This window comes from Dendrobates tinctorius, unplaced genomic scaffold (assembly GCF_039654945.1).
Source record: "Dendrobates tinctorius isolate UK_male_01 unplaced genomic scaffold, ASM3965494v1 ptg000078l, whole genome shotgun sequence".
Lineage (NCBI taxonomy): Eukaryota > Metazoa > Chordata > Amphibia > Anura > Dendrobatidae > Dendrobates > Dendrobates tinctorius.
In genome coordinates, this window is record NW_027361746.1 from 7,230,971 (window position 1) to 7,375,149 (window position 144,179).

Consider the following 144,179-nt stretch of genomic DNA (forward strand, 5'->3'; position numbering starts at 1 on the left):
CATTGGAGTTCAGGAGTCAGGTGCTCAGGTCCTGCTCCAGATTCCATTGGCTCAGCTCAGAGATCTGGAAGCCTTTGGAAGGTACCGTTTGCTATAAAAAGCGCGCATGGCTGTTCCGCCATGCGCTAGTATAGTCATACTTGCTTCTGTGTGTATGTGGATGGATGAATGGACTGGTGAATGACTCATTTGAAACCTCCTTCCTTGGATATTACGGCTGTGTGAGGGAAAGAGTTATAGCCAGTAAACAGCGCCAGCGCTCCATTGCTCCACTATTGCACCTGCTAGCGTCTAACATCGCGCTTGCGTTACCGCGGTGTTGGAGAGAGCAATTAGTTCCAGCTGCGTGTAAAATTCTTTTATTCCTTCAATAAAAATACATAAATCTTCATAATGTGTGCCCCAACATGGACAACGGTAACGCGTTTCGATCTAAAAGATCTTTGTCAAAGCCAAGTCTCACGCCGCGCTGCTGTAGCAGCTATTGTTTGCGTCTGCAGTTGCAACGCAAACGAGAGTACGAGAGTACGGTAGGTCCTGGCGGAGTGAGTGCCATTTTTTAACTACTCCGGTGACCATATACCGCTCGTGCACTGCTGAGTTCCTGTGTTCTGAACAGGCTCAGCACTGTTATATTTTCTTTATTGGCTCTGTGCGTTTAACAGAGATTCCTTTGTGCACCTGGGTGCTATCTAAACCCTGTGCACATTACCACCAGATTGCTCTGCGTCACTTAGCTGCGGTTTTTCCATCTACCGCACGGTGGACCCCGAATGGCGAAGGCACTTCATTTATATTTTTTATTTAGTGCCTTCCTCCACTCCTAACATTATACTAGCACCAGGGTCTGGCTAGTGATGGCAGAACAGCAGCAACTTCTGCAGTGTGTGCGGCAGCTCGAGGGTCGCTTGGCTATTCTTGAGAGGGCTCTTGCAGCTTCACAAGCCACTGATGCTGCTGTACAGGCACTCACAGACGCGGTAGGACATATGTCCATGTCCACCCTTGCGCCGACAGTTACCCGCCTCCCATTGCCTGATAAATATTCTGGTGATGGCGCCTCCTGCAGGGGTTTCATCAGCCAGTGCTCAATCCACCTGGAGCTGCTGGCTGCGCAATTCCCTACAGAACGGGCCAAGGTGGCCTTTATTATTTCCCTACTGTCGGGCAAGGCGCTGGAATGGGCTATGCCTTTATAGGAGCGTGGTGACCCTGATATTCGGACCACTGCCCACTTGCTAACAGCCATCAAGCAAGTTTTTCTCGGTCCACGGGTCAGACACGACACCTCTCTACAGTTGCTTGCCTTGTCTCAGGGATCCCTCTCGGTTAGCCAGTATGCCGTCCGTTTTCGGACACTGGCGTCCGAGCTGGAGTGGTCCGACAAGGCACTGATTCCGTTTTTTTGGAGAGGTTTAGCGGAGCACATCAAGGATGCTCTCTCTGCTAGAGAGATCCCTACTTCTCTGGAGGAGTTAATATCTATCTCCTCCCGTATTGACCTCCGTTTTTCGGAGCGCGGTATGGAGCGTGCTCACTCCAAACAGAGAGGTACTCCGGCTCAGAACTTTTTTGAGCCTCTGGAGCTGCCCGAGCCAGAGGTTCTACCTCCAGAGCCCATGGAGGTGTCTCGCACTGTTTTTGAGACACGCCCGGCTCAAGAGTCCATATGTGGTTGTCACCATCTACACGCTGCTTCTCAGGAAGACAGCGCCCCGCAATGGTCAGATTGCGGCCTAAGATTCTCGCGTGGGCACACGCGTCCAATGCGGATGGCCATCGTGGCTATATGCAGACCACGAAGTCTCTGGCCGGATCGTATTGCTGGCCGCACAGGGCTCGGGACGTTAAAAGGTTTATTCGGGCATGCACCTCATGTGCTCGGGAATGTCACGCGGGGCTTAGGTCAACTAAGGCTGAAATACCCGGGGCCCCTGTGGTGTCCCTTTAACAAGGGGAAACCCTGTCTTACCCTCAACCCAGGGTTTTTGTGATGGTGCAAATGCCTGAGCCTCCAACCTTTCCTTATCTCCTGCTCAGCCCTAAGCTTAACCCTCCACCCTCCACCCAGTGAGGAGACAAACCACCAAAGCCCCACACAATAATGACAGACAGGGATTACTTAAACTGCACCGCGCCGCACACACACAGGACTATACAGTAATGTGAACAGGGCACAACAAAACACAAATATGGGAAGGTGAAAAGGTAACAACGGATCATACGACACCAGATACGAATCTCTCTCTCTCTCTCTCTCCAATACCTCCACTCCAGACCGGAACCACTTGGTATGAAACACAAGCTATAATCGGCGACGCCCATAGGCCAGCACGACTATTTAAAGACCGTGGGCGTGACCAAACATCCAACCTGATCTCCAGCTAGATTAACCCCCGATAGCCTGAGAAAATCAAGCCGGCGCCACTGAGGCTATAGTGGACGGAGGTGGAACTACCTCTGCCTGCCGGACGCTGTGGTGTGAATAGCGTCCGACATGACAAGTGGACGGAGGTGAACTAACCTCTGCCTGCCGGACACTGTGGTGTGAATAGCATCCGACATGACAGGGATAGTCTTCCCAGATGGAGTGTGGCGTCGGCCGCTGATACATGGCGCCGCTCTCCTGAAACTCCCGCTCCATCATCTCCCGGGTGTCCCTTTTGAGACCTGGTGACCTTGCTCTCGCTGGTACCTTCCGTGTGTCCCGATTTTCTTTGTCGCCTACCAGGACATCAGGCTCGCCTTCGGACGAGTCTGAGGCCTATGCCACTGTCGGGCACAGGCTGGTGGCTCGGAAGATTCAGGGAGGGGGACCCTAGGAGGGGGGGTAATGTTAGGAGTCAGATTTCGGCCATTACTAGGCAGGAACCTAGACCCTCACATGCTTCAGTCTCCTGCTCTTTGTCTAAAGCAAAGGAGATTGCAGAGGAGATTGCTTCACAGCAACTCTCTCCGGAGGCTAAGTCCTTCATCCCTTCCTCTGAGCATGCTCATGGGATGATCGCCCATTGGAGTTCAGGAGTCAGGTGCTCAGGTCCTGCTCCAGATTCCATTGGCTCAGCTCAGAGATCTGGAAGCCTTTGGAAGGTACCGTTTGCTATAAAAAGCGCGCATGGCTGTTCCGCCATGCGCTAGTATAGTCATACTTGCTTCTGTGTGTATGTGGATGGATGCATAGACTGGTGAATGACTCATTTGAAACCCCCTTCCTTGGATATTACGGCTGAGTGAGGGAAAGAGTTATAGCCAGTAAACAGCGCCAGCGCTCCATTGCTCCACTATTGCACCTGCTAGCATCTAACATCGTGCTTGCGTTACTGCGGTGTTACCTTGCGGCAAGTCTCACGCTGTGCTGCTGTAGCAGCTATTGTTTGCATCTGCAGTTGCAGCGCAGTTTTCCACGAGAGTACGGTAGGTCCTGGCAGAGTGAGTGCCATTTTTTAACTACTCCGGTGACCATATACCGCTCGTGCGCTGCTGAGTTCCTGTGTTCTGAACAGGCTCAGCACTGTTATATTTTCTTTATTGGCTCTGTGCGTTTAACAGAGATTCCTTTGTGCACCTGGGAGCTATCTAAACCTTGTCTGGCTCAAGACGTAGACTGCCCAGCCATGACTCAGTTTGTCGCAGCAAGTAGTCGGCCAGTACCTCCGCGGTGTGTCTGTTGTCGCCCAAAGACATCATCTTTAAAACATAAACCAAAAAACAGCCTGCGGCCGCTTACCACTTGCTGTTTGATAGTGGGACACCTTGTGTGCAACACTTCCAGCTTCGGATGGAGTGCTCGTGCGACTGCGCTCTGTGGATGAGGTTTCACTTTTGGAGGAGGAGGAGGGTCGAACGCCTACAGCCAACTATTTCCTATACCGTGGGCTAGGCAGCACTGTTCCACCACCGCTGTCCCCTGTGGAGCCTGCATCCACCACATTAACCCAGTGCGCAGTGATGGACACATAACGGCCCTGGCCATGCCTACTGGACCATGCATCTGTTGTGAAGTGCAGCTTTCCACTCACTGATTGTTTGAGTGCATGGACAATGCGGTCTTTCACATGCAGGTGGAGGGCAGGGATGACTTTTTGAGAAGAAAAGTGCCGACTGGGTAGGTCATAGCGTGGGACAGCATAGGCCATGAGCTCTCGGAAAGCTTCGCTTTCAACCAAATGTAAGGGCATCATCTCTAATGAGATCAGTTTGGCAATGTAGGCGTTCAAAGCCAATGTATGCGGATGAGAGGATGAGTACTTTCTTGTCCTACTCAGAGTGTCTGCTAGGGGTGAGCTGGACTTGAGAGCTGCATATGGGGGAACTAGCGGTGGACCGGACGGACTGAGAGGGGGTTGGAGATGGTGATGGTGTTGGTGGTGATGGCCTAGATTCAGTGTTTCGTTGCAAAACCATTGTGATTCCCTGACTGTTTTTGCCTTGTGACGACACCTCAACATTTATTGCTGGTGGTGTGCTTACCGGTGGCGGTGGTCTTACAGTGGGGGAAGCGATGGAGCGTTGCTGGCTACCTTCAGTCGGAGCAGGTGCACCTGTGGTACCTGAGGTTTTGTAGTTCGTCCTCGCTTGCAAGTGTATGGTGGATAAATGTCTAAACATGCAACTGGTATTCAAATTTCTGAGGTTTTTCCCTCGGCTAAAGGTCCTTCCGCACTTCTTACAGCTAACCTTTACCTCATCAGTAGGATTTTGGACAAAGAAGTGCCACACTGCACTCTTCCTACTATGGTATAAATTTTCAGGGCTTGCACGCTGTGCAAATTTGACTGTGTGGCCAAGCTGTCCTGCACCTCTTTTGGTTCTTGTTCCACATTTTTGGACAGCTACGGGCCTGCCAGATAACTGCTGCTGCTATGTCGATGCCTGCTGCGGATCCTTCTCCTCATCTGAGCTATTGCCAGCGGCACTCTCTTCCCCCAATGGTTGCCAGTCCGGGTCAACAACTGGGTCATCCATCACTTCCTCTTCAATTTCATCTGCATCTTCCTTTGTGTCACCGTGTAAGGTGGTATAGTATGTGGGAAGGGGCACCTGAGTTTCATCAGGGTCAGATTCTGGCTCAGTAGACTGTGAGGGCAATGTGGTGCTGTGGGTCAGTGTACCAGCAGAATCATCTAGCAGTGGCTGTGCATCAGTGCACTATACGGTGTGTATGTATGGAAATTTTTAAAACTATTTTTTTACGGAGTCACACATGCTGTCTCTGTATAGATTTGACCGTCATCAAACAGCAGATATACGATACTGTTTGACAAGCGCACAGCTCTATACGATGTATGTATGGAAAATTTTAAATCTCTGTCTATTTTTTTACGGAGTCACACACAGATAGCATGTATTTGTCCGTGATACCAGCCGGTACACAGTAGTGAGTGAGGAGCTTACAGCATACGGTGTATGCATTTTTAAATCTCATCTATTTTTTACGGAGTCGCACACACACGCTGTCTCTGTATAGATTTGACCATAATCAGATAGCAGATATACAATACTGTTTGACAAGCGGACAGCTCTATACGGTGTTTGTATGGAAAATTTTAAATCTCCGTCTATTTTTTTACGGAGTCACACAGACACACGCTTTCTCTGTATAGATTTGATCGTAATCAAACAGCAGATATACGATACTGTTTGACAAGCGGACAGCTCTATACGGGGTATGTATGGAAAATTTTAAATCTCCGTCTATTTTTTTACAGAGTCACACATGCTGTCTCTGTATAGATTTGACCGTGATCAAACAGCAGATATGCGATACTGTTTGACAAGCGGACAGCTCTATATGGTGTATGGAAAAAATTGAAATGTCCGTATGTGTATTTACGGAGTCTCACACACACACGCATGTATATGTCCGTGATACCAGCCGGTACACGGTAATGTGTGAGGAGCGTACAACTCTATACGGTGTGTGAAAAAATGAACGCTCTGTAACTGTGCAGAAAATCAGAATAAAAGTTTTTTGCTTTTAAAAAAAGCAGTCTGCACTGCACAGCAGTGTGCACACAGCAATGCAGCTATCAGGTAGCCTTATAAGGCAGCCTAATAACCACCAGCGCTGCTGCACACACAAAAATCCTCCCCTGTCACTGCACACTAACTGTACAGTTGAAATCACTATCAGAAGAAGCACAGTTTTTTTTCTTTGTTTCCCAGCGAATCAGCAGCAGCAACCTCTCCCTATGCTAAGATCGGCAGAAGTAAAATGGCGGTCAGGGCTTTTATAGCCACTGTGACACCACACAAAGCAAGCCAATCACACGAATGCCCTTCTTTAAGATGGTGGTGGCCGCTGCCGATGTCATCGCGTTGCCCACAGTGTGCGTCCTTGATGATTGGCTGAGAAAAGGCGCTGGAAGCATCATGGGAAACGCGACTTTGGTGCGCGGGTCGACGACCTCATGGCCGACTTCACGCTATGGTCGGGTTTCGATCAGCGAAAGTCGGCGACTTATCAATTTGACCGACCCGTTTCGCTCAACTTGACTGGAGGCAAATTTGCAATCAGTCCAGTCCATGTACTTGGACATTCCAACATGACAACGATCCAAAACAAGGCCAAGTCGACCTGTCATAGGCTACAGCAGAACAAAATGAAGTTTCTGGACTGGCCATCTCAGTCTTCTGAACTCAATATCATTGAGCCACTCTGGGGAAATTTCAAGCATGCAGTTTATGCTAGACAGCTCAAGAATTTACAGGAACTGGAGGCTTTTTGCCAAGAAGAGTGGCCAGCTTTATCATCTGAGAAAATAAAGAACCTTATTCACAACTACCACAAGACTTCAAGCTGTCATTGATGTTAGAGGGGGCAATACACAGTATTAAGAAATGGGGTATGTGAACTTTTGCTCAGGGTCATTTGGATGTTTTGGGTTATCATTATGATTTAAAAAGAGAAACACAGTAGTTTGTCAATAAATGGCTTCACCCAACCACTAACCATGAGTGGAGAAAAAGTTTTGGTGTTATCATTCATATTCTCAGAAAAAAGGCCAAGAAAGCAAAAAGTCTGCCAGGGTATGTAAACTTTTGAGCACAACTGAATCTCTGTATATGGAGGCATCTGTCATTTTTATAGTTAATAAATGTCCTTCAAACCAGTATTCACAGGTGGAGTGCAGGAATGGTTATGAGACCAACTCGCATTGTTTGATAATGTAATTTATTTGCATTTGCATAGTTTTTCCTCCTCTGTTTTGCATGTCAACAAACTAGCTGGCCTGGGCAATGTGTAATCAGCATATCAGCAAACATCATTGTTCAATTACTCTGTAATAGTCATCCAGGCTAGCAGTGGAATATGTTACATCAAATGTCAACTTACAAGTCAATATTACAGGCTTAAACAAACAATAGTCTGTGTTTTTGTGACCAACAAGATAGAAACACAAAAATTCAAAAGTCAACAAAAAATAACAGTCAATTCCTCCTGGCTTGCTGAAAATAGATGTCTGGTTAATTAAGATAAAATACTGTGTCGTCATACATAGTCGTATGAAGGCTTGCGTATTGCAGGATGAGTTCTAGTTTTGAATGCCACTATTGATTTCACCATATGAAACACAGGAATTTTTGGGTGATTTTGTTTTTACAGCATTAACTGTGTAGTGAAAATGATCTGGAAACATGACTGGTCAGGTCAGTCCAATTAGGGTGATACCAAACATGCATCATTTTTTTTTTCATCCTGAAAAAAATTTCAGTCTTTAAGATACAAATAATAATGAACCTAGTGAGGGACAGCACTTCTAGAGTCAGTGGAGCTCCAATCAGCTCATTGACCCGATGTGTGGCGATGTGTCAAAACTGTTGATGTCATGGCAGCGTCATGAGGTTACTGTCATGGTATGCCTAGGTTACTTTAGGCTAAAACCCCGGGACCCCTGCGGTGTCCCTCAGACTAGGGAAAACCCTGTCTGCCCCTCAACCCAGGGTTTACACTGAAGGTGTGCCTGCCTGGGCCTCCACCCTGTCCCTGTCTCCTGTCCAGCCCTAAGCTGAACCCACCACCCTCCACCCAGTGAGGAGACCAAACACCAGACCCCACAAATAAGTATGGATTGATAAAGGAAAAGCACCACACCGTTAATACACAAGGGAATACAATAATGTGCAAGGGCAACCAAATATATATATATATATATATATATATAACAGATAGGAGAAAGAACAACTGAGAGATATACTGCACCAAATATCAGATGCTCCAAAACCACCACTGCTGACCGGTATTGCTAGCACTAGGCAAAAGCTATAGTCGGCGACGCCCATAGTCAGGACGGACTATTTAAAGACCAAGGGCGTGGCCCAGCCCTCAGCCAGCATGACAACCTGGTTAACCCTATCCCGACTGGAACAGAATACCCAACAAAGTCCCTGAGCATACTGTGGTGGAACAGGGTATTACCGCTGTCTGCCGGACACCCTGGTGTGAACAATGTCCGACATGACAGTACCCCGCCTTCTACGAGGGACCTCCGGAACCTCACCATGTCGAGGACCTGGCTTGTCCGGATGGCGACGATGGAACATAGTAACCAGTCGATCAGCATGAATGTCTGAGGCCTGCACCCATGTCCTCTCCTCAGGACCATAGCCACGCCAGTGGACCAGGTACTGTAGAGTGCGACGCACAACCCTAGAGTCCACCACTTTGGACACCTCAAATTCCAACGCGCCATCCACCAAGACGGGAGGTGGTGGCTCGGGAGAACCATTCGCCAAACCCACGACCTTTTTTAGCAATGCTTTGTGAAACACATTATGAATCTTATACACAGCCGGCAACTCCAAACGAAATGCCACGGGGTTGATCACTGCGGAGATCCTAAATGGGCCAATGAACCTGGGACCCAACTTAAGTGACGGTATTTTGAGCTTGATGTTCCTTGTAGATAACCACACCCAATCACCCACACACAGGTCCGGACCTGGCACACGTCTGCAGTCAGCCACCCGTTTGTACCTGGAACCCACCTTCAACAAGCGCTGCTTGACTCTCCTCCAAACAGACGACAATTGAGCTCCCAACTGGTCCTCCTCAGGGACGCCAACCGAGCACCCCTGACGCAAGGTACAAAATTGAGGATGTTGACCATACACACAAAAAAAAAGGAGATTCCCCAGACGATTCCTAGCAATGGTTGTTTATTGCGAATTCTGCCAGAGGAAGAAACGCTGACCACTCTTCCTGATTGTCGGAAACAAAGCAGCGCAAGTATTGCTCCAGGTTTTGGTTCATCCGCTCAGTCTGCCCATTCGACTGAGGGTGGAAAGCCGATGAATGAGATAATTTGATCCCAAGGCGAGAACAAAAAGCTCTCCAAAACTTTGCCACAAACTGCGTACCTCGATCAGACACAATGTCAGACGGGAAACCATGAAGTCTGACCACCTCGCGAATAAATATCTGAGCAAGAGTCTTAGCATTGGGCAAAGATGGTAAAGCAACGAAATGTGACATTTTGGAGAACCTATCAACAATTACCAAAATGACCGAGTTCCCCGCCGAGGCAGGCAAGTCTGTAATAAAATCCATGGAAATCTCAGTCCATGGCTTACTGGGCACCCCAAGAGGCTGCAACCTACCAGCGGGAAGGGAACGAGGAGTCTTGGCCCGTGCGCACGTGGTACAGGCAGACACATATGAGGCCACATCCTGCCAGATTTTAGGCCACCAAAAACGACGCGATACCAGTTCCAGAGTGCTCTTAACCCCTGGATGACCTGCCAGTACCGTGTTGTGATGTTCGCCTAACACTCTAGAGCGTAGATGTAGTGGCACAAAAGATTTATTAGCAGGCAACCCCGGCGGTACCTCCTCCTGAGCCTCCGCAATCTCTGCCTCAATTTCTGTCTTGATGGCAGATACCACCACACCCTTTTGGAGAATAGGCACCGGCTCTTCACATAACTCTCCACCAGGAAAACACCTGGATAAAGCGTCTGCCTTAATATTCTTCGAACCAGGTCGATAGGTAACAATGAAGTTGAACCGGGTGAAGAATAATGCCCAGCGAGCCTGTCTGGAGGACAGGCGCTTAGCAGATTCTAAATAAAGCAAATTCTTATGGTCGGTTATCACAGTAATCTGATGAACAGCCCCCTCCAAGAAGTTCGCCACTCCTCAAATGCCAATTTGATGGCCAACAATTCCCTGTTGCCAATATCATAATTACGCTCCGCAGGCGACAGCTTCTTGGAGAAGTAGGCACACGGATGCAACTTGGCCCAAGATGGGCCCTGAGACAGTACAGCCCCCACTCCAACCTCCGACGCATCCACCTCCACGACAAACGGTAAGGAGACATCGGGCTGCACCAGAATGGGCGCTGAGGCAAAACTATTTTTGAGGAATTCAAACGCCTGTACCGCAGGCTCAGACCAGTCAGAAAAGTCGGTACCCTTTTTAGTCATGTCAGTAAGTGGTTTGGCAATCATAGAGAAATTCTTAATAAATTTCCTATAGTAATTGGAGAAGCCAAGAAATCGCTGATGCGCCTTAAGATTATCAGGCCGATCCCAATGTAGTACCGCCTGCACCTTTGCGGTGTCCATCTTAAACCCTGAGGCGGAGATTATATAACCCAAGAACGGTAGCTCCTGTACGACAAACACACATTTTTCAAGCTTGACATAGAGCCTGTTCTCTCTGAGCAACTGCAGGACCTGTCTAACATGCTCTATATATGTATCATGGTCGCGAGAGAAAATGAGGATGTCATCTAGATAAATTATAACAAATCTCCCCAACAAATGAGAGAAGACATCATTTATGAAATGTTGAAAGACCGCCGGTGCCATAGTCAACCCAAACGGCATTACCAAACTCTCAAAGTGACCCTCAGGGGTATTGAATGCCGTCTTCCACTCATCCCCCTGACGGACTCTTATAAGATTGTACGCCCCTCTGAGGTCCAGTTTGGAGAACCACTTGGCACCAACCACTTGAACAAGTCGGGTATAAGTGGCATAGGGTAAGGATCACGAACCGTAATCTGGTTGAGTTCTCTGAAAACCAGACACGGGCGTAAACCGCCATCCTTCTTTTTAACAAAGAAGAAGCCAGCAGCCAGAGGAGAAGAGGAAGGTCTAATATGACCCTTGCTCAGACTATCCGCAATGTACTTCTTGAGAGCTAGCCTCTCGGGACCTGAGATATTAAACATTCTAGCTTTAGGTAACTTGGCCCCTGGTTTCAACCTAATAGCACAGTCATAGGGGCGATGCGGTGGTAGTTCTGAACAACCCTTCTCAGAAAATACATCCGCATAGTCCAGCAACGGCTCCGGGATACTGGGAGTCAAAGCGGAAATACATGTAGCCAGGCACCTCTCCTGACACTCCCTGCTCCACTGAATTATGTCCTGGGTCTTCCAATCAATAACAGGATTATGCATTGACAACCATGGAAAGCCCAGAACCATCTGAGCCGGTAAGTTACTAAGCACCTTACAAGTTACCCGCTGTGAGTGTAATACTCCAATGTGGAGTTGTATATCCAACACACACTCTGTGATCTCCCCTTGAGACAACGGGGAAGCATTGATGGTAACCACCCGGATGGGGTTCGGCAATTTCTCCACCGGAAATCCCGCTGTATGCGCGAACTTCTCATCAATGAGATTGGCAGCTGAGCCACTATCAACAAACACTGTAATAGAGAGCATTTGCCCCCCAAGTGCTACCCTAGCAGGGAGCATACACTGGGAAACCATGACGGAGGATACACAAAGGCTCAGACTAGACTCCTCCAAACCCTCTGAGCCTATCAGTTTTCCGCCGGCACGCCCTTCTTAGGTACCAGGGGGCAAGCGTTAATAAAATGTCCTCCTTTGCCACAAAAAAAACAAACCCCCTGCCTTCTGTGCCAAGGACGTTTAGGCTTGTTTCTCGGTGACTGTGCTATACCAGCGATCTGCATGGGTTCCACGGATTCACCCGAGGCAACCTCACCTACAACTCCCCCACCTCCCGGAGGCAACGAAACCAGCGCCCCCTGACGGAGACGGCGGTCTATGCATACTACAAGTGCCATCGCAGCCTCCAGAGAGGCGGAAGTCTCGTACATTAGGAGAGTCTGTTTAACCCTTCCAGAAACCCCATGCAAAAATTGACTTCTAAGCGCAGGGTCATTCCACTGCGTGTCCACCGCCCAGCGCCGGAATTCCGTGCAGTAATCCTCAGCTGGTCGCTCACCCTGTAGTAGTGAGCGTATCTTAGACTCTGCTAAGTTTAATCTATCCGGATCGTCATAGATCAAACCCAGAGCAGAGAAAAAAAAATCTACAGACTCAAATGCCGGTGAGTCAAACGGGAGTGAAAAGGCCCAAGCCTGTGGATCACCACTCAGCAAAGAAATCACCAAGCCCACGCGTTGAGCCTCATTACCTGAGGAATGTGGTCGCATACGGAAATACAATTTGCATGATTCACAAAAAACCGTGAACTTACCACGATCACCAGCAAATCGTTCAGGAAGGGGAAACTTGGGTTCAGCTGCCCTGGCTGCAGCCTCAGCAGGTACTGCAGGAGCTGACAGGCCTTGTTGCTGGACCGCCCCCCTAAGTTCAGTGACCTGTATGGATAGAGCCTCCAGCTGCTTGGTTAGGGAAAGTATAGGATCCATAGTAAGTAACCCCTATATTCCCTATCTATACTTTTTTTTTTTCTCACTTTAGTATTTGGGCCGACTATAATGTCATGGTATGCCTAGGTTACTTTAGGCTAAAACCCCGGGACCCCTGCGGTGTCCCTCAGACTAGGGAAAACCCTGTCTGCCCCTCAACCCAGGGTTTACACTGAAGGTGTGCCTGCCTGGGCCTCCACCCTGTCCCTGTCTCCTGTCCAGCCCTAAGCTGAACCCACCACCCTCCACCCAGTGAGGAGACCAAACACCAGACCCCACAAATAAGTATGGATTGATAAAGGAAAAGCACCACACCGTTAATACACAAGGGAATACAATAATGTGCAAGGGCAACCAAATATATATATATAACAGATAGGAGAAAGAACAACTGAGAGATATACTGCACCAAATATCAGACGCTCCAAAACCACCACTGCTGACCGGTATTGCTAGCACTAGGCAAAAGCTATAGTCGGCGACGCCCATAGTCAGGACGGACTATTTAAAGACCAAGGGCGTGGCCCAGCCCTCAGCCAGCATGACAACCTGGTTAACCCTATCCCGACTGGAACAGAATACCCAACAAAGTCCCTGAGCATACTGTAGTGGAATAGGGTATTACCGCTGTCTGCCGGACACCCTGGTGTGAACAGTGTCCGACATGACAATACTGTAGTGGAACAGGGTATTACCGCTGTCTGCCGGACACCCTGGTGTGAACAGTGTCCGACATGACAGTTACCTCATCACGCTACCTACATCAATGCAGAGAAACGTGGAGGAGGACAAGCCAGAGCCTGGAGCAGGTAAGCACTCACAGAGCCAAAGAGACAGAGGGGGAAAGTTGGAGGTATGGAGAACATGGGGCCATGCTGTATGGAGAACATGGGTATACTGAATGGAGAATATCAGGAGTGGCTTGGTATGTAGAACATGAGAAGTATGGGGGCTCAGTATGCAGAACATGGGGGGAGAGTGACTTGGTATGGAAAGCATTTGAGTACTGTATGGAGAACATGAAGCGTAGCTGTGTACGGAGAACATGGGACAGGGTGCTTGGTATGGAGAATAGAGTAGCATTGGGGAGGGGCTTGGCAGGTAGAACATTGGGGAGGTGGTCTCAGTATGGAGAACATGAGGGGTACTCTGTATGGAGAACACGGGGGTCTCTCTACAGAGAACATGTGGATGAGGGGGACTTGGTATGGAGAACATGAGGGGTGGCTCTGTATGGAGAACATAGGATGGCTCTGTATGGTGAACATGGGGGGCTCTGTATGGAGAGCAATGGGGGGAATTGGTGTGGAGAGCATGGGGGTGGACTCCATATGGGGAACATGGGGTAGGACGCGGTATGAAGAACATGGGAAGGTTACTGTAGGTTACCACTGGAAAGGCACCAACATCTGAGGTAAGTATAACTGTTATTATTTTTCGGGAGCAAACATTGTGATTGAGAATTGGCTGTCTGAGTAGTATATAACCCATTTAAGTAAAGCCTTCTTCACATGAATTGATTCTCTCTCTTTGAAGTTCTTGATAATTCAATAAATTGTTGATTTAAAAGCAGCAATGTAAAGCCCTTTTGATGCAAAGCAATGATGACTGCAGGTGTTTGCATGAAGGTAACCATGGATAATAGAAGACCATCATTTCAAATAGCAGCCCCCTTTTAAAGGGAATCTGTCACCTATTTTTTCGAGTATCAGCTGCCGGCACCGCCATCAGGGGCTTATCTACAGCATTCCATAATAAGCCCCCGATGTAACCTGAAAGATAAGAAAAATGAGTTATATTATACTCACTCAGGGGCGGTCCGGGTCCGGTTTTGGTTTGATGGGTGTCGCGGTCCGGGCCGGCGCCTCCCATCTTCTAATGATTTCCTCTTCTTTGCTTCCCGTCGCGGCTCCAGAAGCAGGCGCTCTCTGCTCTGCCCAGAGAAGGGTCAGAGCGGTCCACTGCCTGCGCACTGCAGTACTCTCAACAGGGCAGAGCAATGTGCCTGCGCAGGAGCCGGGACAGGAAGCAAAGAAGAGGACGTCATCGTTAGAAGATGGGAGGCATTGGACCGGACCGCGACACCCATCGGACCAAAACTGGACCCGGACCGCCCCGGGTGAGTATAATATAACTAGTTTTTCTTCTCTTTCAGGTTACATCGGGGGCTTATCTACAGCATTACAGAATGCTGTAGATAAGCCCCTGATGGCGGTGCCGGCAGCTGATACTCGAAAAAATAGGTGACAGATTCCCTTTAAAGCAACCACAATTTAATCAACATGACAGAGTGATATCAGCTGATGTCCTCATTAATACTTTATCCTGAAATATGAAGATCAGTAAAATAATGTAGAAGCTCTAGCTCTGAAATTCTGTGGAAACAAGATTTTGAAAATAAAATTTCCTGGAAAGGAATGTCTTTGTACTTTGTTGCAATTCATCTCACCACTTTTCATAACAATCTAGAGTTAATGGAAATTGACACAAAAAATCTAAAAAAGCTGAAGCAGCATCCTTAGTAAAAAACAAAATTTATGTCACTCTGAAAACTTTTGGCTATGATGGTACCAACGTAAAATTTTAGTAAAAAAGATGTGCTAAAAAAATTGTTTTCGCACTTAAAGGGCTCGATCACACTATCGTACAGCATCCAATGATTCTCTCATGCGAGAGAATTGGATGATACATATGATACATGCTCAAACTGCTGCAAATGTCAGCCTAGAGTCATTGGATCACAGTTGCAGAGAAGGTGAAGAACATAATTTCTAGATCTTCTCCATTCTGACATCTGAGTGCAGTCCAATGTTTTGTACGCACACATAGTCTTATATGAGTATACTCGGTCCGATATACGCTGTCAAATGCAGCATGCAGTGACTTTTTCATGCTGACATGGCATGAGTAAAAAAAACGCTATACAGCACTGCTCAATGGTGTAACACTGGAGTAAGTTCTATCCTATGAAACATTGGATAGCATTTGTCTCAGTTGTACGCTGGCTACTCGCCATTCTAAGCGAGCCCTATATGTGTGAAACTTGGGGAATTCTCTTTTGTATTTTTTAAAAAAAAACATGTATTCCTCCTTTCATAAAAAGGATTGCATAAAAAATACAAAAACATGTGACAATCAAGCACACCATCTCCGACTGACAGTGATATTTTTTATTTTTATAATAAATATTGTGCTGGCTTAGTGTTGCTTAGTAGTGCATTAAAGGGGTTGTGCAGTATAAAATAACAAGTTTGCAGTCATTCTATGTGACTGCAGACTTGTCAATCCCCGCATTGCATCACTGTGTGCGAGGATTCACTGGTGTAAGAGCCGGGAACAGCCATCATGTGACCTCAAGTATGTAATATGCTTACTCACAGGAGCAACGGTTAGCCAAATAACACCTATAGATAATGTATAAATTTCCCCATTCAAAATTTCCAATTCAAAATGTAATGGGAGAATCCATGTCTCTATATGAATATACCCAGCTTAATGATTTTAAGAGACAAAAAAATCATAACATGTCCAAAAAAATTTGAGATTGTAAAGATTGGCACCAAATATAAAATGAGGCAAAAAATATATAGAGCAATTGGGTATAGATGCAAAACTATTTAAGTCCTTGTGTCTTAACCCCTTCACCACCAAGGGTGGTTTGCACGTTAACTACCAGGCCAATTTTTACAATTCTGACCACTGTCCCTTTATGAGGTCATAACTCTGAAACGCTTCCGTGGATTCCGGTGATTCTGACACTGTTTTCTCGTGACATATTGTACTTCATGTTAGTGGTAAAATTTCATTCATATAACTTGCGTTTATTTATGAGAAAAATGGAAATTTGGCGAAAATTTTGAAAATTCTGCAATTTTCCAACTTTGAATTTTTATGCCCTTAAATCACAGAGATATGGCACACAAAAAAGTTAATAAGTAACATTTGCCACATGTTTACTTTACATCAGCACAATTTTGGAACCAAAATTTTTATTTGTTAGTAAGATATAAGGGTTAAAAGTTGACCAGCGATCTCTGATTTTTGCAACACCATTTTATTTTTACGGACCACATCACATTTGAAGCCACTTTGAGGGGTCTATATGATGGAAAATACCCAAAAGTGACACCATTCTAAAAACTGCACCCCTTAAGGTGCTTAAAACCACATTCAAGGAGTTTATTAACCCTTCAGGTGCGTCACAGGAATTTTTTGAATATTTTAAAAAAATTAACATTTAACTTTTTTTCACAAAAAAAATTACTTCAGGTTCAATTTTTTTTATTTTACCAAGTGTAACAGGAGAAATTGGACTGCAAAAATTATTGTGCAATTTGTCCTGAGCACGCTGATACCTGATATGTGGGGGGAACCACTGTTTCGGCGCATGGCAGAGCTCAGAAGGGAAGGAGCGCCGTTTGACTTTTTCAATGCAAAATTGGCTGGAATTCTGATCGGACGCCTTGTCACGTTAGGAGAGCCCCTGATGTACCTAAACAGTGGAAACCCCCCACAAGTGACCCCATTTTTGAAACTAGACCCCCTAAGGAACTTATCTAGATATGTGGTGAGAACTTTGAACCCACAAGGGCTTCACAGAAGTTTATAATGTACAGCGGTACAATTAAAAAATCATATTTTTTCCAAAAAATGATCTTTTCACCCCCAATTTTTATTTTCCCAAGGGTAACAGGACCCTAAAAGTTATTGTGCAATTTGTCCTGAGTACGCTGATACCCCATATGTGGGTGTAAATGACTATTTGGGCACATGGCAGAGCTCGGAAGGCAAGCAGCGCCATTTGACTTTTTTGGCTGGAATTGAGATCGGACACCATGTCGCGTTTGGAAAGCCCCTGATGTACCAAAACAGTGGAAACCCCCCACAAATGACCCCATTTTGGAAACTAGACCCCCCAAGGAACTTATCTAGATGTGTGGTGAGAACTTTGAACCCCCAAGTGCTTCACAGAAGTTTATAACGCCCAGGCGTGAAAATAACAAAAAATTTTTTTTCCACAAAAATGATATTTTTGCCCCAAAATTTTTAATTTCCTAAGGGCAACAGGAGAAATAGGACCCCAAAAGTTGTTTTGCAAATTGTCCTGAGTAGGCTGATACCCCATATGACGGGGTAAAACACTGTTTGGGTGCATGGCAGAGCTTGGAAGGGAAGGAGCACCATTTGACTTTTTCAACGCAGAATTGGCTGGAATTGAGATCAGATGCCATGTTGCGTTTGGAGAGCACCTGATGTGCGCAAATAGTGGAAACCCCCAATTCTAACCCTAACTCTAACCCCAGCCCTAACCCTAATGGGAAAATGGAAATAAATACATTTTTTAAATTTTATTATTTTTCCCTAACTAAGGGGGTGATAACGGGGGGTTTGATTTACTATTTATGGCGGTTTTATGTTTGACAGCTGTCGCACGCTAAAAGACGCTTTTTATTGTAAAAATAGTTTTTGCATCACCACATATTGAGAGCTATAATTTTTCCATATTTTGACCCACCGAGTCATGTGAGGTCTTATTTTTTGCGGGACGAGTTGACGCTTTTATTGGTATCATGTTCGGGCATGTGACATTTTTTGATCGCTTTTTATTTCGTTTTTTGGGACGCAGAATTTACAAAAACCAGCGTTTCATGAATTTCTTTTGGGTGGTGGGTTTACGCCATTCTGGGTGCGGTAAAATTTATAAGGCGGTTTTATTCTTCGGGTCAGTACGGTTACAGCGATACCTCATTTAGGTCGTTTTTTTATGTTTTGGCGCTTTTATGCAATGAAAACAATTTTATATAAAAAATAATTATTTTTGCATCACTTTATTCTGCGAGCTATAACTTTTTTATTTTTTCGCTGATGATGCTGTATGGTGGCTCGTTTTTTGCGGGACAAGATGACGTTTTCAGCGGTACCATGGATATTTATATGCATCTTTTTGATCGCGCGTTATTGCACTTTTTGTTCGGCGGTATGATAATAAATCATTATTTTTTGCTTCGTTTTTTATTTTTATTTTTTAAGGGTTTCGCTTAAGGGGTTAACTATTGGGCAGTTTTATAGGGCGGGTCGTTACGGACGCGGCGATACCAAATATGTGTACTTTTATTGTTTTTTTTTTTTTATTTCCAAAAAATTAATTTATTGGGGAATATTTTTCTTTTTTTTAAATTTATTTGGCGATTTTTTTAAAATTATTTTTACACTTTTTTTTTAATTTTTTTTTACTTTATTACAATGTCCCAGGGGGGACATCACTGTCCTGTGACAGATCGCTGATCTGTCACATCACAGATCACTGTGACAGATCAGCGATCTGTCACAGGCACTGCACAGGCTTCCTCATGCCTGCGCTTTGCAGGCACTGAGGAAGCCAGCTTCCTGCAGGCCCCTGGAGGTCCCCGTCGCCATATTGGATCCGGGGACCTGCAGGAAAGGAGTCCCCCGCAGCAGCGCTGCACATTGCGCTGCCGTGGGGGGCTCAGGGAATCAAGGAGGGAGCCCCCTCCCTGCCGATGCTTCCCTTTAACCCCCGGTACACCGCGATCGTGTTTGATCGCGGTGTGCAAGGGGGTAACGTGTCGGGGGCGGTCCGTGACCGCCCCTGACACATTGTGCCGGGTGTCAGCTATCATAATTAGCTGACACTCGGCCGCGATCAGCGGCGCTCACCACGTGGGCGCCGCTGATCGCGATGACGTAATATTCCGTCCATGGTAATTAGGTCCATGGTCACATGGACGGAATATTACGTCAATTGTAGGTAAGGGGTTAATACAGGCACCTAACGCCATAATGCATGAATAAAGGCACAAAAATAACACATTTAAAGTATAGAATATACATGCTCAGGTCAGATAAGACCTTCCTAATAGCCCCATAATGTGATGGTTTGTAGGATACATTACCAATCAAAGAGCTGTAACCTAAATAGGCATGCTCACAGAAGGACATGAACTGCAATCATTAAGGAGCAAGGCAAATAACTGGCTCCTGTAAGCCCGACGTGTATCGTCACTGCTGTGACTTCATCTCTGCAGTAACGATATATACATATATATATATATATATATATATATATATATGTCTTTATATTTCATAGAGAGATAGAAGAATAGCCGGTAATTCAATTGTCGACTTCTGTAAAATCATTACAGGAGCCGACAGAATAGGAGAGATGGATTACATACAGTAAGTCCATATAGAATAGGTTGATATATACATGTCAGTGACAAATACAATTAGTATAGTGTGTGTGCAAAATTCTGCATTTAGTAAAACGAAAAAAGTGGTTTGGTACCGTGTTAGCCAGTAGAAAAGATATATAAAGTGCTCTCAGTGAGAGAAACAAAATAGGAATCTTGTGGGTATGATAACTTTTAATGGCTAACAAATAATAGTAAATGATGTTACAAAGCAAGCTTTCGGGACTGCTTATGTCCCTTCATCATACCTTTTAATGGCTAACAAATTGTTAGGCGTCGGGTTCCTGCAGCGGTTCAACAGGAATCCAGAGCCTCACATTCTGCGGTCTAGCATTGTCTATCAACCGCAGAGGAGATTGCGCAGCAATCCCGGCTTCCCAGACGCTCTGCCCCGACCTGCTCTGTGGGATTGGCTATTGTTGCCACCTTTGGGTCAGCAATGGCAATGCAGGCTGCTCAGCAGCAAATCGCCCCAGAGGCTAAGTTCCTCTGTAGCTCTACTGAGCATGCTCATGAGACGATCTCCCATTGGAGATTGGGGGTCATGTGCTCAGGTCCTTCTCCTGTTCTGATTGGTCCATCTCAGAGATCTGGAAGGTCCCGGAAGCGCATGGCTATAAAAGACCCGCATGGCCGCTTGGCCATGCGCTAGTATAGTCTCTAGTTGCTACTGTGTGAATGATGATGGATGCATGAACCTGCGAATGACTCATTAAGATCCCCTCCCTCTGATATTACGAGCGTGTACAGGGACTTAGCTATAGAGTCAGCGCCAGCCAGTGGCAAGCTACAAGCCACTACAGCATCCTAGACAGTGCTAGCTTCCGACAGTGTGCCTGCTTCCGGGCATTGTCGACCAGCGGCAGTGTCTGTTGCCGCGCTGCAGTCTGCAGCTCCCCTTGGCGTCCGCAGTTGCGACAGCGCCCACATGGTAGGTATAAACGGACGCTGACCCTCTGCCTAGGGCCCAGCTCCTGTGACCATATACCGTGCGTGCACTTCTCTGAGACCTGTGACGCTAACAGGCTCAGTCTTTTTGTGTTTTGCGCTTAATGCATCTCTGTGAGTAAACAGAGATCGCTCAGTGCACCTGGGTGACGTTCAACCCGCGTGTGTTATACTGCCATATTGTACGTCCGCCATTAGCTAGCAGCAGTGTTAACACCTTCTGCACGGTGGACCCCGGGCGGCGAACGCCCTTTATGTTATTTTATATTTAGCGTGTTCCGCCGTCCCTAACACAAATAATAGTAAATGATGTTACAAAGCAAGCTTTCGGGACTGCTTACGTCCCTTCATCAGGCTGATATAACAAAATATTTGAAAAAACCTTATTTATATACAGTTTAAAGCACATGCTGGTGTGATACATGGACATTTCAATAAACAAATACTTCGGATAATGATGTTTCTTAAGGCCCTTTTACATTTAGCGATGCACCAGCGATCCAACCAGCGATCCGACCCGGTCAGGATCGCTGGTGCATCGCTAAATGATCGCCAGTGAACTTTCATACAGAAAGATCTCACAGCGATGCAGCAGCGACGCAGCTCACGATACTTACCATTCACACACAGCGATCCTGCGTCCTCCCGCCTGCGTCCACGCGTCGCTGGACGTCACAGCAGGAAGTCTCAGCAGGAAGCGCCCGACGAGAAATGGAGCCGGACATTCTCGCGCGATCAGCGATGGACAGCGGGGGAGCCGGTCGCTGGTAAGTATCACACATAGCGATATCGCTAGCAATATCGCTATAACGTCACAAAACCGGTGACGTTTTAGCGATATTGCTAGCGATATTGCTTAGTGTAAAACCCCCTTTAGATTGGGAGAACTTTCACACCACCTATCTAATCTTACCTAATTAAGGATTCTCTCTTCAAGCTCAGTATTTGTTTATTGAAATGTCCATGTATCACACCAGCATGTGCTTTAAACCCTATATAAATAAGGTTTCTTCAAATATTTTGTGCTTGCTTTATAACAACATTCACTATTATTTGTTAGCCATTAAAAGGTATCATACCCACAAGATTCCTATTTTGTTTCTCTCACTGAGAATACTTTATATATGCAAAATTCTGGACATATATTTAATGAGTAAATTATTATTTTATGGAAAAAAATGGTGTGGGGTTCCCCTATAATTAATAGCCAGCAATGACTATGCAGATACCTGAGGGCTGATGTTAATAGCCAAGAAACAGGCCATGGATCCTGCCCCCCCCCCCTCCCGGCTAAAAACATCAGCTAATAACAATAAACTTGGCACTCAATTTGTGAAAAAAGAAGGTTCCATTTATTATTGCATCCAGACAAAATTGCTGTCATTAAACGCTTTCGGTCCGCCACTGGACCTTCATCACAGTAGTCTTTAAATCGGTACTAGAACATACGTAAAGTAAAAGAAACATGAGATCAAATTATATGTCATATAATGCTTGCATTCAAAAAGATTTAAACAAAACATGATTATTTTATGTCAAGAGAGTAGGCAACTAGAGTGTGACAATGGCTATGGAAACCATATCCTATAATGTGTGAAATACAAGAGTTCACAAGAAATATCTATTTGTATATTGTAGCGTTGAGGAAAAATTTAGCAGTGTTGAAAAGCGTGAAAAAAGTGAAAAACAGGTCTCCATAACTGTAATAATGGAAATATGTGCTTCCATAGTGATACTGTTTAGGAAAGGAGGTCCTTGGGCACCTGGTTCAAAGAATGGACATACACTAGAAATACTTCTAGGGCAGCTAAGGGATAGACGCCTGAGAAATGAAAATTATAAGCACTAATGACATTGCCCAGTGAAACAAGATGCGATCAAATAGAGATACTTTCGTGCTAATGTGTTAGGTGAAACAAAATCTATGCTCTTTACTCTAAAAATATGTCAGGAGCCACAAGGTTACCTATGTTTACATGTGTGTATATATATATATATATATATATATATATATATCTTTAGGAAGGCTTATTATTTTAAAGGAAGGCATAATATCTTTTAAGAAAATGGATATTGGTGTCCCCATATTTTACCCACATTTTACCTGGATGCTGTGGAAAGGTATATATGAAGATAGCGTGTCTGTTGCCTGCGCTATGGTTGTGCGCTGGATATATAATATAAGACAGAATATCCACTGTTAGTGACTATGTACATGGGTAAGGCTAGAGCCTCCTCCCCTTGCTTTACCTGTATGTAGTGGTCCGTGTGCCTGCGGCGTGTGTTTACCACCACTGTGGATGGACGCTGTGTCAGGATAGCGCTACCAGGTTTAAGTCCCGGCAGGGTACGCGTCATGAGTTGAAACTGCGTCATCGCGGTCATGTGATTATGTGTATCCCGGGCGCGCATGCACAGTGGATATCTATGTTTGTTTACATGAAACACAAGGAAGAACGGCACGTCCTAGGTGTAATGGGGCATAGAAGATATGTATGGACAATATAGAGTCACTGCACACGCTGGTTATGCTTATTGTGAAATAAATTTATTGCTTGACGGTGAAGAAGCGACATCTGACGTTTCGGCCACATCGGCCTTTATCACAAAAGTCACCAGTAATCCTGATTCCTGATGAGGTGGTGGACTGGTAAGTATGCCAGAGAGTTATTGGTGGCGCAGTGGGGGAAGTAGGCACAGCCGTGCCACAGCGGAATATGGGCTGAATTAACCGCTCTGTGTGCCTCTACTATCCTATGTTTGCTATAATATAAACATAAGTGTATAAACAATTCATATCATTCAATTATTTTTGGGAAGGTAGTTATTATGCACAGGAGATATTAGATTAGTATATGTAATTACTTGGAGAAATGTTATGGAGTAGCAGTCAAATAAGTGTAAGGTATATACTCTACCATATACACACAGGGGTGCCCAGTGGATGATAGAAGAGAGGAATCAGCGATCCTATTGGAGGAGAGAAATATTATTTACAATACAATAGTATCAGAACATCGAGAATGAGATAGACATCCAAAATTAATGAATTGTTGTTCTACAGTCTCATTTGTCCACATGATCACATTTACAAGAAACTGGATGTATCGTAGTTTCTATTGAGCCCCTTCGGCTCAAAAGTCTGCAAAGTGAATATACAGTACACTTCTCTCCTTTTGAGGATCTTTATCTTGTTTTGACCTCTCCTGCTTGGGTCAATCTGCTCCAAAACTTGAAACCTAAGGGCCCCGTCACACACAGCGAGATCGCTGATTTTGTGACGCCACAGCGATCTCGCCAGCGACATCGCTGTGTGTGATATCTATCAGCGACTGGCCCCCCTGCCAGGTATCGCTGATCGCGCTTGAACGTCCTGGGCCATTTTTGATCATTGGTCTCCCGCTGGCCAGCGTGCATCGCTGCGTGTGACAGCGAGAGACCAGCGATCAGTGATGCTGGGAGCTGATTTCCAATGTAAACAGCGGGTATCTAAGAGCCGCGCGGCTCTTAGATACCCACTGTTTACCTTAGATACCAGCTTGCTCGCTGGTCCTGATCTCTGGTGGGTCTGTCGATGTGACAGCTCACCAGCAATCAGCTAACTATGTCCCAGCGATCCCATCCATGTCGGATTGTTGGTGGGATCGCTGGGACATTGATGCGTGTAATGGGGCCTTAATTTGTGCTATGTTGTGGCTTTTCTCATGGAAATGGTAAGGGAGGGGAAGGTGAACTTTCTTACATCTAATATTGGATTTGTGTTGGGATAGTCTATCCCTTACCGCTTGTGTTGTTTCCCCCACGTAGGGTAAGCCACATGGACATTTGATTAGATAAACCACATATGTGGATTCATATGTAAAGAATCCCTTTACAGGAATCCCTTGTCCTGTTTGGGGGTGGAAAGTTTTATGGCCTTTTTGAACATTGTTACACTGCAAACAGCTAAGACAGGGGAAGATGCCTTGTCTCTGTGTTTGCAAAAAGTTTGTTTCGGTACTAGTATTTTTGAGCCCACGTCCGCTCTAACTAGTTTGTCCCTCAAGTTTGTGGGTCGGCGATAACAGGGGAGGAATGGCTGTTGAAATTCTGGAATGTCCGGGTAACTTTTAGATAGGATGTTCCAATGTCTATTAATAGTGGCTTGTACTCGCTTAGAATATGGATGAAAGGTATTGACAAACGGTGTCCGTTTATTACTATTCCTAACCCTTGAAATCGTTATATAATATATTATAATGCTTATAATTTGAAGGGATAACTCCTATCAATAAATTTCTTCTCCATATCTCCCAATCTCTGTTTTCTCATATTCTCATCTGAGACTATTTTCTCAACCCTCTGAAACTGGGACCTGGGATGGAATTTTTAACTGCGGGGGGATGAAAACGATTGTCGTGCAAAAGACAGTTTCTGTCCCTTGGTTTAGTAAATAGATCAATAGAAAGCTCACCTTCCCTGTTTTTACAAACCATTGTGTCCAAGAAACTTATATTCTCTGTATTGTACTGTAATGAGAATTTTAATTCGGGCCAAATACTGTTAATATAATCATTGAACTGTAGAAGTGTTTTAATGGGGCCATTCCAAACACAAAATATATCATTGATAAATCTGCGCCAGATTACAGAATGCTGTTGGAACAGATGATGGGTATATACAAATTCTTCCTCAAAAGCTGCCATATAGGCAATTGCATAAGGGGGCGCTACATTAGAGCTCATCGCGGTGCCCTGTTGTTGCATGTAAAAGGTATCCTGAAACATAAAGTAATTTTCCTTAAGGACCAATCCCAATAGATTTGAGCAAAAATGTTTAATCTTCATATCAATGCCCGCTCCAATCAGTAGTCTATCTGTAGCTCTTATCCCTTTCGAAAGTGTGATGGATATATATAAGCTGTTTACATCCCACGTGGAAAGCAGTGAGGAAGGGGAAGGGGGCCCAATGATTTTATTAGTCCTATAAATTCATTTGTATCTAGTAGAAACGATTTGATGATAAAATCTTTTCCAACACCATGGCAAGTGGTGACAAGATAGAGTTTGTTGAGGATAGTACTGGGTGCCCCAGTGGTTTATGGAGCCTCTTATGTATTTTGGGTAAAACATAAAATATTGGTGTAATGGGATCCGATTTCACAAGGAATTCCCTAAGTTTTTTTTATCGAGGGTACCTTCTTTTGAGTGGTAATCCAGAATCGGTTTGATCTTATTGGCTATCAAATTTATGTGATTGTGTGGAATAGTCCTGTAACCCTCTCTGTCATTTAAGGCCCCGTCTCACTAAGCAATCTCGGTAGCGAGATCGCTGCTGAGTCACAACTTTTGTGACGTAACAGCGATCTCACCAGCGAGATCGCTGTGTGTGACAGCGATCAGCGAGCAGCCCCCCTGCCGGTATCGCTGATCGCTGGAAGAAACCTCTGGACATTTCTTTGGTCGCTGGTCTCCCGCTGGCCAGCACGCATCGCTGTGTGTGACAGGCGGGAGACCAGCGATCAGGTGTAAAAAAATAATAAAAAAAATAAAAAATATAGTTATTCTCACCTTCCGACGTCCCGTTCAGCCATCCCGCCTCTCTCCACGCTCCGGTCCCAGTGATCCTTTGCATGAATGACCGCGAGACTTTGTTATCCCGCGAGACCGTGACATCTCGCGGTCATTCATGCAAAGGATCACTGGGACTGGAGCGTGGAGAGAGGCAGGATGGCTGAACGGGACATCGGAAGGTGAGAATAACTATATTTTTTATTTTGATTCTATTTGGCCAGCGATGCCGGGCGCTCGGCATCGCTGTGCTGATCGCTGGTGAAACTGTCTGTGTGACAGCTCACCAGCGATCACATAGCGACTTACTAGCGATCCTGACACCTTGATATCGGTGTCGGGATCGCTGGTAAGTCGCTTAGTGAGACGGGGCCTTAAGTTGTCTGTAAACTTCTTCTAAGTAGTCTGACTTGTCCATTATCACTATCTCCCCTCCCTTATTGGCCGGTTTTATGATTAGGGATTTGTCTGAAGAGAATTTATCCAGAGCTAACCACTCTGGTGTTGTTAGGTTGGTTTGGTAATGGAGGTTCCCCTGATTGACCTCCCAGTTAAAAATGTTGACATCCCTTTCCACCAGAGAGACAAAAGTTTCTACTGGTGGATTACCTTTTGGGGGCATGTATGAACTATGTGTTCGAAGATCTAAAAATGGCAGTTTGGAGAAGGCACCCTTCAAATATCAGGGACCTGGAGCAGTTTGCCAAAGAAGAATGGTCTAAAATTCCAGCAGAGCATTGTAAGAAACTCATTGATGGTTACCGGAAGCGGTTGGTCGCAGTTATTTTGGCTAAAGGTTGTGCAACCAAGTATTAGACTGAGGGTGCCAATACTTTTGTCTGGCCCATTCTTGGAGTTTTGTGTGAAATGATCAATGTTTTGCTTTTTGCTTCATTCTCTTTTGTGTTTTTTCACTTAAGACAAATTAAATGAAGATAATAATACCAAAGAATTTGTGTTTGCAATCATTTTCAGGAAGAAACTGAGTATTATGTGACAGAATTGCAGGGGTGTCAATATTTTCGGCCACAACTGTATATCCATTGATGGACTGCAGCACAAGGGCTGATTAAGGTCATAGTTTTAGTGACACAGGACAGAGCTGCTGACAGGTTCCCTAGGCTGCCATGTATATTCCCAACATCTTCTGAACCCCCCATTCTCAGACCCTGTCCTCCTCAGGCACACACTGATTGTATATAGATGTTTCCCTTTGGCTCTGTATACATATATAAATTGTATAAACACCACTGTGCAGACTTGTAGTTAGAGATGTGGCGACATATGCAACAGACTGCACAGCGTGTAACTAGTATAGAGGTGGATGATGAGGCGTCACCCCGGCGGCAGTGATGAGGACACTCAGGACGGTGTGCGCCATGATTCAGCACTGCCGGGGACTGATGTAACTTCTGCAGCGCGGAGGAAGCGGCTCAGTGCTGCTCCCCGGTACACCGCTCCCCCGACATGCGGCTGTCAGCCCTGCGCCCCCTCCTCGTGCCCGTCTTCTGCGGGATCCTGTCTGTGGCGTCCCCGGGCATCACCTCATACACAGCGGGTGAGTGTCCGCCGCACCGGCCGCAGCGCCGTGTCCTTGGTCAGAGGTCAGAGCCGAGGGCGCGGGGTGAGGCAGTGTGGGGACCGGGGAGAAGACCGAGGAGCAGGCCGGGAATACACTGCATGGACCGGAGGAGGAGGAAGAAGGCTTATAGCTATGGAGAATACACCTCTGTCTTCTGTATCTTTATCCATTATCTATCTATCTATTATCTATCTATTTATTATCTATTATCTATCTGTTATATATCTATTAATCTATTTATTATCTATATCTATGCAATTATCTATCTATCATCCTTCTATTAATCTATTATCTATCTTTCTATCTATTATCTATTTATCTATCTATCTATCTATTATCTATCATCTATCTATCTATCATCCTTCTATTAATCTATTATCTATCTTTCTATCTATCTATCTATCTATCTATCTATCTATGTAGGAATATGAAAAGTACTGTCCACTAACATTCTTTCAGAATCGGATCCCATGGCCGGTGGATGCCGCATTCATGGAGCTTGTTTCTTTAGCATCTCCGCTTTGTGACTGGTTTGGGTTCAGAGCTGGAAGGACGGACACCTCTGTAGGGGATCAGGTCTGTGTGTAGGAGATGTTAGAGGTCAGATACTGGTTTCTTTCTACAGGCAGCCCACCCGCCATCACAGTGTAAATCTTACTGCTCAGTATCACACTGGGGTCCGTGGCCGAGCACAGGTCCACCCTGCCTCTATATACATTATGTGCATTTCATGTCCTTTTCCTTTTAAGTTGTGTTGGAACCTTAAGGGCATGTCACAGAGATATCGCTAGCAATATCGCTATAACTTGTGACATTATAGCGATATTACTAGCGACATCGCTGTGTGTGATACTTACCTACGACCGCTCCCCCGCTGGTTATCGCTGATCGCACAAGAACAGACTGGACTGTTTCTCGTCGTCAGCTTCCTGCGGCGCTTCCTGTGGAGAGACGAGCGACGCGTGGAGCCGGGCGGGAGGACGCAGGATCGCCGGGTGTGACAGGTAAGTAGCGACCCCCAGCGATGTCGCTGGTGAGATCTGCCTGTGTGACAGCTCACTAGCGACCACTTAGCGATGTACCAGCGATCCTGACCGCGTCATATCGCTGGTCGGGATCGCTGGTACATCGCTAAGTGTGACAGTACCTTTTGGCTGTGTGCACACATAAGTGTTTTTTTTGCGTTTTTTAAACGTTTTTACCGGCAAAATCGCTTACAGGAAGCATTCCATTCATTTTAATGAATTCTGCACTATTTGTGCGGATTAATTTTGTGGAGAAATACGTATTTCTAGCTATTTTCTATGAGACTGGGGACGCGCAGAAAAAAACGCTAAAATACGCACTTTTTTTGCGCAAAAACGCACGGAAAAAACGCGCATTTTATGGGAAGGAGTCCAGTTTTCTGTCAGGAATTTTCTGCATACGTGTGCACATACCCTTAATGTTATTACTACAAACACAAGGGGTCCTGTTCCTGTATTATTAGGGGTTTATTATCAGAAACAAGCTGTGCCCGTTGGAAAATCTTCCAGTTTTATGTTGATTTGGTCTAAAAATTCAACTAATGTGATCATTCTTTTCCCTGAAATTATCTTTAGGGGTAGCTTTCGGAGGCCCCTATACAAATTTAATGACCAAAAGCAGGTTTTGAAATTTGTAGGTTTGGCAGATTTTATTCAAATATTATTATTATATATTTTAGAGCACCATTGATTCCATAGTGCTGTACATGAGAATCCATGGGAGCCTTGATCCCTTCGCTCTCAAATTACATATATACAGTGGCTAACAAAGTGGCATTTTTTGTGTTTTGCTACCTAACAAATTGGAATTTTGCTTGTGTTTTTTTGAGAATTTATATCGGTTCATGTAAAGAACATATGCCTACAACTGTGAACATTAGGTTTTCGTTTTATTGTGAAGAAAACAACAAATAGGACAAAGTAACTGAAAACTTCACAGTGCATAACTATTCACCCCCCTAAAGTCAGTACTTTCTAGAGCCTTCTTTTGCAGCATTTACAGCTGCAAGTCGCTTTGGATAAGTCTCTATAAGTTTTCCACATTTTGCAATTGGGATTTTTGCCCATTCCTAAAGGCAAACCTGCTCCAACTCCATCAAGTTAGAAAGTTTCCTCTGGTGAACAGCAATCTTCAAGTCTGGCCACAAATTCTCAAATGGATTCAGATCTGGGCTTTGACTTGGCCACTCCAGAACATTTACACGTTTCCCCTGAAATCATTCGAGTGCTGCTTTAGCAATATGCTTTGGGGCATTGTCTTGTTGGAAGGTGAATCTCTGTCCCAGTCTCAAATCACTGACAGACTGAAACAGGTTTTGCTCTAGAATATCCCTGCATTTCGCACCATCCATCTACTTCTCGAATCGGACCATTTTCCCTGTCTCTGCTGCAGAAAAACATCTCCACATCATGATGCTGCCACCACCATGTTTCACTGTGGGAATGGTGTTCTCGCTGTGATGAGCTGTGCTGGTTTGATGCCAGGCATAGCGTTTACATTAAAGACCAAAAAGTTAAATTTTGGTCTCATCTCATCTCATAAATTTGCAGAGTCTCCCACATGTCTTTTGGCAAATTCAAAACGAGCCTTACAAAGTAAAGGCCGACTTTTCCATAAAGGCCACCTTTATGGAATGTAGGGATATTGTGGTCATATAAACAGATACTCCAGTCTCTGCTTGGACACTCTGCAATTCCTTCAGGGTTACCTTTGGTCTCTCTGCTGCCTCTCTGATCTATCTGATCTTGTTGCCCTCCTTGCCTGCTCTCAGCATTTTGGTGAGCGTCGCTCTTTTGGCAGGTGTGTTATGGTACCATGTTCTTTCATTGGATAATAATGAATTTGATGGTGCTCTGGGGTATCATCCAAGATTGGGGTATTTTTTATTACCCATCCCTGACTCGTTCTTCTCAACGACCTTGTTACTGACTTCTTTGGAGATCTCCTGGGTCTCCATGGTGTAATTTGGTTAGTGGTACCTCTTGTTAATGGTATTCCCTCTGTGGTCTTTCAGAAAAGGTAAAGTGTATCTACTGACAGACCATGTGACATTTAGATTGCACGCAGGAAGACGTCCTGTCACTAAGCATGTGACTTATGAAATGTAATTGCTTGCACCAGACATTTTTAGGGGCTTCATAGTAAAAGGGGTGAATACATATGCACATGCCAATTTTTAGTTATTTGATCCCATAAATGTAATTTATTCCTATATTTTTCTCACGTCACTTCACCAATTTAGACTATTTAATGTTGATAAATCACATACAAATCGCATTACAAAAATATTTAAACACAGCTTGTAATGTTGTATTTTTTGATTTCTTTATTAAAATTATGTAACCCATATAGTAGATGCTGTAAAGAAAAAAAAATCAAAATGCCAAGATTGCTGTTTTTGGTTACCACACCCAAAAATTAAGAAAAAAATATCAAAAGTCTGTATATACCCTTCAATAGCACCATTTAAAACTACAGCTTTGCATGAAATAAGCCTCCATACAGGTCATTAGCAGAGATGGGTGGACACCTGGATCTTCGGGTCCATCGGGTTCGGCTGAACAGTTACAAAAACTTCGGGTTCGGGTACCAGAACAGTACCCGAACCTGGACCCCATTCACTTGAATGAGGGGCCCGAACATCCAGTGTCTGCTACGCTTTGATGTCCATGACAGCGCGGCAAACACCGCTTCTGATCAGCGTGGTAGACATCCCCGCCAGTCAGAGAGCCGCAGTTCCCACGCTGTCAAAAGACAGCGCGAGTGCTCAGCTGTGATCAGAGGTATAAAGTTTACCTCCAGTCACTGATGTCAGCTGATGGGACTACCGATCCCATCATCCGACAACTGCTGCCGCAAATTACAGTCAGAGCAGGAGCATCGGTTGGGAGTATTCATTAGCTGCTCCTTCGCTGTAAATAGATAATTTAAAAAAAAAATGGCGTGGGTTCCCCTGTATTTTTGCTAGCCAGCCAGGCAAAACTCACAGCTGGGGGCTGCAACCCTCAGCTGTCAGCTTCAGCAAGGCTAGTTATCAAGAATAGGAGGGGTCCCCACACTGTTTTTATAATTATTTAAATAAATAATAAAAAGAAAACGGCATGGGGTCCCCCCATTTTTGACAACCAGCCTTGCTAAAGCAGACAGCTGGGGGCTGGTATTCCCAGGCTGGTAAGGGGCCATGGATATTGCCCCGCCAGCCTAAAAATAGCAGCCCGCAGCTGTCCAGAAAAGGCACATCTATTAGATGCACCAATTCTGGCTCTTTGCTCGGCTCTCTGCACTTGCAGTGGTGGCAAGTGAGGTTCATATTTGTGGCGCTCACGCTGTCTTTTGACATGACAAAAAACATTTCATGCACTTGACAGCGCAACAAACACCTGGTGTTCGGGCAGCCAAACCCGAACAGTAATACGGACTTCCTGGTGACGTCCATGTTTGGTGTTCGTGCCCGAAGAGTAGGTGTTCAGTACGGACGACGAACTTTACTGTTCGGGTTCACCCATCTCTAGTCATTAGTCAAAAACAGTTTAAAGAAAGGTAAAGATGTCAGCAAATAGTTGCACATACCATTTATTATTTTACTAAGTTCAACATTATTTTAAAAACTAAAAAAACACTATAGAAGATTTGTGTGATGAACCGCACCTCACAGCCCCACCTGAGGTCACTATTATGTCAGAGGGATCATGCAGTACAGTCTTACCACTTTCACCAGTGAGACGTTTTGCACCCCCTGGTGACCCGTAAGGTCAACTTGACACTGTTTTACACAGACGACTCTCGTTGACACGAGCACATGGAGGCATGAGGAGTGAGAGAGGGTGGCCCACGCAGCTGCTGGCGTGGCACAATGCTCGCTCACACCTTTGACAGACTGAAAGGTACCTTTCACTAGCACTAGTGAAACAGGGCACTGCCAGTCCGGTAGGTCTGCCACCAGTTCCTTGTTAGATTTAAACCTAGTCTGTTAACGGGAATATATTGGGCCACAAACCAGCCAAGGTAGCATGTGAAGTTAAAACGGAAAACACAGACGTGTGGATTCATGGATCAGGATAAAAGAGCAGCTCAAAGATAAATGAGGTATTTAATCGCCTTAAGGGCACACTAGATAATACACTACATACACAATTGACACATATATATACTATGGTCAGGTGTGCAAATACAGGTGGCAGAACAAAAGGTATAAGCAGATGAAACGAAAGTTACCTTGATGTTATAACTAAAATATAGAATTATAAAAAGAGCTTTGACTTTATAAAGGGTCCGTTGCCTGAACACAACTAACCAGTTTTTTTTTCTTATTTTTTCCCATTGCCACCTAAATTTTGTGTGGGGTCCTCTCTCTCTTCTGTACAGTAGAGTGTAAGCTCTTATGGTCCTCTTTCTCGCTCTCTGTCGTGTAGAGTGTAAGCTCTCATGGTCATTTAGTTCCTCTCTCTCTCCTGTAGAGGTTAAGCTCTTATGGTCAGCGGGGTCCTCTCTCTCCTGTAGAGTGTAAGCTTTAACCCCTTCATGACCCAGCCTATTTTGACCTTAATGACCTGGCCATTTTTTGCAATTCTGACCAGTGTCCCTTTATGAGGTAATAACTCAGGAACGCTTCAACGTATCCTAGCGATTCCGAGATTGTTTTTTCGTGACATATTGGGCTTCATGATAGTGGTAAATTTAGGTCGATAATTTTTGCGTTTATTTGTGAAAAAAATGAAAGTTGGCGAAAATTTTGAAAATTTTGCAATTTTCAAATTTTGAATTTTTATTCTGTTAAACCAGAGAGTTATGTGACACAAAATAGTTAATAAATAACATTTCCCACATGTCTACTTTACATCAGCACAATTTTGGAAACAACATTTTTTTTCGTTAGGAAGTTATAAGGGTTAAAAGTTGACCAGCAATTTCTCATTTTTACAACAAAATTTACAAAACCATTTTTTTTAGGGACCACCTCACATTTGAAGTCACTTTGAGGGGTCTAAATGGCAGAAAATACCCAAAAGTGTCACCATTCTAAAAACTGCACCCCTCAAGCTACTCAAAACTACATTCAAGAAGATTATTAACCCTTCAGGTGCTTCACAGGAACTAAAGCAACATGGAATGAAAAAATGGACATTTTAATTTTTCCAACCAAAATTTTATTTTAGCATCAGTTTTTTCATTTTCACATGGGTAACAGGATAAAATGTATCCTAAAATTTGTTGGGCAATTTCTCCTGAGTACACTGATACCTCATATGTGGTCATAAACCACTGTTTGGGCGCACGGCAGGGCTCAGAAGGCAAGGAGCGCCATTTTACTTTTTGAATGTAAAATATGCTTGAATGTTTAGCGGTTGCCATGTCTTGTTTTAAGAGTACCTGTGTGCCTAAACATTGGAGCTCCCCCACAAGTGAGCCCATTTTGGAAACTAGACCCTCCAAGGAACTTATCTAGATGCATAGTATGCACTTTGAACCCCCAGGTGCTTCACAAATTGATCTGTAAAAAAAAAAAAAGTACTTTTTTTTTTTCACAAAAATTTTATTTGGCCTCAGTTTTTTCATTTTCACATGGGCAACAGGATAAAATGGATCCTAAAATTTGTTGGGCAATTTCTCCTGAGTACATCAATATCTCATATGTGGTCATAAACCACTGTTTGGGCGCACCGCAAGGCCCAGAAGGGAAGGAGCGCCTTGTGACTTTTTGATTGGAAAATTAGCTCCAATCGTTAGCGGACACCATGTCGCATTTGGAGAGCCCCTGTGTGCCTAAACATTGGAGCTCCCCCACAAGTGACCCCATTTTGGAAACTAGACCCCCCGAAGGAACTTATCTAGATGTGTGGTGAGCACTTTGAACCCCCAAGTGCTTCACAGAAGTTTATAACGCAGAGCAGTGAAAATAAAAAAATAATTTTTTTTCCTCAAAAATGATTTTTTAGCCCGCTATTTTTTATTTTCGCAAGGGTAACAGGATAAATTGGACCCCAAAAGTTGTTGTCCAGTTTGTCCTGAGTACACTGGTACCCCATATGTGGGGGAAAACCACTGTTTGAGCGCACGGCATGGCTCAGAAGGGAAGGAGCGTCATTTGACTTTTTGAATGGAAAATTAGCTCCAATCGTTAGCGGACACCATGTTGTGTTTGCAGAGCCCCTGTGTGCGTAAACTTTGGAGCTCCCCCACAAATGACCCCATTTTGGAAACTAGACCCCCTAAGGAACTTATCTAGATGCATAGTGAGCACTTTGAACCCCCAGGTGCTACGCAGAAGTTTATAACGCAGAGCCGTTAAAATAAAAATATTTTTTTTCCCCAAAAAAATAAATTTTTAGCCTGCTATTTTTTATTTTCACAAAGGTAACAGGATAAATTGGACCCCAAAAGTTGTTGTCCAGCTTGTCCTGAGTACGCTGGTACCACATAAGTGGGGGGGACCACTGTTTGGGCACACGTTGGGGCTCAGAAGGGAAGTAGTGACGTTTTGAAATGCTGACTTGATGGAATGGTCTGTGGGCGTCATGTTATGTTTGCAGAGCCCCTGATGTACCTAAACAGTGGAAACCCCCCACAAATGACCCCATTTTGGAAACTAGATCACTCAAGAAACTAATATAGATGTGTGGTGAGCACTTTGAACCCCCAAGTGCTTCACAGAAGTTTATAACGCAGAGCCGTGAAAATAAAAAAATATTTTTTTTTCCTCAAAAAATTATTTTTAGTCCACTATTTTTTATTTTCACAAGGGTAACAGGATAAATTGGACCCCAAAAGTTGTTGTCCAGTGTGTCATGAGTACGCTGGTACCCCATAAGTGGGGGGGACCACTGTTTGGGCACACGTTGGGGCTCGGAAGGGAAGTAGTGACGCTTTGAAATGAAGACTTGATGGAATGGTCTGTGGGCGTCATGCTACATTTGCAGAGCCCCTGATGTACCTAAACAGTGGAAACCCCCCACAAGTGACCCCATTTTGGAAACTATATCACCTAAGGAACTAATCTAGATGTGAGGTCAGCACTTTGAACCCCCAAGTGCTTCACAGAAGTTTATAACGCAGAGCTGTGAAAATAAAAAAATATTTTTTTTTCCTCAAAAAGTGATTTTTAGCCCACTATTTTTTATTTTCACAAGGGTAACAGGATAAATTGGACCCCAAAAGTTGTTGTCCAGTTTGTCCTGAGTACGTTGGTTCCCCATATATGGGGGGGGGACCACTGTTTGGGCACACGTTGGGGCTCGGAAGGGAAGTAGTGACGCTTTGAAATGCCGACTTGATGGAATGGTCTGTGGGCGTCATGTTACGTTTGCAGAGCCCCTGATGTACCTAAACAGTGGAAACCCCCCACAAGTGACCCCATTTTGGAAACTAGACCCCCCAAGGAACTTATCTAGATGTGTGGTGAGCACGTTGAACCCCCAAGTGCTTCACAGAAGTTTATAACGCAGAGCTGTGAAAATAAAAAAATATTTTTTTTTCCTCAAAAAGTGATTTTTAGCCCACTATTTTTTATTTTCACACGGGTAACAGGATAAATTGGACCCCCAAAGTTGTTGTGCAATTTTTCCTGAGTACCCTGATACCCCATAAGTGGGGGTACACCACTGTTTGGGCACACGTCGGGGCTCGAAATGGAGGGAGCACCGTTTGACTTTTTGAACGCAAAATTGGCTGGAATAAATGGTGGCTCCATGTCGCGTTTGGAGAGCCCCTGATGTGCCTAAACAGTGGAAACCCCTCAATTCTATCTCCAACCCTAACCCCAACACACCCCTAACCCTAATCATAACCCTAACCACAACCCTAATCCCAACACACCCCTAACGAAATCCCAACTCTAACCCTAACCACAAGCCTAACCGTAATCCCAACCCCAACCCAACCCTAACCCCAATTCCAACCCTAAACCTAAGTTCAACCCTAACCCTAAGTTCAACCCTAACCCTAAGTTCAACCCTAACCCTTAGTCCAACCCTAACCCTTAGTCCAACCCTAACCCTTAGTCCAACCCTAACCCCTAGTCCAACCCTAACCCTTAGTCCAACCCTAACCCTTAGTCCAACCCTAACCCTTAGTCCAACCCTAACCCTAACCCTGGCCCTAACCCTAACCCTAGCCCTGGACCTAACCCTAATGGAAAAAAAAAAAAATATATATTTTATTATTTGTCCCTACCTATGGGGGTGATAAGGGGGGCGGTGATTTACTTTTTATTTATTTTGATCACTATGAAAGTTTATCATAGTGATCAAAATAAATGAATGAATCTGCAGCGTTGCAGATTCGATTCGGCGCACTGCGCATGCGCCCGCCATCTTGCAAGATGGCGGCGCCCATGACGCTGGACGGCAGGACACCGGGACGGATAGCGGGAGGTCGGAGGCACAAAGGAGGGTGAGAGTGGGTGATCGTAGGGGCGATCGGAGGGCTGGGGGGGGCGGAGGGAAGGCGGAGGGGCAGATCATGACGGCGGCTGCCGATCGGTGCCGTCAGACGGTGGCGGCAGCCGATCGGTGCCGTCAGTCGGTGTGGGGGGGGTCGGGTCTCGGTGTCCAGCCATGTCCGATGCTATTTCAGCATCGCCATGGCTGGATTGTAATATTTCACCAATTTTCATTGGTGAAATATTACAATCGCTCTGATTGGCAGTTTCACTTTTAACAGCCAATCAGAGCGATCGTAGGCACGTGGGGGCTAAGCCACACCCCCAGGTGTTAACTCTGAAGGGTCCTTTGTGTGCGGGTCGGGTGACCTTTCAGTGACCCCGGTCACCCGACCCGCAGGGGGGCTATTTATAGCATGACGCCTACGTAGGCGTCATAGGTCGTTTGGGCACTGCTTTTCATGACGCCTACGTAGGCGTCATGGGTCGTGAAGGGGTTAATGGTCATTTTCATCCTCTCTCTCCTGTAGAGTGTAAGGTGTTATGGTCAGCGGCGTCTTCTCTCTCCTGTAGAGTGTAAGCTCTTATGGTCAGCGGGATCCTCTCACTCCCCTTTATAGTGTAAGCTCTTATCGTCAGTGGGGTCATCTCGCTCTCCTGTAGAGTGTAAGCTCTTATAGTCAGTGGGGTCTGCTCTCACTCCTGCAGAGTGTAATGGCCCATAACTTTGGAATTGTATGGTGGTTTTTAAAAAAAAAAAAAATATATATATATATATATATATATATACACTCACTGGCCACTTTATTAGGTACACCTGTCCAACTGTGTGTTAAGACTTAATTTCTAATCAGCCAATCACATGGCGGCAACTCAGTGCATTTAGGCATGTAGACATGGTCAAGACAATCTCCTGCAGTTCAAACCGAGCATCAGTATGGGGAAGAAAGGTGATTTGAGTGCCTTTGAACGTGGCATGATTGTTGGTGCCAGAAGGGCTGGTCTGAGAATTTCAGAAACTGCTGATCTACTGGGATTTTCACGCACAACCATCTCTAGGGTTTACAGAGAATGGTCCGAAAAAGAAAAAAAATCCAGTGAGCAGCAGTTCTGTGGCCGGAAATGCCATGTTGATGCCAGAGGTCAGAGGAGAATGGGCAGACTGGTTCGAGCTGATAGAAAGGCAACAGTGACTCAAATTGCCACCCGTTACAACCAAGGTAGGCAGAAGAGCATCTCTGAACGCACAGTGCGTCGAACTTTGAGGCAGATGGGCTACAGCAGCAGAAGACCACACTGGGTACCACTCCTCTCAGCTAAGAACAGGAAACTGAGGCTACAATTTGCACAAGCTCATCGAAATTGGACAGTAGAAGATTGGCAAAACGTTGCCTGGTCTGATGAGTCTCGATTTCTGCTGCGACATTCGGATGGTAGGGTCAGAATTTGGCGTAAACAACATGAAAGCATGGATCCATCCTGCCTTGTATCAACGGTTCAGGCTGGTGGTGGTGGTGTCATGGTGTGGGGAATTTTTTCTGGGCGCTCTTTGGGCCCCTTGGTACCAATTGAGCATCGTTGCAACGCCACAGCCTACCTGAGTATTGTTGCTGACCATGTCCATCCCTTTATGACCACAATGTACCCAACATCTGATGGCTACTTTCAGCAGGATAATGCGCCATGTCATAAAGCTCGAATCATCTCAGATTGGTTTCTTGAACATGACAATGAGTTTACTGTACTCAAATGGCCTCCTCAGTCACCAGATCTCAATCCAATAGAGCATCTTTGGGATGTGGTGGAACGGGAGATTCGCATCAGGGATGTGCAGCCGACAAATCTGCGCCAACTGTGTGATGCCATCATGTCAATATGGTCCAAAATCTCTGAGGAATGCTTCCAGCACCTTGTTGAATCTCTGCCACGAAGAATTGAGGCAGTTCTGAAGGCAAAAGGGGGTCCAACCCCTTACTAGCATGGTGTACCTAATAAAGTGGCCAGTGAGTGTATATCTCAAAATTGAATACATAGAGGAGCAGCAGGAATAAAATAAAAGCAAAAACTGGCCACATTTGACCTGGTGACACCTCCTAAGGTAGAAAAAAGAAGGTAAAAAATTCATCTAGTAATCGGCTTACCACTTGTCAATTGTCACCTTGACTGTTAGGCTATGTGCACACGTATGCAGAAAATTTCTGCATAAAAACAGGACTCCTTCCCAGAAAACGGGCGTTTTTGCCGCGATTTTTTCCGTGCATCCCCAGACACATAGAAAATAGCCAGAAATGCGGAATTTTCCGTGAAATTAATGAGCATGCTGCGTTTTTTACCGCAAAGCGTTTTTTACGCGGAGGAAAAAAGCATCAATATGCACAAAAAGTGCAAAATGCATTAAAATGAATGGGAAGCTTCTTTTAATTGTTTTTTTAAGCGGATTTTTTGGTAAGTCCGCGAAAAAACGCGAAAAAAACGCTGTGTGAACACAACCTCAAATTCTCCTACAGCAGGTTATGGAGGCCGTTGTCTGGTCTGAGTTTCACAGTAACGTCTAGCTGCATCTTATTTCTATACATGTCATTTCTGCAGGAATATGTCTCGTAGGGCTCATGTACATGACAGAAATATGACCCCTAATAACTGCCAAATTGGGGCAATTCCTGGGCCATTTTACGCAGTTGTGACAAAAGAACCTCGACTAACATCCAAACAAGTTCAAGCTGCCCTGCAGTCCGAGGGTATAACAGTGTCAACCCGTATTATCCGTCGGCGTCTGAATGAAAAGGGACTGTATGGTAGGAGACCCAGGAAGACCCCACTTCTTACCCCGAGACATAAAAAAGTCAGGCAGGAGTTTGCCAAAACTTACCTGAAAAAGCCTAAAACGTTTTGGAAGAATGTTCTCTGGTCAGATGAGACAAAAGTAGAGCTTTTTAGGCAAAGGCATCAACATAGAGTTTACAGGAGAAAAAAAGAAGCATTCAAAGAAAAAAACACGGTCCCTACAGTCAAACATGGCGGAGGATCCCTGATGTTTTGGGGTTGCTTTGCTGCCTCTGGCACTGGACTGCTTGACCGTGTGCATGGCATTATGAAGTCTGAAGACTACCAACAAATTTTGCAGCATAATGTAGGGCCCCGTGTGAGAAAGCTGGGTCTCCCTCAGAGGTCATGGGTCTTCCAGCAGGACAATGACCCAAATCACACTTCAAAAAGCACTAGAAAATGGTTCGAGAGAAAGCACTGGAGACTTCTAAGGTGGCCAGCAATGAGTCCAGACCTGAATCCCATAGAACACCTGTGGAGAGATCTAAAAATGGCAGTTTGGAGAAGGCACCCTTCTAATATCAGGGACCTGGAGCAGTTTGCCAAAGAAGAATGGTCTAAAATTCCAGCAGAGCATTGTAAGAAACTCATTGATGGTTACCGGAAGCGGTTGGTCGCAGTTATTTTGGCTAAAGGTTGTGCAACCAAGTATTAGGCTGAGGGTGCCAATACTTTTGTCTGGCCCATTTTTGGAGTTTTGTGTGAAATGATCAATGTTTTGCTTTTTGCTTCATTCTCTTTTGTGTTTTTTCATTTAAGACAAATTAAATGAAGATAATAATACCAAAGAATTTGTGAATGCAATCATTTTCAGGAAGAAACTGAGTATTATCTGACAAAATTGCATGGGTGTCAATACTTTTGGCCACAACTGTATGGTCAGCGGGATCCTGTCTTTCCTGTGGGATGTACGCTCTTATGGCTAGCGGAGTCATCTCTCTTTCTATCCTGTAGAGCGTAAGCTCTGATGGTCAGCAGGATCCTCTCTCTCTCCTGTGGAGTGTACGCTCTTATAGTCAGCGGAGTCCTCTCTCTCTCTTTCTCTTCTGTAGAGTGTAAGCATTTATGGTCAGGGGGGTCCTGTCTCTCTCTCCTTTGGAATGTACGCTCTTATGGTTAGCGGAGTCCTCTCTCTATCCTGTAGAGTGTAAGCTCTTATGATCAGCTGGGTCCTCTCTCCTGTGGAGTGTATGCTCTTATAGTCAGCGGAGTCCTCTCTCTCTCTTTCTCTTCTGTAGAGTGTAAGCTCTTATGGTCAGGGGGGCCCTCTCATGCTCTCTCTCCTGTAGAGTGTAAGTTCTTATTAGTAGCATGGTCCTGTCTCTCTCTTTCTCTCTCTTTTAGAGTGTAAGCTCTTATGGGCAGCGAGGTTCTATTTCTGTCCTATCCCCCATTTGTATTTTCTGAGCATTTACAAGCTTTCCAGTATTGAGATTCATATGGATTTATTTTCTTTGAATCAAATTTTTGGGGAAAATTCAGTGAAGTAGGCAAATTCGAATATCAAAGTTATCTGCTCATCTCTAGTGGTAACATATTGAGCGCTGAGGGTCTGACCTCCAGGTCTCTCACTGATTGAGCCCTATATGCAATGAGCATAAGTCCAGCATAATTACCTCCATTGTATTTCTTCCTTATGCAATTTACAAAGATAGGGCTGGCTGATGTACTCTACTAGCTCTACCAGTAAGATATCCCCTATACTAAAATATTGATAGAGCCTTTAAGTGCTTCCTGTAGGTATCCTATTTATCCCTGTACTTACCTATTCCCTTTAAGGTGCTGGAAATAACATCACACAAATGCATTCTCTTTCTTTATCTATTTATATAATTGCCTTGTAATGTTTTCATTTCCTGTTCTGTCCAGATGTCACCGTATCCCAGAATTCCAAGCGGAGGAAGTTCACCGACCGCCATGTTGGGACACCCAAGTGATGGGTGTCTCAATATGGAAACTGCTGCTGGTACCAACCTAATGCGCGGTACCACCAGTGGAACACCGTCGCACCACACACACACACACACACACACTCTATATGCCGTACGCACCACACACACACACTCACGCAGCCTCTTGCGCGGTACCACCAGCGGAACACCGTTGCACTGCTCCTGCGCAGTGAATCATTTGGCTGATCCCGGCGGCAGATGCGCGACGTGTCTACAGGCAGAGGAAGCCGGTCACATTAAAGGAATTTTCCCACGAACGAAAGTTCATTTTAAAAATTGTCTGTGTCTGACCGTGAACGGAGCATAACCACATCTCCTGAGCAGGTGAGGAAGCAAAAGAGCTGTGGTATGTTCTGTACACGGTCAGACACAGGGGTGAGAGAGACAGAGCACATGGAGGAGACAGCTCAAACAGGACAGCTCATGAGGGGAAAACACAGCACAGGAAGGAGAGAGACAGCAGATAAGGGGGATAGCACATGGGGTAGACAGGTCAAAGAAGAGAGCACAGACGGGAGAAGTCAGCACATGGGGAAAGAGAGAGTGGATAGGTGGGTGAGCACATGGGGGGGGGGAGATTGTCACCGCTGCAAAGCCTGCCCCATCATGACATTACCACCCTCGCATCAGGCCTCCATCTAGTATATAATATAAATACTGTACATATCATAGCTTTAGGTATAAAAAGACAGTGGTCGAGCTCGAAAATTCACTATACATGGAATACAAAGATGCTGTACTTACACAAATATAACTCTTCCCCTTTTAGCAATGGAAGGTAACTTCATGGATCTGTTCCTGAATACAAGGTTTCCATACTTCCATACACCATAACAATCTAACCTCAGCTCCTGAAGGAGGGTTGATCTATATGAGCTCAAGGAGCACTGTGCCCATTTATCAAGCTGTAAGACGCCATACTGATTTGTCAGGCTCCAACTGAAGGTCAAACTGTGCACACAATGGCGTTACACAAATAGAAAATGTAATTCTGTGTCTTTTCTCCCAGGTCTTAATGTAACACCACATGCTCTGGTACATAATGAAGATGACTTTAATTACACCATAGCAGAGCACAGCATATCCATAGCAGGTAAGTCCCGCTTCTAGCTAGACATATTGATCCATGATTGCCCAGGTCATTTATTTAAAGGAGGAAAATATTGATCCATCGATGTGTTCAATGAATGTGTAAGATTGCTGCATGCTACAGTTATATGCAGAAGTGCTCTGTCCTGTGATTGTACTTGATATAATAATAATAATCTTTTTATATAGCGCTAAGGCCGGTTTCACATTTGCGCTTTATGGCGCTGCGACGGCCTGCGCACGGCCGCCGCTAAGCCCCGCCCCCTGCTAGCTCCCTGCCCGCCCCATCCGGTCATCGCCGCCTACTAGTGCACATGGACGCTTGCGATCTGCGCACCCTATCTTTAGCATAGGGTGAGCAGATCGAGCGCTGGCCGTGCGCTAGCAGGATTTTGCTGTGCGCTGCGCACTTTTGAAGGTGCGCCCGTGTGCGCCGAACGCAGCATGTTGCATTTCGGCGCGCACGGCGCACCTTCAAAAGTGCGCAGCGCACGGCAAAATCCTGCTAGCGCACGGCCAGCGCACCCTATGCTAAAGATTGGGTGCGCAGATCGCAAGCATCCATGTGCGCTAGTAGGCGGCGATGACCGGATGGGGCGGGCAGGGAGCCGGCAGGGGGTGGGGCTTAGCGGCGGCCGTGCGCAAGCCGTCGCAGCGCCATAAAGCGCAAATGTGAAACCGGCCTAACATATTCCGCAGCTCTTTACAGTTTGCACACATTTTCATCGCTGTCCCTGATAGGGCTCACAATCTAAATTCCCTATAGTATGTCTTTGGAATGTGGGAGGAAACTGGAGAACCCGGAGGAAACCCACCCAAACACAGGGAGAACATACAAACTCCTTGCAGATGTTGTCCTTGGTAGGATTTGAACCCAGGACTCCAGCGCTGCAGTGCTAACCACTGAGCCACCGTGCTGCCCATTGATATACAACACAACAGATTTATCAACAACACGTGCATCATCGTTTATGATAATTCGGCATTTTGTAATGAATTGGGAGGTGGTGGAGGATGCTCAGTACCTGACAATGTCTTCTCCCACCCCCAAATTCATTATAATGCTATCAAGGACTTACAGTATAATGAAAGGGGAGGACAGAGGATAGGGACTAAGGCTATGTGCTCATGTTCAGAATTAGTAGGAGAAAATTCTGCAGCATATCCTAATGTGTTGGCAGGAAGAACAATGCGTAAAACAGCGTGCTCGTAAATTATGTCTGAGTCCCCGCAGCTGCATGATTTGCGGCTGCTAGACAGCCTGAATACATGCAGGGATTGCCCATTTGTTAGGGAATCCCCATGTATTCAGGCTGTCTAGCAGCCGCCGGGGACTCAGACATAATTTACAAGCATGCACAAGATACTCGGAGACCAGCCAAGCATGCTCGGAAAACTCGAGTAATGAGCACACTCCCTCATCACTAATCCCATGCTATAAACGGAAAAATGGAAAAAGAAAACCTGAAATGGAAGAATCGCTTTTTGCTATTTTTCATCTTGCTAAAAAAAAATAAAACATCAGAAAGTCATATGGACCACAAAATGCTAAAAACTGCAGTCCATAAAGAGAAACTGTCTCTGCTACCCACAGCAACCAATCACAGCAGAGCCTTGATTTCATATTTTGCTCTTGTAAAATGAGAGCTTCTCTGTGATTGGTTGGTATGGGGAACACAGTCTCTGTTTTTCTTTTTAAAGGCACTCCATGTACAAAAGTAAAAAAACAAGAACACGTGAACAGCGTTGGACTGGAGCACCTTGGGCCCACCAGAGAAAATCATTTTTGGTGCCCACTATGTAGCTATATAGAAATAAATACAAGAACACAAATTGTGTGGTAAAACACGCTAATTTCAAGGTATAATATAAGGTAGTACACGTCTTAATTATGTTGCAGGGGTTGGGGTGGCCTCCCTCATAGAATATAATGTAGCGCCCTCATAGAATATAATGTAGCCTCCCTCGTAGAATATAATGTAGCCTCCCTCATAGAATATAATTGTAATGGTCAACGTGTGACTGGACACAGCGCCTCCAGCAGGGCGAATTTATGACACACGTGACCCTGGATACAGCGCCTCCAGCGGGGCGAATTTAAATAATACCGGGACGTGCAGCCGGACACACCGCCTCCAGCTGGCGAATTTAAAAAGTACACGTAAAACTGGATACCCCGCCTCCAGCTGGCGAATTTAAATAATAAGGGGAAACACAGGAACAATTACAGTGGTGGGCCCTGTAATAGGAAATAGGGACGTGGAGACCTCCTGAGCTCCCCTGAGGCAGCGTCCCTACACTCCTTACGTTCCCTATACAGGCTCCGCACCTGTCGCCGCACGCGAACATTATGCCCTGACTCGCCCTGAACCTAGTCCCTCGCTAGGGCATTGGCCGGTGCGGAAACTAATCCCACCACTGCACTAGGTCACACATAAGGAAAGTCACAAACAGGGGAAATAGAAAACTTAGCTCTCTCTGTGCAAATGCTCCAGCACAGAGTCCAGCAACCGACTGCAACCTTCCTCCTGAATAGCTGCCAACAAGTTCAGTCAGCGCTGCAAAGAACTCCCTTCTGTGACTCCTTCCACACCAGGACTCAGACTGAGCTGAGCAATCTCTCCAGCTCCTTCCACCACCAAGGTTGGTTGCAAATGAACAACTATCACCAACAGTGATTGAATACCCTGAGACTCATTTATAGAGCCTCACACCTGATTTGTAATTACAAATTAAACCTACCACTAAGGTGCGATACCACTTCCCACCACCGGGCAACTTAGAATGAAAGACACCATGTGTGATAATTCCAATGGCCACCGGGGGCAATCACGTCACACTTTGCACTTGACAAAGTAAAAAAAATTCACTTTGTCCAATTTAAAACTGTCAGATCATGACAGTACCCCCTCCTTAATGAGGGGCCTCTGGACCCTCAAGACCACCCCTCATTAGGGAAACACCTACAGCGGGGACGCCCAGACCCTGAGTACACCCCACGATCAGCCTGAATTCAAACTTATGACAAACACACAGCTGGTATTGGCAAATAAAGTTTATTTTGGAGGCATCACTCATCTCCACAGCGCCAACCTGGGGAACGAGTTTATGTATGAGTATCATTGTTATGAGCTGATCAGGCTCCACAACACTCTTCCACAAGATGTTTTTTGGTGGCCACCCATACAGGCTCGTTCACACACAGGTCCGGACCTGAACGTTTATTGCACACATTCGTTTGTCATAAAATAGGTGAACTAATTCTGGACCTGATAACAGAGGCGTCCCCCTGTGTCACCACACTCACACCCCCACACTACACCATAGGGTACACCACCCTCCAACCCTTTCCACCACGAGGTCTGCCTCACAGGGTTTGGTAGCGGCGAGGGCTGAAACTTGCCCCTACTCTCCCGCCGCACAATCGCTGCTCTCACTGGAGAGGAAGGGGTCCCCTGAAGAGAGACGGCAGAGACAGTAGTCCCAAGGCAGCAGCCCTCACACGACTGCCCCCAGCTAACTACTTCCCTTGCTCGCCAATCTATCCCCGGGTTGTGTTTTTTCAGCCAAGGGAAGCCTAAAACGATAGGTACTGGCATTCCCTCCAAGACGTAGCATGACAAGGACTCCTCATGACGTCCTATACGCAGATGGATGTTTTCTACGACTTGGGTAAGGCTCCCCTGGCTCAGTGGAACAGAGTTAATGGCCTGGACGCTTATAGGTTGGGCCAGCGTCCTACACTTCAGGCCATGAGTCTGGACAAAACGAGCATCCACCAGACTGACTCCTGCTCCGCTGTCCACAAGCACCGGTACTACCTCCGGTACCCCGCCAGCCAACACTTCCGCTGACATAATACCTTGGGAGGGCAAAATGGAGGAAATGTACACTCCCTGGTTGTCTTCCTCCAAACGACCAGGGGTCTGCGGCTTCTGAGATGACACAGATATTTTGGCACGTAATGGGCACGCCTTAAGGAAATGACCAGTCTGCCCACAGAAAAAACATGCCGACACCACTCCCTGAACCGTAGGCAGGCCTGAACACAACCCAACACCTCCTACTTGCATAGGTTCGTCCGGAGACTTGGCACGCCCTGGGCAGGCTCCCATGAAATGGCCCGGCTTCCCACAGGAAAAGCATACCCCCCCACCACGGCGAACCCCAGGCAACCCCCTATTTGTACCAACAACCCCGGGCTGCCTGGGTTCCACCAACCGTACCGGGGGGTCCTCCCCCCCGGAGGGGACTACAGGGGGCACATTTTGTGTATGTCTTTCCCTAAGGCGTCTATCCACCCGGATGGCGAGGGACATGGCGGCCTCCAGCGACCTGGGGGTGGCGTACTGCACCAGAGTGTCCTGCAACTTTGGAGACAGACCCTGCACAAATTGACTCCTAAGTGCAGGGTCATTCCACTGAGTGTTAGTGGCCCATCTCCTAAACTCAGAGCAGTACTCCTCAGCAACCCGGGCTCCCTGTTTACACCTACGGAGTCGGGATTCCGCCAGAGAGACGCCATCAGGATCCTCATACACAAGCGCCAAAGCCGCAAAAAACTCGTCCACGGACTCTAAAGATGGTGAATCGTCCTGCAGGGAGAAGGCCCAGGATTGGGGATCCCCCTTCAAAAGGGACATAATGATTCCCACCCGTTGCTCTTCGCTCCCTGAAGAACGAGGGCGCAGCCTGAAATATAATTTACAGGCTTGCTGAAATACCAAGAATTGATCTCTCCCTCCAGAAAACCGGTCTGGGAGAGATATCTTGGGTTCTGGCTGAGCCTGTGCCTGAATCAAACCTCCAAAACCCACCAACAGCTGCAGTTGCTGCACCATCTCACCGCGCAGCCCCCTAATCTCTTCAGTAAAGGTCTGCAGTACCTGGGTAAAGGTTTGCATTAGGTCCATGGCTCAGCAGAAAAAAAAAAAACTTTATGGGTTGGTGATAATGTAATGGTCAACGTGTGACTGGACACAGCGCCTCCAGCAGGGCGAATTTATGACACACGTGACCCTGGATACAGCGCCTCCAGCGGGGCGAATTTAAATAATACCGGGACGTGCAGCCGGACACACCGCCTCCAGCTGGCGAATTTAAAAAGTACACGTAAAACTGGATACCCCGCCTCCAGCTGGCGAATTTAAATAATAAGGGGAAACACAGGAACAATTACAGTGGTGGGCCCTGTAATAGGAAATAGGGACGTGGAGACCTCCTGAGCTCCCCTGAGGCAGCGTCCCTACACTCCTTACGTTCCCTATACAGGCTCCGCACCTGTCGCCGCACGCGAACATTATGCCCTGACTCGCCCTGAACCTAGTCCCTCGCTAGGGCATTGGCCGGTGCGGAAACTAATCCCACCACTGCACTAGGTCACACATAAGGAAAGTCACAAACAGGGGAAATAGAAAACTTAGCTCTCTCTGTGCAAATGCTCCAGCACAGAGTCCAGCAACCGACTGCAGCCTTCCTCCTGAATAGCTGCCACCAAGTTCAGTCAGCGCTGCAAAGAACTCCCTTCTGTGACTCCTTCCACACCAGGACTCAGACTGAGCTGAGCAATCTCTCCAGCTCCTTCCACCACCAAGGTTGGTTGCAAATGAACAACTATCACCAACAGTGATTGAATACCCTGAGACTCATTTATAGAGCCTCACACCTGATTTGTAATTACAAATTAAACCTACCACTAAGGTGCGATACCACTTCCCACCACCGGGCAACTTAGAATGAAAGACACCACGTGTGATAATTCCAATGGCCACCGGGGGCAATCATGTCACACTTTGCACTTGACAAAGTAAAAAAAATTCACTTTGTCCAATTTAAAACTGTCAGATCATGACAATAATACAGTCCCCTCATAAAATAATGTAGCGCCCCTCATAGACTATAATCCAGCCCCCTCTCATAGAATATAATGCAGCACCCCACAAAATATAATGCAACCCCCTCATAAGGTATAATGCAGCCCCACCACAGAACATAATGCAGTCCCCCAGAGTATATTGTAGCCCCCTCATAGGGCATAGTGCCCCGTCATATAGTATGATGTAGCCCCCCCAGAATATATTGTAGTCCCCTGAGAGAATAATGCAGCCCCACCACAGACTATAATGCAGCCCCCCATAGACTATACTGTAGCCCCGCAGAATATAATGTAGCCCCCTCATAGAATATAATGTAGCCTCTCTCATAGAATATAATGTAGCCTCCCTCATAGAATATAATACAGCCCCCTCATAAAATAATGTAGCGCCCCTCATAGACTATAATTCAGCCCCCTCTCATAGAATATAATGCAGCACCCCACAAAATATAATGCAACCCCCTCATAAGGTATAATGCAGCCCCACCACAGAACATAATGCAGCCCCCCAGAGTATATTGTAGCCCCCTCATAGGGCATAATGCCCCCATCATATAGTATGATGTAGCCCCCCCCAAGAATATATTGTAGTCCCCTGAGAGAATAATGCTGCCCCACCACAGACTATAATGCAGCCCCCCATAGAGTATACTGTAGCCCCGCAGAATATAATGTAGTCCCCTGAGAATAATGCATATCCCCACCGAATATAATGTAGCCCCCTCATAAAGTATAATGCAGTTCCCCTTATAGCGTATAATGCAGCACCTCTCCTCCATCATTGTTCTCCCCCTCCACCCCATCATTGTTCTCATCACCTCCATCATTGCCTTCTCCCCCACCATCCCTAGCATTCTTCCCCACCATTCCTATCATTGCCCTTTCCACCACCTCCATCATTGCGTTCTCCCCCACCACCCTCATCATTGCCCATTCCACCACCTCAATCATTGCCTCCCCCACCACCACCATTGTCCTTTCCACCACTACCATCATTGTTGTTTACACCACAGCCACCATTGATTTCTCCCCCACCATCTCCATCATTGCCAATTTCAACACCTCCATCATTGCCTTCTCCCCCACAACCCCTTCATTGCCCTTTTTGCCACCTCCATCATCGGCAATCTCCAATATACACACACACACACAGCACCACTCTCTCACACACAAAGCACTGCAGTGCATACATGTAGTGCGAGTGCCGACTGGGGGGTGGTCCCTTTCGGCTGTGTAACAGACGGGAGAGAGACGAAGAAATCCATTCAATCAGGTCCAAACTTTATTGGGCGTCCTCTTGACATCCACAGTAGACACAACAGCTTCTGCTCCCTGGCCTGGGTACCTGTCACCTTCCTTCAGCTTCTGTCCGAGAAGACCCCTGGGTTCCTTCACTGTGGCTGTCGTTAGGCCCACGGCCACAGCGCTTCCCCCGTCCGAGTCTGTCTGCTGCAGCACCTACTCACTCTACGGTGTCCAGCCATCCTGTACCCCAGAACTCCATTAGTCACTGCCGTCCCATCGTACAGTTCTCCTCTCAGGGCCACCCCCTTCTCCTAGTCACCGTCTCCTTCTCTTCTGTCTTTCCTGTGCTTCTCCTTCCTCCGTCCTCTCCTGAGCTCTTCCCACTTTTCTCCTGGGTGTCTGCCCTTCCCCTGGGACTCTCCTTCCTTATATTTCCTCTTTCTGGAAATCCCCTTCTCAGTCCCGTAACTCCGCCCACCATGACTATGCGGTTTCTCTAGCCAAAGGCTGCTGTTAAGTCCTTTTCTCACTACTCTCTCCATCTTGTGGCCAAAACCCAGTACTGCACTGTCGTTTCCCAATTCTAGCTGTTGTCCCTCACATACACATACAAGTAAAAAAAAAACATTGTGTACATCATCCTCTTTACTTTTCCCTCTTCATCAGACATGTCCATAGGTCAGTCCACCCCCTACATACACACACACATGTACGCAGGCAGACAGACAGACAGATACACAGCACCACTCACCTCTCAGCAAGTTCCCCGCAGCACATCCCGGCAGCCTCTTCCTCGCCGGCGGCTTTCTGTCTGAAACAGCTGTGCACTGAATGATGACGTGATCCAGCTGCACTGTCTCAGTCAGGAAGCGCCGGGCAGGGAGCAGGATGCCGGGATGTGCTGCGGGGAACTTGTGGAGAGGTGGGGGGGCTGTGTGTCTGTCTGCGTGTGTGTGTATGTGGTGCGGTGCTTTGTGTGTGAGTGTGAGAGATTGGAGCAGTGGTACATGTGGGCATTGTTAGCCTCAGCCTGTGGCTAATGCTGCCTCCTATTAAAATGAAATCGTATTCACTCCTGTCCATGCTCATGGGGGGCTTAGGGAAGCGTGAATATTCATTTCTCTTTAGCAGCGGGGACAGGATCCTGTCTCCAGCTGCTGCTCCACTGGCACGGGGCAGGCCCCCTTCACTCAGGGGCCCCATAACCACTGGCTGGTTCTCCGGTGGGCCAGTAAGTACGACCCTGCATGTGAACAGCACCATAGACTTTAATGGGTACATATTCTTTCTGTGAATTTTTTTTCTTATAAATGCTTGAGTGCTCGGTACTCGAATTGAGCATGTCAAACTCTTGGACATGCTTGATTCGAGTAGCGAGCACAATGGAAATGAATGGCAAACTCAAACTTTTTTCCAGATATCCTCTCTCTCTCTCAGTGCAGTGCCCCCTCAGATAATTGAAATGAGCTTCTTATGGGGACCTGAGCACCACGTGATACTTGGCACTGCTCGGTACTTGGTCGAGCCCCCCGATGTGCAATCAGGTACCGAGCAGTGTCGACAGGTAACTACCGCGGTTACAGCGGTCACAACTGCGACGGGGCCCGGAGTGCTTAGGGGCCCGATTGCGAGTTTGCACTTCGAAGGTGAGCTGTGTAGTGGGCATGTCAGGGGAGTAGCAGCCTCTGGGAGCTCATTGGCTGTGCAACTCTGTGATTTGATTGGCTGTCAGGCTGCAATTGGCCTGATGCGATGGCTGCTCTGTGCGCACAGGACCTGTGATGGGGTCACGGGGGAAGGAGTCAGGGATCACATGATCAGGAGCCTCCGTGTATGTAGGACTCTGCTGTGCTGCTTGTCATGGTGCTCGATGAGGGGAAGTTTATGTGTGGGGTCAGGAGGGGTTTACAGGGTGGATGTAGCAGAGCCATGTGTGTACAAGGTGTACGGAGCAGAGCCGTGTGTGTTCGAAGTGTACGGAGCGCAGCTGTGTGTGTACGAGGTGTACGGAGCGGAGCCGTGTGTACGAGGTGAGCGGAGCCCTGTGTGTACGAAGCTTAGCCGCGTGTACGGAGCGGAGCTGAAGGTGTGTACGAGGTGTACGGAGCGGAGCCGTGTGTGTTCGAAGTGTACGGAGCGCAGCTGTGTGTGTACGAGGTGTACGGAGCGGAGCTGTGTGTGTACGAGGTGTACGGAACGGAGCCGTGTGTGAGCGGAGCCATGTGTGTACGAAGCGGAGCCGCGTGTACGGAGCGGAGCTGAAGGTGTGTACGAGGTGTACGGAGCGGAGCCGTGTGTGTTCGAGGTGTACGTTCGAGGTGTACGTAGCGGAGCCGTGTTTGTGCGAGGTGGACAGAGCGGAGCCATGTGTACGAGGTGAGCAGAGCCATGTGTGTACGAAGCGGAGCCGTGTGTGTACAAAGTGTATGGAGTGGAGCCGCATGTGTATGAGGTGGATGGAGAGGAGCCGCGTGTGTACGAGGTGTACGAATCGGAGCCGCGCGTGTACGAAGTGGTGATGTGCGTGTACGAGCTGTACAGATTGGAGCCGCACGTACACAAGGTGTACGGAGCGGAGCCGTGTGTGTGTACGAGGTGGACGGAGCGGAGCCGTGTGTACGAGGTGAGCGGAGCCATGTGTGTACGAAGCGGAGCCGCGTGTGTACGAGGTGTACGGAGAGGAGCCGTGTGTGTACAAAGTGTATGAAGTGGAGCTGCATGTGTATGAGGTGGATGGAGAGGAGCCGCGTGTGTACGGAGCAGAGCGGCGGGTGTACGAAGCGGAGCCACGTGTGTACGAGGTGTACGGAGTGGAGATGTGCGTGTACGAGCTGTACGGAGTGGAGATGTGTGTGCAAGAGGCGTTCGGTGTGGAGATGTGCGTGTACTAGGTGTGCGGAGCCGCACATGTACGAGGTGTGCCGAGAGGAGCCGCGTTTGTACGAGGTGTGCGGAGTGGAGCCGCGCGTGTACGAGGTGTGCGGAGCGGAGATGTGCGTGTATTTTGACATGGAGGGGCCCCATTTGAAAGTTCGCACTGGGGCCCATAACTTTGTAGTTACGCCACTGAGTGTTGAGCATGCTCACCCATCACTATTGCTGGTCTGTTGCTGGCTGCAGAATGCGTTATCTGACAATCTGTTAGTCAGCCCACCATGACAGTCTGACGGGGAGTTCATTACTCTTTTTATCTGTCTTCTTCTGAGCCCCTCTCAGCTAATTTATCATCGCAGACCATATCCAAGTTGAATCCAAAGGTAAACAAAAAAGCCTGTAAAAACCTAGTGGGGCAAATTTTGTAGTGAAACCAAATTGTAATACTGACATTTAGCCTCAAATACATGAATTAAAGTAAAAAAAAAATAAAATAAATGTACCCAAAAGGGAGCAACCCCTTTAAGAAACGCCCACCTCTTGCATCTTGTCTGTCTTTGTCTTGTCTTATCCTTCTAATTTTGACTAATATCTAACCCCTGTTTTACTTTGTTAAAGGCTTCTCCATCAGAGACAATAACAAGGAAATAGTCATAGTCAACCCGCTCCGTCTGAAGCTGGAGTGTGATCTAGTTGTGGACTCCAAGGATTTACAAATCAACGTTTCGTGGAGACATGAAGAGGAAAAAATTAGTAGTACACTGTACACATACAGCAATAGAGACAAGCGATGGCATACCACATATGAGTGAGTGTATTATATCGCCTCTCACCTGACTGGTGCTTCATCGTTTAGGTGGGACACTCTCTACTATGGTGATACATCAGTAAGAGGTTAATTGTACCATTGTACTGGTGTAGAAGTGTCATAGAAGTGAATGGAAAAAGCCATACATTTATGACCACCTCGCCATTCATGCCTGACCACCTTGCCATTCATGAGTGTCGACCTCGCCATTCATGAGTGACCACCTTGCCATTCATGCGAGACCACCTCAACATTCATGCCTGACCACCTCGCCATTCATGAGTGACCACCTTGCCATTCATGCGTGACCACCTCGTCATTCATGCGTGACCACCTCACCATTCTTGCCTGACCACCTCGCCATTCATGCATGACCACCTCATCATTCATGCCTAACAACCTCGCCATTCATGAGTGACAGCCTTGCCATTCATGAGTGACGACCTCGCCATTCATGAGTGACCACCTTACCATTCATGCATGACCACCTCGCCATTCATGTGTGACCACCTCACCATTGATGCATGACCACCTCGCCATTCATAAGAGACCACATTGCCATTCATAAGTAACCACCTCACCATTCATATGTGACCACTTCACCATTCATAAGTGATCACCTCGCCATTCCTGTAAGATAGTAATGATAGTGCAGGTCAAGTTGGGTATGTCACAGATGCCAACCTTTATGATATAGTATTAGGATTGTAGGACCATTGGTCGTCACGTGAAGCAGATCTACAAACTTGGGGTGTACGATTCTACCAGTAACTTACACAGGTTTAGTTGTAGATCATTAAAGAGGTGTTTCTAAAACAAAAAGACTCCAACGCATGGCCAACAAAATGTAATAAAAACGTATTGACCCACTGAACCAAACTTATTGCTGTGTCCACTGCTTGCCTCCAAGACTAGAGTTGAGTGACTTTGGTTGGATCGGGTTTCATGAAACAAAATTTGTTTCAGATGAAACTGGTCCGACTAGGGCAAAAAAAGTCGGAGTTTCGTCCGAAACCCGACCCCAATGCAAGTCAATGGGGAATAAAAGTCGGCATTGAGTGGATGAGCCTTGTATTTTTTTCTTCTGCATACAAGAAAAAAGGATGATAAAAATGGACGCACAAACTCAAAATGGCTGGAAATCGGATCCAGGACACTGATGAAACGTGTCATAAAAAATAAAGACAGCGCCTCACCAGTTGGTGAATTTACATCTCCTTCTGGGGCGACGTTTCCATCCAACATGATCTTTATCAAGCACAGCACATATTACAATAATGCCACCTATATAGTGAATAACCAACCCCTTCATTAAAGGGGATTTGTCACCCTTTTTATCCCCTATTAGCTGCCAGCATAGACATTGGGGGCTTACAGTATCTACAGCATTCTGTATTGCTGCGCACTGCAGGACTCTGCTCTGCCCTCAACAGGGCAGAGCAGTGCGCCTGCGCCGGAGCCATTACAGGATGGGAGAAGAGGACGTCATCGCATGAAGAAGGGAGGCGCCGGACGGGACGGCGACACCTATCGGACCGGACTGCCCACCTCGGCGAGTATAATATAACGTGTTTTTCTTCTCTTTCAGGTTACATCGGAGACTTATCTACAGCATTACAGAATGCTGTAGATAAGCCCCCGATGTCTATGCCAGCAGCTGCAAAGCCAAAAAAAGGGTGACAGATTCCCTTTATCAACCACCAATCATAAACGTACAAAAACAATCATATATGAAAATCACATATAACATATTTAAAAATCGCCCAGCTGATCAAGAGTCAAAAGAGTACCTTAATAGTATCAGAAACGCCCCCTCCGATTGGTCATCAACATATTGTATATGATTATCCAAGTCCCAAAGAAATCATGGCACATACAAACAATAACAAAGTTCTAGCCAATTATGGCGTAGCATTTTCATTACCCTAGGGATCCTCAGTCACAAGCAACCATAAGGAACACCCAGGATCCATCCCTTCCAGTCGTCAGGTACCACACCCTGCGCACTCTCTCCGAATGGTCTGCAGCCGACACTCGTCATCCAGGTCCTGCGCAAGTTCCAGCGCTATATATCCTATGGTATCTTTTGATGGTGTATCTAACAGAGTTTTTGCGATTTACATACTTTAATAATATAAACTGGGGTTTGGGTGATCCTGGGGAGATGTGGGAAGTATTTATATTTTGTAATCTGGTCGCGCTGTTTGTATGCGCAACTCACGTTGTATTGTAGATCTAAGTTGTAGGGTTGATAGTGTGGATCGTTGTCGCTGTGAACTAGAGTGAGAGGATGGGGCATACGCACAACTTACGCAATTTACATTGTATGGATGATCTCCCCATTTAATGCATATTGAGTCCACAGCATTGTACAAGTGAATTACCTCCGTAACCTATTGGAACATAGAGCTGAAGCATGTGCAGGACCTGGATGACGAAGGTCGGCTGCTGACCATTCGGAGAGAGACACCGGAGCATGCGCAGGTTGTGGTACCTGCCGATTGGATGGGATGGATCCTGGGCGTTCTACATGGTTGCTTGTGACTGAGGATCACTAGGACAACGAAAATGCTGTGCCATCATTGGCTAGAACTTTGTTATTGTTTGTTTGCGCCGTGATTTCTTTGGGGCTTGGATAATCATATACAATATGTTGATGAACAATCGGAGGGGGCGTTTCTGATACTATAGAGGTACTCTTTTGACTCTTGATCAGCTGGGCGATTTTCAAATATGTTATATGTGATTTTGATACATGATTGTTTTTATACGTTTTCTGATTGGTGGTTGTTAATGAAGGGGTGGGTTTATACACTATTTAACTGGAGTTATTGTAAAATGTGCAGTGCTTGATAAAGATCAAGTTAGATCGAAACGTTGCCACAGAAGGCAGAATAAAGGAGATGTAAATTCACCAACCGGTGAGGCGCTGTCTTTATTTGTTATGAGATGTTTGGACGTTTTCCGAGTTTGACTCCTTGGATTTCACGTGCGCCTCCACCGTGGGTAAGGTTAACCCTCTGCTGCCATGAGGTGCTGTGAACCATTTTCTTTTTGACTGATGAAGCATGGTTCTTATGTTATACTGCAATGGTTTATCAACCACAACCTACCTAAATATTGAGTCCATTTGCCTTTTGGAGAAGATTGGATGAATAAGATAGCATAATATCTCAGGGTTTAAGTGCTGTCTATGAGGCAATTAGCTTTGGGGACTTCTAACACCCATGACTCCAGTATTGTAGAAGCTGACCATTAACTACCTCTTTTAAGTACCCTGTTTTCCCAATTTCCCAAATGAAGACAGACCAGTCATTTTGTTAAAACAGATGTAAATAACTTGAAGTAGGGAGGTTCTTAGAGTTTCAGAATCTGGTGGCATTCAATGATCGTAACCTTCCGGCATTACTCTCAGCTAAAACCCACAAACGTAGGGTCACCTCTATCACTGGAAAACCCTTTCCTTATCACCTCCCATGGACCCTACCTTGAAGAGTTCCAAAAACTCCGCAAGACCATGCCAAATTCCAAATAAAATTGGAGGTTACCATCTACTCGATGTACAACCTCTCCACGCCAATTTTGCCCCCAACTCCAAAACCCCCTCGCAAGAATGCCAACACATCTTAAATTATTAACCCTAGACAACTTCCACCCCTACCATATATCTCAATTAACCCCTGAATTGCTCTACAAAGCTGAGTCATTGATTACTAATTGCTTTTCTGAAGCTTTGTTTTTCCCTTATCGGGGCAGGTATTGATAAATTATGCCGCACAATACTGAGGAATATGGCGCTACATAAGCAATAGGAAATCACTATATAAAATAGGCAGAGTGAGTTTTTTTTACACTTGTGGAAAAAAATATTAAAGGCAAAGTGACTGGTTGGCTTCTCCTTAGTACATAGGTTATATCTCTCTTCTCCCCTTCTTTGTAAACTTCTTCCTTAACGTTTCTTTCTGCAGATTTGTGATGACAGATGCGAACAAGACTGGGATCTACACGTGTATTTTCAGTTCTGCCACAGAAGTAAATGGAACATTCAGAGTACAAGGTGAGACAAAGACACGGTCAGTAATTCCACTTTATTAATTTACCGCAGTTATACAACTGTTTATTTAAGCGGTGTAGATTTTCCACACAACATTTGCAAGACGTTACACCACAGTATAGTGCTAGTGAAATTCCACATGCACACATAATGGAAAGAAAAGTGTCCTAGATTTGTTGTACAGTATTACAGTAAATATGAATGCAAAGCTAGCTCAAATTAGATCTTAGAAATAGTGATGGGAGAGTGTCCTCTGCACCTCTCAGTGCCCGATCGAGCATCCTAGTCCTCGGGTGCCGTGCTCGATTCCCCTCCCCACATGTTTGGTTCTTGATTTTCAGCCACTAAACATGCTGAGGTTGATAGCCAATCACAGTACTGCCGTAGCCGTGTTGGCTACTGGTTTTACTGTGATTGACAGCTGCATAGCGTCATCGGGTCTATATAAGACCCGATTATGCCATCTTGTACCAGATGAGCATTGTACCTGGAAATAGTGTCGGGAGAGTCGCTGCTGCTGCAAAAGGGACATTGTGTTATATAGCGTTCCATTACCTGCTGGTGCAACATTAAACCAACATCCTTTTTCAGGGGTAATTCAATTAGATTCTGTTTTATAATACCGCTCCTAGCTGCAATTAGTGTAGAATTAGTGTAGCATTAGCTGCTGGAGTAGGAATAGTGTATTAGAGGGACTTAGAGCAGGGTTGATTGCATTACAGTCCTTGGTGCTGCTGTAAGCAGGTGCTGAGATGCAGTACGCAGGGATTGCAGAGCAACGCGGTGTAGCAATATTATTTAATTTAACAATAAAGATGAAAGTAATCTTGCAGGGAGTTAATAAACAGCACACAAGGATTAAAGGAATAGTAAGAATTGATGCGACAGTCTGAGGTTTAAACAACACTTATCGTGACTCCCCCTGGTCCTCCGTGATATACAGTCCAATGGGGGTTATAGTGCTGGCAACGGCCGGTGTAGTGTCCTCAGATGGGGTGCTCTGTCAACGGTCCAACTACTGGGGCAGCGTGCGGTCTCCAGTTTTACTCGCTGAGCCCCTAGTCCATAAGCCTGAGCAAACAAAGTGAGGGAAGCTGCAGGAGTCCCTGTAATAAGTGTGGGCTACTGTGCACTGGTTAGCAGAGGGAACCGCACCTCGGTGTCCTGTAGCCGGTCCACACTTCTCCGAATGACCCAACGTTTATCCGGGCGCATAGCGCTCTCCTCAGTGACAATCCCGTTGGAGCATGCAGGTAAGCCTGGTAGCGGCACGTCTTGGCTCCACTGCGCTGGATGCGGAGCGCGTTGCTCACCCTGCTGCACTTTTCCTGACGGCGGGAAACTCACTGTCCCTTAGTGTGCTTTCAGCTCTCCTTCCGGCTTAAACACTCCCCCTCTTCCCGGGTCATGGGACCCCCTAATTCCTTCCCCCGGGCAACATGGGGCTTAGCCTCGACAATTCTGGACCCGGGTCAATGCAGGTACCCGCAGCCCGGTCTTCCTTCTTACACTCCTCCTCTCCTTTAAATCGCCATTCCATGGGCAAGAGTTCCTTCATCAGATGCTCACTCTCTTCCATTTCTCAAACAATTCACTGCCAAATTAACTGGTCTTGTTCATAACAAATGGGAGGTTTTTCAGCTGTTGTACTCTCAGTACGGCGTTGTTCAGGTTGAGTGATAGAGTCAGGTTGAGGGACATCCAATTCAATTTAAACAATCCCATAGGCATTATGAGCGCTGTCTTCGGCCGATCGTGTTCAGCAATATGCACCTGCCAGTATCCACTGGCCAGATCCAGGGATGAGAAATACTTTGCCTTTCCCAAGGCAGATAGCGACTCCTCAATTCTCAGTAAGGGGTAAGACTCTCGCACTGTGCAGGCATTCAGTCATCTATAGTCAACACAAAAACGCAGGATCATAGCTTTCTTCCAAACTAGGACAATTGGAGTTGCCCACGGGCTCTGGCTCTCCCACATGACTCCACTCTGTAGCATGTGTGCCAACATTTCTTTCACCTCTTTTTACATCTGAGGCGGTATCTGCCGGTACCTCTCCCGGATCGGGGTGGCACTTCCCGTGGGTATCTCATGGGCAATGGCTGTAGTGCACCCGAAGTCATCTTCATGACGTGCAAAGACATCCTGGTAACACTCCAGTACTGTTTCCACCTGTTGCACCTGATGCAGTGAGAGTCCAGTCAATTCAGCCTGCATTTGCTCCAAGATGCGGCGCCTCTGCTTCATGTTTCCAGGCGGGTTCTCCGGGGTCATTGTAAAGGCTACATGTAGTCCATGGATCTCCTTGTTTTACTGCCAACTGGACCGCCTCCGGCTGCATGAACTCTTCTGGCATTCCCAGCACGTGCGCCACTTCACTCTTGGGTGGCAGAGTAAGATTGTTCTCCCCCAGGTTGACGCACCGCACCACAAGGTTACCATCATGGACGACGGCTAATGTCCGGGCAATGAGGTGCCCTGAGAGTATCTGGTCCATTAAGGTTGACTCTATCTGGACTTCCACTCCTTCGAGGGGTGTACATGATCGTATGGGCAACGTAAGCACTGTCTGGCCAGGCTGGAGGACAAGTTTAGCAGCTGCAAGGACTACCACTTCTGAGAACTTTCCCTTCACTCAACATTTCCTGGGCCTGGGTGACCCAAATCAAATGTTGAAACACCTTTCTTTGGGGGCGTTTGTGGGATCCATCGGTCCACAAAAGCGTTGGGTGACTCGCTGATCAAGAGAGTTCCGAGTTCTTTCAGCATATTCATCCTCAGAGTCACTGGAGGGCCGTTGCTATTTTCTCCGGCGGTCAACACGACTCCTTTCCGGCCCACATCTTTGCTGCACACTGTAATTTGCATCCAGACCACCCCTGCAACCAGGATGGGTAACTGATTGGCCGCCGTCAGCTTGATTACTGGGCCCCACTCCAGCCACATCACCTCGGGAAAATGATGTCTGAAATACGCTTCCGGCATGGTGGTCACCTGTGAACCGGTATCAACTAGGCAGCGGATGGCTCGACCTTTCATTTCAGCCCATACGAGGGGGCTCACGGAAATTAAACTTTCAGGGCTGCCTTCTCTTCTCTTTGGCCTCTCAGGCTCCGGGCGTCATCCACCAGCCATGGAGCCTACTAGCTTAACGGCTGCCGAGAAAGGGGCAGCCCCCGTCTCGCACAGCCTTGGGCATAGTGTCCAATGTCCCCACACTTGAAACAAGTCAGATGTCTCTCTGCTTGGAATTGTCCCATTTCCTGATGTGGTACAAGGGGCAAGTGGGACTCAGGGTCACTCCTGTCTCTGGATGGATTTGGAGCCACGGTGGGAGCTCTTTGAAGGCCAGACCACTCTTCCCGCATCTTCTGTATTTCTTTCCGAATCTCTCGGGCACATCCTGACACGGGTGAGGCTGGCACCCCACTACTCCTGACCATCCCTGCAGAGGCTGACGTCCCCTGCTCTTGCACGCGCGCTTCCGCCCCAACTTCCAGGAAAGTCATGCGCGGATCGGCATGCATGCACTCCCGCAAAGCTTGTTTAAGCGACGCGTCTCTTAGGCCCTCTATAAGTTGACCTCGCAAGATCACATCAGGGGGTCCCACACCCACATCATCCCGCTTGGCGATCGCCACGTGCACATCTTGGAGCGCATTCATATATTGAGTCATGGATTCTCCCTCTCTCTGAACACTGCTAAACAATCGCATCCACAACTCTCCAACATCAGTGGGATTACCATGCATCTCTTCTAAAATTTGCAATATCTTGGTGAAGGTGTTCCGTTCATGAAGGGGTCGAAACATTACTGAATATCTAGCCTCCCTGTCCAGGGCCATCACAGCAATCTCTGCTTGCATAGCGGGGGTCATAGGGTGCATCCTCAGCATGCTTTTAGCCGGCTCAGTCCAGTCCCACAGCAGTGAATTGCACCCTGTACATTTTGGGAGATTGCTGAGCATGGCCCCCAGGGGTAAGCTGGGCCTTAGGACACCCATGACCATTTGGTCTGCTGCCTCTGTGCTTGTAGACTGCATCCTGCCGACTACGCCAAATGTAAGCATGTGCTGACATGCAGTTCGCAGGGATTGCAGAGCAACAATATTATTTAATTTAACAGTAAAGATGAAAGTAATCTCCTCGCAGGCGGTTAATAAACAGTAAACAAGGATTAAAGGAATAGTAAGAATTGATGCGACAGTCTGAGGTTTACACAACACTTATCGTGACTCGTGCTGGTCCTCCATGATATACAGCTGGAGGGGCTTGTACTGTCAGCAACGGCCGGTGTAATGTTCTCAGATGGGGCCCTCTGTCAATGGTCCAACTTCTGGGGGCAGTTATACCCGCTGAGCCCCTAGTCCATAAGCCTGAGCAAACAAAGCAAGGGAAGCTGCAGGAGTCACTGTAACAACCATGGGCTGCTGCACGCTGGTCAGCAGAGGGAACCGCACCTCAGTGTCCTGTAGCCGGTCCACACTTCTCCGTATGAGGGCTGCCCGACATTTACCCGGTTGCACAGCGCTCTCCTCAGGAACATTCCCGCTGGAGTGTGCAGGTAAGCCAGGTCGCGGCACGTCTCGGCTCCGCTGGATGCGGAGCGCACTGCTCACCCTGCTGTACTCTCCCTGACGGCGGGAAACTCCTGACCCCTTGGTGCGCTTTCAGGTCTCCTTCCAGCTTAAACACACCCCCTCTTCTCAGGTCATGGGACCTGTCCGGTCCCCTATTCCTTCACCCGGGCAACATGGGACGCGGCTTTGACAGTTCCAGCAGCCCAGCCTTCCTCCTTACACTGCTACATTAAATCAACAGCTTCTATTCTATACTAATACTGCTTTTATCTGTAATTTGTTTAGTACTAGATGGCAGAGTAGGGATAGCATATTACAAACATCTAGTCAAGGTTGATTGTGTTACTGTGTTTGGTGCTGCTGCATATAAGCAAAAGTCCTTTCAGTGACAGTTTAAATAGATTGTATTCTCAAATAATACCACTCTTATCTATAATTCATTCAGGGTTAGCTGGCAGAATCAGGATAGTATATTACAGGAATTTAAGGCCCCGTCACACACAGCCAGATCGCTAGCGAGATCGCTGATTTTGTGATGCATCAGCGATCTTGCTGTGTGTAACACGCATCAGCGACCGCCCAACCGCCGGGTATAGCTGATCCAGCACAAATGTCCTGGGCCGTTTTTTGATCGTTAGTCTCCCGTTGGCCAGCACGCATCGCTGCATGTGGCAGCGGGAGAGCAACAATCAGTGAGCTCCCAGCGCTGTAATCAGACGCTGGGAGCTGGTATCTAAGGTAAATATTGGGTAACTAAGCGTGCGCCGTCACTTAGTGACCCGCTGTGTACCTTACATACCTGCGTACTCGCTCAGGGAGCTGGTAACCAAGGTACACAGTGGGTAACTAAGTGACGCACTTAGGTACCCGCTGTGTACCTTAGATACCAGCTCCCAGCACCAGCATGCAGGTATCTTAAGGTACACAGCTGGTAACTAAGCTACGCGCTCACTTAGTTACCCGATATATACCTTGGATCCCAGCGTCCTCGCTGGTCCTGATCGCTGGTGAGTCTGCCTGTTTGACAGGTCACCAGCGATCGTGTAGTGAGGCACCAGCGATCCTGACAAGGTCGTATCGTTGTCGGGATCGCTGGTGCATCGTTTAGTGTGACGGTGTTAGGGCTGGCGGAACGCACCAAATTATAAAGTAGTAGTAGGTGCATTCGCAGCCCGGGGTCCACCGTGCAGAGGTGGTAACCTGCTGCTAGGCAATGGCGGAAGAATAGAGCGGCGTGAAAACAGTCACACGTGGGTTACGTCACCCAGTGTGAACAGGAGCAGACTCTGTTAATTCACGGAGCCGCACAACCGCTGAATGTGGATGCCGGAGCCTGTTTAGCTCACAGAGCCCGGCCAAAGAGCGAACAGCAAGCGGCCACAGGTCTCAACCTCCAAAGAAGTGGAGTTAGAGTCCCTCTAGGCCCACTGAGTGCGCGGCGTCGCCACGAACGCCGCTATAGACGCTGGCTATGGAGTGTGGAGCACTTGCACTCTGCCGAGTCACTGATGAAGACTAATGCCTGACTCAGACTCTGACCTACCTACGCCTAAGCCTGGGCGCTAGCAGGCTAGGCTGCGCAACACATGCGTACCAAGGGTAGGGGTTTCATAATGAGTCAGTCACCAGACACATTCATACGTGCATTCATCACTCACTCCTTATAGTCTGAAAATACAGTCTATCCTAGCGCATGGCCGAGCGGCCACGCAAACCTTTTATAGCCGCGAGCGTCCGGAACCTTCCCGGCTTCTCGGATGGGCCTATCCGAACAGGAGCAGGACCTGAGTACGAGACCTTCGATCTCCAATGGGAGATCACTCCACGGGCATGCTCAGTGGCCCGACATGGGGACTTAGTCCCTGGAGAATCTCGCTGCTGAGCAGCATGTATTGCCATAGCTGTGCCAGAGGTGGCAGCAGCAAGCAAACCCACGGAGCTGGTCTGGGCAGAGCACCGGGACTGACAAGTTTGCTAAGCAACCTCCTCTGTGGCTGGAGAGGAATGGGAGACCGCTGGAAGTAAGGCTCGGGATTCCCGATGTGCAGCGACAGGAACCCGACGCCTAACAGATGGGGCCTGTAGACAGGATTGATTGTGTTATGCCGGGGTCACACTAGAAATACATGCAGCCATACACTCCGGTCCCGAGTGCCGGGTATTGAGACACGAGAATCATGTGAGTTTCTTGCAAGTGTGACCCTGGCCTAACAGACAGTCCTTGGTGCTGCTACCTTAAACCAACAGTCCTTATCAGGGTTCCTTCTATTCTGTTCCCTATTAATACCTCTGTTAGCTGCATTTGGTGTAGGGATACGTGCTGGAGGAGAGTTATTTTTGTATTAGAGGAGGAAGAGGAAAAGAAATAGAAGAAACCGTGAACAGTATAACTTTTTGGGTGGGAAGGGATGCATGGGAATACACCAGAAAAAGGAAACATTTCAATTGGCTTTATATTTCACTGCTGTCGACCAGTGGGATTGAGAAGTCTGGGCCAATTCAGGCCTTATTCATTTTGATAAGAGTTAGCCTGTCAACATTTTTAGTTGACAGGCCGATGCGCCTATCAGTTATTATGCCCATGATGACACTGAAAATCTGCTCTGACAAAACCCCAGCTGCAAGGCAGGCCAGCACCTGCAAAATGTAGAAGCACAGTTCATGCCATGTGTCCAGCTTGTATACTCAATACTTGTACGGCACAGAGGAATCATGGAGTACACTGGTATGGTCGGCTAGGTACTCCTTCACATCTTCAAAAACTTTTCCCTCCTTAGCAGTCTACCACGGGCATCAGGGCCTGTGCTTTGGGAGGGTCTAATGAAACAGTCCCAGACCTTTGATAGTGTTCTCCTGCCTCTGTTAGACCTGGTGTGTGTCTCCCTCATCTCTCGTCCTTTTTTGTTCAAGAATCTATGACCTCTGCTGCCAGCATTGTCAGATGGAAATTTTTGTACTAATTCATCAACTAAGGCCCTCTGGTATTGAACCATTTAACTATCCCTCTCCGCCGCAGTAAGGAGAGATGGAAAATTCTCCTTGTAGGGTGGGTCGAGAAGGGTGAGCAACTCATAATCAATGTTCACCAAAATGTGTATAACGTGAGGTTCACGGGAAAGGCAGCAGAACATAAAGTCAATCATGTGTGCCAGACTCTCAATAGACAAGACTTCCCTGTCCCCACCAGGGGGACGACTTTCCATCTCTTCCTTCTCCTCTTCTTCACCCCATCCATGCTGAACAGCTGGGAAAAGTGGGACAGCTCCTATCCTTACACTGGGACATCTCCTGGTACTATCAGGAGGTGCTAAAATTTGTCAGGGAACACCAACTGGAGGGAATCAAACCGGACATGTGGAAAGAAAGCAAAGACCATTCATAAGCTTATTTGAGAAAAGGACTCAAGAAAGTCTATTCTAGGGCTCCCTGCGACCACAGCCAAGACTGTGTTGGAAAATGTGGCTTCTAGCAGGTTAACCAACGGCAGCTTAATAGCAGGTTAACCAACATTCATGCCACCTGGCATGAATAGCTGTTCAGGGGGATCTGCCCCTGAGAACTTTCATGCATGCCCGTTGACTGTGTAAAACTAAGTGCTGCCAGAGATGCCCTTTAGATGAGAAAACACCCTTGCAAGCGTCATGGTTACACTGATTATGGCGTCATTGCTGTGCACCATTTTGTTTGATTCCTCAAAGTTTTGTATAACCTGACAAATGTCAAACATCCATGCCCACTCATCAGTTGTGCAGAGGCTGACCGAAACACTAACGGGCAAGTTCTAGCTGATATTCAACTACTGCTTTCTGCTGCACACAAAGCCTTGTCAACATATGTAATGTGGAGTTCCAGCGCGTAGTCACATCGCACATTAGTCAGTGAGGTGGCTCTTGCAAGTGCTGCTGCAGCACTCCGGGAACAGCGGCAGCTGTAGCTGACTTTCAGAAACGGGCACACACCCAACGTATCTTCACAAGTAGCTCAAACAAATCTGGATAGGTTTTCAGAAACCTCTGAACCGCTAAGTTGAGCTCCAAGCCATGCATGCAAGGTTGCCAAGCTTCAGAGCTGCCACCAGATTACAGCCATTATCACACGTGACTATGCCTGGTGGTATATTCAGTGGTAAGAGCCACAGATCTGTGTGGTCAGTTAGACGTTTCCCCAACTCTGCGGCAATTTGCTGTTTGTCATCTGAACAAATTAGTTTAAGCAGGCCCTGTTTCCGTTTCACCGAGGCAGTGCTACAATGCTTCCTGCTTATGACTGATGTGGATTTCAATTTTGAGATGAAGGATGAATCCCTTCAAAATGTATGTGTGAGAGCCGCCTAAGGACTATCCAAATTTTACGAGCGAGGGCCACCTCATGGCCTTCCAGAATGTATGACTGATGGCCCTCCAAAATTTATGAGTGAGAGCCACCTGATAACCCTGTTGATATGGTGGAGGAGGAGGACAAGAAAAATAATACGCCATGAAATTTATACCCTCTTTGAGATGGAAAGGGGTGATTGGGAACACACCAAAAAAAAAAATTGAAGTGCCTTTATGTTCTGCTGCTGTCATGGGGTGGGGTTGAGAAGTCTTATCCAATCCAGGCTTTATTTATGTTGAGAACAGTCATCCTGTCAGCATTTTCAGTTCCGGCGGCACTAAAAACACACGGAATCAATTTAAGCAGGAGGGAGCAGTGACTGCGGCCTGCAAGCCTCAGATTTGACTCAACTCCGTGTAAAATAAAAATAAAGATGCATTCATACCATGGTACAAAGGCTCAAATATACCTCTTGTGTGAATAAATGGACAAAGGACTTGTGGAACTCTTTCCCCAGGATAGGTTGGAGAAGTTTCCACCACATGGTTCATGAAATCATGAAGCAGCATTGGAGTCGGATGCCTGAAGGTCCTTGTTGTGCCAGTTGTACGCTGATTAGTGTCATCAAATCCGGCACTCCTTGTTGTTGGCCACAAAAGTCCCTCTCCATCTAAATGTAAATGTTTTCTGAGGCTCTACTCTACGTGTATTCCAGTGTGTATTGGTGTAACATAGTACCATAGTAATTAAGGTTGAAGGAAGACTTTAAGCCCATCTAGCTAAACACATATCCTATCCTAACTTGCCTTAACATGTTGATCCAGAGGAAGGCAAAAAACCCCATGTGGCAAACAGTAAGCTTCACATTGTGGAAAAAAATTCCTTCCCGACTTCACATATGGCAATCAGACTAACTCCCTGGATCAACGCTATATTAAGGAAACTAGTGTATATACCCTGTAATATTATACTTTACAAGAAAGGCATCAAGTCCCTTCTTAAATTTTAGTAGAGAATCACTCATTACAACATCATATGGCAGAGAGTTCCATAACCTCACTGCTCTTACAGTAAAGAATCCACGTCTGTGAGTATGCTTAAACCTTCTTTCCTCCAGACGTAGAAGATGCCCCCTTGTCCCTGTCACAGGTCTAAGAGTAAAAAGATCATTAGAAAGGTCTTTGTACTGTCCCCGCATATATTTATACATTGTAATAAGATCACCCCTAAGCCTTCGATTTTGCAAACTAAATAACCCCAAGTGTAATAACCTGTCTTGGTATTGCAGACCCCCCAGTTCCCTAATAACCTTGGTCGCTCTCCTCTGCACCCGCTCCAGTTCAGCTATGTCTTTCTTATACACTGGAGACCAGAACTGTACACAGTATTCTAAGGGTGGGCGCACTAGTGACTAATATAGAGGTAAAATTATATTCTCCTCATGAGCTTCTATGCCTCTTTTAATGCATCCAATTATTTAATTTGCCTATGCAGCAGCTGCCTGACACTGGCCACTAAATGTGAGTTTGTCGTCCACGCATACACCCAGGTCTTTTTCAGTGACAGTTTTCCCCAGTGTTTTACAATTAAGCACATAATTATACATCTTGTTTGTTCTACCCAAGTGCATGACCTTACATTTATCCCCATTAAAGCTCATTTGCCATTTATCAGCCCAAGCTTCTAGTTTACATAAATCCTCCAGTAATATAAGATTGTCCTCCTCTGTATTGATTATCCTGCAGAGTTTAGTGTCATCTGCAAAGATTGAAATTCTACTCTTTATGCCCCCTACAAGGAAATTAATAAATATGTTTAAAAGAAGCGGGCCCAATACTGACCCCTGTGGTACCCCACTGCTAACCGAGACCCAGTCCGAGTATGCTCCATTAATAACCACCCTTTGTTTCCTAACCCTGAGCCAGCTCTTAACCCACTTACACATATTTTCCCCTATCCCCATTGTTCTCATTTTATCAAAAGCTTTTGAAAAGTCCATGTACACCACGTCCACTGCATTTCCTTGGTCTAGTCCGGAACTTACCTCTTCATAAAAGCTTATCAGATTAGTCTGACAGGATCGGTCCCTTGTAAACCCATGTTGATATTGGGTCATGAGGTTATTCGTCTCCAGATACTCCAGTATAGTATCTCTTAGAAAACCCTCCAGGATTTTACCCACAGTTGAGGTTAAGCTCACTGGCCTATAATTTCCAAGTTCAGTTTTTGTCCCCTTTTTGAATATTGGCACCACATTTGCCATACGCCAGTTCTGTGGTACAGACCCTGTTATTATGGAATCTTTAAAGCTATCTATGACTGTTCTTAATTCCTGAAGTACTTGGGGGTGTATCCCATCCGGGCCCGGGGATTTGTCAATTTTAGTGATTTTTAGATGCCGCCGTACTTCCTGCTGGGTTAAGCAGGTGACATTTAATAGACAATTTTTATCACTGATCATGTTATCCGTCATGGGATTTTCTTGTGTAAATACTGTTGAAAAAAAGTCATTAAGCATATTGGCTTTCTCCTCATCCTTGTCCATCATTTCACCCAGACTATTTTTAAGGGGGCCAACACTATCATTCTTTAGTTTCTTACTATTTATGTAGTTAAAGAATATTTTGGGATTATTTTTACTCCTTCTAACTTTTGGAAGCCCTTACAAACACTTTACCAGTCTAGGAGTTCCACTGCTTCCAAATTTGGAAAAAACGTTTTCTGAGTCCATCCTCTACGTGTATTGCAATCACTCCTTTTAATTTTTGATAGTCCTTGCACTTAGTGCATAGGATTCACCAGTCTAGGAGACCCACTCCTTACAAATGGGAAAACATTTCACAAATCTCATGCACACAATAGCCTAACGGGTGGAGGAGGACTTTTTTTCCTCTCTTTTGTTTATTTGCCTTATACACAAGTTAATATACTGGAAAGAATGTTTCCTAACCTTTTCCCTGTAAAATCTGTTTTATCTTTGGTTTTGTATGTTTTATTGTCAATCCGTAAAAATAGTGTCTCCAGCAGCGACCTGCGAGTCAAAGATGCATCCAGGTATCTTCCCCACGCTGTTCTTATTCCATTTGAGCACTTTTTTCATCAAAAATCCCTGCACTTACAGCCTCTACTACTATGAGTGAGGTTAATAATAGTTTTCTGTGGAATGTTCTGCCACATTGAATGCCCTTGGACAAATCATAAAGATCCACCGCTAACAGCTCCCTTTACAATTGTTGATCTACGTATCCCAGATGTCCTTGCTGGAAGTATCTTCCTGTCTGCTTGTTTTGGTAGAGACCTGTCAGTCATTAGCAGTGGGCGGTGAGACGTGGCCGAGGACCTGCCTTTTCTTCACCTTGTCATGTTGTTTGACTTTTCTTTTCCGCAGCGGTTTTATCGAACATGGCTAAGATCATACAACCAGTGTCTGTTACATGCTGCCTGTGGTTCGGTCACAATGTATACCCTGTCAGGTTCCCTTTAACTTTTTTCTAATTGTCAATATGATTACAGTGATACCAAATTTATAGTTTTTTTTTCATTGTTTTACTACTTGTGCACAAGAAAATCACTTAAAATAAAAACACTTTATGAGGGGGAGGGCCATGACTGTTTTTTTTCTGAGTGCAAAGCTGTATTAGGTCTTGTTTTTTTAATTAAGATGATAACAATTACATTTATTTTGGGATACATATGACATTTTGATCACAGACAAGATGAAGAAAAATAGCAATCCTGGCAAAGGTTTTTTTTCTTTATTTATGGTATTAACCGTGTAGGGTACATAACATAGTTTTATAGTTCAGATCAACACCAAATATGTATTGTTTTTTTTTTTTTTCCACAAATAAACCATTTTTTCATTCTTAAAACTGGGATTTTTTTATATTAAACTTCAAATTTTTTACACTTAAAAACTTTAGAGGGTTTATCCAGGAAAAAAACTAACAGGTAGGGGCAAGTACCTGCCGGTTGTAGCCCACTGCATCTCAGAGCACTTATTGACTGCTCCTGCCGGCGATTCAGCTGTTCCGCGTCAACAGAGCAGCTCTTCTTCTTCCGGTCTGCTCTGTTGACAGGGCGTGACGGCCGATGTCATTTTGATTCACAACTGGCTATTCGCTGTCAATCAGCATGACATCAGCTGTGATGCCCTGTTAAGAGAGCACAGTGAAAAAGAAGCCTCTACTCTGTCGACCTGAAGCTAGCGGAAGTCACAGAATCTTGGGCAGGAGATTGATGAAAGCGGAAGCCGCTCTGTGCTGGCAGAGATCGGCGCTGGGCTCAATAGGCAAGCAGTTAGTTACTTTAATGTAGTAACATGTTTGGTTGTTGTTATTTTTCAGTGCCTCAGGTCCACGGTGGTAGCAAGGCTTTTGTTTCCTATATTGGAGACCATATAGATCTTAAGTGCGATACCTCAGATTACAAACCCCAGAATTGGTTATGGTACAAAGTTATTGAGAACGAGCAGGTAAATAAAGATTTATTGCATTTCTGATGTTGTATGTCACTTGCTTGTGCGATCATGAATTGCTTTTCTCTAGTTTCAATGTTCCTCATATAATCATGCATTTATGCTGAAAATATGAAATTCTTAATTGCTCAAATGTGGTGAACGGCTTGGATTTTTTTATCATGGTCGGTTGGACTTTCCCCCACCGTGCAGTAATAATATGTCATGGGGATGGTATGGGCACCATCGGCAGTGGGTCCAAATGGTAACATACAGGTGACACCCTGCTAAATCAGAAATGGTTGGTGCTAGCATTCAACCCTCAAGCAAAACCAAAGAAATGGGCCGGCACACCTGTTTGTATAAGTGCAATGTGTGGGTGCACATTCACACTGGCCATAAGCAGACAGAACCCAGGATAAAAGGATAATGAGCAAATACTGTGCAGTAAGTAAATAAATTACTTATTATTTATTATGCTTGCTTATATAGAGCCATCATATTCCGCATCACATTACAGAGATTATAATCACTGTCCCCATTGGGCTCACAATGTCTTTGGAGTGTGGAAGGAAACCGTAGTGCCCAGAGGAAACCCACGCAAAAACAGGGAGAACATGCAAACTCCTTTCAGATGTTGTCCTTGGTGGGATTTGAAAACAGGACCTCAGCGCTACAAAGCCACAGCGCTAACCACTAGTAATAGTATCACTAGAAATAGTACATGTAAATTACAGAGGGTACTTAGTTGACACTATTTTGATCAAAAGAACAAAAAAGTCATCCCACCACGGAAAGGCGTACTCAATCAGGATGGCCCCTAACATATGTAGTTGACCTGGCTATGTCCCAGTAGGCCTCAAAATAGACAGGGGCAGAGCGGGAATCACATCTGACTGTTTCATCACCTGCTCGTGGAAAAATAAAACTGAATACTCCGGAGCAACAATAAGAGCAAAAACTGGCGACTTCTATCCTAGTGAAACAATGTGAGATTCCTTAGGCCCACTAGGAGCAATGAAAGTAAAGGGGCTACTTCCCATCTATACAGAATACATCACATACATTTTAAATAATAACATAAATTCTTTTTATTGCACACACAGATCATTTCTTCATTGAGGTTCAATAGGTTACTTGTGATCCTCCTTTAAAAAACTGACCCTAGTGACCTAGTTTGCCTACTGGAGAGTACCCTGATACTCTGGTGAACCAGTACATCCCTGGGGGCACGTGGCTGTATAACTCGAACGAGAATCGCAACGCAGTGCTCAGACTGGCTGGTGACTCTCTCAATGGAAACTTATATTTCCATGTAGTTGTCACTCTCAGGTCAGGAGAGCCACCGGCTAGTCCAAGCATTGTGATGCGATTGTCGTCCAAGTTATAAGGCCGTGTAACTCTCCCCACAGAGTAATAATATCCTCATTGAATACAATAGATTGAGTCTTACCGATTGAGTGTTCCTAGTTTACTGATTTTTATTACCATTTTTTTCTTCCTTAGGTGCAGCTAAACTTCTCTTTAGATCCCAAAAGATATGAAGAACTTAGCAAGAAAAGAAATGAAACAAAGCTGCGCATTACAAATCTGTCTGAAAGTGACAGTGGTACATACTTGTGCAAGGCCGTTTTTAAAGCCGGGGAAAGTGAAGGTGAAGTCCATTTGAAAGTTCTCAGCTACCTGGTTCCTCTGAAGGTCTTCCTTGTGATTGCTGCCGAAGTTGTAATCTTAGTAACCGTAATAGGGGTTTATGAAATGATGAGCAAGAAGAAACAGGGCGAAGAAGGTAATAAATAGTTTTTTTTCTCTATTCCCCCATTCTAAAAAAAGATAAATTAAATGCTGCCATTTATGTAATTGAACCAAAGCCTCAAAGACATTTGACTAATTTGAGAAAAACATATCCTCAAATTGCTTCCTAGCCTTCAAGGGAATCTGTTATCTGATTCATCTTGCCCAAACCACGAGCAGCATTAATCAGAGCCTGGCTGCATTAACCACAGCCTGGCTTCATGATTGAAGCCAGGTATATTGTTGTCTGAAATGCTGCAGTGTTTCAGAGAAAGGATAATTAGAAGATCTAACTGGGGACCATGGACGAAGATGTTAGAGGTGATTGACAGGTCTCTCCATGAGGAAGAGATCTCTCAGTCACCTCTAGCAGCGCTAGGAGTAGTTGACCAGGGACAGCACCGGACAAGTTGGGTCTCCGATTTCGGTTCCCGGCCAGATCTGAGAGCATAGTCGAAAATCAGTAGTGCGCATGGCTGCGAAATACTTTCGGGACATAAGAAACAACTGCGTATGCTGGCGCATGCACACTACTGATTTTTGGCTTTGCCCTCAGTTGGGCAAAGCATACCGTACACACGCGAGAGGTCACATTTCAATGTGCACGCGCAATATATGTACGCGATCTGCGATCTTCACAGCGAAGAATGCGTACAGCAAGCCGAGGAGGGGTGGAGTGACGGAACAGAGGCAACGCCCATCGGACCGGACCGAACAGATTAACATACAGCACTGGACAAATAAAAAGTTTTTTATGAGTGATACATGGGGAGTTAGGGGGTTTTAGAACTAGCTGTGGAACGCATAGCTGACACTCAATTAAATGATATTTTTACCTAGTAGACCAAAAAAATGGTGACAGGTTCCTTTTAAAAATAAAAAAAATAATTGTATCATCGTAATGATACCGACCTGGGAAATCATGTTTTCTGATCATTTTTACCACGTAAGGAAAAAAAAGTTAAAACAACCATCCCCACTCACGTTTTTTTTCCCATTTCTCCTTCACCTCATTGGGGGACACAGGTACTGTGGGTGTATGCTACTGCCGCCTGGAGGCTGACAGTGAAAAAAAGAGGTTAGCTCCTCCTCCGCTGTATACACCCTCGCCCCGATTGCGGGCGGAAACCAGTTTTTTTGCTTAGTGTCTGTTGGAGGCACACGTCGGTCTGTTTCCAGGCTTATTTTTTTTTTTTTATTATTCCCCTATGAAGATGAGACAGGGGCGACGGTCCCTATTGATAGGGTCCGATCTCCCCAAACCAACAACGGGCGAGCACTTCGAGTGTCCCTCCACGTATCCTCTCCCGCAACGTGGGATATTGCTAGACCACGGAGGTGAGATGTGGGTGACGGACCCTATTGAAAGGGTCCGATCTCCCAAACTTACAACGGGCGAGCATGTGCGAGTGTCCCTCCACGTATCGTCTCCCGCACCGTGGGACATGATGCCGGACTTAGCCCTGTCCACCCTAGGGTATTGAAACCCTAGGTTGCACAGAGGCACAAGTGTAGACTGGGCGGCCCCCACTGCCCCACCAATGCTAAGACTGCGGTGCAGCAAGGCGGCGGTTGGTCCCTCTCCTCACCCCTGCAAGGGGTTAGATGGAGTTAGGGTGCCTGCATCATCCTTTTTCATATGGCCCCCCTCCCCTCTACCTGAGCTGGATGGAGGAGGATGGCGGGGAGGGCTCTTGCAGCGGCGGATCCGTTTCCCGGGTGAACTTCTCCCGGGCGGCAACAGAGATGGGCGCGTCTGGCAGCGGCGGATCCGGTTCCCGACCTTGGTTCTGGGGTCCGGCGGTTCCGCCCGCCCGCCCCCCCCGGCGGATGGTAAAAGTCGAGGCCGCGGCTTCAGCTATCGCTAGGCCGCAGCCGGAAGTCCCCACCCCCTGTGGCCTGGGCGGACGCCTAAGAAATTTAGGCCCCGGCTTCAGGCCGAAGCTAGGCCGCACACGGAAGTACCGCCCCCATGATCCCTTTTTTCTTCCGGGGGCCTGCCCGCAGTTGTGGCAGAATGAAGCGACGCCGCGCACGTCTAGGACACAGGGGACTCTGGACTGGGGTAAGTGCTGCCCCCTAGCCCCACAGAGAGGCCACGCTAGGAGAAACGAAGAGCGCCCTCCCCCGGCGGTTTTTTCAGCACTGATGCCTGACAGGTACAGCATGCGTATGCATACGTTTTTATACGCTGCATGCATCTCCTGTCGGTCCGCTTTTCTGCAGGCGCAGACCAAGCAAGTATGCGAAGCCTGCAAGTCCGAACGCGCCCAGGAGCTCTCCCCTGCGACCGAACCCAGTGTACCAAGTCCCCCGGAATGGGCGTTTTCACTGTCACAATCTATGGCGTCACTTACGAGCGCAATCGAGTCCCTTCGGGCCCCAGATAGGGGCAGGGACAGTGGCTCACCTGCCTTAGAGGGGTCCTCTACCTCTCAGGATCCTCCAGCCTGCAGGTGCCGCTCTGTCTCCAGGCAGACCCGGGGGAAACAAACCCACACGGCGTCTCCCGGTCCATCCGGTGCCTCGGCATCCGTGAGCTCTGCTTCTCGCTCCCTGTCACCAGCAGTCGATAGCGAGCAGGGCTCGGACTACGACTCAGACGAACCCCTTGACTTAGATATGCCGGGTGGTCAGGAAACGGTTGACAGTGTCATAGAAGCTGTCAACCAGACTATGAGGATTGAGGATAATTCCACCCTGGCTTTGGGCCATAAGGTGTCATTTAAGCGAGTCAAGCGGCCTCATAGAGTATTTTGCACTCACCCTGAATTTGAGGACATAGTGCAACGACACAGAGAACAGCCGGACAGGCGTTTCTCGGGCCAGAAGGCACTCGAGGCAAAGTATCCGATTGCCCCGGATCTCCGTAAAAAGTGGATGGAATCCCCAACGGTGGATCCACCTGTGTCGCACTTGGCTATAAAAACTCTACTATCCGTACCTAGTGGTTCTTCTATTAAGGATCCCACTGATCGTCTCATAGAGAACTTGGCTCGCTCAGTGTTTGAGGCATCGGGATCAGCACTCTCTCCCTCGTTCGCAGCAACGTGGGTAGCCAAGGCCATGATTTCTTGGTCAGAATTATTGAATAGAGCCTTGCAAGACATAGACCTACCAGCTGAAGTATCAAAAATCGCAAATCAGATAGCTATGGCGGGGGACTACTTGATCAATGGATCTTTAGATGCGGCCAACTGCGCAGCACTTGCGGCTGCAAATGCAATCTCCATTAGGAGCGCTCTATAGATAAGGATATGGCGGGCCAATTCAGCCTCAGAAAAGTCCATGACAGCGCTGCCATACCAGTGTGGCCGCCTGTTCGGAGAGAAGTTAGATCAGCTCATCTCCGACTCCACAGGAGGCAAGAGCGGTTTTCTTCCTCAACAAAAGGTCAAACCGCTGTTTCGTCACCAGTTTCAGACGTGTTTTCGGGCCTTTCGCAACCCCGGGTGGATGACAGCGGCTAATTCCGCCGCTTCAGGTCGCTCCAAACAGAATAGGGACCGACAGGTCTCATATAGAGCCAACCCATTGGGCAGGATGCGGGCTAACCAGTCCAGGTCGAGAGGATCCTGGTCCCAAAGATCTGCAGCCAAATGACTCAGGACATCTGCCAGGCGACAACAACAAGGTAGGTGGCCGCCTACTCTGGTTTCACCACGTCTGGCTCAATGTCGCACACAACACATGGGTGAGAGAGCTGGTGTCCACAGGGTACAAGATAGAATTTGTCAGGTACCCCCCAAGATGACTTTTTCTTTCCCGTATTCCCAAAGTCAATACCCGGGCAAAGGCTGTACTAGGAGCCATCTATTCGCTCAGCCACAACGGAGTCATCATTCCAGTACCAGAAAACGAGAAGACTCAGGGCTTCTATTCCAACCTGTTTGCAGTTCCCAAAAAGGATGGGACTGTCAGGCCCATTTTGGACCTAAAGCTCCTAAACAAATTTATCAGGATCAGACATTTCCGAATGGAGTCTCTCCGTTCAGTCATATCAGCAATGGGGCAGGGAGAGTACTTGGCCTCTATCGATATCCAGGACGCCTATCTACATATCCCCATTTTTTCTCCGCATCAAAAGGTTTTTACACTTCGCCATCAACTGTCTACATTTTCACTTTGCAGCGCTGCCCTTCGGGCTAGCCACTGCCCCCAGAGTGTTCACAAAGGTCATGGCAGTCCCGATGGCCATCCTGCACTCCCGGGGCATAGTTGTATTTCCCTACTTAGACGACCTCTTGGTCAAGGGCCCTTCAAGGCGGGCATGCGAGGAAAGTGTCAGCATCATGCTAGATACTCTTGCCCGCTTCCAAGGGTTGGTAATTCTCTCTCGAGACAAGGCCCTAGCCCTCCGGCAGGGAGTGCGGATACTGCGCCAACCAGTCCCTCACACCATCCGTTTCTGCATGAGGATTCTAGGAAAAATGGTGGCGGCGATGGAAGCGATCCCGTTCGCCCAGTTCCATCTTCGCCCCCTGCAGCATGCCCTCTTGTCATCCTGAGACAAGAACCCGTTCACGCTCGATCACCGATGCCGGTTGTCCTCTCAGGTCAGACAGTCACTAGAGTGGTGGACAATCAGTTCCTCCCTTCTTCAGGGGTAACCCTTTCCCCCAGATCAGTGGCTGGTGGTCACAACCGATGCCAGCCTCCTCGGCTGGGGAGCGTTTTTTCGCCACCACACGACCCAGGGACGGTGGTCGTCGCAGGAGGCACGCCTCCCGATCAACTTGTTGGAGATACGGGCAATCTGGCTTACTCTGCAACGTTTTCATCGCCTTCTAGCAGGCCGCCCAGTCCGGATCCAGTCGGACAACGCCACGGCGGTGGCTTACATAAATCACCAAGGGGGCACCCGCAACAGGGCAACCATGCGCGAGGCAGGGCGCGTTCTTCACTGGGCCGAGAGGAACCGCACAGTGATATCGGCGGTCCACATCCCGGGTGTAGAAAACTGGGCAGCAGACTTCCTCAGCCGACAGGGGCTTGCATCTGGGGAATGGTCATTACACCCCATGGTCTTTCAGCAGATTTGCCAACGGTGGGGAACACCGGATGTGGATCTGATGGTTTCCAGGGTGAACGCCAAGGTGTCCGTATTTGTCGCCCGGTCCCGGGACCCGCAGGCCTCCCTTACCTATTTCCCCCGCTGCCACTACTTCCGAGGGTCATCAAGAAGATCAAGGCAGAAGGGACGCCAGCGATTCTGTTGGCCCCAGACTGGCCTCGTCGGGCGTGGTACGCAGATCTAGTGCAGCTCCTCGCCGACGTACCATGGCGACTACCAGAGCGCCCAGATCTACTTTCTCAGGGGCCGATCTGCCACCCAAACTCAGGGGCCCTGTGTTTGACGGCTTGGCCGTTGAATCTTGGATTATGACTCAGGCGGGGTTTGGGTGCAAAGTGGTTGCTACAATGGTTAGCGCTCGGAAGCCTGCCTTGGCACGAATTTGCCACCACACCTGGAAGGTTTTCTTTGCATGGTGTCGAGGCCGCGGTTGTTCTCCACTGAGATTCTCCGTCCCTAACATCTTGGCTTTTCTCCAGTCTGGTCTAGACTCAGGCTTGGCCCCCATTTCTCTCAGGAGACAGATATCGGCTTTATCCATCCTTTTTCAGTGCAGGATTGCTACCTGCTTGCAGGTAAAGACTTTCATTCAGGGGGTCTCCCACTTGGTACCTTCCTATTAGGCGACTATGGACACCTGGGACCTTAACCTGGTCCTAAGCGTTCTGCAGGAAGCTCCATTTGAGCCGCTACAGGATGTCGCTCTGTCATACCTTTCCTGGAAGGTGGTGTTCCTTGTATCTATAGCATTAACATCTCTGAGCTGGCATCCCTATCTTGTCGGGCCCCTTTTCTGGCTTTTCACAAAGACAAGGTGGTTCTTAGACCAGCGCCTCCCTTTTTGCCCAAAGTCGTTTCCTCGTTTCACATTAATGAGGATATTGTCTTGCCCTCTTTTTGTCCAGCACCGGTACACCGTGTGGAAAAGGCCCTGCATACGTTAGACCTGGTGAGAGCACTCAGGAGGTACGTGTTGCGGACGGCACCCTTTCGTCAGTCAGACGCGCTGTTCGTGCTCCCTGAAGGTCGCAGGAAGGGTCTCGCTGCCTCAAAATCGACCATAGCCAGATGGATTCGTTTGGCTATTCAGGAGTCCTACCGCATCAGAGGCGCGCCGATTCCAGCAGGGATCAGAGAACACTCTACTCGGGCAGTGGGCGCCTCTTGGGCGCTTCGGCACCAGGCTTTGACAGAACAGGTTTGCAAGGCAGCAACCTGGTCCAGCCTGCACACGTTTACTAAACATTACAATATCCATACTCAGGCTTCAGCGGATGCGAGCCTGGGTAGAAGGATTCTCCAAGCAGCGGTGGCGCACCTTTAGACAGGAGGTGCATGTAGCTTGGATTGGTGAGTCAACTTCCCACCCAGGGACTGCTTTAAGACATCCCACAGTACCTGTGTCCCCCAATGAGGTGAATGAGAAGCATGGATTTTTGTGATAACTCACCATAAAATCCTTTTCTCCGAGATGCTCATTGGGGGACACAGCACCCACCCTGATAGCCAAGTTGGCTTCGGTTTGTTTAATAAATATGCTCTCTGTATGATATTAGGGTTGTTATTTTCTAGACATGTTGTAACCTGCATTAAGGTTGATGTCTGATTTTTGTTGGAGCTCCTACTGCTTTTGCACAAAACTGGTTTCCGCCCGCAATCGGGGCGAGGGTGTATATGGCAGAGGAGGAGCTAACCTCTTTTTTTTCACTTAGTGTCAGCCTCCAGGCGGCAGTAGCATACACCCACAGTACCTGTGTCCCCCAATGAGCGTCTCGGAGAAAAGGATTTTACGATGAGTTATCACAAAAATCCATGTTTCATTGGACTTGAAATTTTTTGCATGTTTTATAGTGCACAGTATGGTAAAGTGAATGCTCTCATTCAAAAACACAACTTATACCTCAAAAAGCAAACCATCATTCGACTGTGTCAATAGAAAAAAATAAAAAAAAGTTATGGCTCTGGGAAGAAGGGGAGGAAAAAAAACAGAAGCACCAACGCAAAATAAATTGCCCGATCAAGAAGGAATTATAGACCAAATTGGATGTTCTCAAGGGATTCAAGTGAATGTCAACCTATATATTGGCTGTTTTTAAGGATATAAATGAATGTCAACCTATAAATACCATTTAGTTTTTTATGTTTATTAATCTAAACAGTAGAGTTGAGCGAAACTTTCGCCAAAGTCAGGTTTCATGAAACGAAACACAACCACAATGTTAAGTTGGCCATGCGGTCGGCGACCAAAGCGCCGAAGTCGGGTTTCGCCGAATGCTTGCACGTGACTTTTTTCAGCCAATGAGAGAAGCGGAGCGTAGCTGGAGTGGGAGAGATAGGGAGAGAGAGAAGAGATAGAGAGAGATTTCACCGCCTCTAGGGTTAAAATTCATGCCAGGTGTGTTTACAGTCCTCCACTCACTGCCGACTTTTCTCCCCATTTGACTTGCATTGGCTTTCGTGTTTCACAACTTTTCCCGACTTTTCCCTATAGTCGGCCGATTTCGTTCGACTCGACTTTTGAGAAATTCGGGTTTCGTGAAACCCGACTCGACCCTAAAAAAGGCAAAGTCGCTCATCTCTACTAAACAGGTTTATCACGTTCTGCTGCCTGTAGCCAACATTAGGGGAACATTAGAGGATGTGTAGAAGTCTAATTGGAAGTACAACTATAGGGTGTAAATTAAGGAGGTTGTCCACTATTTTAACATTGATCCCTACCACAGCCAAACCAGATCTCACACTTTGCACTGACGAGGGGCTGTACCCCGAAACACAGTGTCTGCAAATTGAGATTCTGGCTTGGCTTTTATCCTAAGTCATGTAACAAGGCTCGTTAAAGGGTCGACATTGACTTTTAGGATTGCTACTTCCAATAAGTGGCACTAGAGTTCTAGTCCTCTTCCTCTCTGAAGAGACAATTTGCATAATTAGAACATTGATCCCTATAATAGGTTGTCAATGTCTGATCAGGAGGGGGCACTCCCGCCAACCATCTGTTCTAAGTGCCGGCAGTGGCCAGAACTGCTCAGTTATGGAGCAGCTCCATCAACTGATAGTGGCCATGGTCAGGTACAGCACATCTGCCCCCTGTTCAAATCACAACTGAACATCATAGAATGACCAAGTTACCAGTTCCTGGAGCCTTCAACAGGCACCAGGTGCCATTGCAGCCCATCAGTTCCCCGCAATCTCGTTGTGGGAGCCAGTGTGCCAACTCCATACGCCCACCCTGACCAAAATACATACACTTACCATATATGGTCGATATCAGAATAATCTTACCTTTATAAGTGGTTTAGAGCTCTGTATCAGGAAAACAAATTTTGGACTGCTATAGATGACATTCACATTGAGGATATAATTATTTTCAGAATTTTTTTCACGATATTAGCTGTTATGAATGGGTCACCGAGGAGGATAGCAGGCCCAGGCTACGCCACAGAAAACCAGAGAGGTTGGTAACTAAGTGGATTGCAGACCCCTGATCCTGTCCACACAACTAGCAGTAGCCGTGGAGCGTACCTACGATGATCCTAGACGCCTCAGAACAGCCGGAGAGCTAACTAAGCCTAAAGCAAGAAAGGGGAAATCTAAACTGCCCCGGAGCAAACCCCAAAGGAATAGATAGCCCCCAAACATACTGTATATTGTGGGTGAGACAAAATGAAAACACAAACGCAGGCAGAAAAATAGACTGAGCAAACGATGGGGCCCACACTGACTAGACAGGACAGGAAAAGAAAGACACTGTCTGCAATCACGCAAAAAACCCTGCAAAAAGTCCAACACGTCTGATGCACAAAAACACTGAAGTCGCACGACTTCGCCCCCACTATATCAGCACTCTGGTATATTCTGAACGCAAAGCAAAAAGAGACCAATATAACAGGGGACAAAACAAATTGGCACATGCAGTAACATATGGGCGGTGATTCGGCACAGCCCCAGCCGGAGCTGGCTGACCCGCACAAAGCAGAGATAGACAAAACAAGATCAAATGCAAACAGAATAGCAAATGAACACTTAGCTGAACCATGCAGGGAAAAAGCAGGAGACATCAGACCTCAGAAGGCACAGGAAGAAAATCACCAGCAGTCATAGAGGGAGTCAGCTGTCTTAAATCCCAATCAGAAACCCCAGATCTCCAATCGTCTTCCTCATCATCAGGTGGCAAGCCTCTGTCAATCAGAGCAGCTCCACTACCTACAGTGGCCACCAGAGGGAGCCCAGAAAGAGAACTTGCAACCCCTCTGTCAATCTGACCAGCTCCACTACCTTCAGTAATTACCAGAGGGAAGCCAGAGAGAGAATTCACAACAATTAGCGTTATATGAAATGATTCTCAGGCAGCTGATTGTACACAAGTCAATGTATGTAGCATTGTATTTTACCTAATTATTAGCCTGATTCACTGATCTTTCATTATTTTTTCCCCTACAGACATTAAAAAAGACTATGAACAAATGGCTCAGATGTAAGAATTTATCTTCAGCATTTTCCTAAATGCAAAGCTCTTCCATTGTAACTTGGATTTATTGCATTTTGTCACTTTTCTTTACCCTTCAGAAAATCTGAGGACAGCAGCATTGCCGAGGCCAGCACCACCAGGCAGAGGAAGGTATATAGATGATATTATTTATTGGGGAAATATAAAATGTCTGTAGAGAGCAGTGCAGACAAGCATTTCTACATCTGCGATCCGCAGAAATTTGATTAGAGCTTATCTGCCAGAAATACATCCCCATAATATTAGAACAACTCACTACGGAGGTCTAACCCCGTACTGGCACGTCATGTCTTCAGTTCACTCATTCCCATCCAAAATTTAAAGTTGCCTAGGCATTCATAAATTAGATACTAGAGAATCAGCCAAAGCCTGGTAAGTATATATATATTACTTGACATTATGCTATTCTTTTGCAAAGGTGATAGGAATTGCCGCCATATTGGTAGAAATGTGTGAAATATGTCATTAAATGAATCATAGAATTGTAGAGTTGGAAGGGACCTCCTGGGCCATCTGGTCCAACCCCCTGCTCAAAGCAGGATTCGCTAAATCATCCCAGACAGATGTCTGTCCAGCCTCTGTTTGAAGACTTCCATTGAAGGAGAACTCACCACCTCTCGTGGCAGCCTGTTCCACTCATTGATCACTCTAACTGTCAAAAAGTTTTTTCTAATATCTAAACTGTGTCTCCTCCCATTCAGTTTCATCCCATTGCTTCTAGTCTTTCCTTGTGCAAATGAGAATAAAGATGATCCTTCTACAATGTGACAGCCCTTGAGATATTTGTGACAGCTCTTGAAATGTAAAAGTAAGATTTTTTTTTAAGTGGCATTCTTATCTCAGCCATTTATCCCATATACATCAGAGGTGGTTAGCCTGAAAAAAGCTAAGATTGTTGTGCAAACCCTTTTTTCATAATTCTTATCCAAGGGAATGGGAGTGACGGAAAGAACGTAGCATAGCTGGCTAGGCTGTTTCCGTAATCCCAGCTACTTGTGGCCACGTCATGGATGGTAGTTTATTTTTATCAAGCAATAAAATGCAAAGTGAATGAACAATAGAGAAATCTAAACTAAATAAATAATTGTTGACCGCCCTTTGCCTTCAGAACAGTATCAAATCATTAATTTTTCTAAGTACTTGTATTTTCACAGTTTTTGAAGGAACTCAGCAGGGAGGTTGTTCCAAACATCTTGAAGAACTAACCCCAGATCTTTTGTGGATGTCACTTGTGAAAATCCTTCTCTTCATATAATCCCAGACAGACTCAATGATGCTGAGATCAGGGCTCCATGGAACCGGATCATCACTTTGTTCTTTATCCTGAAGATAGATGCTATTGACATTAGCTGTATGTTTGGGGTCATTGTCCTGCTGCAGAATAAGATGCCTCCCTGATTGTATTACATGATGGTTAGGTATCTGCCTGTATTTCTTCGTGCTGAGGACATCATTAATTTGCTCCAAATTTACAATTCCATTTGCTGAAATGCAGCCCAGACTTGCCAGGAAACTCCACCATACTTCACTGTTGTTTGCATAAGTCCATTACTGTCACACTCTCCAGCTCTTCACAAGCATTCTGCATTCTGTTACAGCCAAATATTTCATTTTTTGATTTCTCAGACCAGAGTACCCGCTGTCAATATTCTGCACAAGAGTTACTATGTTTGTATACCTAGTTGAGTCACTCGGTCTGCTCTCCGTGTTGAAGGGATGTATTTTGGTCACAATTCCTACATGAAGACCTATTCTGGACAGACTTCTCCAAACAGTAGATGGTTGTAGATGGGTATCAATGGTTGCTGCCAATTCTGAGCTGATGGCGTTGGTGGACATCCGATTTTAAAGGGAAATAAGCAAGATCTATAATTTCCTGCCCGACCACTACACCCACGCACCTCAACAGTGCCCAACTATTGGTGTCCTCAGTGTTGAGAAATACAGGCAGATACTTGTCCATCATGCAATACTCCCAGGAATTCATCTGATTGTTTCCAAATGTATTCTGAAGTAGGACAAACACCCAAAACAGACAGCCAATGCCAGTAGGAACTATCTTCAGAACAAAGAATCCTAGAAATGATGATATGGCCTCCACAAAACCCTGATCTCAACATTATGTAATAAACACAAAAGCCTAAATAAGACAAAGAAAAATGTTTAAAATTGCAAAAATTGCACAAGAACCGGATTCCTTGGCCAAAAATTGGCAGTGTGATGAAACCGATATGAAGCATCATATGGGAAAGAGGACCCACATATGTATCCTCTGGAAGCCACCTCTTGTGGTGATTTGCGTGGGGTCCTCTTTCCCATATGAGGCTTGTTCTATGAGCCAGTTTACCTGGGTGACTCTGCACATGGCACCTTATTGCACATACAGAATGTTATTGCTTATTCTCTTTTATATTTTCTTTTGATACTGCATTATTTATGGTCTGCACATATGCTTGTACATGACACCTTTCTCCTTTTACTGAATACTACTTTACATCACTTTAGAGATAGTGGCCATCATACTTATATCTGATACTATTGAACCCATTCTACTCTCAGGTGGCAATCATCTTTATTGGTGCATTTTTAATTTTACGCCATTTTTTTGAAGACACAGTGTTTTCAATAAAATGTTACACAGCCACATAACATGCAGGGATTGTCTGACATACACGGGCAATTCCGGGCATATTTTGTGGCTCTGTAAGAGCCGTGAAACAAGCTGCTGCAGGGACTCAAACATGTCACTGAAGCACCCCCAATACTTAGTGCATACCCGAGCACCCCGGGCAAACTTGAGTAACCAGCATTTGCGCTCCTCCTGTGTATACATAGTGTCGGATGTGTCTATACTGTGGCTGTTCCTGATGAGAAAAGAATAGGTAGGAAGTATGAGCCAAAAATTGCTTGAAAAGTGAAGCTGAGTGATAAGGCGACCTCAGGGCTAAAACGGGAGCAGTAGCGATATAATTAGCAACTGCATTAATAATGGATTGACCCCTTCCCTCTCCATCCGCACGTTGATGTTTTAATTTGATTAAAGAGATGAATAAAATCTTCTGCTAATCAATATTTCCTCCTCCGTATAAAAGACATCAGATACAATCATGTGGAGATGAAATCTAGGCTTTCAGTACAAATCAGGAAAAGCCGTCTAACCGTGTGTCCTGTTATGAGATAGACCTTTGTGAAAGGAAATAATGAACAGGACTCACAGGTATGAAACAAAAAAAGTAGTCACTGACTGGTTTCACGCTGGATGTCATAGCTATTTCCAGGAATATACACTCCTCAACATTGAAATTGTAACACAGAGAAAGTTGTGATATTATGAGAATCATAGGATCGACAGACATGTTACTGATAATCAAATGATAAAAAAATGGAAACAAAATAAAATAAAAAAAACCTCGATTTATTCAGTATGGAGTATAAGCGCAAAAATCTCCGTACTTACATGCCTTGGCTACTATGAATCAGGTTATTAATGGTGGTCTGAGGAATGTTCTGCACATAGAATGCACTTGGGAACACACACCATCAAGATCTGCTGCTGGCAGCTGCTTTTTCAATTAACGACTGATGATGTCCCAGATGTGCTCAATGGGAGACAAGTCAGGAGACGCTGCACGACGTACTAGCTCGTCTAGGCTACACAGGCTGCTCACAGTAGTACAAGCAACATGTGACCTGGTGTCGATATGTTGAAAAATGGCCCCTGGGGCACTATCACGTTCCCTTATGAAGGCCTCATCGTGGTATTGTTGACGTGGTCTGCAGACCAATCACCAGCTTATTTTGCATCCAAAACAAAGGCAGGACTCAGCGCTGAAGAGGATAGACATCCATTCTAGGCTCCATTGCCGTTTTGTTCTGCACCATGACAGCAGTTGATAACAGTGGCGTTTTATGTTCATGAAGATGTTTCGAGAAACATGGATAGAAATAAGTCACTTCTTTGAAGCGAGTCCTGATGAAATCCACAACCAAATTAGGCAGTATCACATCAAAATGCTGGAAAAAAATGCTTCAGGAAAAGAAAACTCCCTCCAAAAAATCCATTTCCTGAATCGGATTCTGTTTGAAAATGTAGTTGTTTTTGAATGCCTCAAACAGCATGTTCTGTCACAGCCTTACTGACTGTTAAAATGAGACATCAGACGCGCTCAGCCAAGTTCTGCTGACCTTCAAGACTAGACACAAACTCAATAGAAAAGTCTTCGGAGTCTGTCTTCAGTTTTTCAAGATAGCCGCACTCGACTGAGTGCTTCTGATACCCTGTTTTAGCAATTGGTGTGAGTCATCACAGGGACACCCATCAATCAAAAGTGATGAAGTTGTCATTATGACATGTCAAAAAGTTTCCTAAACCTATAAATTAAATCTATGTCTGGGATGTAAAAGCTATCAGAAAAAATGTAGTAACGTGTAAAGATATGGACTTAAAATGACACAATGCTAAATGGCCGAGATTCACTTTAAACTAAGGCTTCAATAAACTAAGAAAAATAAGTTACTACGGATGTTCCTCCTGACAACCCAATTTATCAGGCACCATGTGAGGTATATCCATAGCAATCAGACTGTCAGACTAATCCAGATCCAATTATCTGAATGCTAATTTATTATTACAATGACAAAAGGAAAAAGCAATGTGGCAGTCGATCCATCCCGAGTCTCCATTAGACATGAATTCACTTTCAGAAACATTTTATATACATTGTTTGTCCATGTTATGATCTGACAGATGTTTACGTGAGATAATGCTCTGGTAATCCATTGTGGTCTCACTCCTTCTTGTGTTCCTCATGCAGTGAAGTGAATTCTCCTACGGCTCGGTAGGTCAGCCATGCCAGATCCGATATGATGACATCAGATTTGGTCGCTATGTCCCAACCTACTTCCATCCAGATCTTCAGATTTCTGTGGCCTTTCTCCAGTGCTGCTGAATGGAGTCTTTTAACGCAAATTATATTCATTGCTGTCATTGATCCCTTGTTGTTATTGTACCATTATTATCCATGTGCAAAGCCTGTAAATCCTTCTCCTACCATGTGTTATGTGTTAGAATACTGGTGTCTCCTCATGGGGCAGTGGAGCTTTTGGAACCCAGTAGATACATCTGCTCTCCATACCCTATGTCCCTGTTTTACTTGAAGGGGTTGCCTCATATTCATAAATGTTTCTTGAAAAACCAAGCAAGTTTGCAATTTACCTCTTACTAAAAATCCTCTTTGTTGTTAAGATTTTTAATTCTATACTTTAGTGTACTTTGCCTGCGTTACTGTCCATCTCTGTAGTCTCAGTAATTTCCTAGGCAAAGAGTGCAATATTTTGCCAGCTCTTTGATACACTGTTTGCAAGTACTGTCCTGGATCAGTGTCCTTGTGCTCCCCCGTGGCTGCAGAAACAAATTCGGCTCTGGTAGCAACATTGCAGAGCGCTCAGTTTGGACCAGCGGCTCAACCATGTCACCAGTCCAAGCTATCCAACATTAGGATTACAACCGGATTGCACCTGAAGGTGGAGACGCCGGGGTCACGTGCCTTGCTATACTCCTATGTTAATGCTTATCTGTTCTTTCGCCCACCCAGGGAGGTCTAAGGCCGAATTGCATAGCATATCACTATCCAGATGAACAAGGGAAGACAGACAGGGATAAATAAAAACTACAGTCTTGCAAAATACACTCACCAAGCAACAGAGTGGAACACAGGGGAGGTATCCACTACTGGACAAACTTAATGTAAATAATTTAGGACCTCAAATACAATAAAAACATTGGATGCTAAGCTTTTGCTGTGCCGATGTTCTCGGAGAGAGTGATGTGATTTACTCTGTCATGTGCAGGCTGCAGCCAATGATTGGTCGCTCTTTAGCTGCAGGCTGAAGACACAGCACTTGAGCATGCTGAGATAACACCTTATCACTCATCATTATTTCATAACATTCCCTACGTTTTGCAAAATTTTTATAAATTTCTGGAAAATCCTTTTAATTATAACACTGTTGTATAGGAATTGGCGATCCCTTTGTGTAAAGTCAGGGTGGCTGTAATTCTGGATGAGCAGGCCGATGTCACATGAGTGACTATTCAGTTTAACGCTACCTCTGTGTTTAGAAATGTAAGTGATTTATGCAACTGTATATGAAATGTATATACTGTACGGAGCTACACATGGCAATTAGCTCTCGCCTCGCTGATCAGTGGCTTTATTTCCACAGCAATAAAGTACTATGAGTAATACATTATATTTAGTATGGTGGTTATATTATACATGATGATGTTAAAGCGAATTTCCAGGAAAATACATTGATGGTCCAGTCCTCTGAGATATCAGCTGATCAGGAGAACAAACAGGTGGCGGAGCTGTGCGGCAGGGCCGGCTGGCCGGCCATTGGGCAACAAATCCTCTCTTCACCTTTCGATTTTGCCTCTTCAGCTTTCAAGATCTATAACGTTTTTTATTTTCCAGCATTAATTAGCAGTTTACTGTCAATATACAGTGCACACAGAAAGCAGCCAATCAGTGTTGTGGGTGGAGCTTGCTTTCTGAGCTCTTCTACATGCTGCATCTAAGAACTCTGATTGTATCACAACAACTGCACCCAGTAATCTAAGTGATACCTCACTGGAATCAGGATCTCTTTCTCTAAAATCATGCTTTCAAATATTGCTATTACAACTGCTCTATGGTCACATGATCATTAATCTAGGTCCCTTAGCCCTTCCATAATTTTGCCCGTGCCGCTTATTTAGCTCAGGCCCATTAACGTGGACCTTCCTATAGATGGAACCTATTAAGAACATATCAACCGTTTTCCATAGAACCGCTTTAAAATAATAGTATATTATAATATATAAAGCAATATATTGCATATTATTCATCTATATTAATATAATGTTATGGATTTTATTACTATATAGTAATGTTATGTGACTCATTTAATTAGTTTATATTAATTAATATAATGTGATATTCTTCATGGCGATAAGTTAAAATAATGTAATGGACTATATTACTTTATAGTAATGTATCTATCACTTTATATTAATATATTGTGATGTATAATGTAACAGACATTCTCACTAAATGGTGATAATTTTTATTACATTTTAATACTATATATTCATATATTGAAAGGGATTTATTAATATAGTAATATAATGTGATGTGCAGTGAATTTAAAAAGTCTATAAACCCCTTTTAAAAATAAATGAGTCATATACAAAAAGTTATACCAAAACAAATATTTTAAAAACTTTACAATTCATTTGAAAAACAAACTGAAATATTTTCAGTAGAAAATAAAATCTAAACTAAAATAAGGTGGTTACATAAATATGCACACCCTTAAAATAATACTTTGTTAAAGTATTCTTAGAATTTATGACAACAATCAGCCTTTTTTGGTAGTAGTCTATCAGCATGGCTCATGTAGAATTGGCAATCTGTGCCAACTCTTTCTTGCAGTAGCACTTCAACTCTGTCAGATTGTGAGGGCTTCTCCTGCGTACAGCGCCCTCTTCAGGTCACACAGATTTTTAACTGGATTAATTTATGGACTCTGGCTGGGCCATTCCAAAACTTTGATCTTCTTCTAGTGAAGCCATTCGTTTGATTTGGAGAAATGCTAAGAGTTGTTGTCTTGCTGAAAGGTGAAATTCATCTTTAGCTTTTTAGCGAAGACCTGAAGGTTGTGATTCAAAATTGACTGATATCTAGAACTGTTGATAATTCCCTCCTCCTTGACTAAAGTCCCAGTTCCAGCCGCCGACAAACAGCCCCATTTCATAATCCTGCCCCCAACATGCTTTACTGTGGGTATGGTATATTTTTGATCACGCAGTGTTGACTTTGTTGACTGTTTGTTATGTTGTTTACAGAATCGGTGTTCTCAAGACACCCATACTGTTAAAAGTTGTGACGAAGCACAAAGTCGCTGACTCCGTCACTTACTTCAGCAGGCAATGGTTGTCATTAGAAATATTGGTCTTTTAGCAAATCTTGCTTTCGTTAATCCAGGGTAATATATCCCATCTAATGCTTGGGATGGGGACAGCTTGGGCCTATGTGATGTCAAATGCCAGGGCTGAATTTCAGCCCTAGTCCATAGCTGCTTGTCTGTATAAAACCAATACTGGAAAACACAGTACCTGTATAATCAGTGTTTTGGATCAGTGTGTCATCCATGTTGCCGGACAAGTGCACAGCAGCATAGGTTGTAATGGGTACCTGTGGCATCCGCGAAGAAAACGGAAATCACACGTACTGCAAACGCGGACATGTGAGGGAGTCCTAAAAAGGTTTGTTTTTCATCCCAGACACCTCCATTCATACACAGCATGTACAGTAAGATAATAAACTGATCACAGTATATCAAGCTCCCAATACCTCTAGCAACCAGCAGATTTTTCTGGGAAGAGCTGCAACTGAGCAATTAATTAGCACTATAAGGTAGTTTTCATGTATATATTCAGAATATTGATATTCTGGGAGGCAATTTTCCTTTTGGTTCTATGATGTAGTATTACCTAAGTAAGTAGAGATGAGCAGATCAGGCAAAATTTGAATTTGCTTGTGTACATGGGTTGGGAGGACAGCTGGGACTCTGCTGAAGATCCCTGTGCCTGTCATCAGGAATACGCCTGAGAATGCCGGCTCACAGGAGCATTATGATCATGATTTCTGCCATATTTCTGCTAGGTTCAAGTCCCCTAAAGGTACTAGTAAAGTAAAAAGAAAAAAAGTTTAAAATATGAAAAAAAACCCCACAAAAGTTCAAATCACCATCATTGTGCTCCATTAAAAATAAAACAATTAAAAACTCACACATATTTGGTATCACTGTGTTGGTAAAAGACTGATCTATCAAAATATAAAATAAATTAATCTGACCGGTAGACAGCGTAACGAGAAAAAAAAAATCAAAACTCCAGAATTACGTTTTTTTTGGCCACCACAACATTGGAATGCAGTAAGATGAAATCAAAACATCATATCGACCCCAAAATGGTATCCATAACCGTGTCCAATGCTAGCTAATGACACAAAAAATAGGCCCTCACCCAGCCCCAGATTCCTACAAATGAAAACGCTATGGGTCTCAGAAAATGGCAACACAAGCAAAAAAAAAAACAAAAAAAATTGTAGAATTGCATTTTTTTTCAATTTCAAAACACTTGGAATTGTTTACCCACTTTCCAGTGCATTACACAGTAAAATGAATGGTGTCATTCAAATTTCAACTCGTCCTGCAAAAAACAAGCCCTCATACGGCTATGGGGACTGAAGAATTAAAAAAGGTTATGGCTCTTGAAATAGAAGGAAAAAATGGAAAAATCACAAGGTCGTATATTCTCTCATGCTAATGACATGCTCATAGTCTGTCATACTTTGATCCGACTCTCAGAATGCCCGGGTTACACTTGCAACTGCAATGTGAGTCTCTCGCATCAATACCTGGCACTGTCGCCGGCACTTGGGACTGGTGAGTGCGGCTGCATTTCTTTCTATACAGCTGAACGCTCCGGTCCGAGCCACCAGCGGCAGTGCCAGGTACTCAGGCGAAAGACTTGCGCGAGTTTCTTGCATTGCACTCAAGTGTGACCCCGGCAGACAGAATTGCAGCACAGGTGCGGGAAGACCAAGAACTTAATTTCTCCATCTTCACCATTGTCTCTGGGCGAGTGCATCAGACTGCACTATGATAACATCTGAGTGCAGTCCGATGTTTCACAAACATCCATGGACTTGTATGGGTGTGTGAGCCAAATTGGCATAATAACAGGTCTGCTTTGCCCCATCTTATAACATTAGGTCGAGCACTATCCAATAAAACATTGGATAGCACTCGGCCATGTTATACAGCAGTGTCAACAAGCCCTTACTCTGCTCCCCAAACTTTCACACTGCCTTCTCTTACAGCCAAATATTTTACACCTACCTAAAACTTTTTCACAGTACTTGTACAGTATATGTAAACATGACTTTGACAAAGGCCAAACAGTGATGTCTACATGACTGGCTCAGAGCATCCCAACCCTGCAGATAGTGGTGGTGTTTAGAATCGATCGGAATCAAGTATTGTTTTTGCAATATTAGTCGAACACAGCCAAATGTCATTAGCGTCAATGGGAGTAGAAATTACCGAATATGTTCAAAACCGATCATAAGACGTTGTCAGAGACACCGCACTACACTCGCTCACAGAGCCAGTGCGCGTGTCCTAAGTACAGAAACAGTGCTAAAAGATAACTGTGGAGCGGGCAGCAGAGGTGACAATGCGTGCTTCAAACTATTAGTGTCAGGGTCCAGTCAGCACCGGAAAGTAAAGAGGCACAGGACCTGCGGACACTGAAATTAGCAAGCTGGCACAGGACCTATGGTCAGGTGACTGCAAGGGGGCGGGGTTTAGCGTCCTGCTTTCAGATATGACAGGACACCATACAACAACTCAGGGTTGTCAGGCAAATGGGAGGTCACAACAGTACGGGCAAACGAGGCACAGGAGGGACAAACAGACGGGTAGTCAGACAAAGCCAAAGGTCATACACAAGAGGGTGACGTGGTACCAAGGGGACGAGCAGAGAGAAGTCGGGTCACAAGCAGAGAGTCATACACGAGAGGTAGCGCAGTACAAGAGAGACAGGCAGAACTTGTAACAGGGACAGAATCGGATCAAAACCAAACAAGCAAGCAAGATATCAGGCACAAGGCACACGTACGCACAAGGTCAACTAACTCAGCCGAGGGCAGGAGTATAACTGACACCGGATCTAGGTTCAGTGAGCATTAAATAGCCGCCCTCTGCCAGAGAGAGGCGGAACAATTAACCCCCAGTCTGATCAGGACGGGACAAAGCAAAACCCCACCCTGGATCATGACAGTACCCTCCTCTCAATGGGGGGCCACCAGACCCCCAGGTCTCTCAGGGTACTTGGCGTGAAAGGCCCGGACCGACCGATCGAGCAGGAACCCATGACTGTTCTTCAGGACCGTAGCCTTTCCAATGTATCAGATATTGAAGGGCACGATGGACCAACCTAGAGTCGACGATTCATTCCACCTCGTACTCCGACTGCCTGTCTACCAAAACCGGTGGTGGGGAAGCTGATGATCCCTCCCCACCGGACCTCACAGGTTTCAAAAGGGCCTTATGGAAAACATCCGCAGAGATGGCTGGAGCCACAACCGAAAAGCCACTGTGTTAACTGCTTCCGTAATTACATAGGGACCTATAAACTTGGGTCCAAGCTTCGCAGAGGGGACCTTGAGCCTTATATTCTTGGTGGACAACCATACCTTATCCCCAACCTGAAACACCGGTCCCGCAGATCGTTTTTTGGCCGCAAAAAGCTTAAATTTGTCCTGGGCCTTCGTAATGTTACTCTGGACCTCCTGCCATACCTCCCCCAACCGCTGGATCGTCTCATCCGCCCCAGGACACCCAGAATTCAAACGGGAAAATTCTCCAAAATGAGGATGAAACCCATAATTACAGAAAAAGGGAGATGTACCCGTAGACTGGTTAATGCGGTTGTTAAATGCAAACTCGGCCAACGGTAACACAGAACACCAATCATCCTGTCGGGCTGAGGTCAAGCAATGCAAAATTTGCTCCAGAGATTGGTCCGCTCGGACTGCCCATTAGTCTCAGGATGATAAGCGGATGAAAAGGACAGACCAATACCCAACCTCTTGCAAAAAGCCCTCCAAAACCTGGAAACAAAATTGCACTCCTCTATCAGACACCACATTCAAGGGTACCCCATGCAACCGCACCACATGCTCAACGAACAATCTGGACAATGTTTCCGCATTAGGTAGAGCTGCCAAAGGTACTAAATGTGCCTGCTTACTAAACCGGTCCACCACAACCCAAACGACGGTATTACCCTTGGAGGGGGGAAGGTTGGTGATGAAATCCATGGACAAATGAGTCCATGGTCTCTCAGGAATTGGCAGTGGTACCAATTCCCCGGCCGGCCGGTTATGGAGGGTTTTTGCACGGGCACAAACATTACAAGCAGACACATATTCCCCAACATCAGAGGCTAAAGCAGACCACCAGAATACTCTAGCAATGGCCTTCCGGGTAGCTGAGATCCCTGGATGTCCACCCAGAACTGAGTCATGGAACTCCCAGAGGACCTTGAGGCGAAACTGAGTTGGCACGAAAAGCTTATCCACCGGCTTAGTCGGAGGTGCCAGAGACTGAGCCTATCTGCCACCACCACCCCAGGCTGAAGAATGGAGGATGGAGATTCCAGGGGGGACACCGGATCTAGACTGCATGACAAGGCATCTGCTCTGACATTTTTAGATCCTGGCCGAAAAGTGATCGAGAAATTGAACCAGAAAAAAAAAAGTGACCATCTAGCCTGTCTGGGAGTCAACCTTTTAGCTGACTCAATGTAAGCTAGGTTTTTGTGGTCCATAATTACAGTTATAGGATGGACAGCCCCCTCCAAAAAATGCCTCCATTCTTCAAAGGCCAACTTTACGGCCAGAAGTTCTCGATTTCCCACATCATAGTTTCTCTCCGCAGGGGAGAACTTCTTTGAGAAAAAGGCGCAAGGTCTCAAATTGGTCAAAGCGGTGGGTCTCTGGGACAATACCGCCCCCACCCCCACCTCTGAGGCGTCTACCTCAACAATAAATGGTTCCGACGGGTCCGGTTGAATAAGAACCGGGGCAGACATGAAACATTTTTTTAAAAACTGAAACGCCGCTACCGCTGCTGTTGACCAATTCTTGATATCGGCCCCCTTTTGAGTCATGTCTGTGAGGGGTTTAACCACCTGTGAGAACCCCCTTATAAATTTACGGTAATAATTGGCGAATCCTAGGAAACGCTGCAGAGCCTTCAAATCACAAGGCTGAATCCACTCGACAATGGCCTGCACCTTATTAGGATCCATGCCCTACCCCTCAGCAGACACAATGAACCCCAGAAAAGACAGTTCCTGGACAAAAAATAAGCATTTTTCTAATTTAGCAAAGAGACAGTTCTCCCGGAGCCTTTGGAGAACTGCCCGAACATGACCAATGTCATCCAAATATACCACCATAAAACGTCCAATGAAATCAGAGAACACATGATTAATGAAATTTTGGAAAACCGCTGGAGCATTGGTCAGACCGAAAGGCATGACCAAGTTTTCAAACAACCCTTCAGTAGTGAGAAATGCGGATTTCCACTCATCTCCGTCCCGGACTCGGATAAGGTTATACGCTCCCCGTAGGTCTAACTTTGAAAACCACTTAGCTCCGGACAACTGATTGTATAAATCAGGAATAAGTGGAAGGGGATACGTATTCTTCACAGTTATCTTATTTAACTCACGAAAATCGAGGCATGGGCGTAAACCACCGTCTTTTTTCTTTACAAAAAAGAACCCCGCCGCTACGGAAGAAACAGAAGGACGAATGTGTCCCTTATGGAGACTATTGGAAATATATTCTTTCATCACGGCCCGTTCTGGACCCGAAAGGTTATACAAGCGGGCTTTGGGCAATTTAGCACCTGGAACCAGGTCAACGGCACAATCAAATGGGCGGTGTGGTGGTAAAACCTCAGCCTCTTTTTTGGAGAAAACGTCCGTATAGTCTTTCAGGCACTCCAGAATACCTTCCAGACCCACGGACGACACAGACACCATAACAAGACATTTTTCAGAACAATAGGGACCCCATTTAACAATGTTCCAATATTCCCAATTAATTACAGGATTATGCAATTGTAACCAGGGGAACCCTAACACCAGTCCCGCAGGCAGGTTGTCCATCACAAAGCATGAAATATGTTCCTGGTGTAAGGAACTCACTTTAAGGAGAAACTCTTCAGTGCAAAACATAACGTTATTCTTAACCAGTGGTGTTTTGTCAATGGCAACAATGTGAATAGGAGTCTCCAACCTAACTGTCCCTAACTTACACCTGGCCACCAAGTCCAAGTCAATAAAGTTCAATAATGAACCGCAATCCACGAAGGCAGAAGTGGATGTAGAGACACTCCCACAACAAAGTTCCACTTGTAACAACATTTTAGAGAAGGCAGAAAAGGGTACCTGAGAGCCTGGGTGACCTCCATGACAATCACCCGGGCTCAGTCGCTTGTTGGTCAGTGGACCGGAGGGGCAATCCTTTTTACAATGTCCAGAATCGCCACAGTGAAAACAGCATTTTCCCATGCGCCGTTGTCTCCTTTCATTTTCTTTGAGGTCGATGGTTCCCATCTCTGTGACTTCCAATGTATGACTGACTCCCCTTCCTTGGGAGAATAACGGTCTCTCAATTTGCACCACTCCCCTCGCCCGTAGCCTGCGATCTATTTGGACGGCCTGTGTCATAGCCTCTTCCAGGGAATCAGGCGGAGGGTGGAGAGCCAAGGCATCTTTCAGATGTTCAGACAGGCCTCTACGGAACAAACCCCGGAGGGCGGCGTCATTTCAGCAGACCTCAGCAGCCCAGCGTCTGAACTCTGAGCAAAACCACTCGGCTGAGTGCTTTCCCTGGCACACACTCATCACCATGTCCTCAGCCATACGCATTCGATCAGGCTCATCATAAATATGCCCCAGGGCTTCAAAAAATGCATCCACATTCATACGCTCAGGGGCCGTGGTCGGAAGGGAGAAAGCCCAAGCTTGGGGGGCTCCCCTTAACAGAGACATAATGACCCCCACTCTCTGACCTTCATCCCCAGAAGAGTGGTCTCAATGAAAAAAAAAGCTTACAGCCCTCCTTGAAAACTCTGAAATTCCTTTTATCTCCAGAAAAGGTATCCAGTAACTTAACCGGAGACTCGGGAAACTAATGTAACATTCCGAGCCACCGATGAGAATACCCCCTGCACAGTGTCAGCGATCAGCTGCTGAGACTGAGCCAGGACTCGTTCTCCAAGGAGTTTCTGAGACATCTGAGTCAGGTGCCTCACCTGCTCAGAAACAGCGTGCGTAGGATCCATCACATACACAGGAGAATGGGAGCAGAGAAAAAAAAATGGTATGGGTCAGTTATAATGTCAGAGACACCGCACTACACTCGCTCACAGAGCCAGTGCGCATGTACTGAGTACAGAAACAGTGCTAAAAGATACCTGTGGAGCGAGCAGCAGAGGTGACAATGCGTGCTTCAAACTATTAGTGTCAGGGTCCAGTCATCGCCGGAAAGTAAAGAGGCACAGGACCTGCGGACACAGAAATTAGCAAGCTGGCACAGGACCTATGGTCAGGTGACTGCAAGGGGCGGGACTTAGCGTCCTGCTTTCAGATATGACAGGACACCATACAACAACTCAGGGTTGTCAGGCAAAACGGAGGTCACAACAGTACGGGCAAACGAGGCACAGGAGGGACAAACAGACGGGTAGTCAGACAAAGCCAAAGGTCATACACAAGAGGGCGACGTGGTACCAAGGGGACGAGCAGAGAGAAGTCGGGTCACAAGCAGAGAGTCATACACGAGAGGTAGCGCAGTACAAGAGAGACAGGCAGAACTCGTAACAGGGACAGAACCGGATCAAAACCAAACAAGCAAGCAAGATATCAGGCACAAGGCACATGTACGCACAAGGTCAACTAACTCAGCCGAGTACAGGAGTATAACTGACATCGGACCTAGGTTCAGTGAGCATTAAATAACCGCCCTCTGCCAGAGAGAGGCGGAACAATTAACCCCCAGTCTGATCAGGACGGGCCAAAGCGAAACCCTGTCCTGGATCATGACACATATATTTGGCACGAATATTGTTCGAATATGCCAAAATCAGGTTCGGGGACAAAATCTGAACAAATTCACTCATTCTGTAGTAGTGTTTCCAGTATGCCATGGTCCAAGTCTGGACACCTTGTAAATCTGTAATGGGGTCATGGGCTCCCAAGCCTCACTGATGTGTAGCTAAGTGAAAAAAGCCTGTCTAGGCTGATAGTCTGACCCTATAGAATAAGCTATTGTTGCACAATTTGCTGAAAAAGTTACGGCTAGTTATGATATAAAAGTGCAATCTGGGGCCATATAGCCACAAACTAGATTATCCATGCTGAATCTTGTGCACCACCCAGAGTGTCTACAATGGGCACTTGAACATCAGTACACTGAGCAGTGAAAGAAGTTGGCCTGGTTCAAAATGCTGACTTCTCCAAATTTTCCAGATCTCTCTCTGAAATAAACAAAATCAGATCCATGGAGGTTACACCTCAATATTTGTTGCTAACATCTTGGTGCCTAATAGCAAAGAACACTTTAAAAACCCTGTGGAATCCCTGCCTTGATTGGTCACATATTTTTGAGATGTTTGGAGACCTGCTGTCATGCTCACGCCCTGACTGGTGGGCGTGAGCCAGGGGTTGTGGCCCCACTGTGCCACAAACCAGACTACCCTGGAAGGGGCATGACTAAGACAGCTGCCTTGGTTTTCACTGGAGCTTTTGATGGTGAGGTCAGTCTTGTGCGGCAGGCAGCTGCAAGATGCCACTCCAGGGTGGTGTCTGGCTGTGGCTGCTGATCCCACTTGGGAAGACGGTACTGGCGACAGGCACAAGTAGCAGACGGACACGGCTGAGACACTGGCATGCGGGCACGGCAGAGACACTGGCAGGTGGGCATGGCTGGGACACAGGACAGGCAGGCACGGCTGAGACATGGCAGGCAGGCGTGGATGAAACAGGGCAGGCAGGCACGGCTGAGACAGGGCAGGCAGGCACGGCTGAGACACGGCAGGCAGGCACAGCTGAGAGACAGGGCAGGCAGGCACAGTTGAGACAGGGCAGGCAGGCAAGGCTGAGACACAGGGCAGGCATGGCTGAGACACAGGGCAGGCAGGCACGGCTGAGACAGGGCAGGCAGGCAGGGCTGAGACACAGTGCAAGCAGGCACAGCTGAGACACGGGCAGGGACCAACTGGAAAGGCACAAGGACACAGGCAGGAAGGAATAGTGTATGGAGGAACAGATAGAGACCTGTTCACACAGCAAATGCAGGTACTGGTACAGGCAAGAAGAAATGGAGTATGAAGGAACAGGTTTGGACCTGTTCACACAGGAGGAGAACCGCAAGGCTGCGGAGGAGAGCTGTAGAGCACCAAGAAGTTCTGGAGCAACAGAACCAGGGCAAAGCAGAACCGCAAGAGTACGGAGCACAGGCAGAGCCTTAAGAGTACAGAGCACAAGCAGACAGAGAGGACACAAGGAAAGACATAGCGGGGAAAGAAGTCAAAGACATGGAGACTGACAGAGGTAGGACAAAGTTCAGACAAGGTAGCGGTGCGAGACAAAGGTACAGGACCAAGGAATAGGACCAGAGTATACACAGGTACAAGGCAAAGCTGAGAGCAAAAACACAGAGACCAGGATATTCTGCCTCCTGGAGGGCGGTATGATAGGTACAAAACAAGGCTAGAACAAAGACACAGAGACCAGGATTGTCTGCCCTCCAGGAGGCAGACTGACAAAGCAAAGCTAGGAATAGAGCCTCTAGAGAAGGCGGCAAGGAAGTAACTGAGTTAACTGCCCTAAACACTAGAGGGCTCGTGGTAATTGGTCAAGGACACATTAGACAGGTGCACCCGGATTCCATAAGAACCAGAGAGTTCTGGTGCCGCCCCCCTATGCACACAGCCAGGAAACATGCACAGAGCAGACAGGAGACAAGAGGCACAGAGCATGGAGCTTGCAGCAGACAGAAGTCACAGCATGGCCTGGAGCAGTGAGTAAGTTGGTGTGTGGGGGATTGGAGGCCATGCAGTGATGCCAGCAGGGTTGTTACACTTGCACAATGTTAGACAGGAGGTGATAATAGTATGGGGTACCCACTTATATTCTAGCAGATAGGTTTTAGAACTTTAGTGTAACGCCGGCATCTCTGCACCCCCTTACTCGGCAGAGACACCGATTCTCTCACCGCCGTGGTCCTGTGCTTCTTGCTCATCCTCCTGTGGCTGCCCAGGGTCTGCTCACGACTTGCAGATTCCCGGGCACAGTGCTTGGGGCTGGGAGACACTTATTATTTAAGGCACTTCCACCAGGTGGAAGGTACCTGTGCAATGTTGTATACTGTGTCTAAAATGTTTGCTAGTTCTCATATCCTAGTATTCCTGTACACCTGCCTATCAGCCGTGCCCGCCTGCCTGTCTACTATTCCGGGTCGTTCCTGCCTCCTCTTCCTTGGGTGGTCAGCTGCCATCCATCCGAGATCACTCCTGTGTAGCAGCTAGTCTCGCTTCCCTCGCCCCTCCTCATACCATGGTATCATCTGCTGCCATGCACCCGGGGTTGGACTTGGTGAGCCACCTAGTCATGCCCCTCCAGGCTCTCCTTGGATCACGGCACAGTGGTTCCACCACCCAGCCCGTTACAACTAGTCCTTAACAGGCGGAGCAAACCAGATCGGTGAACCTCTTTTATGTTTATTTCCCTTTATATTTCTTCTTTGTATTACATTTTCCATAAAACTGTAAAAAAAATATGTATGTGCCTTAGTTTAGATGAAATGTAATTCATCTTAAGATTTAAAGTTGAATTTCTGAAGTTTTATCCAAGGTAACATTCTCTGCCATCTCCAGGACCAGAAATGCTGGACAGCTCCTCCAGTTTCAATATCCATCTTGTTCCATGACACATACGGTACTTACTATACAAGCCTTGGCCATACATTACATGTTTTCCAAACTATTTTGAAGGTACTGTCCACACCATAGATTGACCAGTACTTGGAGGTACAGTATATGCTTGTTTAAAAAAGAATAGAGCAAATAACAGGATGCAGCTGTGCACTATTTTGATGGGCCCATCAAGCAACAATAATTGTACAATTGATATCTATCTGGCAGATCCATTTTTAAAGGGGAAGGGATTTTTAGCCTCAGGCAGATCCAAGCATGGAATGTTGTGAAATATTCAATCAATACGTTTAGAGCCATTTAACATTCATTAACACTTGTATTATAAATAGAGATGAGCAAATTTGTTTGAATTTTGTCCCGGAATCTGATTTTGACATATTCGAGCCATATTCGTGCCGAATGTTTGTCTTATGATTGGTTCCGAACTCATTCGGTAAATTTTACTCCCACTGACTCTAATGACGTTCGGCTGTGTTCGACGAATACTGCAAAAACAATATTTGATTCCGATCGTTTTTGGAACCGAAACCGAACAAATTCGCTCATCTCTAATTATAAATAGTTAACCATCTGATAACTCAAAATCTAAAATATATCTAGACATAAAAGTGTCAATATATGCCAAAGGGACAAGTTCTTCTCTATGCCTAAAACTGTGGAATATTTCTGTAATTTTTTTTACAGAGGTACTGTACATGTCTCATGTAGGCCAAATCTTATTGAAGATTTATTATTACTGTTAGCTTAAAGAGGTTGTCCACTACTCGGACAACCCCTTCGCAATCCTCATGATTACCCCTTGCAAAATAACACATATACTTACCTCCGGTGCCCGTACTGGTGCCCGAGGATCACGTAGCATGGTGTGTCACACAATCAAAGCAGCTAATCTGGCTTAAAGGGAATCTGTCACCCCTTTATTGAGATATCATATAATGATATTGAACTGTGTGTGACATAAGGATTCTCTTAGTACTTTTGCTTCCCCCTGACCCCGCACCTTTCATGCATAAATACCTTTTTTATATCGGTTCAGATGTGTGTAAACTGGTGCGGTCCGGTCCGGCGGGGCTTATTCACCTGCTCCCCCCTCCCTGTCTTGCTCTACGCATTTCTTCTTGTGTAGTGCAAGACAGGGAGGGGGGGAGCAGGTGAATAAGCCCCGCCCATCGGACCGGACAGCACCAGTTTACATACATCTGAACCGATATAAAAAAGGTATTTATGCATGAACGGTGCGGGGTCAGGGGGAAGCAAAAGTACTAAGAGAATCCTTATGTGACACACAATTGAATGCTATCATTATATGACATCTCAAAATAGGGGTGACAGATTCCCTTTGAATCTCTTTGCTTTTGTACATACCACATACATCCGAAGGAAGCTGCTGCGCTCTCAAAACATCCAAACCTACAGTTTATACAAAGAAGACATGGTCTGAGGAGGCAAAATTGCAACTACAAGCATGCTTTGAATGCACGGACTGGGAGGTATTCCAGGAAACATGCTCGGGTCTGGATGAATGGGTTGATGCAGTGTCCTCATATATACGTTTTTGTGAAGACACGTTTATTCCATCCAAATCTGTCCACTTTCGGGGAAACAACAAGCCGTGGTTTATAAATAAAGTCAGGTTGATCCGTAAGAGAAAAGAGGAGGCTTATAAAGCAGGCGATATTACTGAATTCAAGAAACTTAGGAACTCGCTATCTAAAGAGATCAAGTTAGCCAAACACGAGTATGCAAAGATTCTGGAGGAAAGGTTCTCATCAAAAGATACTAGATCTGCATGGAGAGGATTAAGAGAGGTCACCAATTATAAAAGCCACCCCACTATAGTGAACCCCAGCAGAAGTCTGGCAGCAGAGTTAAATGAATTCTACTGCAGATTTGAGGCAAACTCTACACACAGTGGCTATTCATCTCTAAGCTCCTCAGTCTATTCATATAAAGATCATTCATTGTGCAACACCCAAGTAGTGATCTCCGAGGCAGAGGTGATACGCATCCTGAAGGGACTTAAGGTCAAAAAGGCACCTGGCCCTGATGGTGTATCTCCAATGTGTCTGAAAGTATGTGCTACCCAGCTTGCCCCTATACTGACAAATATATACAATGTGTCACTGAAAGAGTGCGTTGTACCTCAGTGTTGGAAAAGTTCCACAATTATCCCTGTCCCCAAGAAAGTGGGATCCTCTGAGTTGAACGACTATAGACCAGTAGCACTCACATCTGTAGCTATGAAAGTCTTCGAAAGAATTATGATGTCCCACCTGATAAAATTCACGCAGAAGCTATGGGACCCGCTTCAGTTTGCCTATAATGAGAATCGTTCGGCAAACGACACTGTCAATCTGGCACTGAAGTACATTTTGGATCATACAGATGAACTGCACTCATATGTCCGGATTCTTTTCATGGACTTTAGCTCAGCGTTCAATACCATTGATCCGAATTTACTTCATAAGAAAATGGTAGCTCTTGGAGTCCCTCTCAACTTATGCTTGTGGATTTATAACTTCCTGACAGCCAGGATACAGAGTGTAAAAGTTGGACCATTCACTTCGGACACCTTGGTCACAAACATCGGGGCACCTCAGGGGTGTGTTTTGTCCCCGTTACTGTTTTCTGTCTATACGAATGATTGCATCTCTTCAGCACTCAGTAAAAATCTTGAAATTTGCCGATGATATGACACTGATTGGTCTCATCAGGGGAAATGCTGAAGACTTGTATCGGAGTGAGGTGAAAAGAATATGTGACTTTGTGTAAAGCCAATAATCTTGTACTCAACACTAAAAAAACTGCTGAGATGGTTGTGGATTTTAGGAAAGATCAACATGAGATACTTCCAATCTACATCCAAGACGAAGTGGTTCTTAGGGTCACAGAGACCAAATTCCTTGGTGTTATCATCTCTCATGATCTTAAATGGGGGAAAAATGTGGATGCTGTTATAAGAAAAGCACAACAGAGGATGTTCTTCCTGCGTCAGCTGAAAAGATATGGTTTGTCTAAGAATCTGCTGATCTTATTCTTTAATGCTGTCATCAGATCTGTGATTTGTTCCTCTCTGATAGTCTGGTATGGGGGAGCCACTGCGCATGACAAACTCCGCTTACAAAGGACTTTCAGAACAGCAGAGAGAATTATAGGTTCCCCCCTGCCTAAAATCCAGGATCTTTATGATAAGAGTATTCGATCCCACGCATTGAAAATTTCATCCGATCCCTCTCACCCGGGACACTCCTCATTCCAACTCCTCCCTTCAGGACGTCGCTTCGGAGTCCCCAAATGCAGCACCAACCGCCATATGAACAGCTTCTATCCACTCTCTGTTCAACAATTAAATCGTCATGTGTAGACTATATACTGTATCTGTCTTGTTAGATGTTACTTGTTGTATCTGTTGTTATATATTATGTTGCCTCTTTGCCATAAAGAATTCCTTGAATATATGTAATATGTACTTGGCGATAATAAATTTGATTGATTGATTGATTGATTGATTTTGTGAGGATGCATGGTGGGGAAAATAAGTATTTGATATGCTGCTGAGTTTTCCACCTACAAAGAATGGAGAGGTCTGTAGTTTTTATCATAGGTACACTTCAACTGTGAGAGACAGACTCTAAAAATAAATATCCAGAAAATCAAATTGTATGATTTTTACATAATTAGCATTTTAGTGCATGAAATAAGAATTTGATCACCTACCACCTAGCAAGAATTATGGCTCTCACAGACCTGTTAGTTTTTCTTTAATAAGCCCTCTTACTCTGCACTCATTACCTGTATTAATTGCACCTTTTATAACGTGTTGCCTGTTTAAAAGACACCTGTTCACACAATCACACAATCACACAATCACACTCCAACCTCTCCACCATAGGCAAGACCAAACAGCTGTCTAAGGACACCAGGGACAAAATTGTAGACCTGCACAAGGCTGAGAAGAGATAGAGGACAATAGACAAGCAGATTGGTGAGAAGGCAACAACTGTAGGAACAATTATGAGAAAATGGAAGAAATACTAAATGAATGTCAATCTTCGGTCTGGGGCTCCATGCAAAATCTCGCCTCTTGAGATAAGGAGAATTCTGAAAAAAGGACAGGAATTTTCCCAGAACTACATGGAAGACCTGGCCAATGGCCTGAAGAGAGCTAAGACCACAGTCTCCAAGATTACCATTAGTGTTATGTCCCCGAGTCGTCCTGCATCAGAGAAGTCTGTTATGATTGAGTCATCGCAGGAGGCAAAAACAGAAATGCCAGCCAAGTCCAGAAAACCAGAGAAGTTGGCAACTATCAGATTGCAGACCCCTGAACCTATCAACACAACTAGCAGTAGCCGTGGGGGGTTCCTATGATGACCTAGACCCCTCGATCACAGCCGGAGAGATACATAGGCCTAAAGAAGGAAAGGGGAAATCTAACTGCCCCAGAGCAGAACCCAAAGCAATAGGCAGCCCCCCACATATAATGACGGTGAAGCAAGATGAAAACACTTACACAGACAGAAAGACAGGCTGAGCAAAGACGGGGCCCAAAAACTACCTAGATAGGAACGGATAGGAAGGCTGCTGTCTGCAATCTGCCAAAACCCTATCAGAGACAAAAGCCAACAAGCTGATATAAAAATGGCCCTGAAGCAACTAAGCTTCAAAAACTAAATCATACTCAGGTACTTTCAGAAGACAGAGCTCACGGAACACTGCACACTCCAGCAGGGAGTGGCAGAATCCAAAAAGCAAGAAAAACAAAAACAAATCTTAAATGCAAAAAAGGCAAAACAGAAAACTTAGCTTTAGGAGAGCAGGAATCAGACTGGTGTCCAAGAGTCCACAGAGAAATCACCCGCAGGGCAGAAAGGGCGTAGGCTGCCTTAAATCCAGTCAGAGACTCCACTCAGCCAATCGTCTTCATTAGTCCCAGGTGCCTGATAATCAGGCTCACTACCTTCCTTCACTAGAATAGGGAGTTCACCAGGCCTCAGTGACGGAGGGGAAAATGAACTCACAACACATTAGTAACTTAGTAACACACTACGCCATCATGGATTAAAATTCTGCAGGGCACGAAAAGTCCTCCTGCTCAAGCCAGTGCATGTCCAGGCCTGTTTGAAGTTCACCAATGGCCATCTGGATGATCCAGAGGAGGCATGGGAGAAGGTCATGTGGTCACATGAAACAAAAATAGAACTTTTTGGTATCAACTCCACTCGCCGTGTTTGGAGGAAGAAGGATGAGTACAACCTAAAGAATATTGTCCCAACAGTGAAGCATGGTGGGGGGAAACATCATACTTTTGGGGTGCTTTCTGAAAAGGGGACAGGACAACTGCACAGTATTGAAGGGAGGATGGATGTGGTCATGTATTGTGAGATTTTGGCCAACAACCTCCTTTCCTCAGTAAGTGAATTGAAGATGGTCATGGCTGGGTTTTCCAGTATGACAATGACCAAAAACACACAGCCAGGAGTGTGCCCTTAAGAAGCATTTCAAGATCTTAGAGTGGCTTAGCCAGTCTCCAGACTGGAACCCAATAGGAAATCTTTGGAGGGAGCTGAAACTCAATGTTGCTCGCTACAGCCCCGACCTGAAAGATCTGTAGACCTGTATGGAGGAGTGGGCCAAAATCCCTGCTGCAGTGTGTGAAGACTAGGTCAAGAACTACAGGAAACGTCTGACCTCTGTAATTACAAACACAGGTTTCTGTACCAAATATTAAGTTATGTTTTTCTATTGTATCAAATACTTATGTATGTGATACTGGAGAGCCAGTGCTGACACCACTGGAACCGTGCCGGCACCTGAGGAGAGTATAAGTGTTTTTATTTTACAAGGGGGAAAAATCAGGATTGAGAAGGGATTGTCCAAGTAGTGGACAACCCCTTTGAAATGTATGAGGTAGGCAAAGGATCTGCCAAATGTGTCATTGGTGCACAGTAACAATAGGTTTGGAGCATCTTGCACTATATACAGTTTTCCTTTTACCACTTATTGGTTCCTTTATAACAATATTTGCTCCAAAATATCTTTGTAAATTTGGCACAGTTTGGCACGTTTCATGACTCCTTGATACCGGTATTCCTTTTAAAGACTCTTTTTAAAACTGTCTAACGAAGTGTAAAAATTAAAGGGAACCGGTCACTTCAATTCATGCTGACTAAGGCCTCTTTCACACTTCAGTTTTTTTGCATCAGTTCAAATCCGCCAAAAAGTCATACAAGCGGATCCGTTGTTAACTGATGTGAACGGATGGCACAGGATCCGTTTTTAGACGGATCCTGAAAATGCGGAAATTTAAAGGAAATGCTGGCCGGGAAGAGGGGGGAGAGAGAGAGAGAGAGAGAGAGAGAGAGAGAGAAGAGAGAGAGAGAGAGAGAATTTTGGGTTAAATTAGTGTCTGGAGGATCCGCCAGAGAAAAATAACGTTACAAGGTCCGTTTTGAAATCTTTGAGGATGTTGACGGACAGCAACTTTTGGCGGATCCTCAAAAAAACGGATGCAACGGACAGCAATCCGTCACAATCCGCCATTAATGCAAGTCAATGGGGAAAAAAACGGATCCTCAAAAAAAAATTGAGGATCCGTTTTTTTTTCAAAACCTGGCGGATAGTGACTGATTGTAAAAAACGGAAGTGTGAAAGAGGCCTAAAGCATATGCATCTTGAATCAGAGCCTGGCTGGACTCTTGCAGCCTGGTATGTTTTTCTCTGAAACGTTCCAGCATTTCAAAGGAAATATAGCTTGAAGAACTGGAAAGGGACAATATGGAAAGGGGCTCTGTGCCCAGCTCCAGGGGGTTGACAGGTCTCTCCATATGTACATACATTGCAGAAACCTGTCAATCAACTAGAGTGATCCACGGAGAAGCCATGGGCTGCACCGGACTGGTCAGATCTTCCTCTATAATCCCGGGGACTCATGCTTTATATCGCTCAGGAGAAGCCAAGAGGGTAAAGCTCTGAATTGGGCTGATATTTGCTGTTCTGCTATTTTTAATTGTTGAGCTTTTATTTTACTAATTGTGAATATAATAAAAAAAATACATCTTTTGAACATAAACTATTGCAATTTTTATTATATTGTGTTTTCTGATTCTAGGACTCTTGAAAACCATGGTGGCATCTCTTTTTGAGAAGTACTACTGTAATCAGCATGGTCACTGAAAATATTCCTGTTTGTTACTTATGGGGCTTGGAGAACCTTGCCTTAAGATGTCCAAGATCTTGCTGAACTGCAGCATTAATAGTGATATCTTTGCAACATCTAAGCGCTTACTTTGTATAGAGGGAAGTGACCATTTCGTGCAGTCGAGCTGTTTGCCTTACAGTTGAGCTGCCTGCCTTAGTCAAGTGGTTTGCCTTACAGTCGAGCTGCCTGCCTAAAGCCCCCGTTACACATAGCGATATCGCTGTAACGCCCCCGATTTTGTGACGTAGCAGCGATATTGCTAGCTATGTCTGATACTTACCTCCGACCGGCTCCCCCGCTGTTCATCGCTGGTCACGCGAGAACGGCCTGGGCCGTTTCTCGTCGGGTGCTTCCTGCTGGGCTTCCTGTGGCGCCGACAGTAACGACCCCTGACCCTTGCTATGTCGCTGGTGAGATCTGCCTGTGTGGCAGCTCACTAGCGACCACTTAGCGATGCACCAGCGATCCATATCGTTGTCGGGATCGCTGGTGCATCGCTAAGTGTAACGGTACCCTTACAGTCAATCTGCATGCTATACATTAGAGTTGCCTGCCTTACAGTCGAGCTGCCTGCCTTAGTCAAGCTGCATGCTATACATTTGAGCTGCCTGCCTTACATTCGAGCTGTTTGCCTTACAGTCTAGCTGCCTGCTATACAGTCAAGCTACCTGACTTACAGTCAGAGCTGCCTGCCTTACAATCGAGCTGCCTGACTTACAGTCGAGCTGTTTGCCTTACAGTTGAGCTGCCTGCATTACAGTCGAGCTGCCTGCCTTAGTCGAGCTGCCTGCCTTACAGTCGAGCTGCCTGCCTTACAGTTGAGCTGCCTGCCTTACAGTCGAGCTGCCTGCCTTACAGTCGAGCTGTTTGCCTTACAGTCGAGCTGCCTGCCTTACAGTCGAGCTGCCTGCTTACAAGCGAGCTGCCTGCCTTACAGTCGAGCTGCCTGCCTTACAGTCGAGCTGCCTGCTTACAGGTGAGCTGCCTGCCTTACAGTCGAGCTGCCTGCCTTACAGTCGAGTTGCCTGCTTACAGGCGAGCTGCCTTCCTTATAGGCGAGCTGCTTGCTTACAGGCGAGCTGCCTGCCTTACAGTCGAGCTGCCTGCCTTTGGATAACACAGACCGGTGAGCTCTAATTTTAGGTTTGTTAGCAGAATGTAAAATGAGGACACATACTGTAGCTTTGCGCGAGCAGTAAACACAAACAGTAAAAAATGTGCAAAGCGCAATAGGGTCTTATCCAAGCATAAGTAATAGGAAGATAAGGTAGGATCAATTCGTATTAAAAAACAGGAACAGTGGATTTCAGATGCACTGCTGATTCCAAGATTCGAAGACAAATGAAAGTGGTTTAACCAGGCGTTTTTCAATAAGGCAGGTATTTTTTTTTTTGTTTTTGCAAAGCTGCTTCCTTTTTTATTTTAATACACTAGGGAAATAAAAAATTGGTTGTAAAAGTGTGCGTAGCATACGAAACATTCACACAATAGACAGAGAAATAAAAGTAGGTGTTTGCATTTTTGGATAAATACCAGCAGGTGGCGCTAGAGACTATGCAATGAGGCCATGTTAGAAATGCCACAATTAGCAGCAGTTCCATTAATGACTCTGGGTTGTTATTATGTAAGGAAGAATTGCATAATGCCCCATAATGACTGTTGTATGGTAAATTCTCATATTCATTTACATATATTTACTGTAATGTATAAACTTGTCAAAGACACATAAAACAAACGGTTCTTTTTGATTTGCAGTGAAAAGAGATGGTTACTTTGCTCCAAGCCCCCACTAAGCAAACCAGACCCCAACACCCTCCGGGTCGTCTCTCATGTAAAGCACGGATAACTTATGATGGGCATCAATATTAAATTATCATAGGCAGATATTGGTAATGTTAACCAAATCTAGTTTGTCAGAGAGCAGCCACACTGCATTGACAGCCCCAATTCTTTGAGATGAGTGGAGACCGGTGATTCTGGTGGCTGCTTATCATCTTCTCTCTACGACAGTGGAAATATTTCAAGATATGACTTGTTCTACTTAGCAATGCGGATAGATGGGGCATCGAAGCCTCATACAAGGGCAAGGAGCTCATATTAAAACTGAAAGAGGTTGTTCGATCCCAAAATCCATTTTTTCTCTCTCCACGCTAATCTGTGCTGTATTGCAATGTAATAAAAACTCCCATAAGGTTAGTGTTTTGTTTGTACCTTTCGTTCCTCCGGAATTTCACTTTTTTGCTGACATGTTCGGCAGCTTCCTGTGCTTTTCTTTCTCCGATCAAACCCATGATGCATTTCACTGTCCTCACCGAGTTAGCCCCGCCCTCTGCACACTCATTGGTTGTTAGTATCTGCCCTGGCCCCACCCCACTCATTGGCTGTTAGTATCTTCCCCAGCCCCACCATCTACACGCCCACTTTTTCCTTTTGAAGAGTGACATGTCAAGCCTGGCGTGTCAGGGTGAGGATACTTATAAGCCATGCATGCTCCTCTGGGGAATTACATTTGCAAATTGTCTCTGAGGAGACAATTTGCATATTTAATTCCAGCTTTGGAAATGACAGCAGTGATCCTAGGAAGTGCAGCACAGATTACCTCCACCGTACATCACATCTATAATTCTAATAAACCGGTTACCTGTCCCACACATTACCCCTATATACCTACATATATGCATTACATATATACCTACAGTTTATATGTCAACTTTTATCTCATCTTTTATTACAAGCATACACACATGTATATGTAAAGCGAGGTCTATATGCATCTCACTATAGATATGTATATCATCATATATAATGATATGGAAGCAGTGTCGGACTGGGAAGCCGAGGGCCCACCAGTAACCAACTCCAGGGCCCCACTTTTCAGCTACATACAGATGTGACATTATCCTCAATCATAAATTTCTGTAACAATGACCTGGGCAGATTGGTAAATCAATAAGATGTCGCCTCTGTCTGTACATAGTGATTCATGTATATCGTGCCCAGTACAGCTCATATAAGAGAGTGGTGGCCCAGTGCTATACAGCGGCCCACCGAAGGATTCTCCTGTTCTCCTATGGGCCTGTCCAAGCTCCATGGTAATCGGAATAAGGTCATGATGGCATTCAAATGTCAGCTGAAGAAATTTGAAGGACTCTGGTTTGGCTACACTATATCCTGCTAATCTTTTAGCTGAAGTCTCTATATTATACACTTCATATATATGCAAACACATGGATGCATTCATTGTTTTACATATATAAAAATGTAACCATGAGTAGATATATATATATATATATGTGTTATCAAAACATATGCTTCTTTCTCCACTAACGAGCCACTTCTCTCATTCCTTTCCTTCTCAACTCCTCATTCGCACTGAAAAAACAGCTCAAATCGGTTTAACTCAGAACTGAGGAATCAAATTGCAATTGTTTATCAATGTGTCATTCCAAAAGTTATGACAAACAATAGCCATAGATTAGGTGATGAATTGCAAATTGGTGGGGGTCCAACCCATAGAACCCCTGATGATATTGATAACAAGAAATGTACGCCCTAGGATTAGAGCTGTGACAGCGCAAGTCAAAGCGGCAGACAAAAAAAAAAACAATGGAAATAGGCTATATTCAGCTACCTTTTTTGATTATGGAGAAATTGAGCACCTGTGTGAGCTCTGCTCCAATCTGACAGCGCATTTTAGAGCCTTGTTCTTGATTCTGGTGGTAGTTTCCAACGTTTGGACCCCAACCATTTAATAAACCATTAATGTTGTAAATAACAATGTAAAGTCCATGTAGAGGGGGGAGCAGGTCAATATACAGTAGATTGAGACAGGGTACTGTTGATTTCTAATAAGTGTTTTATAACACCTCAGTGCTGGATTGACAGCTACACTGCTCAGTACTGCTGTGTAATGTCCTCCACGCTGCTGATTCTTCTGTACTTGTGCTGCAGAGAAACAAGATAACAGGAATCCCTCATGTCTCTGTGTTCTCTGTAGTGGAAACATCATAGCAACTAGTCTGAGAGACATATGAAGATCACAGATAGAGTCTGCAGAGGGGAAAGTTAGAGAACAATGCAGGATACAAGTCATACAATGGCTAGAAATAATGTTATTCACCATGTACACTCACATGACGGCGTATTCTGACCAGTCACCTATAGTCACAGCTGCATTTTCAGTAAGGGTATGTGCACACGGGGCGGATTCTGCTGTGTTGTACAGTACCTTTATTTCCTATGGAAATAAAAAAACGCTGTGCACATGCTGCGGATTTTTCCGTGCGGTTTTGCTGCGGTTTACAATCCGCAGCATGTCAATTCTTTAGTGCAGAAACGCTGCCGTTTCACACCTCATCCATTATGAGGTGTAAAACCACAGGGCAAAACTTTAGTCCTGCGGCTTTATCTGCGGTTTTTACTACAAAATCCGCAGAGCCAAAAAACTCTGTGTGCACATAGCCTAATTCCTCTACACAGGAGGCGTAATATATGTTCTTCCTAATCAAGCAGTGGCATACAATAGATATGGTGCATATACAAGGGGGATCACATTAGAAGTTACACACAATCAGTCAAACATGTCATCTCAGTGATTCAGGACAAGCAAATATCAAGTATCAGACTCATTTGTAATTACGGTAAAGCAGAAGATGGCTGAAATTGTAGGCACAATATCATGTTGCTTGGACATGCTCATTTACATAGCACGAGAAATCCCATCTGGGATTGAACTCAGCGTGACTTGGACTTCAGTACAGTATTTCTTCTGCCGAGACAACAGCAACATGTCGGGTTCCTCTGAGTGCAGTCACATGCAGAAACCATTCATTCTCCTGATGGGTCTACCTTTATGTCTCTAGAAAAAAAATCACAAAAATTGCGCTTGGTTTGAGTTGGTATACATGCAGCATATAAACGCATGTTCACATTGGCCATAAAGCATACAAAACCTACAAAAGACAAAATGAGAAAAACCCTGCTGTAATTAAATAAATAGAAAGCAAAAGTTCATCTAAGTAATACAGAGTTATTAGTAATACTGTATTTGATCGAATATAGCATAAAAGCCGTCCCACCATCGACAAGGTGACTCTGTGGTCGGGGAGGTCCTACACTGTCTAATATTAAAAACCTTATCATGTGTCAAAATTGATGTCTGTGTGAATAAGGGCAGGCAAAAGGACCGTGTCCCAACCAGTAGACACCAGACAGGGGAAGCCTTTAAATACAATTTCCAGCTCAGGAGAGGGAGGCCACACCCTGGCTTGCACAGAATGCAAAAATACAAAGGAAAAAACACAAACATTGAGCTTGGTTTGAGTTGGTACACATGCAGCATACATGCAGGAAATTGTATCTAAAGGCTTCTCCTGACTGGTGTCCACCGGGTTTTTCTCATTTTGTCTTTTGTAGGTTTTTCATGCTTTAGGTCTCTAGGCTGTCAGCAGCCGCCCATTGGCTGACAGTGACATACAATTATGTCATATTGCATCAGAATAATAAGTCAGGAGTTTAATTCTAAGCCATGAAACAATCAATATACATTGTATGTGACTATCAAGCATAGATGTAAGGTAACAGGAATGCGGGATGCAGTGACAAGACGCAGGCAGATTTATTTACAGGGGAATACTCCACGCAGGGAGGTAAAGGGTTAAACAGGGGAGACAAACAGTACATAAAGACAAAGGATAACTCGAAGTGAAGAACAACGGTTCAAATATCGGCAGTTTGTTAGGCCAGGAGTAAGCAAGTTCCTGAACGGCAGCTCCTGCTGCGAATTCGATGGTACCGGCAACGGCCGACGCGGTGTCCTTAATAATGGTGTCCAGCACACAACAATACCTCATCTTCTGGTAACAGTGGTCAGTGCCCGGTACCATCCACTGCCCCTAGTCCATATACTGTGGTGGCTAAACAACGTGAGAGCCACAGTCCTGTACGAGCCCAAAGTGGCTCTGGAAGTATACAATGGTCAAGTCGCAAGTCTCTGGTTTAAGATTTACTAGCACAGTCAGAGTGTAGGTTACCTTCTTGCTCCCGGTCTCTTTCAGGCGGCGCACACACGGTACTCACGATCCTGAAGTGTCTGGCTCCTGGCTTTATGCCGTCTCTCTCTCTCTCTGGTCCCCGTGGTCGACGGCGGTCTCTGGTCTGTGTGGGGCTTGTGCTCCCCGGAAGGAGCACTCCTCTCTCTCGCTGCTGCAACACTCAGCTCAGCTATTCTCTGCTGGCACGGCTCTGCTCTGCACGGCTCTCTGCAGGTGACGGGGGCTCCTTCTATATGGCCCGTCACCACACCGGTACACTCTGATGGGGAAGCAGAGTGCGCTGCTCACTGCTCTGCACGCTGCTCTCTGCCAGCGCCAGACTGACCCGCTTTGCGTGCTATATCCTTTTATACCTCTGCTGCTGCGCGCCCTTTTCTGGCTCTCGCCACCCTTCTCCGTCCCCAGAAGGTCCTCCTTGCTCTGATTTCCCCCAAACAGCAGGGGAAGGTCCACCCCACTCAGGCTTCCCCCTGGGAACACAGGATGCAGCCTTTCTAGTTCCAGACCCGGCATGCAGGTACCCGCGGTCCGGTCTACCTCCTTACATAGAGACAGGACCGGTTTTAGACAGATTGGGGCACTAGACAAAATTCAAAGTGGGGCCCCCATGTCCATATAAAACACATACATGTTACACTGATATCAGTGTCACCAGTGTTTTCAATCAGTGTACCGTCTGCAGCCCAGTGCCGAGACTGGCAGAGACCCCTGGAGCCACAAGACCCCTGCAGCCCAGTGCTGAGACTGGCAGAGACCCCCGGAGCCACAAGACCCCTGCACCCCAGTGCCGAGACTGGCAGAGACCCCCAGAGCCACAAGACCCCTGCAGCCCAGTGCTGAGACTGGCAGAGACTCCCGGAGCCACAAGACCCCTGCAGCCCAGTGCTGAGACTGGCAGAGACCCCCGGAGCCACAAGACCCCTGCAGTCCAGTGCTGAGACTGGCAGAGACTCCCGGAGCCACAAGACCCCTGCAGCCCAGTGCCGAGACTGGCAGAGACCCCCGGAGCCACAAGACCCCTGCAGCCCAGTGCTGAGACTGGCAGAGACTCCCGGAGCCACAAGACCCCTGCATCCCAGTGCTGAGACTGGCGAAGACCTCCAAAGCATCAGTGCTGGAGCTGCGGGGGATTTATCAATTCATGCTAATTATTTTTACATTCTCAGAAAACCCATTAAGTCTGTTCACAATCACCATTTTGCTGCGGATTAATCTACAGTGTTGGCAGGAAATATTCAGCTTTTAGCAGCCTTTTCACTTGAATTTTTGTGTCCCATCATTTGAATAAGGAAAAAACGCTGCAAAAATACAGATAGACGACATGCATCAGATTTTTTTTTATTTTTTTTTAAATGTCTTCTGGCTGTTGTCTGTGTCTGGCTGCTGCACAGGGAGAGTGCGGAATAGTATAGTAGACTGCACGATTCCACACAATAGTATATTAAGCCCTGTTCACACTGCACTTCTGCAGTGCGTCCGGGGCCCTGCCTGAATCTCTATAAAATAGGATTCACGTAAATCCCCAACGAGGCCACAGACGGCACTGACACAAGCAGAGGCCTAATGAATGGTTTTTGTGAAATTGACCGATTTATTTTCTTAGGCCGGGTGCACACGATCAGGAATTGGCAGCGCTTTGGACGCAGCACATGTCCGTTGCCGGCTATTGAACCATGCAGATTCACTGGGTCCAATACATTGTATGGGTGAGATTTATCACATCTCAACGAGATAGACATGTTGCGATCTGGAAAGACGCGCCGCATGTCCGTCTCTGCGGGTGAGCTGCTGGTGTCTGTAGACGCATAGTGGGCATGGGATTTCTTGAGATCCCATCCACTATGCTGTAACATCTGGACACTGCACAAGTACACAGCGTCCAACCCGCACCGATTACTGATCGTGTGCACCTACTCTCAGAGTCTGGTTGTGGGGTTTTTTTGTCTAAAAGTGTTCACTTTTCTGTGGCTGTTGGAACACACGGACACGTTCAGAAAAAAAACTTCACATGTGGAATTCATGTGAACTCCATTCCTGTCATTGGAATCTGTGGCTCTATACAGGATTCAGGCAGAACACACTGGGAGCAGTAAAGAAAAGACAGTGTGAACAGGCCCTAATATAAGACACAGGCATTAGACATACAGTATTTTTCGGATTATAAGACACACTTTTTGTCTTGGAGGTGCATCTTATAATGCAGATATACCTTACCGGCCATGGTGGAGCAGGGTTTCTGCAGGCCGCAGGCTGGTATGAAGGGGTGATCGCATGTGCGGCGCGCCTCTGCGGGTGTTCGGTGCTGCGGCTGACATTTTGTGAAAGGCCAGAGCCCCCGCAGTTGCATGGTTTCTTATGGGGTGGACTCCAGGGAAAATGGCTACCAGAGGCGGCGCATGCGCAGATGGAGATCTCGGCACCAAGATCTCGGGAGATGAGATTTCAGTGCTGAGATTTCATCTCCTGAGATCTTGGTGCAGAGATCTGCATCTGCGCTGCCCCTGACAGCCATTTTCCCAGGAGTCCACCACATATAGGAAACCATGCAACTGGGGCGGCACGGTGGCTCAGTGGTTAGCACTGTAGCCTTGGGTCCTGCGTTCAAATCCCACCAAGGACATCTGCAAGAAATTTGTATGTTCTCCCAGTGTTTGTGTGGATTTCCTCTTGGTACTCTGGTTTCCTCCTACATTCCAAAGATAGGGAATTTAGATTGTGAGCGCCATTGGGGACAGTGCCACTAATGTCTGTAAAGCGCTGTGTAATTAATAGTGCTATATAAATGAGTTAAAATAAACTGAGGGAGTTCTGGCCTTTCACAAAATGTCGGCAGCAACGCTCCACTCTTGCCTCCTCCAGCATCGACCCTGGGACCCCACTTCACCGCAGCCACCACCCTCCGGTAAGCAATAAGACGCATGGATTATAAGAAGTACTACCATTTTATTAAAAAAAAGTTTTTTTTTCCTATTTTTCGCCTCAAAATTTGGGGTGCATCTTATAATCCGGAGCGTTTTATAATCCGTAAAATACGGTAAACTACTGATTCCTATTATGGCGACACTACAATTTCAGAACTATATATGCAGCACATATACACAGATACACACTATACATGTACACAAATTATATATACTTTATGAATATAGAAACATACACTATATACTGTATATACAGTATACAGACACATACAGTGTGTAAAGGCACATATATAAGGTATATATACAGTATGCTCACATACATATACAGTTTATATATATTTACACAACTAGCTGAAGAGCCCGGCGCTGCCCGGGCATGGTAAATAACTGTGACAAGTTATAGAAAATTATAATTATCCTCCATCCCATAGTCCCGTGCCCATATACCCATCACACATATCCACGATCCCATAGGCCCGTGCCCATATACCCATCATACATATCCTCCATCCCATAGTCGAGTGCCCATATACCCATCATACATATTCTCCATCCCATAGTCCCATGCCCATATACCCATCATACATATTCTCCATCCCATAGTCGAGTGCCCATATACCCATCACACATCCTTTATCTCATAGTCCAATGCCCATATACCCATCATACATATCCTCCATCCCATAGTCCCGTGCCCATATACCCATCATACATATCCTCCATCCCATAGTCCCGTGCCCATATACCCGTCATACATATCCTCCATCCCATAGTCGCGTGCCCATATACCCGTCATACATATCCTCCATCCCATAGTCCCATGCCCATATACCCATCACACATCCTCCATCCCATAGTCCCGTGCCCATATACATATCCGCCATCCCATACTCCCGTGCCCATATGCCCATCAAACACATCCTCCATCCCATAGTCAAGTGCCCATATACCCGTCACACATCCTCCATACCATAGTCCCGTGCCCATATACATATCCGCCATCCCATAGTCCCGTGCCCATATACCCATCACACATCCTTTATCTCATAGTCCAATGCCCATATACCCATCATACATATCCTCCATCCCATAGTCCCGTGCCCATATACCCATCATACATATCCTCCATCCCATAGTCCCGTGCCCATATACCCGTCATACATATCCTCCATCCCATAGTCGCGTGCCCATATACCCGTCATACATATCCTCCATCCCATAGTCCCATGCCCATATACCCATCACACATCCTCCATCCCATAGTCCCGTGCCCATATACATATCCGCCATCCCATACTCCCGTGCCCATATGCCCATCAAACACATCCTCCATCCCATAGTCAAGTGCCCATATACCCGTCACACATCCTCCATACCATAGTCCCATGCCCATATACATATCCGCCATCCCATAGTCCCGTGCCCATATACCCATCACACATCCTCCATCCCATAGTCAACCATTATGACAAAATGAGCGGCGGCAGGGCTTGCAACCTATGATTCCATTAGCGTCGCCATGGCAACCATTGTGACATTATAATGAGGGGCGGGGCTTGATACGCACACACTGCTTCCCCAGTATGCAAATAGGGGCATTGTGACATCACAATGAGGGGCGGGGCTTGACAGACACACACTTTTTCCCCCAGTATGTAGATAGGGGCAAAATTGTTTGGTGAATTGGAACGCGCGGGGTTAAAATTTCGCCTCACAACATAGCTTAGGACGCTCTGGGGGTCCAGACGTGTGACTGTGCCAAATTTTGTGGCTGTAGCTGCGACGGTGCGGATGCCTATCTCGGACATACAAACATACAGTGGGGAAAAAAAGTATTTAGTCAGTCAGCAATAGTGCAAGTTTCACCACTTAAAAAGGTGAGAGGCGTCTGTAATTTACATCATAGGTAGACCTCAACTATGGGAGACAAACTGAGAAAAAAAAATCCAGAAAATCACATTGTCTGTTTTTTTTTCATTTTATTTGCATATTATGGTGGAAAATAAGTATTTGGTCAGAAACAAAATTTAATCTCAATACTTTGTGATATATCCTTTGTTGGCAATGACAGAGGTCAAACGTTTTCTGTAAGTCTTCACAAGGTTGCCACACACTGTTGTTGGTATGTTGGCCCATTCCTCCATGCAGATCTCCTCTAGAGCAGTGATGTTTTTGGCTTTTCGCTTGGCAACACGGACTTTGAACTCCCTCCAAAGGTTTTCTATAGGGTTGAGATCTGGAGACTGGCTAGGCCACTCCAGGACCTTGAAATGCTTCTTACGAAGCCACTCCTTCGTTGCCCTGGCGGTGTGCTTTGGATCATTGTCATGTTGAAAGACCCAGCCACGTTTCATCTTCAATGCCCTTGCTGATGGAAGGAGGTTTGCACTCAAAATCTCACGATACATGGCCCCATTCATTCTTTCATGTACCCGGATCAGTCGTCCTGGCCCCTTTGCAGAGAAACAGCCCCAAAGCATGATGTTTCCACCACCATGCTTTACAGTAGGTATGGTGTTTGATGGATGCAACTCAGTATTCTTTTTCCTCCAAACACGACAAGTTGTGTTTCTACCAAACAGTTCCAGTTTGGTTTCATCAGACCATAGGACATTCTCCCAAAACTCCTCTGGATCATCCAAATGCTCTCTAGCAAACTTCAGACGGGCCCAGACAGGTACAGGCTTAAGCAGTGGGACACGTCTGGCACTGCAGGATCTGAGTCCATGGTGGCGTAGTGTGTTACTTATGGTAGGCCTTGTTACATTGGTCCCAGCTCTCTGCAGTTCATTCACTATGTCCCCCCGTGTGGTTCTGGGATTTTTGCTCACCGTTCTTGTGATCATTCTGACCCCACGGGGTGGGATTTTGCGTGGAGCACCAGATCGAGGGAGATTATCAGTGGTCTTGTATGTCTTCCATTTTCTAATTATTGCTCCCACAGTTGATTTCTTCACTCCAAGCTGGTTGGCTATTGCAGATTCAGTCTTCCCAGCCTGGTGCAGGGCTACAATTTTGTTTCTGGTGTCCTTTGACAGCTCTTTGGTCTTCATCATAGTGGAGTTTGGAGTCAGACTGTTTGAGGGTGTGCACAGGTGTCTTTTTATACTGATAACAAGTTTAAACAGGTGCCATTACTACAGGTAATGAGTGGAGGAAAGAGGAGACTCTTAAAGAAGAAGTTACAGGTCTGTGAGAGCCAGAAATCTTGATTGCTTGTTTCTGACCAAATACTTATTTTCCACCATAATATGCAAATAAAATGAAAAAAAAACAGACAATGTGATTTTCTGGATTTTTTTTTCTCAGTTTGTCTCCCATAGTTGAGGTCTACCTATGATGTAAATTACAGACGCCTCTCATCTTTTTAAGTGGTGGAACTTGCACTATTGCTGACTGACTAAATAATTTTTTTCCCCACTGTATACACACACACACACACACACACACACATACATACACAGTTTGAGCTTTATATATTAGATATACTGCACACATGCAGTATACAAATATAATATACATACGCATACTATATACTGTATGTACATGTGTATATATATGTAATATATAAAGCTCAAAGTGTGTATGTATGTATGCATGTATGTGTGTATATGTTTGTATGTCCGGGATAGGCATCTGCACCGTCACAGCTACAGCCACAAAGTTTGGCACAGTCACACGTCTGGACCCCGAGAGTGTCCTAAGCTATGTTGTGAGGCGAAATTTTAGCCCCACGCGTTCCAATTCACCAAACAATTTTGCCCCTATCTACATACTGGGGGAAAAAGTGTGTGCGCGTCAAGCCCCGCCCCTCATTGTGATGTCACAATGCCCCTATTTGCATACTGGGGAAGCAGTGTGTGCATATCAAGTCCCGCCCCTCATTATAATGTCACAATGGTTGCCATGGCGACGCTGATGTCGTCATAGGTTGCAAGCCCTGCCGCCGCTCATTTTGTCATAATGGTTGACTATGGGATGGAGGATATGTTTGATGGGCATATGGGGACGGGACTATGGGATGGCGGATATGTATATGGGCACGGGACTATGGGATGGAGGATGTGTGATGGGTATATGGGCACGGGACTATGGGATGGAGGATATGTATGACGGGTATATGGGCACGGGACTATGGGATGGAGGATATGTATGACGGGTATATGGACACGGGACTATGGGATGGAGAATGTGTATGATGGGTATATGGGCATGGGACTATGGGATGGAGGATGTGTGATGGGTATATGGGCACTCGACTATGGGATGGAGGATATGTATGATGGGTATATGGGCACGGGCCTATGGGATCGTGGATATGTGTGATGGGTATATGGGCAAGGGACTATGGGATGGATGATAATTATAATTTTCTATAACTTACCACAGTTAGTTATGATGTCTGGGCAGCGCCGGGATCTTCAGCTAGTATATAATATATACTCACATGCACCACAGATATACACAATCATTCTATGTACTGTATATATGCACACATATACTATATACACTGTGGTGTAGTGACCACTGTGCCGCTAGGGGGCGCTGTGTGGGTGTCCCAGGACAGGCGTATAAGCATTTCCATTGTCCTGATAGGTGTAGGATGCTGAATGATCATAATGTATCTCAAGGTGGGTGGCCTTGAGATGGAGACTGATGCGTGTGTTGAGCAGCAGTGATACTGCTGAGGTGCTGTGGCAATGTGTCAGGGAGAAGTCTCCAGGTAACTAGGGAGACGGGTGGCCTAGTTACCTACAAACCCACCCAGGGGGTGTGTTTAGTACACTATAGTAAAAGACTGTGAGTGTGTGAAGGACCTGTGATGAGGTCATAGCCATGTGACCTGGTGGGCGTGGCTATGGACCATATATGAAGGGACCTGATTGGGCCATTTGGAAGGTCTCGTGCAAAGAGATGTCTGTCTTCCTAACAGCACGTGTGGACGCTGTGTTAATGGCTGCAAGTGTCTGACAATTCCCAGGGAGAGGGAATGAACGTCTGCAGTATGGATGAAACAGCCATGAGGTAAAAGCCTGACGGGGTGAGAACTGTGAGGCTAGAAAGCCTGCGCAATGGACATTGCATAACCTGTGTGAGTACAGGATAACCAGAGTGAAGCTCTGTAATGGACGCTAAGCTGTGGTATATTGCTGCTGTGGGTTTATGATGGAGGAATAAACCGCATGGACTATGTTATGGTTTATAAAAATCCGGTGCCGGATGTGTTTTATTCGCTGTCAAGCGAGTGATCCCCTAACTGAATGACAGCGCTACCTCACAACACATATACAGACACACACTGTATACTGCACATGTACACACACAGATACACATATACATGTATTCTTGCCAGGTTCTGCGGCTTCACTTATACAGATCCATTCACAGGACAGTGCTTTAGGCGCAGCCATGATGAGGACTCAGGAGGAGATGACACAGACAAACAGGGCTGCAGGCATCTTCCTGGCCCAGCTCTGACCTCTGTGCTGTAATCGGGCCCTCCCTCTCACTCTCAACTTCTAACCTGACTGCAGGGAGAAAGAGAGAGAGAGGGGGCTGGAGGGGGGTTTTGGAGAGCGACTACAGAGGATGTACAGCGTTATTCACTCCTGTACACCTTCTGGGCACTTCATAAAGGGGCTGCAGACACAGGGGGGGCCCTTTGTGGGTGGGGGCCCCAGGTGTCTGCCTGGTCTGCCTGCCCCAAATGCCAGCCCTGCATAGAGAACCCACATCACAGACCGTAGTGAAGACATTCAGATGAACTATTAGCAAATATTAAAGCACCACTCCAGCAGGATTTTTATTGTAGCACTGGAGTGGTGCTACTAATCTATGTACCCTGCCCCTAGTCTTATACTTTCTGCCATCTTCACCATCTATCTCCGTTGCTCCCGTCAGTATCCAGCAGCCTGTGACCTGTTGGATCGTTCTAGTTTTTTCTGGGCGACCGGAGGTCACTTTTCAATCGAATGAGTCTTGTTCTGGCTCTCACAGACTCATTGATTTGCATGGCCAAGTGCGGTCTGAATATCGGATGAAAGTCGCGCATTCGTTGATTTCTTGTGCGGACTGAGCCGGTCTGAGGAAAAAAATCTGACATGTGAATGGCCCCAAAGACTAACATTGGTTCAAAATGTTTTGTCGGATTGTACTCAGGAAGAAAATATGGTTATGTGTACAAGTCTTTAGGATAGGACAACAATACCAGATTAGTGGGGGTGCAACAAACGCCCACCCCACCCCCCGATCAGCTGCTTCTGGTGCCAGCGGTGACCAATGTTCTTAGTTGTCGAGAGGAACAGCAAAGCTCCACAAACTGCATAGTGGACGCACCATGGTAGTGCACAGGTGCTATGGCCTGTCTCCATCGTTATGCGATGTTGCTATCAGTGTGTCAAGAGTGGGAGAAGAGAGTTGCATTGACAATCCAACACAATGGGCAGCACTTTGAACACATTTTATAAGTGATCATAAACTGGTAAATAATAAAAGGTATGTTAAAACCAAGCACACCATTGTTTCATTGTTTTTCTTGTGAAATTCTCAATAAGTTTGATGTGTCAAACCAAAGAGCAACCAGAATGGTGACCGGTCTGCAAACCCTGTCTTATGAGGAAAGGTTGCAGGATCTGGGATTGTTTAGTTTGCAAAAGAGAAGACTGAGAGGAGACTTAATAGCTGTCTACAAATATCTAAAGGGCTGTCACATTGTAGAAGGATCAACTTTATTCTCATTTGCACAAGGAAAGACTAGAAGCAAATGGGATGAAACTGAATGGGAGGAGACACAGATTAGATATTAGAAAAAACTTTTTGACAGTTAGAGTGATCAATGAGTGGAACAGGCTGCCACGAGAAGTGGTGAGTTCTCCTTCAATGGAAGTCTTCAAACAGAGGCTGGACAGACATCTGACTGGGATGATTTAGCGAATCCTGCTTTGAGCAGGGGGTTGGACCAGATGGCCCAGGAGGTCCCTTCCAACTCTACGATTCTATGATTCTATAACTCTCTTCCCATTGGAAAAAATAAAGTTGGATCCAAAATGGCAGACTTCAAAATGGCCGCCATGGTCACCACCCATCTTGAAAAGTTTCCCCCCTCCCATATACTAATGTGCCACAAACAGAAAGTTAATATCACCATCCAATCCCATTTTATTTAGGTGTATCCATATGAATGGCCCACCCTGTATAAACTGATAGGTACATTTTCCTATTATTTTGGTCAAATAGTGTTTTTTGAGTATCACTGTCCCCTCATTGGCTGCTGCATCCAAACAACCTGTTTACATGTGCACATACAATCTTTTTAAGTCAGATTCCACCACGGAAACCGTCAAAGAACACAAAACTTATAAGTAAATGCTCAAAAGAGTAAACATGCATTATTATTTCAAAGCGGAACGTGACTATATTCAGGTTTTTGAAATGTCTTTTAACCTCTTCAGATTTCTAAAACCACGATTACCGATTATGTAAACAATAAGTTTGTGAGGTAATCATAAGTCCCACAAAGAAAAATACCCCACTTTGACAAAGATATAAAAATAAAATATAGTATTTATTAGATAATATAAAACACCGAGTGCGGTCTGATTTTTTAACGGACACATAGACTTGCATTGCTGATTTTGAGCGTGCGGGATCCCGGGATTTTGATCTCTGTGGACCCCTCAGACATGTGAATGGTTTAATAGAATATCCGAGGTACAAGTGCTACTCTTGCAAACCAAGAAAAGTACTCGTACGAGAACAATGGACGCGTGTGAGGCCTAACTTTGGTCCCTTGAAATTAATATACTTTGGCCAAGGTCATGCACAAGAAGTAGAAGGTGTTTCTGTATCTGGTCCCTCATCTCTAACCTCCGTGCTGCTTATCTCGCTTTAGTTTCTGGAGAAGATACTGCAAAAATGAGAAAAAATAATTTCTAAGACAGCAGCAGTTACTATTGTAATGTGTTGTGCTTTAAAAAGCAATAAGAAATATTGCTGCGAGCGTTCCAATATTGTTCTAGATAATCGGTTAATCTTCCGTGCTCTTTTTCAGCTCAGGGAGTAGTTCATGTCCCTAAAGAGAGATTAACACAATCTCTTCTAGTGTCTGCATACCAGCACCGAGTCGCAGTATGACAAACCCCAGGACCATGATTTGCTGCGGTTTTTATGCACCGTGGGCTTTGGACCCTATATTGCTAATAGCTTAATTGTACCAAAGGGTAAGCCATGTTATTTGTATGTGCAAATACCTAAGAACAGACGCCATATTATCAGCTCCGTGCTGCTGCTGTTATACATAATCCAGTTATGGTTTTAAGCTTCCCTTGTGTATTTGTTGCTTTGCCCGTTAATGCCACGCATGTATTATTACATCATGCAGTTATCAACCCTGTAGCATCAAGGTTATTATAAAATTCATAAATAAAACTATAAAAGCCCTGGGTGATATCACATACAGATTTAGTAAATATTAATAATTATATATATATATATATATATATATATATTGCATATGTATATACTAGATGGAGGCCCGATGCAATCGCATCAGGAGGGCGGTAATGTCACGATGGGGGCAGGCTTTGCAGCGTTGAGAATCTCTCCCCCCATGTGCTCACCCACTTATCCACTCTCTCTTTCCCCATGTGCTGACTTCTCCCGCCTGTGCTCTCTTCTTTGACCTGTCTACCCCATGTGCTCTCCCCCCTTGTCTGCTGTCTCTCTCCTTCCTGTGCTGCGTTCTCCCCTCATGTTTTGTCCCGTTTGTGCTGTCTCCCCCCTATGTGCTGTCTCTCTCCCCCCTGTGCGCTTTTTCTCTCCCCCAATCTGCTGTCTTCTCCGCTCATGTCATCTCTTCTTTTACCTGTCATATACAGTGTGTGTGTATGTGGTGCATACAGCATATACAGTGTGTGCGTGTGTGTGTCGTGCGTACGCCGTATACAGTGTGTGTGTGTGTCGTGCGTACGGCGTATACAGCGTGTGTGTGCGATGCATACGCCGTATACAGTGTGTGTGTGGTGTGTACAGCGTATACAGTGTATGTGTGTGATGCGTATGGCGTAAACTGTGCGTGTGTGTCATGTGTACGGCGTATACAGTGTGTGGTGCGTACGGCATATACAGTGTGTGTGTGTTGGGTGCGTACGGCGTAAACAATGTGTTTGTGTAGTGTGGTGCATATTGTGTATACAGTGTTTGTGTGGTGCGTACAGCGTATACAGTGTGGTGCGTACGGCGTATACAGTGTGTGTGTGGGGTGCGTACGGCGTATACAGTGTGTGTGGTGCATATTGTGTATTAAGTGTTTGTGTGGTGCGTACGGCGTATACAGTGTGTGTGGTGCATACGGCGTATACAGTGTGTGTGGTGCGACGGTGTTCCGCTGGTGGTACCGCACAAGAGGCTGGTACCACCAGCAGTTTCCATATTGATGCATCCATCACCTTGGTGTCCCAATATGGCGTTCGGTGAACTTCCGCCGCTTGGAATTCTGGGATTCAGACAAACCTGGACGGAACAGGTTGTGAAGACATTACAAGGTAAGTATACATTATATATATATATATATATACACAATATATACTGTATATACAGTGTATATACTAGATGGTGGCCTGATTCTAATGCATCGGGTATACTAGAATCTCTCTCTCTCCGCGCTGCACCTCCGTGCCGCAGATCTCCCGACGGAGACGTGCGCCACGGGATTCTTTATATACACATACAGTATACAAGTGTATATATATATATTGTGAGGTAGCACTGTTATTCAGTTAGGGGATCCTCGCAGAGTACCGGCCCTGATCTTTGGCCCTCCAGTTACTATCTGTTATGATTGAGTCACCGTAGGAGGCAAAAACAGAAATGCAAGCTAAGTCCAGAAAACCAGAGAGGTTGGCAGCTATCGGATTGCAGACCCCTGAACCTATCAACACAACTAGCAGTAGCCGTGGAGGGTTCCTACGATGCCCTAGACCCCTCGAACACAGCCGGAGGGCTAGATAGCCTAAAGACAGAAAGGGAAATCTAAACTGCCCCAGAGCAGACCCCAAAGCAAAAGGCAGCCCCCCACATATAATGATGGTGACGCAAGAAGAAAGAACACAACACAGACAGAAAGATAGACTGAGCAAAGACGGGGCCCAAGCTAACTAGATAGGAAAGGACAGGAAGGCTGCTGTCTGCAATCCGTGAAAAACCCTATGAAAATAAGAGCCAACAGACTGACAGTGAAAAAGGCCCTGAAGACGCTAGGCTTCAAAAAGACTGTCAGTACTCAGGAATTTTCTGAAGACAGAGCAACAGGCAAAAGGAGATTCAGCTCACCCCAGCAGGGAAGGGCAGAATCCAGAAAAGCAAGGCAAACAAAAAACAAAACACAAATGCAAAAAGGCAAAGCAGAAAACTTAGCTTTAGAGGAGCAGGAATCAGACTGGTGTCCTAGAAGTCCACAGAGAAATCACCCGCAGGGCAGAAGGGCGTCGGCAGCCTTATATCCAGTCAGCGACTCCACTCAGCCAGTCATCATCATTAGGCTCAGGTGCCTGATAATCAGGCTCGTTACCTTCCTTTACCAGAATAGGGAGTTCACCAGACCTCAGTGATGAAGGGGAAAATGAACTCACAACAGTACCTCCCCCTTGAGGAGGGGTCACCGAACCCTCAACCACGCCACCAGGGCGATCAGGGTGAGCCCGATGAAAGGCACGCACCAATCTTTTGGCATGAATATCAGAGGCAGAGACCCAGGAATTATCCTCCTGACCATAACCCTTCCACTTAACCAAATACTGGAGTCTCCGTCTAGCCAGACGGGAATCCAGTATTTTCTCTACCTCATATTCCATGTTACCTTCAACCAATACAGGGTCCGGAGGTGCCACCCCAGGAACAACTGGTTCAACAAACCTCTTCAACAAGGACTTATGGAACACATTATGGATTTTAAATGTGACAGGAAGAGCCAAACGAAAAGAGACCGGATTAATAATCTCCAAAATCTTGTAAGGTCCAATAAATCTAGGCTTAAACTTAGGAGAAGCCACCTTCATAGCAATATTTTTTGATGATAACCACACCATATCACCAATCTTAAACTGGGGACCAATGGTCCTATGTCGATTGGAAAACCGCTGGGCCTTTTCCTGGGAGAGAGATAACTTATCCACCACTTGGTCCCAGATCTGGTGCATTCTCTCCACCACAGTGTCAACACCTGGGCAGGCAGAAGGCTCCACCTGCCCTGAAGAAAATCGAGGATGAAACCCAAAGTTACAAAAAAAGGTGACATCAAAGTGGCAGAACTAGCTCTATTATTTAAAGCAAATTCGGCCAAGGGCAAAAATGAAACCCAATCATCCTGATCAGCGGAAATAAAACATCTCAAATACGACTCCAAGGTCTGGTTTGTTCTCTCCGTCTGCCCATTGGTCTGAGGGTGAAAAGCAGAGGAGAAGGACAACTGAATTCCCAGCTTGGAACAGAAAGTCCTCCAAAATCTAGACACAAACTGAACTCCTCTGTCAGATACAATGTTCTCAGGAATCCCGTGCAAGCGAACCACCTGTTGCAAAAACGGGCACCAACTCAGAGGAAGACGGCAACTTAGGGAGTGGTACAAGATGAACGATCTTAGAGAACCTATCACAAATCACCCAAATAACAGTCATTCTTTGAGAGACCGGCATACAGTATCAGAGATGAAATCCATTGAAATATGGGTCCATGGCCTCCTGGGGACCGGCAAAGGCATCAACAACCCACTAGAGCGGGAACAAGATTTAGACCGGGAGCAAGTTCCACAGGACTGCACAAAATTCCTGACATCATGAGACAAGGTGGGCCACCAAAAAGAGCGACTCACCAGATCTCTAGTACCAAAAATACCTGGATGACGAGCCAATGCAGAGCAATGAACTTCAGACATCACTCTCTTCTTCCACTGGTCAGGAACATACAACTTCCCACTGGGACAACGCTCAGGTTTGTCCACCTGGAACTCTTGCAGAGCAAGTCTCAAATCGGGCGAGATGGCAGAAAGAACTACCCCTTCGCCTAAGATGGTAGCAGGCCTGGTCACCACAGGAGAATCAGCAAAGAAGCTCCTAGAGAGGGCGTCTGCCTTGACATTCTTAGTTCCAGGAAGAAAAGAGACCACAAAATAAAAACGTGTAAAAAACAAGGCCCACCTAGCCTGTCAAGGGTTCAAGCGTTTAGCCGACTCTAGATAAATCAAATTCTTGTGGTCAGTGAGGACCACAGCTTGATGTTTAGCTCCCTCCAACCAATGTCTCCACTCCTCAAATGCCCATTTCATGGCCAACAGTTCCCTATTCCCCACATCATAGTTACGTTCAGATGGAGAGAACTTTCGGGAAAAGAAAGCACAGGGATTCATTTTAGATGTTACAGGATCCTTTTGGGACAAAACAGCTCCTGCACCAATCTCAGAAGCATCCACCTCTACCTGGAACGGGAGTGAGACATCAGGTTGCCGCAAAACCGGGGCGGAGGTAAATCTTCGCTTCAGCTCCAGAAAGGAAACAGCTTCCGGAGACCAATTCAACACATCAGCACCCTTCTTAGTCAGATCAGTCAATGGCTTGGCAATACTAGAAAATTTTGCTATAAATTTCCGATAAAAATTCGCAAAACCCAAAAACTTCTGGAGGGCCTTCAAAGAAGTGGGCTGAACCCAATCATAAATGGCCTGTACCTTGGCCGGATCCATTTCAATAGTTGACGGAGACAAAATAAATCCCAAAAATGAAATCCTCTGTACTCCAAAAATGCATTTCGATCCTTTGACATACAGGGAATTCTCCCTCAAGATTCGGAACACAGTCCGAATATGTTCCACGTGAGAATCCCAATCCTTGGAGAAGATCAAAATATCATCCAGATAGATAATCAAAAATTTATCGACAAAGTCTCGGAAAATATCGTTCATGAAGCACTGGAAGACAGAAGGGGCACTAGTGAGCCCAAAAGGCATCACCAGGTACTCAAAATGCCCCTCCGGAGTATTAAACGCCGTCTTCCATTCATCCCCCTGCTTAATGCGGATAAGATTATACGCCCCCCTGAGGTCAAGCTTGGTAAACCAGCAAGCACCTCTAACTCTAGAGAATAGATCCGAAATCAGGGGTAACGGATACTGATATTTAATAGTAATTTTGTTGAGGGCACGATAATCAATACAAGGCCTTAAAGAACCATCCTTTTTGGCCACAAAAAAAAACCCGGCACCTAAGGGTGAAGAGGATGGTCTAATATGACCCTTCTCCAACGCCTCCTTAATATAGGACCGCATAGCCTCGTGCTCGGGTACAGATAAATTGAAGAGCCGACCCTTGGGAAATTTACACCCCGGGCTCAGTTCAATTGCACAGTCATAACTCCTATGAGGAGGCAAGGACGCAGACTCATTCTCACTAAATACATCATAAAAGTCCCCCAAATAGTCAGGAACATCATGCGACTGAGGAGAGATGGAAAAAACCGGAGCCTCACTAAAGGCACACCGACAACCCCAACTCACCACAGACACAGATTTCCAATCCAAAACTGGATTATGAGTTTGCAACCAGGGAAACAGGGAAACCCCAGAAGAACGGCATCATGCAGACCATGCAACACCAAAAATCTGCAATTTTCTTGATGGTCTGGGGCGACCCGCATGACCACCTGGGTCCAAAACTGAGGTTTATTTTTCGCCAAAGGAGTAGCATCAATCCCCCTCAAAGGGATAGGCGTCTGCAGAGGTGTCATCGGAAATCCACAACGTTTAGCAAAATCCAAGTCCATTAGGTTTAGCGCTGCTCCCGAATCCACAAAAGCCTTGGCGGAAAATGTGGACAGGGAGCAGATCAGAGTAATTGCCAGAAGAAACTTAGGTTGAACACCCCCAACAGAAAACGTGTGTGCAAAGCGTTTCTCTCGTTTAGGACAAACAGAAATAATATGCGAGGCATCTCCACAGAAAAAGCACAGCTTATTACGCCTTCTGAACTCCTGACGTTGCGCCTTAGACAAAACTCTATCACATTGCATAGGTTCAGACGTCTGTTCAACCGGTGGCAACACCTCTCGTGCAATCCTTCGTTCACGTAAACGCCGATCAACCTGAATGGCTAATTACATAGAATCGTCCAGACCAGAGGGAACAGGAAATCCCACCATAGTATCTTTTACAGCTTCTGACAAACCCTTCCGAAAGAGAGCAGCCAAGGCATTATCATTCCAGGTAGTAAGGACCACCCACTTTCGGAACTTTTGACAGTACAACTCTGCAGAATCTCGACCCTGGTTCAATGCCAACAGGGTCTTTTCAGCCTGATCAACAGCAATAGGTTCGTCATACAACAACCCCAAGGCTTGAAAGAATGCGTTCACATTAGTCAGAATAGGATCATCTGGTTTCAAAGAAAACGCCCAATCCTGGGGATCGCCACGCAGCAAAGAGATGACAATTTTAACCTGCTGCGCGGAGTTCCCTGACGAGTTAGGCTTCAAGGCAAAAAATAATTTTCAATTATTTTTGAAACTCAAAAATTTAGATCGATCCCCAAAAAATACATCAGGTATAGGGATCTTTGGTTCAACAGCATGTGAACGAGCAAGGTAGGCGGAAATTCCCCGCACTTCCGCAGCGAGCTGCTCCACATGATCAGACAATTGTTTTATCTCCATTGAGAGAAAAAAAAAATTCCCCCTACGGCCTCAGAGACATAGAGGAAAGAATATACACACTCTTTTTTTTTTTTTTTTTTAAACACAATTCTTTCCTGCTATTGAGTACCCTAGGATCTGCGGTATGGCGGGTGATTCTGTTATGATTGAGTCACCGTAGGAGGCAAAAACAGAAAGAATGCAAGCTAAGTCCAGAAAACCAGAGAGGTTGGTAGCTATCTGATTGCAGACCCCTGAACCTATCATCACAGCTAGCAGTAGCCGTGGGGGGTTCCTACGATGCCCTAGACCCCTCGAACACAGCCGGAGGGCTAGATAGCCTAAAGACAGAAAGGGAAATCTAAACTGCCCCAGAGCAGACCCCAAAGCAAAAGGCAGCACCCCACATATAATGACGGTGAAGCAAGAAGAAAGAACACAACACAGACAAAAAGATAGACTGAGCAAAGACGGGGCCCAAGCTAACTAGATAGGAAAGGACAGGAAGGCTGCTGTCTGCAATCCGTGAAAAACCCTATGAAAATAAGAGCCAACAGACTGACCGTGAAAAAGGCCCTGAAGACGCTAGGCTTCAAAAAGACTATGTCAGTACTCAGGAATATTCTGAAGACAGAGCAACAGGCAAAAGGAGATTCAGCTCACCGCAGCAGGGAATGGCAGAATCCAGAAAAGCAAGGCAAACAAAAAACAAAACACAAATGCAAAAAGGCAAAGCAGAAAACTTAGCTTTAGAGGAGCAGGAATCAGACTGGTGTCCTAGAAGTCCACAGAGAAATCACCCGCAGGGCAGAAGGGCATCGGCAGCCTTATATCCAGTCAGCGACTCCACTCAGCCAGTCATCATCATTAGGCTCAGGTGCCTGATAATCAGGCTCGTTACCTTCCTTTACCAGAATAGGGAGTTCACCAGACCTCAGTGACGAAGGGGAAAATGAACTCACAACAACTATCTGTCTGCGTCATCAGACACTGTTTGGTCACCACGTTCCTCTCCCTGTTTGTTCCGTTCCCCGACCATCTCCCCCGGTTGGTATGGTCATCAGTAGAGTTGAGCGACTTTTGGTTTTTTAGGGTCGTGTTTCGTTTCGTGAAACCTGACTTTTCCAAAAGTCGGGTCAAGCAAGATCGTCCGATTATAGGGAAAAGTCGGGGTCGTCCCGAAACACGAAACCCAATGTAAGTCAATGGGGAATAAAAGTCGGCAGTGAGAGGAGGACAGGAAACACACCTACAGTGCCCATTTGAATGCCAAAAGCATCAATTCTTCTTACTTAAGCTTGTCAACCTTAATTAACTTCATAATACAAGTTACGCACTGAAAAATGGGGGTTATTTGGCTAAATTTGTGGGGGGGGAGGGCTGGCTGCAGGTTTTCATGTGCCCTGGGCGAAAGAGCGCCCCTTTAACACATACCACAACTCATCATGCTCCGATACTGCAGAGAAATAGCGGTATAGTACAATGAAAAATACCTCACTTTTTACATCTCATGACGAGGCCCATCTATTTCTCCATACAAAATCATTGGTCCCATATAATGTTTGAAACAGTATATGATGAGCTCCACATAATGCTACAGTATATGTTGGTCCCCATGGATGAAGCTCCACTGTCTTATGGGCCCAAATAATGCTCCAAACATAATGGGCCCCATTTCTAATGCTCTAGTGTATAATGGGCCCTGTAAATGCTGCTCCAGTGTCTGATGTCCACCTTTGGAATGTTCCAGTGTATGGTGGGCCCCATCTATCATTCTCCAGAGTATAGTGCTCCCCAAAAATTGCTGTCCCAACATAGAAAACAATCAAATAAGTCTCCTCGCTAGGGAATCCCTGTACTTGTCTGGACAGGTGCTGTAGCTTGCTTAACAGCTCGCCAGCCGTTCTCACGCCCAGTATGGATTGCACGTGATTGCACAAAGGTTAGAAAGGGTACCGTATCCCTGGATAACATGTATGGATAGCGTACACATTCAAAATATATGTCTATACAGCATGAGGCAGGCTCAGACGATGTTAGGCCCAGTATGGATTGCACGTCATTGCACAAAGGTTAGAAGGGGTACCGTATCCCCGGATAACATGTATGGATAGCGTACACATTCAAAATATATGTCTATACAGCATGAGGCAGGCTCAGACGGTGTTAGGCCCAGTATGGATTGCACGTCATTGCACAAAGGTTAGAAGGGGTACCGTATCCCCGGATAACATGTATGGATAGCGTACACATTCAAAATATATGTCTATACAGCATGAGGCAGGCTCAGACGGTGTTAGGCCCAGTATGGATTGCACATCATTGCACAAAGGTTAGAAGGGGTACCGTATCCCCGGATAACATGTATGGATAGCGTACACATTCAAAATATATGTCTATACAGCATGAGGCAGGCTCAGACGGTGTTAGGCCCAGTATGGATTGCACGTCATTGCACAAAGGTTAGAAAGGGTACCGTATCCCTGGATAACATGTATGGATAGCGTACACATTCAAAATATATGTCTATACAGCATGAGGCAGGCTCAGACGGTGTTAGGCCCAGTATGGATTGCACGTCATTGCACTAAGGTTAGAAGGGGTACCGTATCCCCGGATAACATGTATGGATAGCGTACACATTCAAAATATATGTCTATACAGCATGAGGCAGGCTCAGACGGTGTTAGGCCCAGTATGGATTGCACGTCATTGCACAAAGGTTAGAAGGGGTACCGTATCCCCGGATAACATGTATGGATAGCGTACACATTCAAAATATATGTCTATACAGCATGAGGCAGGCTCAGACGGTGTTAGGCCCAGTATGGATTGCACGTCATTGCACAAAGGTTAGAAGGGGTACCGTATCCCCGGATAACATGTATGGATAGCGTACACATTCAAAATATATGTCTATACAGCATGAGGCAGGCTCAGACGGTGTTAGGCCCAGTATGGATTGCACGTCATTGCACAAAGGTTAGAAGGGGTACCGTATCCCCGGATAACATGTATAGATAGCGTACACATTCAAAATATATGTCTATACAGCATGAGGCAGGCTCAGACGGTGTTAGGCCCAGTATGGATTGCACGTCATTGCACAAAGGTTAGAAGGGGTACCGTATCCCCGGATAACATGTATGGATAGCATACACATTCAAAATATATGTCTCAGGAGGCAGGCTCAGACGGTGTCAGGCACAGTATGGATTTGACGGCCCAGATTACACAGCGGAGGAGCAGGGAGAGGTAAAGATTGCAAATGCTGGGGCCCTGGCCAAGCAAGGGGGGCCCACTCGTGGGCGTCGGTACTGGCACTGGGCCCCTCATAGTACAGCGGTGTGTCTGATGGCGGGTGTGCACCACCACCGTCAGAGACACTTGATTGCACTATGAGGGACCCTGTGCCAGTGCCCGCGCCCAAGGGTCGGCCTACCCACCTGTCCAGGGCAACGGCACTCGCACGGTGTCGTGCGCTAGGTGGTGACCCCGGCCATGTGGGGGGAGGCAGCACAGTTAGGGAGTTTTAGAAAGTGGCATATGTTGATGTTGGACATTCAACTGATGCAAAAGGCGAAATAGGTGAAGTACCAGGAAGAGGTGGACCAAAGCAAGCCATTTTTCTGTCACCCTATGTGTCATCAGGGGAAGGTGGGACAAAATCCTTGGAAACCCATGCGTGGTTCATTTTAATGAAGGTTAGATCATCCACATTTTGGGTTGACAGACGGGTCCTTTTTTCTGTCAGGATTGATCCAGCTGCACTGAAGACTCTTTCCGATAGCACACTTGCAGCTGGGCAAGCGAGCTCCTGTAAGGCATATTGTGCCAATTCAGGCCAGGTGTCCAGTTTAGCGGCCCAGTAGTCAAAGGGGAATGACCTGTGTGGGAGAACATCGATATGGGAGGAAAAGTAGTTTGTAACCATAGTTGACAACTGCTGTCTCCTGTCACTTTCCATCGATGCAGTATTACCAGTTGTGTGAGCGGTATTTGAAAAATCAGTCCACAACATTGTCATGAAACCCCTGTCTCCAACGCCACTTCTGCTGTGTGCACCACGAACACCTCTGCCAAGCTGCCCCCGGCCCGTACGGCTCGTGTGAGAACCATCACCGCTGCTGTGTGCTGGGAATGCCTCAAGCAACCGATTTACCAGAGTTGCTTGTTTATTAGCCAATATTAGGTCAAGGTTCTCCTGTGGCATGATGTTTTGTAATTTGCCTTTATAGCGTGGATCCAGGATGCTGGCCAACCAGTAGTCGTCATCGTTCATCATTTTGGCAATGCGGGGGTCCCTTTTTAGGATCCGCAAGGCATAATCTGACATGTGGGCCAATGTTCCCGGTGTCAATGATGCACTGCGAGTGCTGGGTGGAGGAGCACTTTCTGGCAAATCCACATCCCTCCAGTCACGCACAAACCCTGTACCAGACCTTGCCACGCCAACATTTTCACTTGCCCCACGAGATGCATCCTCCTCCCCTAAGTAATCATCCCCATCATCCTCCTCCTCCTCCTCCTCTTCTTCCTCCACCTCGTCCAGGAGAGGTCCCTGAGCAGACAATGGCTGAATGTCATCAAGGATTCCCTCCTCCTCTTCCTCCTCATCAACATTGGCTGCAGACGCCTGCTCCTTAAGGTGCATCAAAGTTTGCATGAGCAGATGCATAAGTGGGATGCTCATGCTTAGGATGGCGTCGTCTGCGCTTACCAGCCGTGTGCATTCCTCAAAACACTGAAGGACTTTACAGAGGTCTTTCAGCTTCGACCACTGCACGCCTGTCAACTCCATGTCTGCTCTCAAAGTGCCTGACCGTGTATCCTCCCACAAATGCATTATGGCCTACCTCTGCTCGCACAGCCGCTCCACCATGTGCAGGGTGGAGTTCCACCTTGTTGCAATGTCGATAATGAGGCGGTGGTTGGGAAGGTGGAGCAATCGCTGCAGCTTCTGCATACGAACGGAGTGTACAGGCGACCGGCGGATGTGCGCGCACAGTCTTCGCACCTTCTGGAGCAGGGCTGTTAACTCCGGATAATTTTTGAGGAAGCACTGCACCACCAGGTTCAAGGTGTGAGCCAAGCAAGGTATGTGGCTGAGTTTTGAAAGGGCTATGGCTGCCACAAAATTACGGCCGTTATCACTAACTACCTTGCCTGCCTCAAGATGTACACTGCCCAGCCATGACTCAGTTTGTCGCTTCAAGTACTCGGCCAGCACCTCGGCGGTGTGTCTGTTGCCCAAACACATCATCTGCAACACAGCCTGCTGACGCTTTCCACTAGCTGCTCGATAGGGGGACACATCGTGTGCAACAGTGGCAGCTGCAGATGGAGTGCTCGTACGACTGCGCTCTGTGGACGAGCTGTCGCTTCTGGAGGAGGAGGAGGAGGAGGAGGGTCGAACGCCTACAGCCAACTGTTTCCTATACCGTGGGCTAGGCAGCACTGTCCCACCACCGCTGTCCCCTGTGGACCCTGTATCCACCACATTAACCCAGTGCGCAGTGATGGACACGTAACGGCCCTGGCCATGCCGACTGGACCATGCATCAGTTGTGAGGTGCACCTTTCCGCTCACTGACTGCTTGAGTGCATGGACAATGCGGTCTTTCACATGATGGTGGAGGGCTGGGATGGCTTTGCGAGAGAAGAAGTGGCGACTGGGTAGGTCATAGCGTGGTACTGCATAGGCCATGAGTTCGCGGAAAGCTGTGCTTTCCACCAACCGAAAGGGCATCATCTCAAACGAGATTAGTTTGGCAATGTGGGCGTTCAAACCCAGTGTACGCGGATGAGAGACTGAGTACTTTCTTGACCTACTCATAGTGTCTGGGAGGGTGAGCTGGACTTGAGAGCTGCATATGGTGGAAGTAGCGGTGGACAGGGCGGACTGAGAGAGGGTTGATGATGGTGATGGAGTTGGTGTTCTTTCTGATGGCCTAGAATCAGTCTTTCGTTGATATAACAGTGGGATTCCCTGACTGCTGTGGCCTTGCAACGACACCTCAACATTTGCTGCTGTGCTAACCGGTGGGCTTACAGTCGGGGAAACAATGTAGCGTTGCTGACTACCTTCGTTGTGATCAGTTGCACATGTGGCACTTGAGGTTTGGTGTTGTGTCCACGCTTGCAAGTGCATGCTGGTTAAATGTCTAAGCATGCAACTGGTATTCAAATTTTTCAGATTTTTCCCTCGGCTAAAGGTCTTTGCGCACTTCTTACAGATAACCTTGGCCTGATCATGAGGATTTTGTTCAAAAAACTGCCACACTGCACTCTTCCTACTTTGGCAGACATTTTGCGGCCTAGCACGCTGTGATCTTTTGACCCTCTGGACAAGCTGTCCAGCAACTCTTTTGATGTTTGGAACCTGTCTTTGGAGTGCTCCGGGCCTGCCAGATAACAGCTGTTGCGATGTCGATGTCTGCTGTGGATGCTCCTCATCTGAGCTATTGGAAGCAGCACCCTCTTCCCCCAATGGATGCCAATCTGGGTCAACAACTGGGTCATCCATCACCTCCTCTTCTATGTCATGTGCACCTTTCTCTGTGTCACCGTGTATGGTGGTATAGTGTGCGGGAAGGGGCACCTGAGTCTCATCAGGGTCAAAATCTGGCTCTGTACACTGCGAGGACAATGTAGTGCTCTGAGTGAATGTACCAGCAGAATCATCCATCAGCGGCTGTGCATCAGTGCACTCCATGTCAGATTCATCTTGGCCTGGGTAATTCACCATTTGACTTGATAATCCAGGCATGGTATGTGAAAACAGCTCCATGGAGTAATCAGTAGTATGGCCTGCGTCATCCTTCAATCTTGGTTGGGGTGAAGGACACAAGGAAAGGTGTGGTTCATGAACATGAGCCTCCAATGACGACTCAGTGCTTTTACTTTTTACAACTGAAGAAGAGGAGGCGATAGAGCTGGAGGCTGAGTCAGCAATGTAAGACAAAACTTTTTCCTGATGCTCTGCCTTTAAAAGCGGTTTGCCAACTCCTAGAAAACTAAGCGTTCGAGTCCTTATGTAGCCAGACGATGACGCAGGGTCAGCACCTCCTGCATTCGGTCCTATTTTGCTCTTGCCACTACCATCAGATCCACCACCAACACCATCATTACCAGCTGCCAACCCCCGCCCAATTCCACGGCCTCTCCCACCAGCCTTCCTCATTTTTGGTAGAAATGTAGACAAAATCCAACAAACTATATAGTAATGTAAAACAAGGTACAAGGTGTCTATAGGACAGGGGAGTTTTAGAATTTCTGCACACACTTGTGGACAGTGGACACTTGTGGATTGTGTGCGGCCCACTGATATCTGAGCGCTATGTGACACGCTCGATGGCACAGCTGCCTGTGACCAAAGTGACGAGAGGATAATGGAGATTTTGAATCTCTGCGTACACTTGTGGACAGTGGACACTTGTGGATTGTGTGCGGCCCACTGATATCTGAGCGCTATGTGACACGCTCGATGGCACAGCTGCCTGTGACCAAAGTGACGAGAGGATAATGGAGATTTTGAATCTCTGCGTACACTTTTGGACACTGGACACTTGTGGATTGTGTGCGGCCCACTGATATCTGAGCGCTATGTGACACGCTCGATGGCACAGCTGCCTGTGACCAAAGTGACGAGAGGTTAATGGAGATTTTGAATCTCTGCGTACACTTTTGGACACTGGACACTTGTGGATTGTGTGCGGCCCACTGATATCTGAGCGCTATGTGACACACTCGATGGCACAGCTGCCTGTGACCAAAGTGACGAGAGGATAATGGAGATTTTGAATCTCTGCGTACACTTGTGGACAGTGGACACTTGTGGATTGTGTGCGGCCCACTGATATCTGAGCGCTATGTGACACGCTCGATGGCACAGCTGCCTGTGACCAAAGTGACGAGAGGATAATGGAGATTTTGAATCTCTGCGTACACTTTTGGACAGTGGACACTTGTGGATTGTGTGCGGCCCACTGATATCTGAGCGCTATGTGACACGCTCGATGGCACAGCTGCCTGTGACCAAAGTGACGAGAGGATAATGGAGATTTTGAATCTCTGCGTACACTTTTGGACACTGGACACTTGTGGATTGTGTGCGGCCCACTGATATCTGAGCGCTATGTGACACGCTCGATGGCACAGCTGCCTGTGACCAAAGTGACGAGAGGATAATGGAGATTTTGAATCTCTGCGTACACTTTTGGACAGTGGACACTTGTGGATTGTGTGCGGCCCACTGATATCTGAGCGCTATGTGACACGCTCGATGGCACAGCTGCCTGTGACCAAAGTGACGAGAGGATAATGGAGATTTTGAATCTCTGCGTACACTTGTGGACAGTGGACACTTGTGGATTGTGTGCGGCCCACTGATATCTGAGCGCTATGTGACACGCTCGATGGCACAGCTGCCTGTGACCAAAGTGACGAGAGGATAATGGAGATTTTGAATCTCTGCGTACACTTTTGGACACTGGACACTTGTGGATTGTGTGCGGCCCACTGATATCTGAGCGCTTTGTGACACGCTCGATGGCACAGCTGCCTGTGACCAAAGTGATGAGAGGATAATGGAGATTTTGAATCTCTGCGTACACTTTTGGACACTGGACACTTGTGGATTGTGTGCGGCCCACTGATATCGGAGCGCTATGTGACACGCTCGATGGCACAGCTGCCTGTGACCAAAGTGACGAGAGGATAAGGGAGATTGGATTGCTTTTAAAAAAGCAGTTTGCGGAGCAGTGGGTAAACAGCAATGCCAGCGTGTCAGGAAGCCTTAAAAGGCAGCCCAACAACCAACACCACTGATACACTACAATATAGCCTCCCCTTGCACTGCACACACAGTGACTTGTGTGTTGTGCAGGCCAAATCGCTAGCAGCAGAAGCAGTTTTTTTGTCTTCTTCCCTGCCTAACGCTCTCCCTACAGAATCAGCAGCAACCTCTCCCTATACTAAGATCGGCAGAAGTAAGATGGCGGTCGGCGTGCACGCCCTTTTATACCCCCTGTGACGCCCACCAAAGCAAGCCAATCACTTGCATGCCCTTCTGAAAGATGGTGGTGACCCGTGCCTATGTCATCACGTTGCCCACAGTGTCCGTGGATCCTGATTGGCTGAAAAAGAGCGCAAAACAAACTTTTGAAACGCGACTTTGGCGCGTAAGTCGCCGACCTCGTGGCCGACCTCATCCTAGGGTCGGGTTTCGTTTCATGAAACCCGACTTTGCCAAAAGTCGGCGACTTTTGAATTTTTTCGACCCGTTTCGCTCAACTCTAGTCATCAGTCTTAATCAGGCCTACTGTCTGGCCTGAGTCTGACTCATTCAGGGTCTCACAGGAACTACGGTCTCTCAACATCGTCCTGCCAGTCGAACTACCACTTGCTGGCATTCTTCGGCCATCTGCCACGTCACTTCTTGGCGGAACCCTTTGGGTACTTACATCTTGGGTTGAAGGCAGCCGCCACTTGGTGTTCCGAACCTCTTTATTGATTTGCCGACGGTCCAGCCTCAACTGCTCAATCTCTTGCAGGTACCCCACTCGATACTCCAAGAGCATCCAAAAGTTTCTCAGGGTTTCCACAGAGCCAACGACCAGGACAGGAATCCTACCCTCTTCACTGGATACCTGGTCATCATCAGCAGGAGGGATCCTCACCCTCACCACACTGGAGCTATTTACAAGGTCTTGCATTACCTTCCTGAATCTTCCAATGATTCTCCCAATCAGACCTTTGGGAACCGGAACTACCTCTTTCTGCAAACCCAACCGATCCATAGCCTCTCTTGCTAACTCTAGGCATCGAGCAGCTTTCATATTACTCCGCCTAACCAACTGTTTTACCTGGAGACACTGCAGATGCATGTTTTCCAGGACAGCCACCCGCTTTGCCGTGTCTTCCCTGACTGACATTATCACCAACTGCTGAGTCTCAGGCGCCCCGTGCACCTTACACGCTTTGACCGCCTCCTTGAAAGCCTCATGCACACCTTCCTCAGCACAGGCCTCTTGCATGTCTTTTGGTACATCAATAACAAACTTGAAGGTCGTGGCCTTGCTCTCTTCCCGGCCAGGAGGCTCTGGCTTTACCACAGACACTTCCCTCACTACAGTTGGCCCGACCGGGTGACTGTCTTCTTCAGCTTTTTTCTCCTGCAGAAAACCTCTTACAGTTTCTTTGAGCTCCAAGACTTCTTTCTCGAGCTCCTCGACCCTGTTCTCGGCCAGTTGTCTCAGGACTCTTTCTCGTTTGACATGTTCTTCCATCTCTTCCCTAAGCATCTTGTTCACGTTTTGCTACACTGACAGCTGACCGCTGAGCTCAGAGACTTCCTTCTCTAGCCCTTCTATTCTGTGCTCTATTTCTCTCTCAGAGCCACAGTCACCCCCAGAGTGTGAATCACCCCGGCCTGTCGAGTAATCCTTCCAGTTCCCCACTAACCGTGTTTTTCCCCCAGTCGTCTCATCTCCCAGCCCACCATCCGTCATATCACGAGACGTCAGGTCCGTAAGTTGGGCAGATGTACTTCTTCCGGTCAGTTCTACCTCTGACCTGTCCACATCAGGAGCAGTCACGGTCTCAATATCTGTTAGCCCAACAGTAGAAATGTCTCCAACCTCCTGCCATATGTCATCAAACACGACAAAGTCCCGGCCCCTCTCCAAGGCATAGACTAAGTCCCGTGGTATCCTGCCCCCTTGGCACACACCACCTATGGGCCTCTCAAACATCACTCTGTCTACCGCATAGTTCACCGTGCCCCCGTGTTTACAGCAAACCTGGACCATTCTCTCGGTCAGACAGAAAGTGAGAGGAGACTCTGTCAGAATCACCTGACACCTTGAGCCCAGCCGCCCCGAGACTCCTTCTCGGTGCAGCATTACAGTACACACCTGTGGCCCGTCATTATCCGGAAAGAATATTCCACACTCCTCAAAACTCATACACACACTACGGTTCCCCAGACGTACCCACTGAGGCAACCAGTGCGGCCATTTCCTGAACCATCCCAAATTGGGTCATCGCCCCCTCTCGGGACTCCACCTCTTTTTGGGTTACCACCCCAAATTGGGTCACCACCCCCTTCTGGGACTCCACCCCCTTTTGGGCTACCACCCCGATTTGGGCCACCGCCCCCTTTTGGGATTTCCCCATGTCCATTATACCGGTCTTCTCAGACCACAGTTCACACAACACAGTTTGTCTTTTAACGATACCACACAAGTCCTTGCTGGCACCATCACAGCTCCTGCTGTCACCGATCACCACACCAGTTCCTTCTGGTGCTGTCAAGGCTCTTGCTTCGCCGTCTTCGTGGACCCGCCGATCCACCGGAAGCCGCTTGTCCCCTTCGTAACCCCGCCGAGTTACAGCAAGCCGCTTGTCACCTTCTTGACTCCCACTGAGCCACCACAGGCTGAGTTGAGAAAAGAAGAAAAAAAAACACAAAAAACTCACGTGTCCTGTCTGTGTGCTATTCAGGACGTACCATCTCCGTCTGAGACCGTCCAACACACAGGGCGCACCGGGTGCTATTCAGGGAGCGGCCCTCCTCCCAGGGTTTCCCAACACACCGGCCTCACCAGGTCCAGGGGCTTAGCGGGTGCTCTTCAGGACATCCGTCTCCGCCTGAGACTGCCCAACACTCACGCCTCACTAGGTCCAAGGTCATACCACGTGCTCCAGGGAGACGATTCTTCTCCTAGAATCTCCTGACCCTCCAGGACCTTGCTCACTGAACCCTCCAGGTACACAGTCTTTCCCACTGATCCAGGTCAGCATACCACAGACTCCTGTCTGTTACCTGTTGGTGACGGCCACACAGGTTCCCGGACGCCTCTTCTCCTCAGAGGTATCCCACAAATATCACCAGTCTCTTTCTCACTGACCCCTCCAC

At 46.3% G+C, this 144,179-nt stretch overlaps 1 protein-coding gene and 1 long non-coding RNA gene across 2 annotated transcripts; one reads left to right on the forward strand and one right to left on the reverse strand.

Moving 5' to 3' along the window:
• Positions 1 to 27,664: 27,664 nt before the first annotated feature.
• On the forward strand, positions 27,665 to 89,036 carry EMB (embigin). The gene is made up of 9 exons (XM_073583405.1): positions 27,665 to 27,906; positions 43,121 to 43,204; positions 53,813 to 54,002; positions 57,971 to 58,059; positions 71,300 to 71,427; positions 72,916 to 73,198; positions 82,718 to 82,751; positions 82,844 to 82,895; positions 87,599 to 89,036. Exons 1-9 carry the CDS (start codon positions 27,816 to 27,818, stop codon positions 87,599 to 87,601), a joined length of 954 nt encoding a protein of 317 aa, XP_073439506.1. The 5' UTR covers positions 27,665 to 27,815; the 3' UTR covers positions 87,602 to 89,036.
• Positions 89,037 to 112,006: 22,970 nt separating this feature from the next.
• On the reverse strand, positions 112,007 to 115,982 carry LOC141096697 (uncharacterized). Its single transcript, XR_012233755.1, has 2 exons — positions 114,645 to 115,982; positions 112,007 to 113,470 (listed from the first exon to the last, which is right to left on the reverse strand). It is a non-coding gene; the product is annotated as an uncharacterized lncRNA (long non-coding RNA).
• Between the last annotated feature and the right edge of the window lie 28,197 nt (positions 115,983 to 144,179).

Coding starts and splice junctions, on each gene's coding strand:
- EMB (XM_073583405.1), top strand. CDS start 27,816: ATGCGGCTGTCAGCCCTGCGCCCCCTCCTCGTGCCCGTCTTCTGCGGG. Junction 43,205..53,812: donor GCACAGCATATCCATAGCAG/GTAAGTCCCGCT, acceptor ACTTTGTTAAAG/GCTTCTCCATCAGAGACAAT. Junction 73,199..82,717: donor GAAGAAACAGGGCGAAGAAG/GTAATAAATAGT, acceptor TTTCCCCTACAG/ACATTAAAAAAGACTATGAA.